This window comes from Oncorhynchus keta, chromosome 28 (genome assembly GCF_023373465.1).
Source record: "Oncorhynchus keta strain PuntledgeMale-10-30-2019 chromosome 28, Oket_V2, whole genome shotgun sequence".
In the NCBI taxonomy this organism is placed as follows: domain Eukaryota; kingdom Metazoa; phylum Chordata; class Actinopteri; order Salmoniformes; family Salmonidae; genus Oncorhynchus; species Oncorhynchus keta.
The window spans coordinates 61,196,577-61,311,576 of NC_068448.1; the positions used below are offsets into that span (position 1 = coordinate 61,196,577).

The 115,000-nt window shown below is 43.6% G+C and overlaps 5 protein-coding genes across 52 annotated transcripts in view; 2 read left to right on the forward strand and 3 right to left on the reverse strand.

Moving 5' to 3' along the window:
* The window catches only part of LOC118372588 (rho guanine nucleotide exchange factor 4), a 160,175-nt gene extending 147,038 nt beyond the window's left edge, over positions 1 to 13,137 (reverse strand). For all 45 annotated transcript variants that reach the window (XM_052483474.1, XM_052483473.1, XM_052483471.1 and 42 more), the window contains exons 1-2: positions 12,668 to 13,137; positions 5,562 to 5,597 (exon numbers count right to left, since the gene is read on the reverse strand). In XM_052483474.1, the coding sequence (XP_052339434.1) occupies positions 5,562 to 5,597; positions 12,668 to 12,880 (249 nt within the window). In that variant the 5' untranslated portion in view covers positions 12,881 to 13,137. The remainder of the gene's footprint in view (positions 1 to 5,561; positions 5,598 to 12,667) is intronic.
* A 2,310-nt stretch (positions 13,138 to 15,447) lies between these two features.
* LOC118361635 (U2 snRNP-associated SURP motif-containing protein) lies at positions 15,448 to 32,337 on the reverse strand. Of its 4 annotated transcripts, XM_035741716.2 has the most exons (25): positions 32,171 to 32,337; positions 31,119 to 31,217; positions 30,502 to 30,613; positions 30,148 to 30,281; positions 29,985 to 30,055; positions 29,480 to 29,571; positions 25,383 to 25,418; positions 25,200 to 25,282; positions 24,846 to 25,011; positions 23,115 to 23,326; positions 22,672 to 22,715; positions 21,058 to 21,162; positions 20,881 to 20,947; positions 20,193 to 20,359; positions 19,851 to 20,013; positions 19,389 to 19,468; positions 19,130 to 19,217; positions 18,704 to 18,844; positions 18,125 to 18,401; positions 17,864 to 17,950; positions 17,535 to 17,734; positions 17,204 to 17,314; positions 16,747 to 16,868; positions 16,239 to 16,448; positions 15,448 to 15,972 (listed from the first exon to the last, which is right to left on the reverse strand). In XM_035741716.2, the coding sequence occupies exons 1-25, from the start codon at positions 32,213 to 32,215 to the stop codon at positions 15,834 to 15,836; spliced, it is 3,051 nt and encodes a 1,016-aa protein (XP_035597609.1). In that variant the 5' UTR covers positions 32,216 to 32,337; the 3' UTR covers positions 15,448 to 15,833. The 4 variants fall into 4 exon arrangements, with proteins under 4 accessions (XP_035597609.1, XP_035597610.1, XP_035597613.1 ...); XM_035741717.2 differs by lacking the exon at positions 25,383 to 25,418; XM_035741720.2 differs by lacking the exons at positions 22,672 to 22,715; positions 24,846 to 25,011; positions 25,200 to 25,282; ... (5 more) ...; positions 31,119 to 31,217; positions 32,171 to 32,337 and having other exon boundaries at positions 23,115 to 23,233.
* Positions 32,338 to 33,483: 1,146 nt separating this feature from the next.
* On the forward strand, positions 33,484 to 45,732 carry LOC118361636 (procollagen C-endopeptidase enhancer 2). The gene is made up of 9 exons (XM_035741721.2): positions 33,484 to 33,769; positions 34,152 to 34,260; positions 36,196 to 36,451; positions 37,973 to 38,097; positions 38,476 to 38,612; positions 38,879 to 39,042; positions 40,847 to 40,930; positions 42,010 to 42,177; positions 44,696 to 45,732. The coding sequence occupies exons 1-9, from the start codon at positions 33,633 to 33,635 to the stop codon at positions 44,824 to 44,826; spliced, it is 1,311 nt and encodes a 436-aa protein (XP_035597614.1). The 5' UTR covers positions 33,484 to 33,632; the 3' UTR covers positions 44,827 to 45,732.
* A 650-nt stretch (positions 45,733 to 46,382) lies between these two features.
* On the reverse strand, positions 46,383 to 87,100 carry trpc1 (transient receptor potential cation channel, subfamily C, member 1). The gene is made up of 13 exons (XM_052483475.1): positions 86,529 to 87,100; positions 83,136 to 83,284; positions 80,051 to 80,152; positions 79,637 to 79,839; positions 76,130 to 76,261; positions 71,832 to 72,027; positions 68,128 to 68,464; positions 51,330 to 51,469; positions 51,097 to 51,246; positions 48,309 to 48,493; positions 47,825 to 48,026; positions 47,136 to 47,330; positions 46,383 to 46,980 (listed from the first exon to the last, which is right to left on the reverse strand). The coding sequence occupies exons 1-13, from the start codon at positions 86,725 to 86,727 to the stop codon at positions 46,753 to 46,755; spliced, it is 2,418 nt and encodes an 805-aa protein (XP_052339435.1). The 5' UTR covers positions 86,728 to 87,100; the 3' UTR covers positions 46,383 to 46,752.
* Positions 87,101 to 90,359: 3,259 nt separating this feature from the next.
* chst2b (carbohydrate (N-acetylglucosamine-6-O) sulfotransferase 2b) lies at positions 90,360 to 92,955 on the forward strand. Its single transcript, XM_035741723.2, has one exon. It carries the CDS (start codon positions 91,005 to 91,007, stop codon positions 92,400 to 92,402), a length of 1,398 nt encoding a protein of 465 aa, XP_035597616.2. The 5' UTR covers positions 90,360 to 91,004; the 3' UTR covers positions 92,403 to 92,955.
* Positions 92,956 to 115,000: the final 22,045 nt, after the last annotated feature.

Here is a 115,000-nt window from a genome sequence, read left to right on the forward strand (position 1 = left end):
GCAATTAAGTCTCTGAGAAAAGCAGTTTGCAGGATAGAAGAGGACCAGCTGGTTTTGCAGGTGATTGTATGTGTGTCAGTGTGTCACTTCCCTTTCTCACACTGGAAGCAGATCCAGGTGAGAGACTGTTAGCGCCTGTAAGATACAGGAGCAGGTGGGTGACTCTCCAGAGACTACTTACTACTTTCCTCTTGAAGACTAAAGTGAAAGTGCAAACTCAGCCTGTCTACCAGGAAGGATGTGGAAACATCTGTCCTAATCAACCTTAACATAAAGGACGGAATAGTGGTATTATACATTACCAAGACACAGTTACACTGTTTTCTGACAGAAGACATCCAAAGACCGAGACCTGCACCTGTTTCACCAATCAGGGTCATTGATTGTAAGGCCACCTCCAGTAAACTTGCTCTCTATTGGTCAATTCAGTGTCCATTCAAGGTTAGTTGGCTCTGTAGGAGCTTGATGTGGCTGGCTGACACAGAGGGTCAGTTCTGTGCCCCTGTAAACGGCTTAGACTGTAGCAGCTAACCCGATGCATAGAGCTCAAACTTGATCCGATTCCCTTGAGAAAAGCAGTGGGGGTACTGCTGACTACTGGCTGTGGCAGGAATGGCCTAGCTTGGACAATGTGTCTGGGATGGACACTGATTGAAGCCCCACTATAAACCTCCCAGCAGAGTCCAGATCCCCCTCTCCCACCCAGCCAAGAGCGAGAGAGAAAGAGAGAGAGAGAGAGCGAGGGAGAGAGTAAGGGAGAGGGGAGAGAGAGAGAGAGAGAGAGAGAGAGAGAGAGAGAGAGAGAGAGAGAGAGAGAGAGAGAGAGAGAGAGGTAGGGGGCATGCCAGTCTGGAAAAGTAAAGTGTCATTCTACTGGGTAGAAAGGGAAGCTCTTGGCAGCAGACGGTGAAGACTGGCCCAGTCGGTCAGCGTTCAGATGGCTGTTGTTATTTCAATTTCCCCCCTCTAATAACCCAGTGAATGCAGCCATGTGAACTCCAACTACTGTTCAAGCAAAGATGTGTGGCGAACATTAGCGAAGTAAACAAGTCAGCTTCTTCAATTCTGAAGGCAGTCCAGCTAGAAAGTTTTGAAAGTGACATAGGAGTTGCCTGGCTAAGGTTAGGGTTGAGAGAATAGTTTCTAAGAAATAACAGCCATTGAAAGCCAGTGTTTGATCTGGTTTTAAAAGCTAGACTAATTGGCTCAGAGAAAAGAGACCTCAGTAAGTAATCTTTCTACAGAACCAAAGCCCCCAGAGCCTAGCAGTCTACTGATGAATCGCAAACATCAATGTGTACAAAGAGTGACCATTGGTGCTCTGAGAGTTTTTATTATAGCTGTGGTGGAGTTTCAGAAAGCATCTGAGAGCATTGTGGTGGAATTTATTTAACCCCTAGTTGTCTCCCCAGCAGCAGCTCCCTCACTGGGCCATGACAGTGTAAATTACACAGGTTCTACGTTTTACCCAGAACGGTCCTTTGAAAGCATTGCCCGGGCTTTGGTTTGCGTTGGCATGGTAAATCCATGTCCCCGGAAGACTGCTTGCAAGCGGAGCGGTTCCTGACACATTTCAGAGTTTTAGGTTCAGCTCTGGGTCATGGTTACTGGAGCCGATTTCAACCCCTCGTTCAGCACAGCGCGCACACACACACACGCACACACTTTGATTGTACAGCTCTGCTCAGCAAAGGTGCCTTAGCAACAAAGAGAAAGGGCAATAGGATGTTCCTTTTCAGAGAGCTTATAAAAGCCAATTTCACTGAATTCTCTCCACTTTGTACCTTGTACTATGAAACAAGAGTTGGCTTTTTCAGATCTCCACGAGGGCTAAGCCCCTGTGAACATTACTGGGAGCTCATTATACAAACCCCTTGCTTCAGTATTTATTAAGGGGTTAAATACTGTAAACGCCCCAGCATGAAAGTCTCAGACCGGAATAATACTGTAAGCATATGGTTCTAACTATGCAGTGGCTATTTGAAGCCACATGAGTCTTTGAAGTCAGCATTTAGAAGGCATTAGCCAAAGATCCAGCAAACAGACAGGTAGAGAGAAAACACAAATACTTTCAGTGCGTCCAAACAGGCTGGTGTCTGCTGACAATGTGTGAAATCAAATACCTTCCATCCAATGTTCTCTCGGACGGGTGATTGTTGGGACGGGTGATTGTTGGGACGGGTGATTGTTGGGACGGGTGATTGTTGGGACGGGTGATTGTTGGGACGGGTGATTATTGGGACGGGTGATTGTTGGCACGGGTGATTGTTGGGACGGGTGATTGTTGGCACGGGTGATTGTTGGGACGGGTGATTGTTGGGACGGGTGATTGTTGGGACGGGTGATTGTTGGGACGGGTGATTGTTGGGACGGGTGATTGTTGGGACGGGTGATTGTTGGGACGGGTGATTGTTGGGACGGGTGATTGTTGGGACGGGTGATTGTTGGAACGGGTGATTGTTGGGACGGGTGATTGTTGGGACGGGTGATTGTTGGGACGGGTGATTGTTGGGACGGGTGATTGTTGGCACGGGTGATTGTTGGGACGGGTGATTGTTGGGACGGGTGATTGTTGGGACGGGTGATTGTTGGCACGGGTGATTGTTGGCACGGGTGATTGTTGGCACGGGTGATTGTTGGCACGGGTGATTGTTGGGATGGGTGATTGTTGTTTTTATAAACAAAAGAGAACAGTGAGCAGTTAGAAACAAACTCCTGAAGAAACCTGTTCCTTCCTGGGTTGAGGTGAAAAAGGGTGTGAAAAAGCCGTGTGTGTGTGTTTGCCCTAATTCCATCCTTCCAGTTGGAGTCGATACCATATTTAGTTTAACACGGATATTTCATGACACAAGCTCAAGACAAACAAACACGCTAGAACTTGAAATTGTAGACTTCCCATCCAAGATAGCTAGAGTGTAGTTGACTAGAAGTCACCTATAAGTAACCCAGCCCTTCCTTTTATACACATTACATTCACTATTCAAACACACCTCTGATCTCTTGTTGTGCTGTACTCTGAAGCAAAACATTCACCAGCATCTCAATGTTCCAATACTTATGATACCAGAGCTGTTCATACTGAAGATACAGACCTTAGTAGACCCCTTTCCTGCAGTCGAATAATCAAAGCTCCCTCTAGTGGCCTCATGGGTGGAATGCAATGTTCCCTCTAAGCTGCGTGCGTCTGCGGGCATGAAGCTCCACCAGGACTGCCCCGCAGAAGAAATATCATCCCACGCAGAGAAGCATGAGATTAAACTTCACTCAACTTTCTAGAGTTTTCCACCTTAGTGAACACTATCAACAAACTATGCAAGACTTAGTATGCAAAACTAACTATGCAAGAGATTTTGTTATAGGCAGAGCACATTGGAGTAGGATTCTATTGCAATGACACGGACGCCCGTACTCTACACAGACCTGTACTGCATAACCAATCAGAGTTGCAGTAAGCCTATATGCAAATAGACCATTGCCATATATGGATCTTTGCCATTCATTTTGAACTGAACTGTGTTTACAGCATGAGCGGTCGTGAGTAGATGTACTTGTTTTGAGATCAAACGAGACTTGCATGTAGCCACGTGTGCACATTTTGTTCATATCCTTTGCTTGTTAGTGAGTTATTAGCCCAGTTATAGATCATTTGTAGTCAGCAGTAGGGGAGTGATTGCTTCCTACAATAGCACAAAACGTGTACATTTCCAGACATCTTTGAAAAGCGAGTCAGGTGAAGAGATTTTATTTATCTTAAAGAAGCAGTGTTGCATTTTGAGACAGGCTTGAATAAGCTAAGTAGCCAATAGGCAGAGGGTATAATAAATTGTCTGATTCTCTGTAATAGCGGTAAGGTTACAATAATGACATGTATTTTGGAAAGTGGTTTCTTGCATCAAACAACACAACAACATTTTCAATCACCTCCTTGTCTGACTGACAAGTGGATAAACAGGTTAATGTCAAGCCCTGCATGTTTTTTTCAAAAGTATCATGGAATGTAGACCTACACCACCCGATGTTACAGGAAGGCCATAAAGATCATCAAGGACATCAACCACCCGATCCACTGCCTGTTCACCCCGCTATCATCCAGAAGGCGAGGTCAGTACAGGTGCATCAAAGCTGGGACCGAGAGACTGAAAAACAGCTTCTATCTCAAGGCCATCAGACTGTTAAACAGCCACCACTAACATTGAGTGGCTGCTGCCAACACACTGACACTGACACTGACTCAACTCCAGTCACTTTAATAATGGGAATTGATGGGAAATTATGTAAATATATCACTAGCCACTTTAAACAATGCTACCTTATATAATGTTACTTACCCTACATTATTCATCTCATATGCATACGTATATACTGTACTCTATATCATCGACTGCATCCTTATGTAATACATGTATCACTAGCCACTTTAACTATGCCACTTTGTTTACATACTCATCTCATATGTATATACTGTACTCGATACCATCTACTGTATCTTGCCTATGCTGCTCTGTACCATCACTCATTCATATATCCTTATGTACATATTCTTTATCCCCTTACACTGTGTATAAGACAGTAGTTTTGGAATTGTTAGTTAGATTACTTGTTGGTTATTACTGCATTGTCGGAACGAGAAGCACAAGCATTTCGCTACACTCGCATTAACATCTGCTAACCATGTGTATGTGACAAATAAAATGTGATTTGATTTGATTTGATTTACAATGAACACCACACACTGGCTGGTAGTGTAGGCTGAATGAAAGAACAGCTATTTCCATGTTAAAATGTTGTGGGATGCTTTTTCACCATTGTTTGATGGTAGGCCACTCTGGTAGGCCTAGATTATGATCAAATGGCCACAGTAGCCTACTTAACCACTGTTAAAACTGTAACTTAAAGTGGATACAGCCTCAGTGTTCACAGTAAACATGTGCTGGAAGTTGCACAGAAGTTGCATTTGAGTTTGCACTCAGCAGACCTGAAATTTGCTTAGTGCCAGAAAATGTTTGAGGGAACATTGGTGGAATGGTATTAATATTTTTCATAATTTCTTAATGAATAAACTTTTTTTTCAAAACCGAAAATCCAATGTTTCTATGTCAAACCATTATTTTTCAGTCTTCTGTGATGTATATAAAGTGGAATGTTGCAATAAAAACTCAAAGTTGAATAGATTTAAACTCTATATCTGACATGGTACATGTGTCTTCTTTTTCTAAGCCCATAACCATGTGTGTGAGGTTTATACTTTTGTTTCAAAGTAGATTTGTTTAAGACCACCAAGAATCAGACTCTGATTTAGCCCACTGTCGTAAAAGTGCAATCAAAAAGGGTTTACATTGGGTGCTTCCCAAATGACACGCTATTCTCTATACTGTGCACTACAGAACCCTATGTCCCCCCCCCTAAAGGCCCCCCTATGGACCCTGGTGAAAAGTAGTACAATATATAGGGAATAGGGTACCTTTTGAAATGCATACATTATGTGGGGCAACAGGAAGATGTCCATTGAAATGGATGTTAATATCTATAAAACCAAATCAAATGAAAATGTTATTCCTTACCTGTTTCACCTGAGTGGCAGGAGTGCATCGTAGTCTCTATGAAGAGGTAGAAGAGAACAAAGCATTAGAGGTTGTACGCTGCCCAGTGGTCCTTAGGTTTAGTCATTTGTCTACAACAGCAACATGCATGAGTATGAAATTGGTACACTGCCAGGCCAGGCACCAGGCCAGTTACTTATGGCGTCAAAATACAGCAGGTTATGTCTGTTCTATTAGTTAGCATCCCTGACCTTTCAGAAGTGCTAGAAGGAGAAGTGGGTAGCCTAATAAAAAAACTGCACATAAACCTCATCATCTCACTTCAGAAGACAAGCTAAACTAACCATAGCATATGTTGGGTTTACTGCCACTTTGATGCTGAGGGAAGTCTGTCTCAGTAAAACAGGCCTGAGGTATCCTTCCTCACACAATGTGTGCGGCCCAAATGGCAACATATTCACTTTATAGTGCACTACTTTTGACCAGGCTCCCTACGCCTCTGGTCAAAAGTAGTGCACTATGTAGGGAATAGGGTGCCATACAATGAAGCAGCTGAGTAGGACTCCACGCTGTGAATCATAAAATGGCAGACAGAGCCCAACAAAAAGATCTTTCAGTCTGCCTAATAAAGATTAACTTCATATACATCCGGAGTGTATAGGCATTCATTTCATTCTGATGGGATGTTTTGCATTTTCATGATGTTGCAGTGAGAACTAGTTGTTTCCCTGCTGGGGCTTTCCCATGCTGCACCAGAGAGGCAGACTGCTACTGCACATCAAACCTGCATAGAACTTCTGTGGTGGGGGGCCGGCGTACTTGCATGTGAGTGCAACAGAGTTTCCATTATACGGCAATTGCCGGCTTGTGACCAATAAAAAAAGTGAAAAGCTGATAAATAAAACTGCTGCGTGCCAAAATGACCGGGAGAAGAACAATTCCCTAGCAAACTGCTTTATAATGCTTTTTATTCATTGATGGAAATACCAATCGATGTAAATACATTGTGTGTATTTTCGTTGTATCTTAACCATCACCTGCGCAGAGCATACAGAGCCTATTTTGAGTGGGATTTCTCCTGCAGCTTCTCAACTGGTTGCTGCTGGAGTAAAACAAGCTATGATAAGCCCATTCATTACACAACAATTCTAAATGCAATTGCATGTTCAAAACAGTTTTGGTGCACGATTAAAGAGAGCTACTATTTTTATTTCTCAACTGGTAATTGAAGGTCACCTCCCATTCACCTCCCATTCACCATTCAAGTGCAGACACTTTACCCACCACTTTACAATGTGAGCTGCATTGTATGCATTTTGAAAACATACTTAATTGTTTGAATGTTTTATTTCATATTATGAGGCATGTCTTACCTTGCTTCAAAGTAGCCTATAGGAAAAGTCATAGAAACATGGAGGCAATTATTTTATAAAGACTTCATAGGAGGTGTTCAAGTTATTTATTGAACCTTTATTTCACTAGGCAAGTCATTTAAGAACAAATTCTTATTTACAATAACAGCCTTGGACAGTGGGTTTACCTTGTTCAGGGTCAGAGCAACAGATTTGTCAGCTTGGGGATTCGATCCAGCAACCTTTTGGTTACTGGCCCAACACTCTAACCATTAGGCTACCTGAACCCAATAGAAAATCTTTGGAGGGAGCTGAAAGTCCGTATTGCCCAGCGACAGCCCCGAAACCTGATGGATCTGGAGAAGGTCTGTATGGAGGAGTGGGCCAAAATCCCTGCTGCAGTGTGTGCAAACCTGGTCAAGAACTACAGGAAACGTATGATCTCTGTAATTGCAAACAAAGGTTTCTGTACCAAATATTAAGTTATGCTTTTCTGATGTATCAAATACTTATGTCATGCCATAAAATGCAAATGAATTACTTAAAAATCATACAATGTGATTTTCTGGATTTTTGTTTTAGATTCCGTCTCTCACAGTTGAAGTGTACCTATGATACAAATTACAGACCTCTACATGATTTGTAAGTAGGAAAACCTGCAAAATCGGCAGTGTATCAAATATTTGTTCTCCCTACTGTATGTAATGGGGAATTGATCCAAATTTTAAATCTATGGGCAAACAATTCACTCAATGAAATAATGAATGCACTAGAATTGGCGGGAGACAGCTGAGTCATTCTGGAGAGACACTTGCCTATATCTTCACCACACCTCCCCTTCTTGTCGTAACATTTTAAATGATACTCAAGACACATTATCTTCACACATGTTTTAGATGCTTTTCACTGACAGCCGCACCTCAATAGTCAGCTCGGCCTTTTGCCACACACACTGCCCAAATCGCAGGCTACTCAAATAGCCATAGGCCTACGAGCTTGTGATTTGAAACAGAAAATGATGTTTTATTGGCTGCTTCATTACACGAGTTGCATGTTCTTTTTAAGATGCATTACCAGAATCTAAATGTGATTTCTATCAGAACACAGGAGGCGGATGGTTCAGTTTTCAGATCTGGGATCTATTATAACGTGGAGAGCAGGCAAAGGGCAGGTCAAGGACAAGCAGAGGTTCGTAACCAGATCAGGGTCCGACAGGTACTGGACGGCAGACAGGCTCAGAGTCAGGGCAGGCAGAAGTTCATAAACCACATCAGAATCAGGCAGGTACAGAACAGCAGGCAGGCTTAGGGCAGAAAGGTCAGAACCAGAAAAGCTTGAAACAAAAAACTAGAGTGCAGGGAAACCAGGAAACACGCTGGGACGACCTGACAATACAAGACCAACTTACAACAGACAAACAGAAAATGCAAGTATAAATACGCGGGATAATGGGTAAAAATGGTAGACACCTGGTGGGGGGTGGAGACAAGCACAAGACAGGTGAAACAGATCAGGGTGTGATCATTTCTGTCATTCTGAGCACTGTGGGTGGATGCTCTAATAGATTATGCACCCAATGCATATGCGTCTGTTAAATTTCTCAAATGGCCAGTAAATTAGAATCACATTGTCCATCGCCACAACACTGGTGTTTAGGAGGAAGTGCCTGCCTGTAGTACTTCCTTATGACATGATGTCCAGAAGGATGACATCAATACCATTGTTGCCACTGAACCCAAATCATCAAAGGTGATTATAGAGTCCTTGTTTACTGACTGGATGCTAACTCGTTAGTCTAAAGGTCAAAGGCCAAACTACTGAAAAAGAAGCTTCACCTGACCAAGAAACCAATCCGTTGAACTATACCTGTAATGAGCATTTATGGGCTACTGCACGTTTTGTCAAGTGACTATAACACATGAACATATGTGTGTGTGTGTTTTGACCTACCTGGCCACCTGTGTGTGTGTGTGTGTGTGTGTGTGTGTGTGTGTGTGTGTGTGTGTGTGTGTGTGTGTGTGTGTGTGTGTGTGTGTGTGTGTGTGTGTGTGTGTGTGTGTGTGTGTGTGTGTGTGTGTGTGTGTCTGAGACAAGGTCACAACACTCTTGACCTCTGACCTCTCCCAGCTTGTTATGTCACAGAGGGCATGTTGTGGCACTAAGATGTGTGACCCGGGATCCACCACCTCTCCTCTCAGACTGTGACCTATAGTGGCTTTTTAAAACTGAACCCTACCTTCTAATCAAACCAACACATTCCAGAACCATCTGGACTTGCCAGGTTACCAGCCCTGACTACAGCGGGGGGTAGGAGCTTTAACCTCGGCAGTTTGGGCAAGGAGGTAGGCCATCACCATAGCAAGAAGGCACAAACACTTCCTATGTGTACATTACAAATACACAGTTAACTGCCTTAATAAAGTAAGTCGCTCTGGATAAGAGCGTCTGCTAAATGACTTAAATGTAATGTAAATGTAATAAAGGAAACGCCAACATAAAGTGTCTTAATAGGGCAACAGGCCACCAGAACATCTTCAATGTGCCTTGGGATAGATTCTACAGGTGTCTGGAACTCTATTGGAGGGATGTGACACCATTCTTCTACGAGAAATTCAGATTTGGTGATTTGTTGATGGTGGTGGAAATCGCTGTCTCAGGCACCGCTCCAGAATCTCCCATAAAGTGTTCAATTGGGTTGAGATCTGGTGACTGAGACACACACACACCTTTTAAACCCCCCCTATACTCCTTTGAGACCACTCTTTCAAAGACACAGATCTCTTCTTCTAGCCATGGAAGCCAAAATAATGGGCAACTGGCCATTTTTATACATGACCGTAAGCATGATGGGATGGCCTCCTGAGTGGCACAGTGGTCTAAGGCTGGGTTATGTTTCGGAGGACGCACGGCTCTCGGCCTTCGCCTCTCCCGAGTCCATACGGGAGTTGCAGAGATGAGACAAGAATGAAACTATCAACTGGATACCACGAAATCGGGGAGAAAAATTGTTAAAATATTTTTTTTATATAAAAAAAACATGATGAGATGTTAATTGCTTAATCAACTCAGGAACTAAGCCTGTGTGGAAGCTTTTTATCTCTCATTTCCTCAAGTGTTTCCTTTATTTTGGCAGTTACCTGTATTATTACATATTTATAATTACCTGTCCTGTATATATATTTTTTGTACCAAAAAAACCCTGATAAATATACCTTTGATTTTGACAGATCGTACCAGTGAATTAAGCGATGCGCAGTGCACACCTGCCCAATTACCATATCTCATATCTCATAGCCATAATAACCTTAGGAATTCAGGGAGGAGCCAGTTCAAAGTGAACTAAGGAGTTTGATGTGATAAGAAGAGCTCAATCTGTGCATGAGTTGAGATGAGACTGGCTCTGGGGTTGGGCTTAATGTGTGTGTGTATGTTTTTGTGTATGTGTGAGTGTTTTTGCGTTTGTGTGTGTGTGTGTGTGTGTGTGTGTGTGTGTGTGTGTGTGTGTGTGTGTGTGTGTGTGTGTGTGTGTGTGTGTGTGTGTGTGTGTGTGTGTGTGTGTGTGTGTGTGTGTGTGTGTGTGTGTGCGTGTGTGGTGTGTGGTGTGTTTGGCTGGGCTTGGTGTCCGTGGTTACTCCTTGCACCGTGAGGAATGGTAGAGGGAGCCCTAGGGAGACTTCTGGGACAAGACTTGGCTTGCCCTGATACAGGGGGAATCTGGGGGCGAATCCACAGTGACGTTAGTTACACAGGAGGGAGAGAAGGGTTACAGCCTCCATCCCTTCCTGACACTGACACACCCTTTGATTGTCATGTGTTATTATAAGACTAACTGCTGTGTCAACCTGATGTGCAGTGGATCTGTTAGACTCCCTTCCAGAGCATTCCTCTCTGATACACTTTAGTAACCAATACAGGGCTGATCACACGGCAAAGGTCAGAAGGAGAAGGCTGCTGACACCGTTTTAATAAACTAGGAGTCACTGTGAGGGTATTTGAGAGGGGTAATGGACCGATGCAAATGTCAAGAACCTGACAAACTGGATCCAAGCCCCTCCCTGGGGACAGAGGAAATGTTCCAGACCAACATTATGAGTGCATCCCAAATGACACCCTATTCCCTTTATATTGCATTACTTTGGCCAGGGCCCATGGGGCTCTGGCAAAAGGTAGTGCACTTTATAGGGCATAGGGTGTCATTTGGGATACAGACCTATACGGTAAGTACATATCACTATTGTCATGCTGATAACACTGACAGAGACATCAAAACAGAACAAAATGGAAAATAGTTAAAAGCATCACACTTTTCCATAACACCCAACAAGGATTACATTTCTGGAAAAATGTGACTTTATTTGAATAAACCCAGGTACTGCATGACTAAAAATACAGCTGTATTCTAAAAGAAGTCGCGTGTGTTAACTCTGCGTGATAAACATCTATTATGGGTTGTGTTTTCTATGTCTACGTCCCAAATGGCAGCCTATTCCATATATAGTGCATTACTGTGTGGTTCTAAAGTAGGGCACTACGTAGGGGAATAGGATGCCGCGTCGAACGCACCCTAATATCTTTACCCCTGGGTGAATGGGATTGTGTGCTTATGAGGGCCTATATGCTGCTGCTTAGCACTGCAACCATGACAACTGGCATCCTGTCTAAAGAGCCAGTTAAGCTGAGGGGTTGGCAGGCAGGACATCAGCGAGGAACCCAACCACATGAGACACTTTAGTTCACTTCCACAGCTGTCTGCTCTGGCAGCCCTGTAATCCAACTGCACTTCCAGCCAACACAAATACGATTCTCTCTCTATCCAGTGACGGGGACAAACATGACAAAGACTAGAAAATTAGGAATCTCTTAATCAATCAATAATTCAACTATCAATATATCACTACAGTGTCAAGGCAGGACTTTACATAGCTCTCTGTTGCTCCTTGTCTGGTTTTAATTGGTTTTGATTTAAATCTTTTGGCAGCCTGGAATGGTACTTTGAATGGCTTTTCACCAACCTTTTAGATTTAAGAGAGATAACTGCAATGTGCCATGTAGAATCTCTAACCAAATATTTCTACATTTTATACTCTTGCCCTTCATTGTGATAAGTGTGGGGGTTTCAGTGGGTTGGCTTGGTTAAGAGTGAAACAATCACATGTATTGATAATTGTGAAACGATCACATGCATTGATAATTGGGGCCCTTGTTAAAATAACAGGATGCAGGAGCCCAGCAAAACCAACCAAAGGGTGTTTCCATAGCAACAACATTTTGAGTGTGAATGCATGGTACTTAATAGAAAAGTGGGAGAATTACTGGAAAACACAAGACATCACTTGCAGGAGATTTTAACACTCTTGGGCAAGATTTTAGATTTGATATCTGGTTTATGAATAGGCTTGTTGTTTTTCTTCAACATTATTGGTATGAATGGTGAATGAAAGTATCCATACACCAGTAGGCTTCTCTCACACGGCAATTGGACATGTTTGAACAATAACCAACGTAGGCCTCCAGGAAAAATATACAGCGGTCAAATTTGAGAACATGAAACTGGATACATTTTGCATAACACTTTGAAGAGGTTTGTATAAGCAAACACTATGATCATTTTATTCCAGTGGCTCGATATAGTTCAGAAGTACAGTCTGTTATTCAGAGGGTGTGGGCAATAATAAAAGGACCAGGATTTGATTTTCATAAACTAAAAGGGCACCAGAGTGCATAGGTCATCAACACTGTATTGTGATTTAGAAAGCTTCGGTGAGACCACCTTACCTGGTAGAGTTTCAGCGCTGCCCAGCAGAGCATATAGGCTGATAAGGTGAACTTGGCCATCATGTACCGCTCCGGTAGGCACGTGAGATGCAGCTGTACCTCTTCTAGACCTCCAGCTCCAACATCGCCTGTTGCCCCGCTGTCAACTGGTGAGTCGCGGTGGTTATCCTCAGACGACTTGCAGCGAGCGTTGTCATTGTTGTTATCATCCATTTTCCTCGCCTGTAGTATTCTATTAAGTTTTCAACTGTCTCGGGGATAGCGCAGCCTTCGATTTCCCCGTTCCACGAAGTCTCACCTTGCGCCCGCACATGTAGACTAGTTCCTAAACTGTCAACATGATTATTGTAGCCAACATAACGATAAAAAGTTGTATTATCTTGAACTATGAAAAACCTTCAGCAAATTATGTCATACTTTCCTTCTTGTATGTAAACATCAAAGTCGTTACAAAACAGCCCTAGGTCGCGAGGCCGAACCGAGACTGTGGCGCACTATTCAGTAAACAGCGCACTGGGAAACCGCAACACCGGTCTGCCGCGTTCACGTGCTTGTCGGAACTAGGAAACTCGGACATTTTCAACTTGCCAATTCGTTATAGAAAAATGATCCCATTCTCGAGTTTCCCGCTTGGGAAGTAAGCTATCAGAACCAACCAATAGGAAGCTCCACGTAATTAACCTACGTCCATTTTTGCTTTGAGGTTCCGAGTTTTCAATAGTACATGAACGCGGCATAATAGCCTACCGGTCAAAGACCTTCAACGGCCTTTACTGGGAGCAGAGGCGACAAGAGCTTTGATCGCGAGACCGAGAGGTGCAGTTGTTGAACTCCAGCTTCCAAGCGCGAGCTTTATTTTTTAGCCGAACTAATTCTTCAGACAAACACATTACCACTAGTGGGTAATTTGCGCAAATAAATATTGGCTACTTTGGTAATTTAGTTTAGCTTCTGAGTTCAAATGTTATCGGAATCCACACTGAGCGCACGTGTTTTTTCGATCAGAGTGGGAATGCGTAGAGGCGGGAGAGAGGGGTAGAAGCCAAGGTACAGTATTTACTGCATGTTTATAAATAGGAAGAAGTTGTGACTTATCCAAAGTAGCCTATGACTTATATACGTAAAAACATAACGATAACGCCATTAATGTGTCTTATAGCAGGTGCTTTACGGTCTAGCCTATGGGTCTATAGATCATAGTCTAGATCATACAAGTTTAAACCATACAGCCATATCACCACCATTCACTCATATAACAAGGTATCAAAATAACAGTAATGAATTGCTTCTCCAAGGGGTCTGTCTATATACTTCCATAAACCTTAAGACATCAAAGGCTTTAAAATGTGTCCTTTGTAGTTTACTTAACCTTCCAAACCAATGAATCAGTCGTTTGTCCCCATGTTTTTATGCAAGGGGCCACACAAACAAGCACACAGTCTGTCTTCCCTTATCTTTATGGGGCCATCCTCTATAGATCATCACATCTGTGCTTTTGATTCTGACTTCCTGAGAGGAGACTCATCCAAGCCTTCTGTCAAAAGACAGCATTAATGGCCAGTGTCTCAGCAGGACACACTCTCCTCTCTCCCACCCTCTGTATTGTATACATGGATGGGACCCAACACATCCGACATCATGGAGACAGTTTCCCATTGTATCCTGGTCTAAACCCCACTGAGGATCTGTGAGGACAGATGCTGGGCTCTGAACAAGCAAGGACTCAATTCCAGATAGAGGCCAAGGGAAACAGACAGCACATCATTCATTCAGCATGGGGCTCCCCTTGTGGGATGGTTACACAGCAAACACCCCATATCCTATCCTGGCAAAGAACATTGTTCTTTCTCACTACAAATAGTGAGCGATATGTTAGATGAATTACAGTTCTAGGAACCCCAGAGAGAGCGAGTGAGAGATAGTGTGTAAGCGATCCCTTTCATAACACATTATACATCTATTCTTTCCCAGAAACAAGTCAGAGGGACTAAGGATTGATGGCTTGCCTTCTGTGCTCGAGACGTTGATGTAGGCAAACTTCAAAGATAAACATACAAATGACAAAATACAGGATTTTCAGAAGTCTCTAGATATCTGAACTATAAAGCTTCTTACCGACATCTAGTGGATATGTAGTATAATAAAAAAGTATGTGTTTTAGTGGCTAGTAAAAGTTCTGTAGCAATACTCATGATATCCCTGTTTGCTCAAGTGTAAGCAACGTCGATAATATTTGTACAATTTACTTGTTGACCATGGCAACTTATCATCTAACCCCTCAGAGTTCAACGTGATTGAGTGTCCATATATCCACCATAGTCAAACCACTGACAGGTCTAGGGTCTCTACACCCAGCATGGAGTGAACTCAATGCACTGTGATCAGAATTTCAAAACGTTCAAATGGTTGTTATTGCTTTAAAGATGTGTAGTCTAAGTTACAATAAACATATAGTACGTTTATTTCTACAAAGGACAATCTCACCATGACACATTTGAAACAGTTGGGGTTCTATATTTTCAGTATTGTCATGTACAGTTCAGAGCCGCAAATGTTTTCTAGTTTCCCTCAGTCTCCACCACAGCTTGACAACTGTGAAAACGTAGGACTCACTACCATTACAGCCATGTGTTAAATAAATACCAGTGCTTAACAGATCTGGGCAGCGTTCATTAGGCACCAAATGGAGGAAAATGGACTGAAACAGCAGGGGGAGAACTTCCAGGGCTTGTCTGAAGCTTTCATTTTGGATTTACAATGCAAAACGTTTAACAAGATAATATTATAATGAGTCATATTTATTAATTGTGAACTACAAAAAAAGAAAACTACAGCATGGAAATAAGACAAGTCATCTTCACACTGGGTACAGGAGGTGTGGTCTACCACGAGGATGAATCCCATTGGGTGGTGGGCACTTATTTATTTACAATATAAAACAGCGTCGCTGGATCCATTTAGACCCAACATGGCAACATTTCTCAATCAATTGAGTCTCAACATGGCAACCTGTGCATAACCTTTTCTCATCTTAATCATCCTCTTCTTCACAGGAACATTCAGGCAGGGAACTGAGCTGCCACTGTTCATTCTTTTATTTATACATCACAGCAGAGGGATGGAGAGGGAAGAGGGTGGGGGTTCAGAACGAGGGGTGGGTGATTTGTCAGTGTTTACTCTTCTTTGATTTCTTGTGGGACCGGTGTGGGGACCGTGATTTTGAACAGGATTTTTTGGTGGATTTCTTGGGTGTTCTGGAGCGTGACCTCCGGGACCGTTTGGGCGTGCGGGATAACGAGGGAGACCTGGGGGAGAGAAAACACAGACCGGACAGTCAGAGGGACACCAGGACAACCAAACTGCAATGGTCTTGGGGAAGTTACAGGAAGTTGGTCCACCACAAAGACTATGTCAATCAAATACAAATCCACTTAAGTTTATTTCCCTCCGATGTCAAGAGAAGATCAGCACTATTCTCAAAACAGTGGGGCCAGAAAGGCCAGGGACAGTATAATAAAGTATAGAAATGTTACTTTTAGAATGTTTTAAACACATCTAGATGATTTAGTACCTTTTGGAGGACTTCTTGATGATGGTGGTTCGAGGGGAGTCTTTGTGGGAGGAGCGGGATCGTGATGACCCTACGTCCTTGGAGTAGAGGCGTTCTGACCTTTCGGAGCGGGGGGATGGGGAGCGCACCCGTCTACTGCTGCTCCGTGGGGGGCTGCCGGGTGAGCCGCTGTGGCGCCGTTTCCTAGCAACCACAGGAGACAGGCCACGCCTGTCAGAGACGACATCGGCGGATTAAATATTTTGTCAGTGATGACGTTACAACGGTCTACGCTTGTTTTTATTAGGTGAATCCCAATGATACATGAATCTCTTTTTCAAGGAGCCCTAAACTGTCCCTGTATTTCAAGGGAGCATGAACTTTAAACCTGATCATGAGTTGGGAGCCCTTTGTTTAAGTCATTTCCTAGAATCCCATTACACAGCTCTCCCAGAGTTACCCCCCGTTATCCAACCACACACAGCCATCATGTCTCTAATGAATGTGTCACAATGTATGAGGGACTAACCTGTCTTTCCTGGTTGGAGTTGACTCCTTCTCCTTCTTGATGTCTTTAGAGCGAGCTTCGCTTTTCTCCTTGTCCTTTTTCTCCCTCTCTTTCTCTCGTTCCAGTTTCTCCTTTTCTTTTTCCTGCAAAAGAAAAAGGACAAGGCCAACTTTATATTATGGAATATAAAACAACATGATCCAAATTCACTTAATTGTTTTGTTATTTCGCTACAATAGTCCACTGTGATATCAAATACCTTAATATAAACCAAAGTTTAAAGCTTAGAAACATTTAAGAGGATACTTTAGATATTGAGGTAAACAGCAATGACCGTACTTCTTCAGATAAACAGCATGGTTCCACATATCGTACCGTCTGTACCAGCTGAATGTAAACGGTCAATAGCAATGTTGGAAAACAATAGTACAGGCCCTATGTTCCTCCAGGAACCAAGAGGACAGTCAGGATGTAATACCTTCTGTAAGAGTTTCTCTCTGTAGTTTTCCACCTGCTCTTGGAGACTCTGGCCAGACTTCTTGGGCTTTTTCCCAGACTCCAACTCATCCTGGAACTTCATCACTTTGACCTGGAAGATATACATTTTATTATTATGTTAACATTTAGATATAAATACGACTTTCAGGGTGTGGCCATTGAACAAGCGAAGTAATCCAAACTTATTTGAACCAATTTAGCCCAAATAAATAAAAATATACAAACAACTCAGAGCTGTGCTTGTTTATTTTCAGCCGTCTAAATAACCTGTTGTGTACTTTGTGCTTCCAGTAAAATGCTGACTAGTTTACCTCTATTTCCCGGAGCTTGGTGCGTCTGTCCTCATTCATCTCAGAGTGCTTGGTCTTGGAGTCCAAGTCGTCTCTGATGGGGTTGGGGTAACTCGGAGGCTCTTCTGACCGGGAACTCTTGGTGTCCTCATCATCACTGTCATCCTCGTCCTTCTTCTCCTCTGGCTGCTCAAAGATCTCCCATTTAGAGGTGGTCACGGCTGAGGAGGAGACAGAGAATTAGGACAGAATCGTAGCTTGGTAGAAACTAGCCATAGAAACAGGTTTAGGACACTTTCAAGTGCAATCCTAGCTTGGTAGAAACTAGCTGTAGTTGTGGTCTCACTCACCCTGTGCTTCTAGCTCAGACTCGTCCACTGCTTCCCATTTTGAAGGTGCTACTTTAAAGGATGCTGCTTTGGCTGCAGCATGATCCACTAAAAGACAAGGAGAACAAGGTTAGAAAAATGTCCTGCAATCCTAAGGTCAGGGTTGGTCAATAGACTTGACAAGGTACGGAAACTAATATGTCAATGTCATGTGGGGGAAGAAGTATCCCTTTAATAATTCCAATGAGGATGTGGTAGTATAGAGGTCTTATGGCCACTCACAGGGCACTCCGTCTATGTCCTCCTCCGGGGCCTTAATGGGCACTCCGTCCAGATCGTCCATCCCCAGCAGGGCTCTGTCAAGGGGGACGGAGACTAGGGGGGCAGAGCCTAGGGGGGCCCCGTCCACCATGGTCCCTCCATCCAGCCCTATAGGGACCCCATCCACGTCCTCCAGAGAGGCCCCATCCATATCCTCCCCGATGGGGGCCCCGTCGATGTCCTCTGCTGACTCAGGCTGGGACAGTAGACCAGGGGCCAGGTGTTCAACTGATGGTTTCTGTTGAAAGGAGACATGTATTAGAGCAGTAGTGCTGCGTGGGCAACGTTACACTTTGTCAACATGATCAAATCACAACATTCTCAAACCTTCAGATAACATTTTCAATCCATGACACATGTTCAAACGATGACAACATTCTCCAACCATCACACAACATTCTCCAATCAACACACACCATTTACAAATCATCACACAACATTTCCAAACCATCACACATTTTCAAATCATTACCTAACAACAAGGTTAGGTAGCAGCATCAGGAGAAAGACCGGAAAACAAAAGGGAGTATGCTAGCTGACCTCTACTGTGATGGGAGCGGGAGCCTCCTTATCAGCTGATAGGTTGACTAGACCCAGGAAGATGTTCTGCAGCTTGATGAGGAAGGGATCTGGGTACACGGCCCAGTCCTCCCACGCACGGAAACACGACATCACTCGTTGCTGTTGGACAAGAGGATATAAAACAGACAGGTGAAACGGTAATACCCTGTCCAGAAGCAATCCCTAGCCCCTAAACACAATGCATATCAGAGCAGGCATGCTGATTCAGGATCAGTTTAGCCTTTTAGACCATAATGACTATGATTGTATGGACAGATCCTAGATCAGGACTTCTACTCAGATACTTTGTGGATACGGGCCCTGAAATTATTGTGTAGTTCTTAAAGATAGGGGTAGGTAACATGACTCAAATTGTGATCGGAAAATGTATACAATTAAATATACCTTAAAGTTCTCAGACTGCAGGTGACCCTGTATCGTCTTGTACGTTGCATTGAGGTCTGAGAAGACCTGGCAAAGCTTGGTCTCAAAGCTGTGTCAGGGACAAGTTTAACATATTCACTTATGCAGGAAAACAGATTTAATAATGCAAATAATGTATACTGAAAAGTTACGCAATCTATGAACAAGCAGGGTCCTCTACACCCAGTCAGTCAGTCACAAGCAAACATCACAACCCCTGAACCCAAACTCGACTACTTACTATTTTCTGTAGTACGACGCATTGGCTACTTTAGCAGATGAGTTGTACAGCACATCAGAGACTAGATACAACCGTGCAATCTGAAAAACAAGGAAGGAATTATCAGTCAAACAAGCTGGCCAGTCCTCCCTGATAGAATGGAATAACTGATGAATTAATACAAATCATTTATTTGACTGCACATTTTACACGTGCCACTCAAAGCTCTTTCCAAACCAAATAACACAAGGCAAAACCAGCTAGGAAAGCAACAAACTCAAGAGAAGGTAAAAGATAAGTAGCAGGTTTTGTTAAGTTTGGGACTGTGATACGATACAGTAACTTCTTATTTATTGGCCATTTACATGGAAATTCCTTTTGTGAGGTCAGCACAAAAACAATACACTACATACATGCAATACAACATGACAGAAAGAGTTCTCTAAAGAACATAGAAAACAAATGCCATACTATCTTATTTACCTTCTTGGGGAGTGGTGTCTTGAGGATGGAGAGGGACTCTGTGACACACTCTACGATCTCCTCAGCAGCCTCGGCGTGCAGTAGACAGAACAGCATGGCTTCGGCTATGTCCCCCTTTCTAGGAGTCAGAGCCCTCAACATCTCCTCCAGCTGATCACGCTCTCTGGAGGGAGGGGTGATAAGAAAGAAGAGGAGTTGAGCATAGATAATGTTCAAAGTAAAAGTTAGCCCAATCTGTTTCTGTAGTGTGAGGCAGCTTGATGTACAAGTACAACCCTCTGGACAGCATGCTAGTCTATCGCAGAGACTTGAGAGTAATGAAATTATAAACAGGGAACATACTCTTCTTTTAGGCAGCCTTTCTTCCCAGGCTCCACCTCTTCCTCCTCAGGCCCCTCCCCCTCCTCAAAATTGCCGTGCAGGTAGGGATTGAGGGGAGGAGGGCGCCACAGCGAGCCGTTCTTGAACATGCGGAAGTCGTCCGTCCGCCATTTTGTTGGTGCTTCTCCCTGTGGGGGCAAGTTATTATGTCATTCACATTATTCTCTAACGAGGACATATCTTAAATTTAACTAGGCAAGTCGGTAAAGAACACAAGTCGGTAAAGAACACATTTTTATTCACAATGACCTCCAACCCCAGCCAAACCCGGCCAACGCTAGGCCAATTGTGCGCCTATGGGGCTCCCAATCACAACCAGATGTAATGGATTCGAACCAGGTACTGCAGGGACGCCTCTAGCACTGAGATGCAGTGTCTTAGACCACTGCGCCACTCAGGAGCCCCATTGTCATGTGTTCAGGCTATCAAATAGCAGCATGTCAACAATGCATCCACAGACCCCCCCCCATTCTAAATGTGACAGTATTAAGAGGACAGACGTGTTTGATCTATACTGCTTTCAACCTAACCAGTCACGAGAGGGGACAGATAACAGAGGTGATAAAGAAGAAGGAAAAAAGGGAGAATGCAATTGGTCTAAGAATGTGATGCAGGAGAAGATGCCAGACAATGACTGGTCCGTACTGACCTGTAGTATGGAGTAGAGTTTCCAGCGGTAGTACACGTGTGCTGGGCTCTGGTTCTCAAACAGAAACCTGGCCAACAGAGGCAACACAATGACAGTCAACATGTTGTACTACAATACACTGTGTCAACTGAAAAAGTGATCACACAAACACGTGCACCGACAGACAGACAGACGTACCTGTACATGGGGTTGCTGAGCTCTCGATTCATGATCATGGCTTCGAACATGGGGCCCTCACGCACCACAAACTCGATCATTCGGTGGATGAGAGAGAGCAAATTCCTAGAAGAAAAACACAGTTAAAACAAACGGATTCAGAGCAGGCGACCCTTCTTCTCCCCAAGGCAAAGCCTGTGTCTGCTGCCCTGACCTAGTACAGCCTCTAAGTAACACAACACATGAAGGTGTAAGACACATGGAACTATGCATGTACTAAACTTAAACTATTTCCTACATTGTGTTTGATAAGCTTAACTAATCTAATGTGTTAAAATGTTTAATTTGTAAGAATGAAGGAAGAAACATCTTCCTAAATGTTTCCGACCTTATCATTTCAGAAATGCTAAGAGCACCTAACACCAATTTTAAGAGCCATTAGCTGCTGTATGGATCTTTGCAGGTCAAGACAACGCTAACTACCATCTCCCCGCAGTACAGAGTATAAGGAAGTGAGGACAGTGAAGCTGGATAAGATAAATCATGTTTGAGAGAGGTTTGAGTGACTCTGTATTGAGTGACGCATCAGCCCATACAGAGCCTGTCAAAGCCAGCCTGAAAACTCTTCTTGACTGACTCGCATGAAGAACCAAAGCACTAGAGGATTGTTGGCCGAAACAGGCTAAATAACAAGAGGCTCTCTACTGGTCATATGATTCTACTACATAATGATGTATGAATAAACACAAAATGTCCAAATGGGGGGCAATTAGGCCTAAGCTCCTTTGGAACATTTTAGAGCGGCCTAATATTGGAGCATGTTGGACCAATTAGCCTAAAGGGGACAACACAACAACAAAGGATGTCTTTCATTTATATGTAGACAACGCAAATCACATTTACCATATAGTATTGGAGCCGATCGTACCAATGCATGGTGGGTAAAATGCTGTATACTTTCCCAATCCATCCCATGATGCTTTCAGGTCCCTCGCTGCCGCAGACAGTTCAACTTGTGCTGCTCACCAAGGCCAATGTCAAAAGGTCACTGAGACTAACGGGAAGTTTGGATTGGAGGTCTGAGCAGGGGCCAGGTGTTGCTGAGCCCGTGATTGGGTGACAGAGGCCAAGGGGGCGTGTCGGTGGGAGTGAGCAATAGTCAGAGTGCAAGACCGGTCTAAACAACCTAACCACAGCCAGCACGGTATGTATGGTATGTGACTGTGTTATGTAGCTAGCATCATAACATGGATATTATTAGCCTACATGTGACGACTGACAAGTGGTGGTAAAAATTCCTTTGATGTCCTCTATACCGTCAGACAAGCAATGGCATGGTGGTCCATGGACTGTATTGATGTTTGGAGGGAGTGTTGGAATGAATGTGTGAAAGGAAAAACATATGGATACTGTGTGGCGGCAGAAAGCTGGGCTGTGGGAGTGAGTATCTTGTAGTCTAACAGGAACCTGATGGGGTTATAAGCCTACGTCTGCTTGTCTCAACCATTGCTCACCCATACTGAACAACCCCCCGTAGCATGCAGTGATCCAATTGATCAAACTTTAAAATTGGGGTTTATTCATTATGGGATGTTTTTCTACTTTTACATCAATTTAAAAAAGAAAAACATGTACCTTTCTGTTGGGATAACCACTTTGACTATGGCTTGCGACAGAGTCTGTATATGAAGTCACATCAGATAATAAACATAGAATATGTGAGTATTGTTAAAAGGCAACAGGTGAAAAATATTAAATGCATTAAAAACTGCATCATATGAAAAAGTACTTTACTGCTGTCAGTTTCAAATGTATACAGTCCTTAAATTCCCACACAACTTACCACTGCTTCTTTATATACACTAAACACACCTCACAAAATGCTAAATCTAGCATAGTTTGGTCAATAAATGTAGAAATGTTTAAAAGGAATAAACCATGACTAGTAGAAGATGAGAGAAATATTCACTACATGACAAATAGCCTAAACTAGGTCTATGCCTAAGAAATACACATGGTACAACTGACAGGCCTAATACAGTACACAGCAGCATCCAAGACATGACATGGAGAGTTACCTTGTCGAATTCCTCCTTGTTCTTGGGCGGAGGGAGCAGGGCGGCGTTGGGGTTCTTCAGCCTCTCACAGGGCTGTGCGTTGAAGGGCAGGCCGGAGGGCGGCGGGGGGAGTGTGTGCTCCACCATAGACGGGGGGATGTAGATGGGGTGAGGGGGGATGGGCACGCCTTTACCCCAGCCCAGCTTCATTTCAAAGTTCATGATCATCTTCGCTGGAAACAGTGAAAAAACCACAAGCAGCCTATTTGCCTTATTACTGTACATCTCATCTGATCTTACTACCAATTATACTGTATCAGTTGCTGTTTTGAACACACCAAGAATGCCAATATGTCATGTTGATGTTGCAAATAAAATAAAACATTGATGTCCTGTTTGGCCGTCTATAGCCACTATAACCAGTTTGTGCTGCTAAATACATTGCTGATGAATAACCAGCCCCTTTCATTACATATACACTATCGTTCAAAAGTTTGGGGTCACTTAGAAATCTCCTTGTTTTTCAAAGAAAAGCACATTTTTTGTCCATAACATAAAATTGATCAGAAATACTATGTAGACATTGTTAATGTTGTAAATGACTACTGTAGCTGGAAACGGCAGAATTTATTTGATAGAATATCTACATAGGCGTACAGAGGCCCATTATCAGCAACCATCACTCCTGTGTTCCAATGGCATGTTGTGTTAGCTAATCCAAGTTTATCATTTTAAAAGGCGAATTGATCATCAGAAAACCAAATCAAAATCAAATCAAATCAAATTTATTTATATAGCCCTTCGTACATCAGCTGATATCTCAAAGTGCTGTACAGAAACCCAGCCTAAAACCCCAAACAGCAAACAATGCAGGTGTAAAAACCCTTTTGCAATTATGTTAGCACAGCTGAAAACTGTTGTCCTGATTAAAGCAATACATCTGGCCTTCTTTACACTTAAGTATCTGGAGGATCGTTATTTGTGGGTTCGATTACAGGCTCAAAATGGCCAGAAACAGAACTCTCTTCTGAAACTCGTCAGTCTATTCTTGTTCTAAGAAATGAAGGCTATTCCATGTGAGAAATTGCCAAGAAACTGAACATCTCGTATACAACGCTGTGTGCTACTCCCTTCACAGAATAGCGCAAACATGCCCTGACCAGAATAGAAAGAGGAGTAGGAGGCCCCGGTGCACAACTGAGAAAGACGACAAGTACATTAGTGTCTAGTTTGAGAAACAGACGCCTCAAAAGTCCTCTACTGGCAGCTTCATTAATAGTATCCGTAAAACACCAGTCTCAACGTCAACAGTGAAGAGGTGACTCCAGGATGCTAACACAACGTGCCATTTGAACACAGGAGTGATGGTTGCTGATAATGGGCCTCTGTAGATATTCAATTTTTTTTTTATCTGCTGTTTCCAGCTACAATAGACCTTTACAACATTAGCAATGTTTACACTGTATTTCTGATCAATTTGATGTTCATTTAAAAATGGACAAAAAAATGTAATTTTCTTTCAAAAACCAGGACATTTCTAAATGATCCCAAACTTTTGAACGGTAGTGTACATGTGATACATGCTGGTGTACTCTACAAGTCCCATAGAGAGAGCAAAATGAAAGCCCAAGCAGCAGAACAGCTAGACAAAAAACAGTAAAACCTTTTGACATTACAACATTATTTGATGTAATGTGAGTAAAGTTGCATTGTGGTCGGTCAGTGGTATGATGATAACTAAGGCTTTAATACCGTTGAGATTCTTCAGAGCTCTCTCCGCATCCCTCCGGTTCATGAAGGCCACAAAGCCACAGTTCCTCTCCCTGGCCCTCTCTTCATCTGTCCGCGGCCACATGATCTTCACGCTGGCCAGAGGGCCGTAGCGCCCAAACTCCTGACACAGCATCTCCTCATTCATCTACACACAGCAACCACAACAACAGAGGCAGAGGGAGGGAGCGGGGCATGTGGACTTGTTATTGGTGTCATTTTACATTGTAATGCAATACATCAGTAGCATTTCTGCTATTAATATAGGCAATTAGGCATGTAAACATATTGCATAAATAAGCATATAAAACATCTATGAGCCATAAAAAGGTTTACCTGTGGGTTGATGTTGCCGAGGTATAAGTTAGTTGTAGAGGGGTCTCCGACGTCATGGGAACCAGGTGCAGCGTCATCCAAAACTGCAGAGAGAGCAGAGTAGAGTAGCCTTTTATAGAATATATAATCTTAGTGAGATGTTAGATATTAAAAGCAAGCCACTGTATAAATTTATCAAATTACCACTGGACGGACGGTTTCTTCTTGAAGAACTATCCACTAAAAAAAGCAGAAAGGCAGTATATAAATGTTGTTTCCAGGCAAAGGAAATGGAGTGGGTGGTGGAGATTTGAAGCAGTCAGTATGAGAGTTGTAGGAAGGAAGGAAGGGGGCATGTCCAAGAGCCAACGGGTCTTAAAGTATTTTAGATAGTCTAACAGTTTCCTAGCCTGAAATCTTAACTGATATCCCAAGAGCGTTGTGCCAGTAACCGAAAGGTTTCTGGATCGAATCCCAGAGCTGACAAGGTAATTTTTGTTTAAATAAGTAGGCAGTTAACACACTGTCCAAGCACTAATATTTATTTTCAAGGAACATCCATTTGTAATAGTTCTTATTATGCCATTGTTTCTAGTTGCCATCAGATGACAGTATATCACCACAACCTCATGAGAAAAAAAATAAAACGTACTATTCATCAGTAACTTACAAGTTCTACTCAATAATACATTGTTTCACTACTTATTTACTACATACACTACCGTTCAAAAGTTAGGGGTCACTTAGAAATGTCCTTGTTTTCCATGAAAACATACATCTCTATGGCGGTGCCACAGGGTTCAATTCTCGGACCGACTTTTTTCTCTGTATACATCAATGATGTCGCTCTTGCTGCTGGTGATTCTCTGATCCATCTCCACGCAGACGATACCATTCTGTATACTTCTGGCCCTTATTTGGACACTTAACTAACCTCGAGACGAGCTTCAATGCCATACAACTCTCCTTCCGTTGCCTCCAACTGCTCTTAAATGCAAGTAAAACTAAATGCATGCTCTTCAACCGATCGCTGCCAGCACCTGCCCGCCTGTCCAGCGGGCAGGACAGTTCTGACTTAGAATATGTGGACATCTACAAATACCGAGGTGTCTGGTTAGACTGTAAACTCTCCTTCCAGACTCACATTAACTTCTTATGGCTGCAAGAGCAGTATTGAGTAGCTTGGATGAAAGGTGAATAAACAGCCTGCTCCTCAGTCCCAGTTGCTAATATATGCATATTATTAGTAGTATTGGATAGAAAACACTGAAGTTTCTAAAACTGTTTGAATGATGTCTGTGAGTATAATAGAACTCATATGGCAGGCAAAAACATAAGAAATCCAAACAGGAAGTGGGAAATCTGAGGTTGGTCGATTTTCAACCCAGCCCCTATTGAATACACAGTGGAATATTGGTTGTGTTGCACTTCCTAAGGCTTCCACTAGATGTCAACTGTCCTTAGAAACCTGTTTGAGGATTCTACTGTGAAGTGAGGGCTCATAAGGGCTCTTTGAGCCAGGTGTCTGGCAGATTGCCACAGGCTCTGAGACGCGGTCACGAGAGAGTTAGCTCTCGTTCCATTGCTTTTCTACAGACTACAAACATTATTGATGTTTTATGTTAAAAACATCCTAAAGATTGATTCCATACATCGTTTGACATGTTTCTACGGACAGTAACGGAACTTTTTGACATTTTGTCTGCAACTAGGGCATGCGCTTCATGACATTGGATTTGTTTACCAAACGTGCTAACAAAAGTAGCTCTTTGGACATAAATGATGGACATGATCGAACTAAATCAAGCGTTTAATGTGGAACTGGGATTCCTGTGAGTGCATTCTGATGAAGATCATCAAAGGTAAGTGAATATTTATAATGCTATTTCTGACTTCTGTTGACTACCCAATATGGCGGATATCTTTTTGGCTGCTTTGTTGTCTGAAAGCTGTACTCAGATTGCATGGTTTGCTATTTCCGTAAAGTTAAAAAAATCTGACACAGCGGTTGCATTAAGCATCTCCAATCCAAAATGTTATCTAGAATCGGCCTCCTATTTCGCAACAAAGCATCCTTCACTCATGCTGCCAAACATACCCTCGTGAAACGGACTATCCTACCGATCCATGACTTTAGCGATGTAATTTACAAAATAGCCTCCAACACACTACTCAGCAAATTGGATGCAGTCTATCACAGTGCCATCCGTTTTGTCACCAAAGCCCCATATACTACCCACCACTGCGACCTGTATGCTCTCGTTAGCTGGCCCTTGCTTCATATTCGTCGCCAAACCCACTGGCTCCAGGTCATCTATAAGTCTTTGTTAGGTAAAGCCCCACCTTATCTCAGCTCACTGGTCAGCATAGCAGCACCCACCCATAGCACGCATTCCAGCAGGTACATCTCACTGTTCAACCCCAAAGCCAATTCCTTCTTTGGCTGCCTTTCCTTCCAGTTCACTGCCAATGACTGGAAATGACTGCAAAAATCACTCATATCTCCCTCTCTAACTTTAAGCACCAGCTGTCAGCGCAGCTCACAGATCACTGCACCCTATCTGTAAATAGCCCATCCAACTACCTCATCCCCATAATGGTATTTATTTTTTTGCTCCTTTGCACCCCAGTATCTCTACTTGCACATTCATCCTCTGCACATCTATCACTCCAGTGTTCAATGTTTCTTAACTAGCCTACCTGGTTAAATAAAGGGGAAATAAAATAAAAAACATATGGGAAAAAAATACATGAAATTAGTTGCAAAATGATTAGGAAACAGTGTCAAGACGTTGACAAGGTTATAAATAATGATTTTTAATTGAAATAGTGTCCTTCAAACTTCGCTTTCATCACAGAAACCTCCATGTGCAGCAATTACAGCCTTGCAGACCTTTGGAATTCTAGATGTTGTTGAAGTAATCTGAAGAGATTTCACCCCATGCTTCCCGAAGCACCTCCCACAAGTTGGATTGGCTTGATGGGCACTTCTTACGTACCATACGGTCAAGTTGCTCCCACAACAGCTCAATAGGGTTGCGATCCAGTGACTGTGCTGGCCACTCCATTATAGACAGAATACCAGCTGACTGCTTCTTCCCTAATAGTTATTGCACAGTTTGGAGCTGTGCTTTGGGTCATTGTCCTGTTGTAGGAGGAAATTGGCTCCAATTAAGCACCATCCACAGGGTATGGCATGGAGTTGCAAAATGGAATTATAGCCTTCGTCCTTCAAGATCCCTTTTACCATGTACAAATCTCCCTTTTGAATGGTAGTGTACATGAGTGGTAAGTCAGTACTGATGATTTTGTCATTTGAGTAGTGATAACTAGAGTTTTTGGACATGCCTACTGGTGATCACACATTTCCTATTCACATCACTACACAATTCCAGCTTAATGACTGTTTTTATTGGGCATTTGGGAATCTACTACTTAATAGCTACGAAAAAGCATCTTGCTTCCAACTGGCAGCTTTAGTGTCGTCAGTCGGGAGAAGGGCGGGTGGGCTGTGTGTGAGGGAAAACGGCACGTGAACGGCAGGAGCACGGCTGCCGCTTGATAAAACGGAATATTGCGGGAGCCGATCGGCAAAAACTCTCTGCAGGTTGACAAAGTCACAATACAGAACTGATGTCAGTGCAGGATGAAGCACTGTGTTTTTCCGCCTTCATGTGGCTCTTCGGTGACGATACACCCATGCTCACAATGTCAAACTGAAGCATTTTCTGCACCTCACACAGTGTGGGTTGATTGGGTCCAGTGATGTAGTGGTAAAAAAAGGTTGGTGAACTATATTGAACAGAAATATAAAACGCAACATGTAAAGTGTTGGTTCCATGTTTCATGAGCTGAAATAAAAGTTCCCAAAAGTGTTCCATATGCACAAAAGGCAGGATTGAATCGACATCTGCCCAGCATTTTAGCTCTCAATATGACGTTAGCGGCGCCTAATCAGTCAGTTCTGTACCTGCCTGGCTGAGTGGGAGTGTGGGTGGAATGAGCGAGCTCACCTTGCAACCACAGCACGAAACACTTGAGTAAATAAAACTTGGTAGTATGTCTCTAAATTCATTCGGAAGAACATGATCAAATGTGTTTATGAAAAATATTAGAAACATTTATTGTTCCTAATATTTTTCATAAACACATTTGATCATGTTCCCCTCTCATTTTAAGTCAAGTACCAACTTGAGAAAATGTCTGATTTTCAAGGTATTCCAGTACCTGAATTTCAGAGTGCCTTATTGAAGTACTTTAAGCACCTCAAGCACCTGGTGAGAACCCTGGCAGACACTTACATGAGGAGCGTTTTCCCTCCATCCCGGAGAGAGGTTCAAATCGACTGACTCTGCCTTTCATCTTGTGTCTTTCATCCCGCTCTTCCTGTATTCTGGGAGAGACAGAGAATATTAGATTATGCAATCCAGTGCAATGCCAAGTACATCAGCCTGGTCTCAGACTAGACGAAACATAATGAAGGCAAATCCGGGACACTCAAATGAGTATGATATGTTATGTTTGGTTACATAAGACAGAAGGCTGCTTAACCCCTTGCCTAACAAATGTTAGTGTTAGCCACCTAACTAACGTTAGCCACAACAAATAGAAATGTGTAAGATATCATATGTTTTGCAAATTCGAAAAATATAGGAGGAACATAATGCACGCATTGCAATTCATAACATACTGTACGATTTGTAATAGTACGATATTATACTAATTGGAGTGTCTCGGATTTATATTTACTTTGTTACGTCTACCCGAGTCCAGGGAGCAAAAGATGAGGGATGTGAAATGACTTACTGTTTAAGTTCTTCCTTAAAGAGCTCTAGATTACTCTTCTTCTTTTCCTTTTCATTTGCTTTCTTCAGTGTCTGAAAGGAAGATAAAGGCCGGTAAAAGGACTAGCTAGGACTTTGCTTAGTCTAGCAACAGTAAAATAAATGTTGATTGCGATGATACATACATGTCTTTTATCTAATGTTAAAAACTGCGGAGGGGTTTCCAAAGGCAGGAAGCTGCTTTTCGGTGCTGCTGCTGTTTCAAAGCGTGACTTAGGTTTATACAGCTTGCCCTTCTTATCATCAGAAGCAGCCTCCTCTGTAGGAAGAAACACAGTACATCAACACAAGTTAGTGTAGTTTCTTACTAGAATGTACAATACAATAGCTTACAACTGTCTATCCATACACGGGGACAACGGAATTGGTAATTTGACTGCCCAACCCTACTACACAAGATATCTAAAAATTTAATATCTAGCTAAAAATATCCCTGATAATATTGTGCTGTTTAAGAAGGTTGACATGGTTCTATTTACCTTTAGTTGCATTAGCAATGCCCCCCCGGACGAAGGCCTTGACCTTTCCCTCTCCTCCCTCGAACGCAGCCAGGAACTCTTCATAGATCTCTGCAGCTGCCCGCTCATCCTCCTGTCAAGGACCAGACCAACACCATCTCTCATAAGCCATGTCACAACATCAGGGTCATGTTTACATACCACTTTACTCATTTCATATGTATATACAAGCATTTCGCTACACTCGCATTAACATCTGCTATCCATATGTGTGACAAATAAAATTAGATTTGATTGATTTATACTGTGTTCTATTCTACTGTATTTTAGTCAATGCCACTCCGACATTGCTCGTCCTAATATTTATATATTTCTTCATTCATAATTTTTTATTTTTTTACTTTAGATTTGTGTATTGTTGTAAATTGTTAGATACTACTGCACTAGGAACACAAGTTCCTAGTCCACAATAACATCGGCTAAATATGGGTATATGGCCTCCCAAAAAAGGATTTGATAAGACAAAAAAATAATAAGAAATGTATTTTATTTTCAGTTCTAATGAACACGATGTTCATATCAAAGGCAAGGTGCATTTGCCACTGCAGTGTAACACTTATATTTAGTCTTAACGTTACCTTCTTTTTGATATCCTCTTGTTCCTTCTTGCTTAGGGTCCTCTTACTCACGGCCATTTTTCCAATGCTGAAGGACTTCAACTTGCTCTCCAGCAGCGCCTACAAATTTAAACAAAACAAAACTTGAATGTCACAGTAACGTTAACGAGTTAGTTACAATATTCCGAAATATAACTTATGTATTTCCCTTGAGGTTGCTAGCTCGATCTCATTAATAAAGGCATTAGTTTCACTAGCACGCTGACCCGTCAAAGCTGTAAAGTAGCCAAGGCTAATGTAATTGGGTATATGCATTAGTCGATTTCCGTTGCAAAACTCCAAAACCGAAAAGGTTTTGCAACGAAAACTACCGTTTCTATTGGACAAATATAGGTAGGTCCCTCCCAGTTTCGAATGCTTTGTTTGCTTCCTAGAGTAAACGGTTTCCATTGCATAACGTTTTGCAGCGGAATTTGACTAATGAATACACCATGATGTACAGGCGACAGCTTGTTGCAATAGTGCGTTAGCTAGCCTATAGCGAACTATTGCTAATTACGGATGATGTTGAATTGGATATTAGTTTGCCAGTAGGTGTTAGCAGTGAGATAGCTGACTACCTAGCTAGCAGTCAGCCTACGGTGGGTCAGAATGCTTTTCACCACTGTTTCATTAGGCGGCAAAGCCAAAGGACTCGTGCAGGGTGGAGTTAGCTAACGGTAGCTTGCTAGTAGTGACTGTTCATACTCCACGTTGCGACAACCAAAATCACACACCAACTCAAACATACTAATTAGTTATGTAAACAATTGCCATCCTAGTTACCAGTATACAGCAGCTAGATTATCCAGTTATGTAAACATATGGCGAAATCATTGCAATGTTTGGGACAGGATAAATACCGGTGATTGGGGCCTGGCTTAGCTAGCGTTAACTACGTGGTCTTTTCGTACAATTACTAGTTATAAATGGGAACATATGGCAACAGCTGTACAACGTTTATAACTACAATAAACAGTTCTCAAAACATTTAATAGCCAATGCATCAAGTAAACATCGATTAATAAATTCACCTTTGCGTTGGCTTTCTGCGTACCACCAGGCGTTCTGTCCGCCATTTTGGTTGTACTAACTCTAATCGATTACCAATTGTTGGATACGTTTTTTCACCGAGTTCAAAATAGTCGAATACAGAAATCTGGATGCCAACCGATACGTTTTATTTACAAAGAAAACATAAACCCATTATGATTCAATGGTGGCCGTGTAATAATAAATGTTTGGGTAAAAAAAACTACAACTATTAATCAGCCTAATGCAAATCACATTGGTATTTTTTTTTTGTGGGGTTGGGGCTTACCCGATATTTCAATGGCCTTACCCAACTTTGTACTATTGATGACCTGTAGATGTATGGCCTTTAATCCGATTTTTCAAGCCAATATTACACATTCAGAATCCGACAACCTGAAAACATTTATTTGAATAGCGATGCTTCATTTGGTCCACCGGATGGTGCCATTTATAGCATACACTCAGTGTGATCTGTCTCAGTACGTGTGCTTCAAGTTTTCTATTAGCCGTATGTAAAGGGATACATACGTATGTTATATATGCACGGGATACGTCTGGTATACACCTTGTCCTGCGAAATGCGTACCTGCAGGTTCCTCATCGACAATGCAACACCAATAAGAACTATTAAAGGATAAGAATACGAACATAAAGTAAATGGCTCCATATAATACAATAAACATTTTAGGTGTCTCTCTTGTCGAGATGTGTGTTTTGTCCTATAATTCATGTTTTTTATATTTAATCCCAGCCCCCGTCCGCGCAGGAGGCTTTTTGTTTTCTGGTAGGCCGTCATTGTAAATAAGAATTTGTTTTTAACTGTTGGTAAAACAAGGTTAAATAAAAATAAAATAAAAAGATGAGTTCTCTCCTCAGCGCCGCCATCAGTGTTTGTCTGCCTGTCTTTCAGTCTTTCTGTCACTATGTGTAAGTAGGATAGTAGATAGCACATAGCACACATATTAGTGCATAAGAACACATTCTGGAATCTATACTGTAAATACTGTAATATATGTATGTACTGTAATAGTCTATTTTTGTTGTTTAGACCTATTTTGCATTCATTGATTAATCAGGCTATTCACTTGTTTTTAAATTCTTTATTTTCTGAAGAGCACATATAAACAGCCGATGTGCGAAATACATACAGTTTGTACATATGACCATATATTCATCATGATCACCTGAACATTGTGCCTTGAATAAATATTTCACTAGGGATATTAACATTACCCAAGGTAGGTTATGCCAGGTGTGGTACTAAACCAAATCACCACCACCCCCCTCTTCAATACTTCTAATGCGTCTTTGATCCCAGGTTTTGGAAAAAGGCAGCTGCCTGCCGATTGCTCCCTCCTACCACGCAGAACAAACGCTATATTCATCTCTGTGCTACAGCTTGCGAAACTCCCTCCAGGAACTTCTGGGTACTTTTCCCCACCGCTCAAGCGACTGAATACAATGTCATTCATGCCAGCGGGCGAAAACAGGCGAAGTGGTGCCTGGTCAGTTCACCCGATAATGTTGAGAATTTGCAGTGTTTTTTGCGCATGGAGTGTACTGTTTTTGACAGAAGTCTGCGGGCAGTCACAACGGAGGTACCTCTTCACTTTTTTTTTTTACAATTGATTATTTTTGGTTTTGCGTTGGGCTATTTGTTAGAATTAACACGTGTGTACTGTAGCCTACAAAGCCGTATCATGAGGTGCCAATGATCCGTTAGCTTACGGCACAATGAATGAATGAACGGCATCAATGATGTTAAATTGTTCATAACTGAGGAGTTGTTATTTTGGTGGAATCTGCAGTCTGCGCTGTAGGCATGAGGACGCACATTGGCGCATTGCCGAGACAACCCAAGAATGAACACCAACCATTAACGCATAAGCTTCTGCTCCTTTCTAGATTCCATGATAGCATAGGCTATATGTTTGTATTAGAATGAGAATGTGTCTAAAATATTTTGCTCAATGTTTCCAGACCAACGTTTACATGCGGAGGGAATATAACGGGGGGTTCTGGGGTCATTGGGAGCCCGGGGTATCCAGGGGTGTACCCCCCAAATACCAAATGTGTTTGGAGAATCACGGTGAGTCAAACATACTTGTACCCTACTGTAAATACATGATTCATGTCTAACAGTTAACAGCACCCATATCAGAGAACTGAAATGACGCAATGTTTCTGCAATAAAGTACAATGAGATACTAATTCACTAACCCTAACTGTGTAGGTCTAATTCGTAGTCTGATATTTGGCCACTGGCCACACAGCCAGCACCCCTCAGGCACTTTGAGCTGCCTGCTTGGCATTTGTATTAACATGCAGTATGGTCACATGGCTGCAACGAATGAAAGATAAATCAGAGGAATATGTGTTTCCTCTTATATGAGTTGTCACATACAGTGCATTTGGAAACTATTCAGACCCATTGAGTTTTTCACATTATGTTACAGCCTTATTCTAAAATTGATTAACTTGTCCCCCCCCCCCCTAATCAATCTACACACTATACCCCATAATGACAGAGCAAAAACAGGTTTTTAGAAATGTTTGAAAATGTATTAAAACAAAAAAAATGATATCTCATTTACATAAGTATTCAGATCCTTTACTTAGTACTTTGTTGAAGCACCTTTGGCATCGATTACAGCCTCAAGTCTTCTTGGGTATGATACTACAAGCTTGGTACACCTGTATTTAAGGAGTTTCTCCCATTCTTCTCTGCAGATCCTGTCAAGCTCTGTCAGGTTGGATGGGGAGTGTTGCTGCACAGCTATTTTCAGGTCTCTCCAGAGATGTTCGATCGGGTTCAAGTACGGGCTCTGGCTGGGCCACTCAAGGACATTCAGAAACTTGTCCCGAGCCACTCCTGCATGCATTGGCTGTGTGTTTATGGTCATTGTCCTGTTAGAAGGTGAACTGTCACTCCAGTCTGAGGTCTTGAGCTTTCTGGAGCACATTTTCATCAAGGATCTCTCTGTACTTTGTTCCGTTCATCTTTGCCTCAATCTTGACTAATCTCCCAGTCTCTGCCGCTGAAAAACATCTACACAGCATGATGCTTCCACCACCATGCTTCACCATAGGGATGGTGCCAGGTTTCCTTCAGACGTGACGCTTCGCATTCAGGCCAAAGAGTTCAATCTTGGTTTCATTAGACCAGGGAATCTAATTTTTCTCATGGTCTGAGAGACTTTAGGTGCCTTTTGGCAAACTCCAAGTGGGCTGTCATGTGCCTTTTACTGAGGAGTGGCTTCAGTCTGGCCATTCTACCATAAAGGCCTGATTGGTGGAGTGCTGCAGAGATGGTTGTCCTTCTGGAAGGTTCTCCCATCTCCATAGAGGAACTCTAGTACTCTGAGTGACCATCGGGTTCTTGGTCACCTCCCTGACCAAGGCCCTTCTCCCCCAATTGCTCAATTTGGCTGGGCGGCCAGCTCTAGGAAGAGTCTTGGTGATTCCAAACTTCTTCCATTTAAGAATGATGGAGGCCATTGTGTTCTTGGGGGCCTTCAATGCTGGATAATTGTTTTGGTACCTTTCCCCAGATCTGTGCCTCGACACAAGCCTAGCCTTGGAGCTCTACCGACAATTTCTTTGACCTTAAGGCTTTGTTTTTGCTCTGACATGCACTGTCAACTGTGGGACCTTATATAGACAGGTGTGTGCCTTTACAAAACATGTCCAATCAATTGAATTTACCACAGGTGGACTTCTCAAGGATGGTCAATGGAAACAGGATGCAGCTGAGCTCAATTTTGAGTCTCATAGCAGAGTGCCTGAATAGTTTTTATACATTTGCAAAAAAAATCTAAAAACCTGTTTTTGCTTTGTCATTATGGTATATTGTGTTTTTATTGCTGAGTTTTTATTTTATTTAATTCATTTTAGAACAAAGCTGTAACGTAACAAAATGTGGAAAAAGTCAAGGGGTATGAATACTTTCTGAAGGCATTGTATGCCCCTTATGTGATTGAATAGATTGTAATGTATATTGTATTGGATTGAATGTTGTTCCCAGGTCCCTGAGGGTAAAGTGGTGGTCCTGTCCTTCCGCTTCATTGACCTGGAGAGTGACAACCTGTGCCGCTATGACTACGTGGATGTTTACAGTGGCCATGTGAGTGGCCAGAGGCTGGGCCGCTTCTGTGGGACTTTCAGGCCAGGCGCCCTGGTCTCCACAGGCAACAAGATGCTCATTCAGATGGTGTCTGATGCCAACACAGCTGGGAGTGGCTTCCTGGCAGTGTACTCTGCTGCCCAGCCGCATGAGAGAGGTAAGCAGAACAGAATATAGAAGAGGAATAGAAGAAGAATGTAGTAGTTAAGGGTTACCTTTAACTTGCCTAGTTAAATAAAGGTGAAATAAAATGAAAATAAAATAAACGTGCCTTGCTCAATGGCACAGTGGCAGGAGACATATCTAAGATCCTACTAGATTTTTTTTTCTGTTGGATTAGTTACCTGCCGGTTGCAGGCTTGCCTCTCTAACCTCTAGGCTATGTAGTGTGTAGTGAAAACTGCAGTCATCTGTATCCAGCCTATACCCAAGCATGTTCAACAGAGCATTAGGGACTGAGCCCTAGCCGTGACTCTGCTCGGACTCCACATCGTAAAGACCTCAGATATGTGTGTGTGTGTTGAGTGCTACGGTTCACATTTTAACCAGCTAATTAACTAGCCTCTTAACCGCTAGCTGCCCCAGCAAGGTCGTTGCACCGTGTCACTGTAATAATATTAATACCCAGATGATGAGATCTTAGAGGTCAATTATTTACATCTGAGACTAAAGGGCAGTTCTAGCTAAATAAATCACTCCCAACGGATAGCAGGTCAAGGGAAAGTTTGACTTCTGCTTGGTAAGATAAAGTACCAGTGCTCTTTCAGTTTAGACCTCTTGGGCAGTTAAGACGAAACCTGTTGACTTAAAGCTTCCTCGAGGAGGAGGTGAATCTCTACACATTTAACAGCATGACGAGGATTTTTTCACGGCTCATTTTCCAGATGGAGAGCTCTAGGGTCAGACGGGTCAGCGCTAAGCCGCCCCTTCCTCTTCTGACCCGGTGACGTTACTTCTCCCCGAATGAGTTTGTGGAATTTTGGGGGGCTGAGTGCCTCCCTGAATACCTTCTCTCTGTCTCCGTACCTCTACAGTAGCTGACAGCTGGAATCCCTCTTGGTCTGTCAGCTTAGATTGACTGGTGTTTTCCCTGTTCCTGGGTGTGGTTGGTAGAAACTGAAAAGCACCACACAGCACTCCTCCATTTGTTCAGTGTCTATTTTAGTTACAGAGTCCGTCTGCCAGTCATGAGGCTGGGAGCTCAGCTGTAGTGGAACTAACTGCTATAGCGACTAACTAACTACATGTTACAGGAGACCCAGCCATGGTTTTTAAAAGATCCACAGATCCCTTGCCAGTCCAAGCAGCTTGTGTGGTTGGCTGATGTGATCTCTCAGATGTGTGATGGTATGCCTGGCATATAGACTCCCTTTTAACTGCACGTTGCAACATGGGACCAGGGCAGAGGAACAGACCGATGTCTTCTTCATTTACTCATAACCACAAGGGATGCATAAGACAAGAGCCTAGTTATCCGAAAATGTTTGTTCCATTATGGGATTATGTCATGCTCGTGCACAACGTTCCATCCTTTAACATTCAGAAGGAAGCGATATATCTTTCACATAAACACAGAGTCGCAGGATGATGCCCAGTGGTGCGTCAAATGAATAGCATGTGAAGCAGTACTATCTGGGCAGTATAACTAAACGTTGTAGTTTGACTTTGCACCCACCAGGGGATCAGTACTGTGGCGGTCGTCTGGTTAAACCCTCCGGGTCCTTTAAGACCCCTAACTGGCCTGAGAAAGACTACCCTGCAGGGGTCACCTGCTCATGGCACATAGTGGCTCCTAAGAACCAGGTGAGTGTTCGTCTACAGCCTGAGGTTCTTACTTCACTCACAGTTCAACTTGACACAATTGACAGTGATTGAGATCGCCTAAGATGTCAATTTTCACATAATTGCTTTGTGGTTTGCTCTTGGTTAGTGTTGCACAATGAAATGCAACTTCAGAATGTGGGCTGAAAGTAATTTGTTCTTTGTAACCTGTGTTCTTTGTAACCTGTGTTCTTTGTAACCTGTGTTCTTTGTAACCTGTGTTCTATGTAACCTGTGTTCTTTGTAACCTGTGTTCTATGTAACCTGTGTTCTTTGTAACCTGTGTTCTTTGTAACCTGTGTTCTATGTAACCTGTGTTCTATGTAACCTGTGTTGTGTGTGACCTGTCCACCAACACAGATTATTGAGGTGAAGTTTGAGAAGTTCGATGTGGAAAGAGACAACTACTGTCGATATGACTATGTGGCCATTTTCAACGGGGCAGAGATCAACGATGCCAAGAGGATCGGGAAGTACTGTGGCGATAGCCCTCCAGAGTACGTCACACACCTGTTTCTACTCTGCATTCATCTAGCTAATGTACCACTTCGCTTATGACCTTGATCATAAACCTACTAATGCAAGATTAACTGTTTACCTAAGCACAAGATATCCATGAGCATATTCAATATATCAACTACTTACCAGTTAAGCTAACATTCTCTCTCTCTCTCTCTCTCTCTCTCTCTCTCTCTCTCTCTCTCTCTCTCTCCTATCTCCTATCTCCTATCTCTCTCTCTCTCCTATCTCTCTCTCTCTTCAGTCCAGTATTCTCTGAAGGTAACCAGCTCCTGATCCAGTTCCTCTCAGACCTCAGTTTAACAGCAGACGGGTTCATCGGCCACTACAAGTTTAGACCCAAGAAGTTCCCCACCCCCACGGTACCAGCGACCACCACCACCCCAGCAGCTACCACCAGACCCATACGTAGGTAGCTCCTTTTTCTATGTTTAATCCAAACAGGACATATGTGTAACTCTTCGCTTGTCTTGACACATCTCTTCAGTCTTGTTGTTACAATGTTAAGTGCTTTTAGCACAATATGGATGCAATTCATCATCTCCAGGCCACATGGGTGTTTGGTCCATTTGATCTGCTACTAGGAGTTGGGGATTTAGAGACAGATTAGATTGCCTGGTCCCAGTGGTCTTTGCTGATGCCAACATGTGGTGTAGCTGCTGTAGCTCCCTCCCCCCCCACTAGGAGAGTGGCTTACAGGCATTTTCATTAGCCTGGTTCCAGATCAGATCTACCATGGTAGTGGCTGTTGACCCGAAGATGAAAGGCAATGAAGCAGACACCAAGGCTGGATGGCTGTTAATCTTGTCCCTAGCCGGCTCTATCTGTAGCAATTGGGGACGAGGTTAGATGCCAGTCAAAACATCAGTCCCCTCTAACTTAATCACTTCCATGTATTCTTTTCTAGTTTTTTTTTTGTCTTTTTAAATCTGTGATTTCTCTACTATGACAGAGTTAAGGGGAAGGGAAGCAAGTAGTCACTCCAAAGAGACACCGTGTTCCTTCTTACTCAGACAAACTAATGTGCCGAACCTCCTAAAGGACACCAACTCTCTCTGGCAAGGCACACACACAACCCCCCCCCATCATGATGTCATCTGAATGTCATCAGGATCCTTTGATGACTGCCTCTACTAAGAATAACATTTGGACATTGATTGGACTGTAGTCTCAGCTTTTCCCTATACCACTACCCCAGCAGTCTTTTTTAATAACTTGATGTTCCTAGACAGGCTTCCCACAGTCACTGACACTTAAAGAAAGATACATTAAATGTTTTATTTTACCCTCTTTTTCGATCTTGTCTCATCTGTGCAACTTCCCAACGAGCTCGGGAGGTGAAGGTCGAGTCATGTGTCCTCCGAAACATGAGCCTCCTAACCTCGCTTCTTAACTCCCTCCCGCTTAACCCGGAAGCCAGCCACACCAATGTGTTGGAGGAAACACCGTTCAACTGGCCACCGAGGTCAGCCTGCAGGCACCCGGCCTGCCATAAGAAGTCGCTAGAGCGCGATGAGCCAAGTAAAGCTCCCCCGGCCTAACCATTCCCTAACCCGGACGACGCTGGGCCAATTGTGTGCCACCCTATGGGGACTCCCGGTCATGGCTGGTTGTGATACAGTCCGGGATCGAGCCCAGGTCTGTAGGGACGCCTAAATACGTTCCAATTTACTAAAAAGGTCTGTAGACTGTTTTGCTGCTCCCAAAGATGATCTTTTAATAAAACATTGATGAAATGCCACTGATTAGGCTACTGTGCACCTCCGCTGGCAAAATTGATGCCATAACCAACATAACCACAAAGATCAGTTTATCTCCAGTTACTCTGACCGAAATTGGCAGTTTGGTGCTCGTTTTTAAGGACACATCTCAAATAGTTTCACCACTCCCATCTCAGCGCAAGCAAGCTGATGTTAGACAGGTAAATGACCAACCCCTGCATGCGTTAGACACTCGCTCCTCCTTAACGCCAGACGTAAGTAGAACCCTATACCTTAAGCATGATGTGAACTGTAGGATTCTGAGTTGCCCACAGTTTTCAATGGGAAGTGTTCATACTAATTCATTGGCCTACGATTGATTTCAATTCATTCCCTGAATTGACTCAATGTGAAACAAAATCAACCCAAACCCTACTTGCTAGCATCCCTTGAATGTTGAAGAAGAATGTGAACTAAGTAACTATATTTTCCTTTTCTCTGTGTCTCCCCAGCCCTGAAGTACTCTTTAGCTCTGTGCCAGCAGAAATGCAAAAGAAGTGGAACCGTTGAGAGCAACTACTGTACCAGTGACTTTGGTAAGAGAGATACTATTCCCCTACAGCTAATGCTACATATATTACTATGGCTGACCTGCCTAAAGCTGTCACTACTGCCGTCACAGATACTAAGCTACAGCAACAAACAACAACAGGTCAACTGTGTGTGTGTGTGTGTGTGTGTGTGTGTGTGTGTGTGTGTGTGTGTGTGTGTGTGTGTGTGTGTGTGTGTGTGTGTGTGTGTGTGTGTGTGTGTGTGTGTGTCAGTCAGGGGGTGGGGTGGGAGAAAATTGTCCAACACTTACCCCAGCATCAACCCAGTCCATATGAGCCGTCCCTCTCTCAACAAACCCATGTTGTCGTGATACATTATCTGCGTGGTTTCAGAGCTTCTGAAAAGCGCCCTTGAGGGTTTTCTGACAGGGCAGCCCAGTGAATTTGTGTATGGGACTGACACAGTTCGCTTCGTCTCATAGAGGTAACAGACATGCTAGAGAAAAGCCTAACTGTAGGTAAACTGCTGCTAAATGAAGGTGTTGATTCAGCCAACGTACTCCATGGCCTTAGTTTGCCACCACAGTATTTAGACTAGCTCTGTGATGTTTTTCTCCGAGTAGATGTTGATGGAATGAGGCAGGTATTTTAATAATTGCTTTTCCTAAGGGATGTTAGGTCAAATTTGCATGGAAAATGAAGACCAGTGTGTGAAGACCAGTAATTTGGTGTTAGTGTCAAAATGTCTTGTATAATACAGTGACAATCTGCAGTCATATCAAGCCAAGGGTGTTGCATCACAAGTTTTAATGACTAGGCCTGACACAAAAGGACCTAACAGAAGACCCGGCCTTTCCTTCCTGTTTACACATTGATCTGATCATCTTATTCAAAGCTATTCAACCAGTACATTTTGCAAGCCGAGCATCAGAGTATTTGTATAGAAAGATATCCGATCTCGATCATACAATATTTGGTGAAGGCAATTACAGAGCTTACAGGCTGTTGAACGTTATACACTACCATTTCATAATGATGACACAGTTGTCAGACTTCCAATCTAAGTAGATGTTGTTGAGTGCTTGTTGTTGTGCCATCTAAACTCCCCCATGTTTCTGTGACAGTGATAACAGGAACTGTCATCACGGCGGTGGTGCGAGGAGGCAGCATGTACGCCACCATCTCCATCATCAACGTCTACAAAGAAGGCAACCTGGCCATCCAGCAGGCCGGCAAGACCATGAGCACCAAGATCATCGTGCTCTGCAAGAAGTGTCCATCCATCAGACGAGGTGAGTAGTAGTACGGTGGACCACTGCCTAAAGGACTCTGGGGCTCACTCTCCACTAGCCTGGTCCCAGATCTGTTGTCTCCTTCTATAGCCTGGTCCCAGATCTGTTGTCTGTTTCGATGGCCTGGTCCCAGATCCGTTTGTGCTCTTGCCAACTCCAACTCAAGACAATGTGGTTTGGCATGACAATGAGTGACAAGGAGTTGGCATGATAGCAAAAACAGACTGGCACTCAGGCTAACTCTCCCCTGGATATAGTAATCCGTTTCTCTTGCTTAAGTTTCGGACATTCACCGTGACACGATAGCACAGGTTTTAGTCCATGATTGTACTATTGAACCATATGTCTTTATTTCAGTTCAAATTCTATGATTGAGTAATACTGACACGGTTTCAAGTGTCGCACTGAGTAAGCACTTGTGACAGCGGCATGTTCCAAATGTACAAGATACATAAGAAAGAGGTGGTTCGACATACTACTTGGTTTATGGCTCTGAGTTTGCCTCCATTGCGGTAACCTATCTTCAAGCTCACCCGAAGGAGTTTGACCAAGGTCTGAGGTAAGCGGCAAAACTCACTGTGCAATAAGCTCTATACCTTCCTCCTCAGCCGCTGATCCATACTGTGAATATGTACAAACATACTATACAGTACTCTATACGTTTATAGATGTACAGTTGAAGACGAAAATGTACATACACCTTAGCCAAATAAATTTAAACTCCATTTTTCACAATTCCTGACATTTAATCCAAGTAAAAATGCCTTGTTTTAGGTCAGTTAGGATCACCACTTTATTTTAAGAATGTGAAATGTCTGAATAATAGTAGAGAGAATGAGTTATTTCAGCTTTTATTTCTTTAATCACATTCCCAGTGGGTCAGAAGTTTACATACACTCAATTAGTATTTGGTAGCATTGCCTTTAAATTGTTTAACTTAGGTCAAACGTTTCGGGTAGCCTTCCAAAAGCTGGGTGAATTTTGGCCCATTCCATTCAGAGCTGGTGTAACTCAAATCAAATCAAATTTATTTATATAGCCCTTTGTACATCAGCTGATATCTCAAAGTGCTGTACAGAAACCCAGCCTAAAACCCCAAACAGCAAGCAATGCAGGTGTAGAAGCACGGAAGTAACTGAGTCAGGTTTGTAGGCCTCCTTGCACGCACATGCTTTTTCAGTTCTGCCCACATATTTTATATAGGACTGAGGTCAGGGCTTTGTGATGGCCACTCCAATACCTTGGCTTGTTGTCCTTAAGCCATTTTGCCACAACTTTGGAAGTATTCTTGGGGTCATTGTCCACTTGGAAGACCCATTTGCGACCAAGCTTTAACTTCCTGATTGATGTCTTGAGATGTTGCTTCAATATATCCACATAATTTTCCTTCCTCATGATGCCATCTATTTTGTGAAGTGCACCAGTCCCTCCTGCAGCAAAGCACCCCCACAACATGATGCTGCCACCCCCGTGCTTCACTGTTGGGATGGTGATCTTCGGCTTGCAAGCCTCCCCCTTTTCCTCCAAACATAACGATGGTCATTATGGACAAACAGTTCTATTTTTATTTCATCAGACCAGAGGACATTTCTCCAAAAAGTACGATCTTTGTCCCCATGTGCAGTTGCAAACCGTAGTATGGATTTTTTATGGAGGTTTTGGAGCAGTGGCTTCTTCCTTGCTCAGCAGTCGATATAGGACTCATTTTTACTGTGGATATAGATACTTTTGTACCTGTTTCCTCCAGCATCTTCACAAGGTCCTTTGCTGTTGTTCTGGGATTGATTTTCACGTTTCGCACCAAAGTACGTTCCTCTCTAGGAGACAGAACGCATCTCCTTCCTGAGGGTTATGACGACTGCGTGGTCCCATGGTGTTTATACATGCGTACTATTGTTTGTACAGATGAACGTGGGGCCTTCAGGCGTTTGGAAATTGCTCCCAAGGATGAGGCAGACTTGTGGACGTCTACAATTTCTTTTCTGAGGTCTTGGTTGATTTCTTTTGATTTTCCCATGATGTGAAGCAAAGAGGCACTGAGTTTGAAGGTAGGCCTTGAAATACATCCACAGGTACACCTCCAATTGACTCAAATTATGTCAATTAGCCTATCAGAAGCTTCTAAAGCCATGACACAATTTTCTGGAATTTTCCAAGCTGTTTAAAGGCACAGTCAACTTAGTGTATGTAAACTTCTGACCCACTGGAATTGTGATACAGTGAATTATAAGTTAAATAATCTTTCTGTAAACAATTTTTGGAAAAATTACTTGTGTCATGCACAAAGTAGATGTCCTAACCAACTTGCCTAAACTATAGTTTGTTAACAAGAAATGTGTGGAGTGGTTGAAAAATGAGTTTTAATGACTCCAGCCTAAGTGTATGTAAACTTCCGACTTCAACTGTAGCTATAAACATATATGGAACCCAGAGGAGAGATGACGCTGATGTGCTACCTTCCTGAATGTCTCTGACGTTCCGCCACTGCATTCAGGCTCTTTCTGTGTGATCTCACTAGGCCTCAACTACATCTTCATGGGCTCAGCGGACGAGGATGGGAAGGGGAAGATCGCCCCCCATCACTTCGTCATGGCCTTCAAGGCTAAGAACCAGAGGGGACTCAACGTACTGAAGAACAAACGCTGCTGAGATCAGCTACGTGCTGCCTGAGTCTCCACCCAACCACCATGCCCCACCCACAAAAGGGTGTGGCTGTTCTTGTTAGTCTCTGCCCAGCCTTCCCTGGCTCCACCCATCATTATCTATCATCCTTCACCACAGGACTAGTCTACAGAGCTCAGGCTGTTACTGCCTGGAGGTGTCTGGCTGTCTCTTTCCTTTGTTTTGTTTTTCTATGCTGTTTTTTCTCTTTCCTCTGAACTGGACCTGTTTTGAGTGCAATGTGAAGAATGAGTGTGATAATTGAAGAGAGGGAGAGGAAGAGAGACCGATAGTAGGGGGGACTCACCTGGGTCACGTTCAGTTAGAACAAAACAGGAGAAAACATTTTGAAACTAAATACTACCTAAATGTCCAATGAGAGCGCTCATGTACCTTTTCTGTTTCAAAAACATTTTATCACGTTTCAAGCCCACTGAACACAACCCAGGTGTCATGAGTGTTGGCTTGGATCAAACATCAGACAGGAAGGAGTTTGTTAGAGGAAGTACATTATTGAGGACGGGGTGTTATAGTTTTATGGACAGTGTTTACAAACTGCTCTTTATTTCCTATGTTCACATTGAATGGACAAGATTTGGGAGGTATTTCATGTGGTGTCGATAAGTGCAATAGTTGAATATATAGCATTCCTTTTGAAATGATTTGTTTTCATGCTAGTATTACGTTTAGTACTGTCACTTATTAGCCAAAGCTTTTCACAATGAATGGATTCAACAAAGCACTCCTTATCATTATGTCAGCTTGGTTTGTAATGTATGTAATAAAAAGAGATATGAAATGAATTACAATATAAAGTATTTTCACATGATTCAATTGGTAAATGTTATTTATATTTTATTGTTTTCATCTGACCAAATAAAAAACAGAAAATGACGTTTCTTTTAACGAGGTGGTTCTTCATATGGAGTGTCATCATTCATTCATTTACAGCCCAGCAGTGCGTTGTAATATGTCACGTTAACAGTGCATATAAGGGCCTCCCGAGTGGTGCAGCGGTCTAAGGCGCTACAGGTGTCGCTACATCCGGGTTCGATCCCGTTTCCTCCGACACATTGGTGTCGGAGGCTTCCGGGTTAAGCGAGCAGTGTGTCAAGAAAGCAGTGCGGCTTGGCAGGGTCGCATGGCTCTCGACCTTCGCCTCCCCCGAGTCCATACGGGAGTTGCAGTGATGGGACAAGACTGGAACTACCAATTGGGGAGAAAAGGGGAGAAAAAACAAACAACTAAACAGTGCATATAAGAACATAAATAACAACATTTATATCTGCCCTACATAGAGTATGTGGTAACTATGGCCAGGTGTGAAGGCAGCTGTTAGTAGGGCAGTCATGAACGCTCCACTGAGCACTGGGAATGGTCAGGTGTGTTTGGACCAGGGAAGTGCTGGCTCTGAACAGTGAGTAACATTCACAGATATTCAACAATTAAAACCAACTGTCTCCGTTCTCGTGCCAGCTGAACATGTGATGCAACTCAATATTTATCGTTTCTCACTGCCAAGACAAAAAGTCACAGCCAGTCTGTATTTTCCATGACATTTTATTCAGTCCATTGTTGAAAACAATGACAATTTTAGAAAACAAGTAGGATGACTGAATATTATTACATAAGGGATCTGGGTGAATCTGGAGACTTTGGTGCAGAATATATATATATTTCCAGTGGAGTTCCAGGTTTAAATGTCTCTGTGACTGGACACAAGGTCATTTCTGAGCATGCTAGGGTCAGAGATAGGACCCCCTGGGGGAAGAGGCTAACAGAGGTGGTTGGGGTTGATGTTGGGGTTGAGGCCAGTCTTAGCTGGCCGGTTGAGGTTGGGTGTAGGTTGAGACCAGATCAGTTCTAGCTCCAAGGGTAGAACATGGTTGGGTTGAGGTTCAGATCAGGTCAGTCTTAGCTCCGGGGGTAGAACATGGCGTACTTGGAGGTTCTGAATCCCAGCAGGTCTCTCATCTCGTTGCGGAACTTGGAGAGGTCCTGCCGCAGGTCGTTGAGGTTCTCTACGGTGGCCTGGTCAGTGCTCTGCATCTTCTGCCTGGTGGACGTCAGGTAGCGATGGACAAGACAACACATGATCTTCTGGTAGTTCTCATCACGCTTCCTCTTCAGGTTCCTCCACTCCTGGATGGATGGGACAACAACATGGGAGGTTAGGACTGGAGACTGAACCCAGTGTCTACTTATCTGGATATCATGGGAGGATAAGATGAGAAACGGTCATACATTTAAAGTATACAGAGGTATCACTTGATTGGATAGTGTCCCATCTCTCTTACCTTGAGGCTGTTCTGTCTCTTGACCTTCCCCGTGGAGGTGTGGGAGCAGATCCATTTACTCATACTGGTCAGAAGGTAGCACACAGTCTTGGGGGAGGGTAGGATGTTGAAGGGCGGCGGCAGGGTACACTTGTCGTCAAAGTAGCTCAGCCACAGCTTGGCGCGTGCAAACTTCCACTCCTTATCCTCGTGGTTCTAGGGGATTCGGGGGGTTTAGAGGGAAATGGAATGAAATGGGAGATTTAGGAAATCACGGAGAAAATAGGGGAACGTGTTTATCGACAGAGAAATGTTATGAAATCACTACCATCTGTTAGACTGAAGTGTTCTTGGAGTGGATTTGTGTTTTTCATTCAGAATGATGATTGTTGAGTTGATGATGGGTAAATGTAATTTATGAAGCATTAAAGTTGATTAATTGATGTGAATTATACGGCTGATCTTTGCCTAAACTCCAAACACTGAATAAAAAAAGGTACTCCAAATGAACACTTAGACACAGTGTTATAGATAGACCAATCAAGTCCTATTGTTTTTGTTGTTGTTGTAACTTGATGGACAATGATGGACAATCTGTGACTTGCAGTCACTTCAGGCCGGGTTACTGACAACTGCTGATGCAAATCAAGCTTTATAAATAAATTGGACTGATTTAAATGGTTAATTGATTGATCGCTTGATTGACTTACAGCGATCTGCCTGAAGCTCTTGTGGAGCATGGCGACCAGCAGCTTGGTGAGAACGATGACCACCACGATGTTGTACGTGCCCACGATGAGGGCTCCCACAAATGACCTCAGCTCCTCCGTGTAGTTGATCCGGGTCACGAAGAGAGCCACGTGGGCCAGAGAGAAGATGTACCAGAACAGTGCGTAGCACGTTCCCATGAACCTTTCAACAGGAAAGGCAGAGGTTAAAGGTCAGAACACAAAGTAACAGGTACAGTACCCATGAATCGGTCAACAGGAAGGTTAAAGGTCAGAACAGGGAGTAACAGGTACAGTACCCAATAATCTGTCAACAGGGAGGTCATGGAAAATATAATGACATATACAGTAGAACATTGAATTATTGGATCTCGATGGGTCAGAGGTTAACAGTCAAAACGGGTACCCATGAACCTATGAAGCAGGGAAAGGGGAGAGAGAGAGAATTTAGGTAGACTGTACGTACGTGTGGAAGGCGTCGTTGCTCTGCTGCTGACAGAAGATGCCCTCACAGTCTTTGGCGGGACTCTTGGCTGGGTCCTTCTGATCCTTCCCGTAGAGCTGCGTCAAGCCGATGGTGAAAGAGATGAGCACCAGTAGAAACAGACCCAGAAACTTACCAAACTCCTGCAGCATCTGGCCAACGGAGATCTGGGAACACAAGAGCACTCTGGCATGAGCTAAATTACCATATTCTGACCGAGAGGTAACTACTACCTGAGCTTGTCCAATAATAAAACAAAATAGTTCATTTTCCATTGCAAAATATTTTTGTTACAGTGTGCGACCTCCTGATGAACACAACCCTGGACCAAAACAGACTAGCTAAGAACACAACCAACCACCCAGGTCAAACAAGTCCAGGGATAGTAGTGTGTACTTATGCCTAGTTTTTAAAAAAGTCCAAAAGAGCTACATTGGAAAGCAAACCCCTTTCATTAGGATGTCTATCTTTAGAGTGAGCAAATAAACATGGTCAAATAGTTATTCTCTGTACCACCTACTGAAGAGAACTGTTCTGTTAAAAACAACCTTGACAAGCAGATACCCTAGCGAGTTGAGGTAGCACACAGATAAACATTGACCAAGCTGAAGGACATTGAAACTGTTCTGAGAGCAGGGTTTAAGTCTCTATATATAGCCCTGAGAGCATGGCTGGTGGTTTTTATTTATCCAGACCTGTAGCTCCCTGGCCCAGGTCTAACCATCCCAAACACCCCTGTCCCACATACACACAGATGGTCCAGTGTGAGAGAGACCTCAGTCAGAAGACTCACTCCCTAACCAAGAGCCAACAGGAGTCGAGAGGGACGACCACAAGGTGCAATTCCCCAGGTTGTTTCGGGACAGAGAGAGAAAGAGAGAGCAGCTCCTCCATTAGTATGATTCATTATCTTGTCACATGTGAATCTCCCCAGTGGTTCCTCTATCATCTGGTGTGGCGGGTCCCTCTACTCCCTCCGTCCCTCTTAGAAGATGGCTGATTTAGTTGCTGTGGAAGTTCCCTGGTCTCAGCATGATCTGCCTGGCTGTCAGCTGGCCTCTAACCTACTGTACAAACAGAGCAGGAATGTAGGGGGTCAGGAGCTCTTAACGCAGACTAGGGGGTACTGACGCAGGAGGGGAGGGGTGGATACACACACCTTTAAAACACACCTACACACACACACCGACCCTGAAATGTCATCAGAGTTAGACACCTACACACACAACCCAGTTAGACTTTGGCCCTGAGGGACCTCACTCTGACAAAGGGATGATTCATCTGTACCGTTCCAACTAGCTTTCTCTCTCACCCACCCACCCACCCACCCACCCACCACACACACACACACACACACACACACACACACACACACACACACACACACACACACACACACACACACACACACACACACACACACACACACACACAACACACACACACACACACACACACACACACACACACACACACACACACACACACACACACACACACACACACACACACACACACACACTTTCCACCCAGGAGGGCCTCTATGTGGGGTACTTCCTCTATAGAAGAGTGAGTTGGCCTCTCTGGGTAGGATGGAGTAACCAGGCATAACCAGGCAAGTATTCATTACTCCTAACCACACTATAACCACACTACACCGTCAGTCTGCAGTGGGACTACTGTCTCAGTGCTTTTGTTTGTGTGTGTGTGTGTGAGAGAGAGAGACAAAGTATTTGTACATACAGAATATGTGCTCATATGTTAATGTAGGTGGTTGTTCGTGTGGCATGTGTGTACACGTATTTAAATGTGTGTCAGACAATCATTGAGGGGTGTGTCTGCCATGTGAGCATGTGTGTGGAGGTACACACAGCCAGATAATAACTTTTCCATTCGCCCATGCCAGACAGTGATGTCACAGTTCCAGCTTGATAGATAGATAGATAGATAGATAGATAGATAGATAGATAGATAGATAGATAGATAGATAGATAGATAGATAGATAGATAGATAGATAGATAAAAGAGAAGGTCAGAGAAAAAGAGAGACGGAGAGCTAAAAGAAGAGAGAAAAAGAGATAGAGAGATATAGAGAGAGTGACTGACAGAGAGAGAGAGAGAGTGAAGCAAGGTACACTCTTAGAAAAAAGGTTCCAAAAGGGACAGCCAAAGAACCCTTTTTGGTTCTAGATAGCACCTTTTGGTATTAAGAATATTATTCCAATCCACAGGAGAGTCCTGCTGTTTGATAGGAAACCCACAACAACCCTTTCACATAATAACAGGACATAGGCAATAGTCATAGGAGCAGAATAACCTCATCAATCATTCATAACTGCTCATATTATAATTAATTGGCATATTACCTTATGTCCATAAATCTAGCCAAATTGAATAGAGAAAAAGAGATTCCTGGCCATAGGAAAATAGGAAATACACACACAATGGAGAGAGCTGGGACTTTGATCCTAGCTGGCAGGCTGAGACAGCAAGGGAGAGGTTGAAGGTTTCTCTAATTGAATAAAGAGGGACACCTACTCTATGGCACTACACGAACTCCAGCCGAATATCCAGAACAGACTTTGGGCCCAGTGTTGAGGACGGAGGACAGAGTTGGGAGGAGAAACAATGGCAGAATGAATCTGTATTAATTGGGATGTTCACCAGGGAAATAGTTCCCATGATGGTGATTGTGCTCCTTCTGCTGCTCGTGGCAGAAGTGATAGCTAAAGTACTGTGAGTGTGTGCGTCTTTTAGTTGGTGCGTGTACCTGTAGTGGGCCCAGTATTGAGCTGGTGGTGTACATGAAGAACAGTCGTAGGTAGCTCAGGACGTTAGCGAAGGCAAACAGCCCCTCAGCCACAAGGATGGGGTGGAAGGCATCCCAATTTTTCCTCTCTGTGTCCTCCACGTTCTTAAACTGGCACATAGGAGATCACATTAGTACTCAAACACACACACACACACAGACGCACACACAGACACAGACACACACAGACACACCTTGCTGTGAGCCACTATCTTGAGGGCGAAGGTGGACAGGTAGAGAGAGTTCATGACGAAGCTCAGCTGATTCCTCGACTCATCCAGGAAGTCCTCCAAGCCCTCGTACCATAGACGCTTCACGTCCGACCACACCATCCCTAGAGGGAAGGAAAGAATTTACCATCACCAAACAGAGTGAAAGGAAAGTGCCATAGACCAGGGGTTTTCAAACTGGGGTACGGGAAGCTCCCACAGCCTCCTCAAGGCAGGGGGTCCATGCGCCTGACATCAGTCAATTTTTATTTATTTAATAAATAATTTAGACAGTAACCCTCCAAAGGTAACTCATAACCCTTTTTAATTTCCATATATCCGTAGTAACGAAGCCAAGTTTTGGTATCCTGGGCTTCAGGATGTGACTGAATAATGTCTTGAAAAAGGAAAAAATGTAACTGAGAAAAAAGTATGCGGATACTGGGGAAGAAATGGCTTGGTCAAGGCTATGACTGCGCCAGTGTAATGAGTGGAGCTTACTCAGGTGTTCAAACGCTCATATCAAACCGAGAACCTAATGCTTCTGTAGTTCTTTATGAGTTTTAGTTTAGAAAACTATCTCTCCGCAGAAGTGACAGTTACAGGGATGGTAAAAACAGCTTGGTTGCTGTAGCAACCTCAGGGAAACTGGGCAGAAGGGACTGGTGCTTCAAATACAGCAGATCTGTAACATCTCAGGTGCCAATAAAACATACACACTGAGTGTACAAAACATTAAGGACACCCCCCCCCCTCTTTATACCCCCAGAACAGCCTCAATTCATCGGGACATGGACTCTACAAGGTGTCAAAAGCAATCCACTGGGATGCTGGCCCATATTGACTCCAATGCTTCCCACAGCTGTTTTAAGTTGGCTGGATGTCCTTTGGGTGGTGGACCATTCTTGATACACACAGGAAACTGTTGAGCGTGAAAAACCCAGCAGCATTGCAGTTCTTGACACAAACTGTTGCGCTTGGCACCTACTACCATACCTACCCAGGTCAAAGGTCATGCCAATTCACCTTCAAAATGGCACACACACAGGGCACACTCCATGTCTCAGTTGAGTGAATGTTTTCACACTTTTACAGTGTTGGTTTTTTGTACAATATGATATAAAACACAAGAAAAACAGAATTTTGACTGCACTGGGCCTTTAAAACAGCAACATTTTCTCTCAGCTCCACGCTAAACTGTGTAGAATTGACCATATTCAATCTACCAAACAGAAAAATGAACAGAGTAATGGGAAAGGCATTTTGTGTTCACGCAAGGTTCCATGGTTCTCATTCTTGACATTTTACAATGACTTCCAGATTCAACAGGGAATGCCGTAAGTTATCCCACAGAGAGGCTCCTGGGATTGGTCAGTTCTCAGAAATAGAAACCACAGGATTTATGTGTGGAATCTCTACGATCCAGTGAGGTGGGGTTTAGAAGTATTATCCTCCTGCGTGTGTGTGTGTGTGGGGGGGGGGGGGATTCATGAAATCATTTGTATTACAAAACCCTTTCTGGGTCCTAATGGTACCCACTGTCTGTAACATGAATAGGGGAATGCAGGTTTCTAGTGTATCAGGATTTTTCACACCAAATTTACACATCCGTGGTTTTGGTCAGGGAATCATTGCAGCTTATTGGAATTTGTTTGGGTGATTTCTTTTTTGGTTAGGGTTGTATCTGACCACACACATACAAAGACACAGCTGTTTGTTCACCCAAACCTGCCCACAATTGCTAATAACCAGTGGTGGAAAAAGTCATCAAAAGTCATACTGTAGTAAAAGTACAGATACCTTCATAGAAAATGACTCAAGTAAAAGTGTGTTTAGTGACTCTGCCAGATCAGAGGCAGTAGGGATGATCAAGGATGTTCTCTTGATAAGTGCGTGAACTGGACCATTTTCCTGTCAAAATGTAACAAGTACTTTTGGGTGTCAGGGAAAATGTATGGAGTAAAAAGTACATTATCTTCTTTAGTAAAAGTAAAAGTGGTACAGGTACCCCCAAAAATGATTTAAGTAGTACTTTAAAGTATTTTTACTTAAGTACTTTACACCACTGCTAATAACCCATCTGCAACCTCCCGACTATATTTGATAAAGTGAAAATCTGGGGGACGCACCCAACCCTAACCAGTTAATAATAGAAAATGTGCAGTACTGTCAAATATGGGATAATTCATTTTTGACAGGTCTTAAAGATAAATCTATGTTTCTGATTATAATTTACAAAATTTTGGTAGGCTATTAGTTAGTCAACTTGTCTATTATTAGATACATGCAACTTTTCTTCTGTTACTACTTGTTGCCCTGGAAGACTAAATAAACCATTGCTCACCAGAGTCATGGCATACAGTGAGTGACAGAATGTACATTCAATCTAGTTGTCATCTGTAAATTAATTTGTTTTGGCTTTCCTCTTTCTCTCACGCAGAAAATACATTTAGGGAGAAAATGTAATAACAAAAGAAAACTGGAAAGATTTTCCATACAAAATTTCCAAATGACATCAGTTTGACTGGTTTTAAATACGTTAAATACGGGAAGCCTCAGATAATAACATAGATTTTTACGCTGCCTCGGTGAGTGAGTTTATAAGGAAGTGTATTGGAGATGTTGTACCCGCTGCGACTATTAAAACCTACCCCAACCAGAAACCGTTGATAGACGGCGGCATTCGTGCAAAACTGAAAGCGCGAACCACCGCATTCAACTATGGAAAGAGGTCGGGGAATACGGCCGAATATAAACAGTGTTGTTATTCCTGTTTGGCCCTGTCCGGGGGTGTCCTCGGATGGGGCCACAGTGTCTCCTGACCCCTCCTGTCTCAGCCTGCAGTATTTATGCTGCAGTAGTTTATGTGTCGGGGGGCTAGGGTCAGTTTGTTATATCTGGAGTACTTCTCCTGTCCTATTCGGTGTCCTGTGTGAATTTAAGTGTGCTCTCTCTAATTCTCTCTTTCTCTCTTTCTTTCTCTCTCTCGGAGGATCTGAGCCCTAGGACCATGCCTCAGGACTACCTGACATGATGACTCCTTGCTGTCCCCAGTCCACCTGGCCGTGCTGCTGCTCCAGTTTCAACTGTTCTGCCTTATTATTATTTGACCATGCTGGTCATTTATGAACATTTGAACATCTTGGCCATGTTCTGTTATAATCTCTACCCGGCACAGCCAGAAGAGGACTGGCCACCCCACATAGCCTGGCTCCTCTCTAGGTTTCTTCCTAGGTTTTCCTAGGCCTTTCTAGGGAGTTTTTCCTAGCCATCGTGCTTCTACACCTGCATTGCTTGCTGTTTGGGGTTTTAGGCTGGGTTTCTGTACAGCACTTTGAGATATCAGCTGATGTACGAAGGGCTATATAAATACATTTGATTTGATTTGATATTCCCTCCGCAAGGCAATCAAACAAGCAAAATGTCGGTATAGGGACAAAATGGAGTCTCAATTCAGCAGCCCAGACACAAGACGTCTGTGGCAGAGTCACCAGCCATGTCACGGACACCGATGTCTTGCTTCCAAACAAGCTAAACACCTTCTTTGCCCGCTTTGAGGATAATACAGTGCCACTGACGCGGCCCGCTATCAAGGACTGCACCACCCCCCCTCTCCTTCTCCGTGGCCAACGTGAGCAGCATCCCTCGCCACATCCTCAGAGCATCCGCAGACTAGCTGACTGGTGTGTTTACGGACATATTCAATCGCTCCCTATCCCAGTCTGCTGTCCCCACATGCTTCAAGATGGCTACCAAGACAAAGATAACTGAACTAAATGACTATCGCCCCGTAGCACTCACTTCTGTCATCATGAAGTGCTTTGAGAGACTAGTCAAGGATCATATCACCTCCACCTTACCTACCAAACTTGAGTTTACATACCGCCCCAACAGGTCCACAGACCTATCCCATCTGGACAAGAGGAATACCTATGTAGGAATGCTGTTCATTGACTACAGCTCAGCATTCAACACCATAGTACCCTCCAAGCTCATCATTAGGCTTAAGGCACTGGGTCTCAACCTGCCCTGCGCAATTGGGACCTGGACTTTCTGACGGGACGCCCCCAGATGGTGAAGGTAGGAAATCTCCACTTCGCTGTTCCTCATCTCTTGGGGCCCACAAGGGTGTGTGCTCAGCCCCCTCCTATACTCCCCGTTCACTCATGACTGTGTGGCCATGCACACCTCCAATTCAATCATCAAGTTTGCAGACGACACAACAGTAGTGGGCTTGATTACCAACAATGACAAGACAGCCTACAGGGAGGAGGTGAGGGCACTCGGAGTATGGTGTCAGGAAAACAACCTCTCACTCAACGTCACTAAACAAAGGAGATGATCGTGGACTTCAGGAAACAGCAGAGGGAGCACCCCCCTATCCACATCGACGGGACAGTAGTGGTGAAGGTGGAAAGTTTTAAGTTCCTTGGTGTACATATCGCGGACAAACTGAAATGGTCCACCAACACAGACACCGTGGTGAAGGTGAAACAGTGCCGCTTCAAACTCAGGAGGCTGAAGAAATTCGCCTTGTCACCTAAAACCCTCACAAACTTTTACAGATTCACAATCGAGAGCATCCTGTTGGGCTGTATCATCGCCTGGTATGGCAACTGCACCGCCCTCAATCACAAGGCTGTCCAGAGGGAAGTGCGGCCTGCCCAACACATCACAAGGTGCAAACTACCTGCCCTCCAGGACACCTTCAGCACCTGCTGTCACAGGAAGGCCAAAAGGATCATCAAGGACAACAACCACCTGAGCCACAGCCTATTCATCCCACTACCATCCAGAACGCGAGGTCAGTACAGATGCATCAAAGCTGGGACCAAGAGACTGAAAAACAGCTTCTATCTTAAGGCCATCAGACTGTTAAACAGCCATCACTAACATAGAGAGGCTGCTGCCAACATACAGACCCAAATCACCGGTCACTTGCCTATGTCACACGGCCATCGCTCATCCATATATTTTATGTACATATTCTTATTCCATCCCTTCACATTTGTGTGTATTAGATAGATGTTGTGAATTTGTTAGATTACTTGTTAGATATTACTGCATTGTCGGAAGTAGAAGCACAAGCATTTCGCTACACTCGCAAAAACATCTGCTAACCATGCGTATGTGATAAATACAATTTTATTTGACTTGAGGTAGACTACTATTCCATTTAACTCATCTAAACAGTACAGTTCCCTTGACGTGCTAGTTGAAGTCCCCGCCTTGTGACTATATCACATATACTGTAATATAGCCAGCACTGCTATCATCCACATTTACCACTTCACCAAAGCTTTCCCAAACATTAGGCTACTTTTCTGGCGCTCCCTCGCATCTTTTCTCTTATTGAATTCAACTCTGACAGTGCTCTTTTTGCCTCAGTAGATCAACGTGAACTTTTTTCTGCCCAAGTTCACAAAATCATTTGGCAATTGGCGCATTTGGCAGTTGACATATCTCATTTTGGCATTAACGTGAGGCATCTGGCTCCTGGGATTAACAGAATGTGGGAAAGAGAAAGAGGGATGGAGAGACAGAACAATGGAAATGAAGGGAGGCCATATACTAAAACTGCTCCCTAGACACTGGATGGAGACACACATCTGGAACTAAAAGGGCCAATAAGATTTCTACAAACCCAGTATTCGCCTTAGAATTTCAGCAATAAGAAACAACAGTAGTAAGAGTCTTCAGAAACCATACAGAATAGCAGAAAAACATAGGTAATGGGAAACAAGTATCTGTTATTGAACTGCAATCCAATACTTTATTTACATATACCTACGCCATGGCCATTTTAATAGTCAAAACTGTTGATGATTTTCATTAGGTTGATCTCGATCTTAATAATGATTTTGATCAATAACTGATTTGATTACATGGAAAAAGGTATCAGCAAACTGTACATGGATGGATGTGTTGGTCTTGTTGTATTAGTTAAGGAGTATTCCTCCCTCTAGTGGGCTATTTCTGTCTCCTCAAACCACTAAAACCTGTATCCAAACTCCTCTATCCTATAGCCTCTAACAAGCTTCCTCTCCAGACAGAAAGGTATGTAGAGTAGTGTTCGCTCACTGCCAAGCTACAGAATTAACTAGATAATAGACAAGACACTGTTTATTGACATGATCTGTGAGCCAATAGGACCTGTGCTGTACTTTATATATTTAATTTCCTGTCTAGAAAAGTAATTTGAGCAATGAATCAAAAGAAACAAGCACGTAGCAACTACAGAACATACTAGAACAAATATATCCCTCTCTACCTCTCACTCTCTCTCTTCTTCTGTCTATCTCTTTACCCTCTCTCTCTTTCTCTCTCTCCTTTCCTCTCCTCTTTCTCTCTCTTCTCCTCTACCTCACTCTCTCTCTCTTTCTTTCTACTGTGTCTGGTATTGAAACAGACTGATTCTCCAGAGAGCAGAGGGATGCTAGAGAGATGAGACTAATGTGGGAACACAGGCCATTACACTGATTGGAGGATCATGTTAATGTTTTTTTGGGCAGCGGAGAAAGGAGAGAGAGAAAAAAAGAGGAGATTAGATGAGAGGAGCAGAGCAGAGAGGAGAGGAGTGGAGGGAAAAGGAGGGGAGGGGAGAGAGTGAAGATGAGAGGAGAGGGCAAGGAATGGGGAGGAGCAGAGAGGACAGGAAAGGTGGCTGTCCTGAGAAACCAATAAGTAATTCCAGTGTCATTGATCTGTGTGTGTGTGTGTGTGTGTGTGTGTGTGTGTGTGTGTGTGTGTGTGTGTGTGTGTGTGTGTGTGTGTGTGTGTGTGTGTGTGTGTGTGTGTGTGTGTGTGTGTGTGAGTGAGACCAAAGAGCCATCATTCAGCATGGTCTGAATATAAAATCAAATCAAATTTTATTTGTCACATTCGCCGAATACAATAGGGGTAGACCTTAACGTGAAATGCTTATTTACAAGCACTAAACCAACAACAAAGTCCAAGAAATAGGGTTAAGAAAAAGTAATAAATAAACAAAAGTAAAAAATGTAATTAAAAGTAACACAATAAAGTAAAAATAACGAGGCTAAATACAGGAGTTACAGTACATTACATTTAAATTACCAGTACTGAGTCAATGTTCAGGGGTACAGGTTAGACAAGGTCATTTGTACATGAAGGTAGGGGCAAAGTGACTATGCATAGATAATGAACAGCGAGTAGCAGCAGTGTAAAAACAATGTAAATAGTCCGGGTGGCCATTTGATTAATTGTTCAGCAGTCATGCATAGAAGCTGTTAAGGAGCCTTTAGGACCTAGAGGTGGCGCTCCGGTAGCGCTTGCCATGCGATAGCAGAGAGAACAGTCTATGACTTGCGTGACTGGAGTCTTCGACAATGTGTTTGGCCTTCCTCTGACACCGCTCGGATACCGAGCAGTTGCCATACCAGGCGGTGATGGATGCTCTCGATGACGCAGCTGTAAAACTTTGAGAGGATCTGGCGACCCATGCCAAATCTTTTCAGTCTCCTGAGTGGGAAGAGGTTTTGTCGTGCCCTCTTCACTGCTGACTTGGTTTGGACCATGATCGTTTGTTGGTGATGTGGACATCAAGGAGCTTGAAACTCTCGACCCGCTCCACCACAGACCCGAATGGGTGCGTGTTCGGCCCTCCTTTTCCTATAGTCCACGATCAGCTCCTTTGTCTTGCTCACGTTGAGGGAGAGGTTGTTGTCCTGGCACCACACTGCCAGGTCTCTGACCTCCTTCCTATAGGATGTCTCATCGTTGTCACTATTGTGTCTTCAGAAAACTTAATGATGGTGTTGGAGTCGTGCTTGGCCACGCAGTCGTGGGTGAACAGGTAGTACAGGAGGGGACTAAGCACACACCTTGTGTTGAGGATCAGCGTTGCAGATGTGTTGTTGCCTACCCTTACCACCTGGGTGAATATGTCAGTGAAGACACTTGCCAGTTGGTCCGCGCATGCTCTGAGTACATGTCCTGGTAATCCGTCTGGCCCTGCGGCCTTGTGAATGTTGACCTGTTTAAAGGTATTGCTCACATCGGCTACGGAGATCGTGATCACACAGTCGTCAGGAACAGTTGGTGCTCTCATGCATGCTTGAGTGTTGATTGCCTCATAGCAAGCATAAAAGGTGTTTAGCCCGCCTGCTAGGCTCGCGCCATTGGGAGGCTCCCAGCTGGGTTTCCCTTTGTAGTATGTAATAGTTTGCACGCCCTGCCACACCCGATGAGCGTCAGAGCCTGTGTAGTAGGATTCAATCTTAGTCCTGAATTAACGCTTTACCTCTTTGATGGTTCGTCTGAGGGAATAATGGGATTTCTTATAAGATCCAGCCTTTAGATCGTTGAGGGAGTTGCATGTGGATTCTTGTTGGGATATGTACGTACGGTCACTGTGGGGACGACGTTGTTGATGCACTTATTGATGAAACCGGTGACTAGGTGGTATACTCTTCAATGCCATTGGATGAATCCTGGAACATATTTCAGTCTGTGCTAGCAAAACATTCCTGTAGCGTAGCATCCGCGTCATCTGATTAGCATAGACTTCTGTATTGAGCGAGTCACTGGTACTTTCTGCTTTATTTTTTCTTGTAAGCTAGGAGCGCCGTTTCTGGATGAGCATTTTCTTGTTTGTTTATGGCCTTTTACAGCTCGTTGAGTGTGTTCTTAGTGCCAGCATCTATTTGTGGTGTAAGTAGACAGCAATGAAAAAATATAGATGAAAACTCTTCTTAGATAGTGTGGTCTACAGCTTATCATGAGGTATTCTACCTCAGATGAGCAATACCTCGAGACTTTCTTAATATTAGACATCGCACCCCAGCTGTTATTGACAAATAGACACACACCACCATCCCTCATCTTACCAGACGTAGCTGCTCTGTCCTGCCGATGCACGGAGAAGCCAGCCTACTGTATATTATCTGTGTCGTCATTATCTGTGTCGTCAAAAGATATTACAGTTTTTAATGTCCCGTTGGTATGATAGTCTCGAACGGGGATCATCAAGTTAATTCTCCAGTGATTTCACGTTGGCCAATAGAACAGATGGTAGAGGTGGGTTGCCCACTCACCAACAAATTCTCACAAAGGACCCTGATCTCTGCCCCCTGTATTTCCGTCTTTTCTTCACACGAATGACGAGGATTTGGACCTGGTCTTGGAGAAGCAGTACATCCTTTGCATCGCTCATTAACTTCTTCGAGATAGGGGGCGCTCTTTTAATTTTTGGATAAAAAACGTTCCCGTTTTAAACAAGATATTTTGTCACGAAAAGATGCTCGACTATGCATGTAATTGACAGCTTTGGAAAGAAAAAACTCTGACGTTTCCAAAACTGCAAATATATTATCTGTGAGTGCCCCAGAACTAATGCTACAGGTGAAACCAAGATGAAGTTTCATACAGGAAATGCCCCAGATTCTGAAGGCGCTGTGTTCCAATGTCTCCCTATATGGCTGTGAATGCGCCAGGAATGAGCCTGCCCTTTCTGTCGTTTCCCCAATGTTTCTGCAGCATTGTGACGTATTTGTAGGCATATCATTGGAAGATTGACCATAAGAGACTACATTTACCAGGTGTCCGCCCGGTGTCCTGTGTCGAAATTATTGCGTAATCTCTAGGTCCATGCGCATTCCATTTCTTCAGAGGAGAAAGTCAACTGCCACGAAGGATTTATCATCAATAGATATGTGAAAAACACCTTGAGGATTGATTCTAAACATCGTTTGCCATGTTTCTGTCGATATTATGGAGTTAATTTGGAAAAAAGTTTGCGTTTTAATGACTTAATTGTCGTTTTTTTTCTTACCCAAACGTGATGAAGAAAACGGAGCGATTTGTCAACACAAATAATATTTTTGTAAAAACGGAACATTTGCTATCTAACTGAGAGTCTCCTTATTGAAAACATCTGAAGTTCTTCAAAGGTAAATGATTTTATTTGAATGCTTTTCTCAAAGGTAAATGATTTTATTTAATGCTTTTCTGGTGAGTTTTTGTGAAAATGTTGCATGCTGAATGCTAACGCTAAATGCTACGCTAGCTATCAATAGCTATCAATACTGTTACACAAATGCTTGTTTTGCTATGGTTGAGAAGCATATTTTTGAAAATCTGAGATGACAGTGTTGTTAACAAAAGGCTAAGCTTGAGAGCTAGCATATTGATTTCATTTCATTTGCGATTTTCATGAATAGTTAACGTTGTGTTATGCTAATGAGCTTGCGGATAGATTTACACAATCCTGGATACAGGTTTTTTTCATAGCTAAACGTGACGCAGAAAACGGAGCGATTTGTCCTAAACAAATCATCTTTCAGGAAAAACTGAACATTTGCTATCTAACTGAGAGTCTCCTCATTGAAAACATTTGAAGTTCTTCAAAGGTAAACGATTTTATTTGAATGCTTTTCTGGTTTTTGTGAAAATGTTGCCTGCTGAATGCTAACGCTAAATGCTACGCTAAATGCTACACTAGCTATCAATACTGTTACACAAATGCTTGTTTTGCTATGGTTGAGAAGCATATTTTGAAAATCTGAGATGACAGTGTTGTTAACAAAAGGCTAAGCTTGAGAGCTAGCATATTGATTTCATTTCATTTGCGATTTTCATTAATAGTTAACGTTGCGTTATGTTAATGGGCTTGAGGCTGTAGTCACGATCCCGGATCCGGGATGGCTCGACGCAAGAAGTTAAAGAAAAAATGTTTGTCCAGTTGGAGGTGCATAATCGCTGTTCTGATGTCTAGAAACTCTTTTCGGTCATAAGAGACGGTAGTAGCAACATTACGTACAATATACGTTACAAACAATGCAGAAAAACACACAAAATAGAAAAGTTGGTTAAAATGGCAGCCATCCCCGCAGGCGCCATTATCATGATAGCAGACTGGTACAGATTGTTACAGTACCAGAGCACAGAAAGGGTGGTATAGAGAGGACATGCTGCGTCTTGAGTTACTAACTGCACAGCTACATATTCTAATCTGGTCTGGTCTTGTCTGGTCTATGCTAATCAATGCATTGCGTTGCTATTCTCTACTATTTAATTAGATTAAATTCTCTTCTACAGAGCATCTGTTGTGGACTAACCAAAGACAGTGTGACCCTAAACGCTATCATCGCAGAAGGAGGGCAGGAAATTATACAGGAAGTTATACACTAGTCTGTTTTTAGCCCAATGAGAAGTCAGGAAGTCCTGCTTGCTGAACTCCACCAATGAGGACTGACCTTTAGTTTTTTTTTTCTGGAATTGAGCCAATGCCATACATCAACTGTATTGTTATGCTGTTACATACAGTGCCTTCAGAAAGTATTCATATCCCTTCACTTATTTCACCTTTTGTTGTGTTAAAGCCTGAATTCAAAATGTATATTTCTTCTCACCCATCTACACATAATACACCATATTGACAAAGTGAAAACGTGTTTTTAGAAATGTTTGCAAATGTATTGAAAATTAAATCCAGAAATATCTCATTTACATAAGTATTCACACTCCCGAGTCTCTACATGTTAGTATCACAGTTGGCAAGACTTACAGCTGTGAGTCTTTCTGGGTAAGTCTCTAAGAGCTTTGCACACCTGGATTGTATAATACTTGCTCATTATTCTTCAAAATGTTATTCAAACTCTGTCATATTGGTTGTTGATCATTGCTAGACAACCATTTTTAAGTCATGCCATTTTTCAAGCAGATTTAAGCCACTCAGGAACATTCACTGTCTTCTTGGTAAGCAACTCCAGTGTAGATTTGGCCTTGTGTTTTGGGTTATTGTCCTGCTGAAAGGTGAATTCATCTCCCAGTGTCTGGTGGAAAGCAGACTGAACCAGGTTTTCCTCTAGGATTTTGCCTGTGCTTAGTTCCATTCAGTTTATTTTTTATCCTGAAAAACTCCCCAGTACATAATGGTTACAAGCATATCCATAACATGATGCAGCCCCCACCATGCTTTAAAATATGAAGAGTGGTACTCAGGGATGTTTTATGTTGGATTTGCCGCAAAACATAAGACTTTGTATTCAGGACAAAAGTTATATTGCTTTGTCACATTATTACAGTATTACTTTCGTGCCAAAACAGGTTTGGCATTTTTTTTTCTGTACAGGCTTTTTTCTTTTCACTCTGTCAATTAGTTTGGTATTGTAGAGTATCTACAATGTTGTTGATCCATCTTCAGTTTTATTGCATCACAGCCATTAAACTCTGTAACTGTTTTAAAGTCACCATTGGCCTCATAGTGAAATCTCTGAGCAGTTTCCTTCCTCTCCAGCAACTGAGTTAGGAAGGACACCTGTATCATTGTAGTGATTGGGTGTAATAATACACCATACAAAAATGTAATGAATAACTTCACCATGCTCAAAGGGATATTCAATGCCTGCTTTTTATTTTATTTTTACTCATCTACCAACCGGTGCCCCTCTTTGAGAGGCATTAGAAAACCTCCCTGGTCTTTGTGGTTGAATCTGTGTTTGAAATTCACTACTCGACTGAGGGACCTTACAGCCAATTGTTTGTGTGGTGTACAGAGATTAGTTAGACATTGAAAAATCATGTTAAACACAATAACGAAAAAGTAAAACATTTTTTTTTTACCTTTATTTATTATTATACACAGGGTGAGTCCATGCAACTTATTATGTGACTTGTTAATCCGATTTTAACTACTGAACTTATTTAGGCCATAACAGAAGCACTTAAGATTTCAATTTTGTATACATTTTTTAAAATGCTGAAAAATATTATTCCACTTTGACATTATGGGATATTGTGTGTAGGCCAGTGAGAGAACAATCTCAATTGAATCCATCTGAAATTCAGACTGTAACAAATGTAACAAAATATGGAAAAGGTGTGTGAGTACTTTCTGATGGCACTGTAACTGATCTCTTACCTGTGCCTGAGGCTAGCAGGTAACACTGTCGCCCGCACCACATACATGTTACCCCTCATCTATGTCTGTCACAATAAGATGAAAATACACCCCAAAAAAATATACGTACAATTGGGGTCCAACATTATTGACACCCTTCATACAGTTGAGCAATAATTCAAATACTGACCTTTATTTTAAGCTCCAAAAAAATGTGACATTTTATTTTATACTAATACAATTGCTCAGAGAGAGAGATTTTTTTTAACAAGTAATACTTTTCTTCTCAAAAAGTTAAGGGTCAAAATTATTGACACCCCTAAAGATTTGTATAAAAAAAGTTAGCCAAGAGTTTAGTATTTCGTCCCATATGACTATGTCAAGCTTGTTGGATGCATTTTCAGTTAGTTTTGGTTGTGTTTCAGATAATTTTGTGGCCAATACTAATGAATGTTAAATAATGTATTGTGACATTACTGAGTCATTGTCACGATCGTCGTTGTAATCATACTCAGACCAAAGAGCAGCGTGAAATCGGTTTGGCATCTTTTTATTTTAAGAGAACCGAACAAAAAACAATAAAGAATACACGACCAGTGAAGTTCATGCAGTGCTCACAGGCAACTACACAGAAACAAGATCCCACAAAACACAGTGGGGAAATGGCTGCCTAAATATGATCCCCAATCAGAGACAACGATAAACAGCTGCCTCTGATTTGGAACCATACCAGGCCAACATAGAAATAAATACACTAGATCACCCTCCCTAGTCACACCGCGACCTAACCGAAATACAGAATAAAAAGGCTCTCTATGGTCAGGGCGTGACAGTACGCCTCCCAAAGGTGCGGACTCCGGACGCAAAACCGGACTCTATAGGGGAGGGTCCGGGTGGGCGTCTAGCGTTGGTGGCGGCTCCGGTGCGGGGCGAAATACCCACTCCACTCGTGGATTTGCCAGCATCCGTGGTGGCTCTGGTGCGGGACTTTGCCCTCGCCCAGACCACGGGTCTGGCCATCGGAGCAGAGGCTGGGTTGTACGCCACACCCGGACTGGGCACCGGCGCCGAAGAAGGCTCTGGCCATGGAGCTGAGTTGACCGCCTGGACTGGGCACCGGTGCAGAGGAAAGCTCCTCCCATGGAGCGGGACCGGACGCCGTGCCTGGACATCGGCGCAGAGGAAGGCTCCTGCCATGGAACGGGACCGGACGCCGTGCCTGGACTGGGAACCGGCGCAGAGGAAGGCTCCGGCCTTGGAGCGGGACTGGACGCCGTGCCTGGACTGGACATCGGCACAGAGGAAGGCTCCGGCCTTGGAGCGGGACCGGACATCGGCACAGAGGAAGGCTCCTGCCATGGAGCGGGACTGCACGCCGTGCCTGGACTGGGCATCGGCGCAGAAAAGGGCTCCTGCCATGGAGCTGGACTGGACGCCATGCTCGGACTGGGTATTGGCGCAGAGGAAGGCTCCTGCCCAAGGAGCTGGAGGTTCTGGACCGTGGACCGTCGTAGGAGGTTTCGGACCGTGGACCGTCGCAGGAGGTTCCGGACCGTGAAACGTCTCAGGAGGTTCCGGACTGTGAAATGTTGCCTGATGCTCTGGACTGGGGACCGTCGCCTGAAGCTCTGAACTGGGGAGACGCACTGGAGGCCTGATGCGTGGGACCGGCACTGGTGACACGCACTTCAGGGAGAGTGCGAGGAGCAGGCACAGGACGTACCGGACTGGGGACACGCACTTCAGGGAGAGTGCGAGGAGGAGGCACAGGACGTACTGGGCTGTGGAGGAGCACTGGAGACCTGGTGCGTAGAGCTGGCACAGATGGTGCCGGAACGATGACACACTCCGCACGGTGAGTGCGGGGAGCTGGCACAGGACTTACTGGGCTGTGGAGGCGCACTGGAGACCTGGTGCGTTGAACTGTCACAAATTGTACCGGAACGATGACACAATTCGCCCGGCGAGTGCGGGGAGCTGGCACAGAACGTACTGGGCTGTGGAGGCGCACTGGAGACCTGGTGCGTAGAACTGGCACAAATTGTACCGGAACGGTGACACACACTTCAGGGCGAGTGCGTGGAGGAGACACAGGATGTACCGGACTGGGGAGGTGCACTGGAGGCCAGATGCGTGAAACTGGTGCAGATGACACCGGACTGGTGTCACGCTCCTCAGCACGCCCGCTCTGCAGCACTCTCATCACGACCACCTCTCTTCAGAATCTTTCGTCGAGTTCCTCCTTCGACTCCCTGAGGGTCGCTGGCTCATTCCTCGGCTCCGGCGACCACCCCGTGTGCCCCCCCTTAAAAAGAAATTGTTTGTGCTGTCTTTTGGGCTTTCTACCTGGCCGCGACCCCGGCGTCGTCACTGTCCTCCCTTCTCTCCTGCCGTCTGTTTCCACAACAGGCTTTCGTATCTTGCTTCTTACTTGGGACTTCCTCCCAAGTCCAGGATATTCTCTCCTCGATCTCCTCCCAAGTCCAGGATGCCATCTCCTCCTGGGCACGCTGCTTGTTCCTGGTGTGGTGGGATCTTCTGTCACGATCGTCGTTGAAAATATACTCGGACCAACGTGCATTAGATCACCCACCCTAGTCACACCCCGACCTAACCAAAATAGAGAATAAAAAGGCTCTCTGTGGTCAGGGCGTGACAGTCATAATGACACAGAAAGTTACAGAGGGTCAAAGATCATAACCCCCCCATAAATGCTAACCTCCCCTGTTATTGGTAATGGTGAGAGGTAAGCAAGTCTTGGGGATTTGATCTTTGACCCTCTGTAACTTTCTCACTCATCATTATTGACGATTCATTCAGGATGATCTGTAATCATGGTAGCATCCACATTCATGTAGATGTCTTTTGAAACATATTATGTTTTTATTTACAATAAAAGTGACTCCAGAATGACATAATACATTATTTACCATTAATTTCTATTGCTCACAAAATCATTTGAAACACAACCAAAATGAACTGAAAAATGCAGTCACAAGCTTGATGTAGTCATTGCGCGCTAGGAATATGGGACCAAAAAATGTGACCACTTTATTTATAAGAATTTTTGAGTGTCAATAATTATGACCCTTGCCTTTTGGAAAAAAAAATGTATTATTTATTTTATACAGTTATTATTGCTCATCTTTATCAAGGGTGTTAATAATTTCAGACCCCACTGTATATTTAAAATGGTGATCCAGGGAGAGGACAGGTAAGACTGGACAGGATAGGAGAGGAGAGGACAGGTAGGGACTGGACAGGATAGGAGGTCAGAGGACAGGACAGGAGAGGAGGGGACAGGTGAGGACTGGACAGGATAGGAGGTGAGAGGACAGGTGAGGACTGGACAGGATAGGAGGTTAGAGGACAGGAGAGGAGAGGAGGGGACAGGATAGGAGGTCAGAGGGCAGGAGAGGAGAGGAGGTGAGAGGACAGGTGAGGACTGGACAGGATAGGAGGACAGGACAGGAGAGGAGGTGAGAGGACAGGTGAGGACTGGACAGGATAGGAGGTCAGAGGACAGGACAGGAGAGGAGGTGAGAGGACAGGTGAGGACTGGACAGGATAGGAAGTCAGAGGACAGGACAGGAGAGGAGAGGAGAGGAGGGGACAGGAGCGGAGGGAGGGGAGGGGACAGGCCAGGCCAGGAGAGAAGGGGAGAGGACAGGATAGAAGGGTATAGGACAGGATAGGAGGGGAGTGTACAGGAGAAGAGGGGAGAGGAGAGGAGCGGAGGGGAGGAGAGGAGGGGAGTGGAGAAGGAAGGCGAGGAGGGGTGAGGACAGGAGAGGACATGAGAGGAGGGGAGGAGACAGGAGCGGAGGGGAGGGAAGGGGAAGGGGAGAGGACACTAGAGGAGGGGAGATGGGTGAGGGCAGGAGAAGAGAGGAGGGGAGAGGAGATGGAAGGACGTCTCACCTATGATCCAGAGTATGAGCAGGTAGTCGATCATCTCCAGGGCAGGGCCCATGGTGTTTTTCTTGCCCTCGTTGTACACCAGAGAGTACAGGTTGATGAGCAGGAGGAAGGTGAAGTAGGAGGCACTGTGTATGATGAACTTGACGAAGGGCGTGTGGATGATATGGCCCACGCGGGAGCGCGGCACCACCAGGTAGCACAGGGAGAGCAGCGGCCACAGCACCGCCACGCTCAGTACTGTGGACATCTTCAGACACGTGTGTTTACGCCGGTAGCTGGCCGTCTCGCCGAACCAGACGGTGTTGAGGAACTGCTGGCAGTTGGACTGGGCCACAAACTGGAGGGGGTGGGGAGGAGGTGGTGCCATGCAGGGACAGTGGGAGGCGCCACAGAACAATGATGTGGATGGACATGTAGGAGTCAACAGGGAAACAAAGAGAGAAGAAGTAAAGAGTTATTCAGAATGGTAATTCATTCCAGAATACGGTACATGCACATTGTCAACAATGTGCTTTTTTATCACGTCTTGCCTTGGATTTGTTTTCTGTGGAGTACTGTGCATGATCCCCTCTTTATGGTTTGTTCCCAGTCATAACAAACTGTACTAATGTTATCCTCTGTGATCACATACCACCACTGACACAAAACAGAAATAGGAGGCATGTTTATCAAACACAGATTCAGTCAAGGATATGAAGAGAAAGTGTTTAGGGCTCTGCTGCACAAGTTCTCTCTCTCCCTCTCTTTCTTTCTCTATCCCTCTTCCTTTCTCTCTTCCAGGTTCTGGTACCAGAGGAGCTCTTATTAGCATAATTTCTCAATGTGAGACAGAATGGTAGCAGCATGCTCGAGCCTCACTGTGATATAAAATATAATCCAAACACAGCCTGCCAGGCTGAGCAAGCACAGTTATAAATAAAAGAACAGCTTCAAACATCCACCCTCATAACAGTCTGTCTCTGCCTCTCTGTCTCTGCTCTGGTTTGAGCTGGTCCGGTCCTCGGTTGCATGTAGCCTGGAGAGACCATAGCTAAATCATATTTCCACCAGACAACTACAGGAGAAACAGATGTTGTGGACTTCACGTTTTATGTATGATGAATAGTCATTCATAATTCACTATAATCACCCTCTTTACCTAGCAGTCTGCTATTGTCTGTGTAGGCTACAATAAAAGAGTCCAAACAATTCACATGATGTATGTTCTGTATATATAGAAATATAAATGATGCCTGCTATAAATCCATTAAATGCTTTCAACTGTCAACCATTTCCACCTATTCATCATTTTTTATTTGTTTAGCCTAGCGCTGTATGCTAATACATTTGAGGGAGTGGTCCCTCCCTCCCTCACCTCTTTCTGCTTCTATTTGATGGACACTTTGAGCCTCTTATGTCAAGTGTTATTGAAGCGTTGTGGTTGCAGGTTCACTTGGCACATCTAGAACTCTTTCTTTAGGGGGGTTTCTATAGGCCACCAAGTGCTAACGGTCAGTATCTAAATAATATGTGTGAAGTGCTTGATCGTGTATGTGATGTAAAAAGAGAGGTCAACTTTCTTCGGAACCTGAATATTGACTGGTTTTCATCAAGCTGTTCGCACAAGTGGAAGCTTCTCACTGTAACCAGTGCCTGTAATCTGGTTCAGGTTATTAATCAATCTACCATAGTGTTTACAAACACTACAGGAACAAGATCATCCACATAATATATCGATCACATCATTTTTTTGTATTTAGTTTTTCCCTTTTTCTCCCAAATTTCATGGTAACCAATTGGTAGTTGCAGTCTTGTCTCGTCGCTGCAACTCCCGTACGAACTTGGGAGAGGATAAGGTCGAGAGCCATCCTAAACACGACCCAACCAAGCCGCACTGCTTCTTGACACAATGCCCATTTAACCCGGAAGCCAGCCGCACCACTGTGTACACTTGGCGAACGTGTCAGCGTGCATTGCACCCGGCCCACCACAGGAGTCACTAAAGCGCGATGGAACAAGAACATCCCTGACGGCCAAATCCTCCCCTAACCCACAATTGTGCACCGCCCCATGGGTCTCCCCGGTCGCGGCCGGCTGTGACAGAGTCTGGATTCGAACCAGGATCTCTAGCGGCACAGCTAGCAACTGCGATGCAGTGCCTTAGACCACTGCACCACTCAAGAGGCCACGTCGGTCACATTTTTACTAATACTGTAGAACTTTGTTCTGAAGCTGTATCTGTATCCATTGGCTGTAGTGATCACAATACAGGAAATGCCAACAACGAGCAGTGAGCCATCGTACTCATGCATAAAAAAACGCATTGTAAATTAGAATTTTGTAAAGTTAGTGTGGGAGAGTTGGAAAAATTATTGTAATCGATCAATAATGACAAGCCTCCTGGCATTGACAACTTAGATGGAAAGCTACTGAGTATGGTAGCTGACTCTATAGCCACTCCTATCTGTCATATTTTTAATCTGAGCCTAGAGGAAAGTCTTTGTCCTCAGGCCTGGAGGGAAGCCAAAGTAATTCCACTACCCAAAAGTGGGAAATCGGCCTTTGCTGGTTCTAACAGCAGACCAATAAGCTTGGTGCCAGCTCTTAACACTGTTGGAAAAAAATGTGTTTGTTATTTCTCTGTCAACAAAACGAACCACAGACTTTCAGCATACTTATAGAGAAGGGCAATCAACATGTACTGCACTGACACAAATGACTGATGATTGGTGTAATGAAATTGGTAATAAGAAGATTGTGGGGGCTGTACTGTTAGATTTCAGTGCAGCCTTTGATATTATTGACCATAACCTGTTCTTGAAAAAAATGTATGTGCCATATCGTGGATTCAGAGCTATCTATTTAATAGAACACAAAGGGTTTTCTTTAATGGAAGCTTCCCTAATGACAAAGATGTAAAGTGTGGTGTACCGCAGGGCAGCTCTCTACGTCCTCTACTCTTTTCTATTTTTAACAAAGACCTGCCACTGGCATTAAACAAAGCATGTGTATCCATGTATGTTGATGATTCAACCATATACGCATCAACAACCACAGCTAATGAAGTCACTGAAACCCTTAAGAAAGAGTTGCAGTCTGTTTTGGAACGTGTGGCCAGTAATAAACTGGTCCTGAACATCTCTAAAACTAAGAGCATTGTATTTAGTACAAATCATTCCCTAAGTTCTAGACCTCAGCTGAATCTGGTAATGAATCATGTGGCTGTTGAACAAGCTGAGGAGAATAAATTACTTGGCGTTACCTTAGATTGTAAACTGTCATGGTCAAACATATAGATTCAATGGTTGTAAAGATGGGGAGAGCCATTAACTCCGTTCCATCTCATATTACTCTAATAAACAGCAAACCTGGTTTCAAAAACATATGAAAACCATACACGTCACGGTACAACGCCTCTCCCATATTTGACCTAGATAGTTTGTGTGTATGTATTGATATGTAGGCTACGTGTGCCTACATATCTGTCATTAAGCTGCTGTTGTCTATTAATGTTCTGTACTATGTAATGTTTCATGTTTTGTATGGACCCCAGGAAGAATAGCTGCTGCCTTTGCAACAGTTCATGGGGATCCTAATAAAATACAAAATACCTAGGGTTGCAAAATTCCCATGTCTGGGAATCCTCCAAGGAAGGATTTCTGGAAAACTTTAGATAAATTACTGGAACATACTGGTACTTGATGGCCAGTGATTTTGAGTCTCACCTCTTTCTGGTTGTACTTGATAGCTAGTTTGAGTCGGCTGAGGTTCATGCGTTCCTCCATCAGGCCTCTCTTGTCCACTGTGTCCTCATTGGCCATGTGGTTGAGGATCACCTCCAGTTCTCTGGAGTTACGTGCCTGGGCCAGGAGATCCTTAGCAAACATCTTACACTGCTTAGCCAGCTCCTCATAGTCATTCCTGGAACCATGAAGAGGAGAGGAGAGGAGAGGAGAGGAAAGTGAGAAGAGGAGAGGGAGAAGAGGAGGAAGAGGAGAGCAGAGGGGGAAGAGGAGAGGAGAAGGATAGGAGAGGGGAAAGAGAAAAGTGAGAAGAGGAGAGGGGAAGAGGAGAGGGAGAAGAGAAGGAAGAGGAGAGCAGAGGTGGAAGAGGGGAGAGGGGAGAGGAGAAGGGCAAGAGGAGAGGGGAAAGAGGAAAGCGGGAAGAGGAGAGGGTAAGAGGAGAGAAGGAAGAGGAGGAGGAGAGGTGAGGAGAGGGAGGAGGGGATGAGGAGTGGGAAGTAGAAGGGAGGAGGAGATTAGAGAAGAGGAGGAAGACATAGCAGCTCTTTCAGTAGTTCCAACTAAACTTGTGCCTGTGCTTGGCCCTCCTATGTTGAACATAATAAACGGCTCTCTATCCACCGGATGTGTACCAAACTCACTAAAGGTGGCAGTAATAAAGCCTCTTTTGAAAAAGACAAACCTTGACCCAGAAAATATAAAAAACTATCGGCCTATATCGAATCTCCCATTCCTCTCAAATTTTTTAGAAAAAGCTGTTGCGTAGCAACTCATTGCCTTCCTGAAGACAAACAATACAAAACACTTCAGTCTGGTTTTAGACCCCATCATAGCACTGAGACAGCACTTGTGAAGGTGGTAAATGACCTTTAAATGGCGTCAAACCGATGCTCTGCATCTGTCCTCATGCTCCTAGACCTTAGTGCTGCTTTTAATACCATCGATTACCACATTCTTTTGGAGAGAATGGAAACCTAAATTGGTCTACATGGACAAGTTCTGGCCTGGTTTAGATCTTATCTGTTGGAAATATATCAGTTTGTCTCTGTGGATGGTTTATCTTCTGACAAATCAACTGTAAATTTCAGTGTTCCTCAAGGTTCCGTTTTAGGACCACTAATGTTTTCACTAAATATATTACCTCTTGGTGATGTCATTCGGAAACATAATGTTAACTTTCACTGCTATGCAGATGACACACTGCTGTACATGAAACATGGTGAAGCCCCAAAATTGCCCTTGCTGGAAGCCTGTGTTTCAGACATAAGGAAGTAGATGGCTGCAAATGTTCTACTTTTAAACTTGGGCAAAACAGAGATGCTTGTTCTAGGTCCCAAGAAACAAAAAGATATTCTGTTGAATCTGACAATTAATCTTGATGGTTGTACAGTCGTCTCAAATAAAACTGTGAAGGACCTCGGAGTTACTCTTGACCCTGATCTCTCTTTTGACGAACATATCAAGACTGTTTCAAGGACAGCTTTTTTCCATCTACGTAACGTTGCAAAAACCAGAAACTTTCTGTCCAAAATGATGCAGAGAAATGAATCCATGCTTTTGTCACTTCTAGGCTAGACTACTGCAATGCTCTACTTTTCGGCTACCCGGATAAAGCACTAAATAAACTCCAGTTAGCTGCTCGAATCAAACACGGCTGCTCGAATCTTGACTAGAAACAAAATATTTGATCATATTACTCCAGTGCTCCCTACACTGGCTTCCTGTTAAGGCAAGGACTGATTTCAAGGTTTTACTGCTTGCTCCTTACAACTTACAAAGCATTACATGGGCTTGCTCCTACCTATCTTTCCGATTTGGTCCTGCCGTACATACCTACATGTACGCTACGGTCACAAGATGCAGACTCTATAATTTCTAAGCAAACAGCTGGAGGCAGTGCTTTCTCCTATAGAGCTCTATTTCTCTAGAATGGTCTGCCTACCCATGTGAGAGACGCAGACTCTGTCTCAACTTTGATGTCTTTATTGAAGACTCATCTCTTCAGTAGGTCCTATGATTGAGTGTCTGGCCCAGGAGTGTGAAGGTGAACAGAAAGGCACTGGAGCAATGAACCGCCCTTGCTGTCTCTGCCTGGCCGGTTCCCCTCTCTCCACTGTGATTCTCTGCCTCTAACCCTATTACAGTGGCTGAGTCACTGGCTTACTGGTGTTCTTCCATGCCGTCCCTAGGAGGTGTGCGTCACTTGAGTGGGTTGAGTCACTGACGTGATCTTCCTGTCTGGGTTGGCACCCCCCTTGGGTTGTGCCGTGGCGTAGATCTTTGTGGGCTATACTCGGCCTTGTCTCAGGATGTTAAATTGGTGGTTGAAGATATCCCTCAAGTGGTGTGGGGGCTGTGCTTGGCAAAGTGGGTGGGGTTATATCCTGCCTGTATGGCCCTGTCTGGGGGTATCGTCGGACGGGGCCACAGTGTCTCCCGACCCCTCTTGTCTCAGCCTCCAGTATTCATGCTGCAGTAGTTTATGTGTCGGGGGTCTATGGTCAGTCTGTTATATCTGGAGTATTTCTCCTGTCTTATCCGGTGTCCTGTGTGAATTTAAGTATGCTCTCTCTAATTCTTTCTTTCTCTCTCTCTCTCGGGGGACCTGAGCCCTAGGACCAGGCCTCAGGACTACCTGGCATGATGACGCCGTGCTGTCCCCAGTCCACCTGGCCGTGCTGCTGCTCCAGTTTCAACTGTTCTGCTGCGGGTACGGAACCCTGACCTGTTCACCAGACGTGCTACCTGTCCCAGACCTGCTGTTTTCAACTCTCTAGAGACAGCAGGAGCGGTAGAGATACTCTGAATGATCGACTATGAAAAGCCAACTGACATTCACTCCTGAGGTGCTGACCTGTTGCACCCTCGACAACCACTGTGATAATTATTATTTGACCCTGCTGGTCATCTATGAACATTTGAACATCTTGGCCATGTTCTGTTATAATCTCCACCCGGCACAGCCAGAAGAGGACCGGCCACCCTCATAGCCTGGTTCCTCTCTCTAGGTTCTGGCCTTTCTAGGGAGTTTTTCCTAGCCACCGTGCTTCTACACCTGCATTGCTTGATGTTTGGGTTTAAGGCTGGGTTTCTGTACAGCACTTTGATATATCAGCTGATGTAAGAAATAGATTTGATTTTATTTTATTTGACAATGATGAAGAGGAAGAAAAGACACACAGAATGAGTAAAACGGCATAAAGCTGAAATCCGTAGCTGCGCATCTCCTATGTCCGTTTGGGATATTACATAAACAAAGAAGTTACTGCAAACAACAAATACAGTTTTTTCCCTCTGACGTCATTGCAGGCGTGACTTTTTTTTAGCACAATACTGGATGCTCCTCTCCTCCGTTTCATTAACAAAACAGAAACAATGACACAGGTGCTCGTGTGAACAGTGGCGCTGTTTCCCCCTTTACGTATTCCAGCTTTAAGTAAAATCATTTCATTGAATTTATTTAGCCAGGATTGTCCAATCAGTAACACAGGTCAATATTTTAGCTTCAATTCATTGAGAAACTAGTAGCTATGCAGCCATAAACCAGTCAAAGGACAGAAACACAGCAAACCCTTATAGAAGGCTATAGAAGGCAGTGGTGGAGAAAGTACACAATTATCATACTCACCCAGTAATATACTACTTCAGTAAAAGTCTAAAGGTGTTTGGTTTTAAATATACTGAAGTATCAAAAGTAAATGTAATTTCTAAAATAAATAAATCATTTCAAATTGCTTATCTTAAGCAAACCAGACGGCACATATTTATTTTTTATTTACTGGTAGCCAGGGACACACTCCAACATCATTTACAAAGTTAATGATGTCAAAAATATAAATAGTAGAGTACAGATACCCCCCCAAACTACTTAAGTAGTACTTACTTTAAAGTATTTTTACTTAAGTACTTTACACCCCTGATGGAAGGAAGCAAATTGAGCAGGGTTCCCTAAATGTCAACCCCCCAATCTTCATTGTTGGACATAAAAGACTGTAAAAAACACCAGGCAATCTGTTCCAATGTATTCTCACACATAATAGAGAGACTTGCATGTGTTTGTATACAAATGTGAGGAAGGTTTGAAATCTAATATGATCTGTTTTGGCTTCTTGCGGCCCCCGACCATCCGATTAAGATATATATATTTAATATTTAATATATAATATCTTAATCGGATATATATATATTATTTTAAGTTGATGATCCCTGCCTTTGAGTGTCCTGCTAGAAGCTCTCACCTGAACTCACCTGATGTTTGTGTGTGTGTGTCTGTGGCGTACCTGAACTCCACCTCGACCAGGCTGAGCTCCCTGAGGTCTGCACTCAGCTCAAAGGCCCTGAGGATGGGGTCCTCCTCGGTCAGCATAATCAGAGATGGGCTGGCCAGACACCTGTAGATGTCCAGACGAAACCTGGGGGGTTGGTAGGGGAGCCAGGGAGGGAGGAGAGTGGGAGGAGGTTGAGGTAAGGAGGGAGAGAGTTGTGGGAGAAGGAGGTAGGAAGGGGATGAAGAAAAGGAGAAAGGTAGGAGAAAGGGAGAAAGAAAGCAAGAGGGAAGGAAGAGTAGGTGGAGGGAGGGAGGGAGGGAGAGATAGAGGAAGGGAGAGAGAGAGAGAGAGAGAAAGAAAGAAAGAAAGAGAGAAGACAAGAGAGTCACAAAGCTGTTTCTAAAAGTTTACATCATTTGACTTATTGTTCCTTGTTCTGTACCTATTTAAAACTCCTTCTTGTTCCTTGTTCTGTACCTATTTAAAACTCCTTCTTGTTCCTTGTTCTGTACCTATTTAAAACTCCTTCTTGTTCCTTGTTCTGTACCTATTTAAAACTCCTTCTTGTTCTTCCTTGTTCTCTATTTAAAACTCCTTCTTGTTCTTGTTCCTATTTAAAACTCCTTCTTGTTTGTTCTGTACCTATTTAAAACTCCTTCTTGTTCCTTGTTCTGTACCTATTTAAAACTCCTTCTTGTTCCTTGTTCTGTACCTATTTAAAACTCCTTCTTGTTCCTTGTTCTGTACCTATTTAAAACTCCTTCTTGTTCCTTGTTCTGTATCTATTTAAAACTCCTTCTTGTTCCTTGTTCTGTATCTATTTAAAACTCCTTCTTGTTCCTTGTTCTGTACCTATTTAAAACTCCTTCTTGTTCCTTGTTCTGTACCTATTTAAAACTCCTTCTTGTTCCTTGTTCTGTATCTATTTAAAACTCCTTCTTGTTCCTTGTTCTGTATCTATTTAAAACTCCTTCTTGTTCCTTGTTCTGTACCTATTTAAAACTCCTTCTTGTTCCTTGTTCTGTACCTATTTAAAACTCCTTCTTGTTCCTTGTTCTGTACCTATTTAAAACTCCTTCTTGTTCCTTGTTCTGTACCTATTTAAAACTCCTTCTTGTTCCTTGTTCTGTACCTATTTAAAACTCCTTCTTGTTCCTTGTTCTGTACCTATTTAAAACTCCTTCTTGTTCCTTGTTCTGTACCTATTTAAAACTCCTTCTTGTTCCTTGTTCTGTACCTATTTAAAACTCCTTCTTGTTCCTTGTTCTGTACCTATTTAAAACTCCTTCTTGTTCCTTGTTCTGTTCTGTACCTATTTAAAACTCCTTCTTGTTCCTTGTTCTGTACCTATTTCCTTTGTTCCTTGTTCTGTACCTATTTAAAACTTCTTGTTCCTTGTTTGTACCTATTTAAAACTCCTTCTTGTTCCTTGTTCTGTACCTATTTAAAACTCCTTCTTGTTCCTTGTTCTGTACCTATTTAAAACTCCTTCTTGTTCCTTGTTCTGTATCTATTTAAAACTCCTTCTTGTTCCTTGTTCTGTATCTATTTAAAACTCCTTCTTGTTCCTTGTTCTGTATCTATTTAAAACTCCTTCTTGTTCCTTGTTCTGTACCTATTTAAAACTCCTTCTTGTTCCTTGTTCTGTATCTATTTAAAACTCCTTCTTGTTCCTTGTTCTCTATTTAAAACTCCTTCTTGTTCCTTGTTCTGTACCTATTTAAAACTCCTTCTTGTTCCTTGTTCTGTACCTATTTAAAACTCCTTCTTGTTCCTTGTTCTGTTCTGTATCTATTTAAAACTCCTTCTTGTTCCTTGTTCTGTATCTATTTAAAACTCCTTCTTGTTCTTGTTCTGTATCTATTTAAAACTCCTTCTTGTTCCTTGTTCTGTACCTATTTAAAACTCCTTCTTGTTCCTTGTTCTGTATCTATTTAAAACTCCTTCTTGTTCCTTGTTCTGTATCTATTTAAAACTCCTTCTTGTTCCTTGTTCTGTACCTATTTAAAACTCCTTCTTGTTCCTTGTTCTGTATCTATTTAAAACTCCTTCTTGTTCCTTGTTCTGTATCTATTTAAAACGTATTCCCATCGCCATGCTGTTGTGATCTGTGTGCTGATTCACAGTGGGCTGTGTGGGAGGCCTCTGTCACACAGGTAGAATATAAGCACCAAGCAGAACATAGCATTGATTCCTGCTAATACTTCTAAACAGAAACACAGACATTGTCCTATTGCTTCAAAGATAAGAGTGCTAAGTTTTTCCTAATGTCTGTGAAAGACAAGACAAGTCATCCAGCTCTGGTCAGTGGAGTCAGTCATTGTGTCCAAAATGGAGGGTTTTGTAGGTTACTTTCTAAATGCAGTCCATTACAGTTACTAGTTACCTGTCCAAAAGTGTAATCAGTAACATAACTTTTGGATTACCCAAACACAGTAATTTAATCTGATTAATTTCAGTTACTTCTAGATTATTTTCCCCTTAAGAGGCACAAAGTTGCATTTTTCATAATGAATCTTGTTCTAAAGGCAGCTCTGCAGAGTTTTAAACATAACCTTAACTCTAACATTAACCACACTGCCAACCCATAATGCCTTACCCTTCCTTAAATTAATACCAAAAAGCAACATTTTGTTTTCATACATTTTTACAATATTTGCAATTTTGACTCTGCAGCTGGCCCATCTAGAGGAAACTTCTCAGTTCTGAATCAAGGACAAGACTCATCCCAATAAGTGTCAACCTGTTTAAAAGGCATTAGAAGAAGACAAAAATGCATATTACCAATTTGAACAACATCCATTGCAGGATACATCAATGTTAGAGTTGACATAGTTGGCCATAAATGGATGTTGCCTTTTACTTTAAGGTTTGGTTATGTAGGCTTCTCCTAACCCATTGCTTTCTACTACAGATAATAATACGATTAGGTTTTATTAAAATAAAAAAAACTATCTGTCAGATTTCCAGTCATTCCAATTCATTTAATCTTCAAAAGTAGGACATGGAAATATGGAAATATAGTGTATATAGGGGAGTCCTATGGGCCCTGGTCAAAAGTAGTGCACTGCATAGAGAATAGGGCGTCATTTCAGATGCAACCAGTCAACCCAGAAAAGGGAGATGATGTATGATGGGGTTGTCTCCCAAACGCTCTACCACTGTCAACAGGTCAGCACCTGACAATAACCTTTAGTGAACAGACACCTTCTTGACACCATACGTTGATTTCCTTCTATTTTCCAGGTTCCAGAATACCAGAGCAAGGACAAAACGTCAAAACAAGTGTCCTTTGAAGGTAGCCCAGGAAAACGTTGTTAGTTTTACAAAGAGGTGTGTACCTACACACACACACACTCTCGAACACATTCATGGTCACATGGCAGACACACCGCCTCCCTCTTAGTGGTCCCCCTTAGTGGTTCGCTGTGGATAGGAGTAGTGAATACTTACTTGGTTATTCTATCCTTCCCAGAGAAAGAGAGTGTGTGTGTGTGTGTGTGTTCTACAGGATCTTACCTGGAGTGCCGTAGGCTGTCCTTCTTGTTCTTGGCATTACAGAGAGTACACTCGCAGCCCACAGCGTGAGGCCTGGGCAGGGAGATATCCTGCTTCAGCAACATGGTCAGTATCTCATAGTTGTTCCTATGGGCCGCCAGGATCACTGGAGCCACGTCCATGGTGGTGGAGTACTCGGGGTTCTGGATGCGCTGCATCAGTTTCTGACAGAGAGAGAGAGAGAGAGAGAGGAACAGAGAAGAGGCTTGTTGTTATTGATGCAGTCTTTAATCCTCTAAAAGCATTCAGTTGTCCTGATAATGTAATGTACTTTTTGCTCTAAAATACAGGGTCAGGAGAGTCACTTGGCTGTGGCAGGTAATAATACATTTATTATCATAAGTATTACAATGGTAGAGAAGACAAGAGACTAACAGCGATGGAGGGCTTAGAGGACCTCCTGGGGTGATGGTTGAGGAGGATGTCCACAGCTCCCACCACCTCCGAGTCAATGGCCACTAACAGAGCATCTGTTGCCTAGGACAAACACACAGACACAACAACAACACTGGGTTAGAGAGAGAGAGAGAGAGAACCTGGACGAAACACAACAACAGGACCAGGTTAGAGAGAGAGAGAGAGAGAGAGAGACAGAGAGAGAGAGAGAACCTGGACCAAACACAACAACAGGACCAGGTTAGTGAGAGAGAGAGAGAGAGAGAGAGAGAGAGAGAGAGAGAGAGAGAGAGAGAGAGAGAGAGAGAGAGAGAGAGAACCTGGACCAAACACAAAAACAGGAACAGGTAAGAGAGAGAGAGAGAGAGAGAGAGAGAGAGAGAGAGAGAGAGAGAGAGAGAGAACCTGGACCAAACACAACAACAGGAACAGGTTAGAGAGAGAGGGAGAGAGAGAACCTGGACCAAACACAACAACAGGAACAGGTTAGAGAGAGAGAGAGAGAGAGAGAGAGAGAGAGAGAGAGAGAGAGACAGAGAACCAAACACAACAACAGGAACAGGTTAGAGAGAGAGAGAGAGAGAGAGAGAGAGAGAGAGAGAGAGAGAGAGAGAGAGAGAGAGAGAGAGAGAGAGACTGGACCAAACACAACAACAGGACCAGGTTAGAGAGAGAGAGAGAGAGAGAGAGAGAGAGAGAGAGAGAGAGAGAGAGAGAGAGAGAGAGAGAGCCTGGACCAAACACAACAACAGGACCAGGTTAGAGAGAGAGAGAGAGAGAGAGAGAGAGAGAGAGAGAGAACAGACAAACACAACAACAGGCACAGGTTAGAGAGAGAGAGAGAGAGAGAGAGAGAGAGAGAGAGAGAGAGAGAGAACCTGGACCAAACACAACAACAGGACAGGTTAGAGAGAGAGAGAGAGAGAGAGAGAGAACCTGGGCCAAACACAACAACAGGACAAGCACAACAACAGGACAAGCTTAGAGAGAGAGAGAGAGAGAGAGAGAGAACCTGGACCAAACACAACATCAGGACCAGGTTAGAGAGAGAGAGAGAGAGAGAACCTGGACCAAACACAACAGCAGGACCAGCTTAGAGAGAGAGAGAGAGAGAGAGAGAGAGAACCTGGACCAAACACAACATCAGGACCAGGTTAGAGAGAGAGAGAGAGAGAGAGAGAGAACCTGCACCAAACACAACAACAGGACCAGCTTAGAGAGAGAGAGAGAGAGAGAACCTGGACCAAACACAACATCAGGACCAGGTTAGAGAGAGAGAACCTGGACCAAACACAACAACAGGACCAGCTTAGAGAGAGAGAGAGAACCTGGACCAAACACAACATCAGGACCAGGTTAGAGAGAGAGAGAGAGAGAGAACCTGGACCAAACACAACATCAGGACCAGGTTAGAGAGAGAGAGAGAGAGAGAACCTGGACGAATCACAACAACAGGACCAGGTTAGAGAAAGAGAGAGAGAACCTGGACGAAACACAACAACAGGACCAGGTTAGAGAAAGAGAGAGAGAGAGAGAGAGAACCTGGACCAAACACAACAACAGGACCAGGTTAGAGAAAAGAGAGAGAGAGAGAGAGAGAGAGAGAGAGAGAGAACCTGGACCAAACACAACAACAGGAACAGGTTAGAGAGAGAGAGAGAGAGAACCTGGACGAAACACAACAACAGGACCAGGTTAGAGAAAGAGAGAGAGAGAGAGAGAGAGAGAGAGAGAGAGAGAGAGAGAGAGAGAGAGAGAGAGAGAGAGAGAGAGAGAGAGAGAGAGAGAGAGAGAGAGAGAACCTGGGCCAAACACAACAACAGGACAAGCACAACAACAGGACAAGCTTAGAGAGAGAGAGAGAGAGAGAGAGAGAACCTGGACCAAACACAACATCAGGACCAGGTTAGAGAGAGAGAGAGAGAGAGAACCTGGACCAAACACAACAGCAGGACCAGCTTAGAGAGAGAGAGAGAGAGAGAGAGAGAGAACCTGGACCAAACACAACATCAGGACCAGGTGAGAGAGAGAGAGAGAGAGAGAGAGAACCTGTACCAAACACAACAACAGGACCCAGCTGGACCAAACACAACATCAGGACCAGGTTAGAGAGAGAGAGAGAGAACCTGGACCAAACACAACATCAGGACCAGGTTAGAGAGAGAGAGAGAGAGAGAACCTGGACCAAACACAACATCAGGACCAGGTTAGAGAGAGAGAGAGAGAGAGAGAACCTGGACGAAACACAACAACAGGACCAGGTTAGAGAAAGAGAGAGAGAGAGAGAGAGAACCTGGACGAAACACAACAACAGGACCAGGTTAGAGAAAGAGAGAGAGAGAGAACCTGGACGAAACACAACAACAGGACCAGGTTAGAGAAAAGAGAGAGAGAGAGAGAGAGAGAGAGAGAGAGAGAACCTGGACCAAACACAAAAACAGGAACAGGTTAGAGAGAGAGAGAGAGAGAGAGAACCTGGACGAAACACAACAACAGGACCAGGTTAGAGAAAGAGAGAGAGAGAGAGAGAGAACCTGGACCAAACACAACAACAGGACCAAGTTAGAGAGAGAGAGAGAGAGAGAGAGAGAACCTGGACCAAACACAACAACAGGACCAGGTTAGAGAGAGAGAGAGAGAACCTGGACCAAACACAACAACAGGACCAGCTTAGAGAGAGAGAGAGAGAGAGAGAGAGCCTGGACCAAACACAACAACAGGACCAGAGAGAGAGAGAGAGAGAGAGAGAGAGAGAGAGAGAGAGAGAGAGAGAACCTGGACCAAACACAACAACAGGACCAGAGAGAGAGAGAGAGAGAGAGAGAGAGCCAGGACCAAACACAGACACAACAACAGAGAATAGAGTCAGGATAGTTAGATAGTTATAGTAAAATAGTCAACAGCGCAGGGCCAGAGGCCACATTGTGTGAAGCATCTTGCTCTGTGTGTGTGTGTGTGTGTGTGTGTGTGTGTGTGTGTGTGTGTGTGTGTGTGTGTGTGTGTGTGTGTGTGTGTGTGTGTGTGTGTGTGTGTGTGTGTGTGTGTGTGTGTGTGTGTGTGTTACCTGGCAGCCGTGCTCTAGCAGAAGCTTAAGGATGTCCAGGTTTTGGTTCTCTATAGAGATGGTGACAGCGTCTCTCCCCAGCACGTCTACACAGTTGATATTGAGCTCTGTCTTCTCCTCCAGTAGTCTCTTCACCATGTAGTAGTCACCTGGAACAGTGTGACATTAGAGCACAACACACACACACACACAAATAAAAATGCACACGCACTCATACGCACACACAGAAACACACACACAAAAGAAGAAGAAAAACACACACACGCACACAAAGAAAGAAAAGAACACAGAGAGACACACGAATGCACACACACACACATGGGTGCACCCACGCACACACACACATACACACACACAGAAAGAGAGTGGGACGCAGATGCACAGAGAGAGACGCAGAATACACTCTGCACACAGAGAGTAGGCTCCACTCCAACACTCCAGCACCCTACACTCCCAGCTTAATGTAACAATAACAATCTCCATCAAAGGACAAAGATAGTCTGTTGAGCCATGTTTATACTGGCTTTATATGGTGAGACTCTCTGGGACAACCTGCTGGCCCCTTTAAAAACATCCACCTCAGCTTCACTTGTCATTGATTTCAAATACTCTCTCATTTCATTGGGATACTGTTACGACTATCATAGCTTCCTGCTTCTGACACATGGAAATGATTTGTCTTTATACCCCTCCTCTCATGGGAATTATGTACATGTGTTTGATATCTGTGTGTGTGTGTGTGTGTGTGTGTGTGTGTGTGTGTGTGTGTGTGTGTGTGTGTGTGTGTGTGTGCGTGCGTGCGTGCGTGCGTGTGTGCGTGCGTGCGTGCGTGTGTGTGTGTTTGTGTGTGTGTGTGTGTTCAACTTGGCCTGGATGACAGAATACAGAATGCAGTAAATATATAGTCTTTGTCACAGGCTAGCAAAATCATGACAAAGCTTACATAAGAGCATAGCTCCACATAGTTCTACACAAGAGCATATAGCTCCACATAGCTGTACACAAGAGCATATAGCTCCACATAGCTCTACACGAGAGCATAGCTCCACATAGCTCTACACAAGAGCATATAGCTCCACATAGCTCTACACAAGAGCATAGCGCTCCACATAGCTCTACACAAGAGCATATAGCTCCACATAGCTCTACACAAGAGCATAGCTCCACATAGCTCTACACAAGAGCATATAGCTCCACATAGCTCTACACGAGAGCAGAGCTTCACATAGCTCTACACAAGAGCATATAGCTCCACATAGCTCTACACAAGAGCATATAGCTTCACATAGCTCTACACAAGAGCATATAGCTTCACATAGCTCTACACGAGAGCATATAGCTCCACATAGCTCTACACGAGAGCATAGCTTCACATAGCTCTACACAAGAGCATATAGCTCCACATAGCTCTACACAATAGCATATAGCTCCACATAGCTCTACACGAGAGCATAGCTCCACATAGCTCTACACAAGAGCATATAGCTCCACATAGCTCTCCACGAGAGCATATAGCTCCACATAGCTCTACACGAGAGCATATAGCTCCACATAGCTCTACACGAGAGCATAGCTCCACATAGCTCTACACGAGAGCATAGCTCCACATAGCTCTACACGAGAGCATATAGCTCCACATAGCGCTACACAAGAGCATATAGCTCCACATAGCTCTACACAAGAGCATATAGCTGCACATAGCTCTACACAAGAGCATATAGCTTCACATAGCTCTACACAAGAGCATATAGCTTCACATAGCTCTACACAAGAGCATATAGCTCCACATAGCTCTCACAAGAGCATATAGCTCCACATAGCTCTACACAAGAGCATATAGCACGAGAGCATAGCTTCACATAGCTCTACACAAGAGCATATAGCTTCACATAGCTCTACACAAGAGCATATAGCTTCACATAGCTCTACACAAGAGCATATAGCTTCACATAGCTCTACACAAGAGCATATAGCTTCACATAGCTCTACACAAGAGCATATAGCTTCACATAGCTCTACACAAGAGCATATAGCTTCACATAGCTCTACACAAGAGCATCACATAGCTCTACACAAGAGCATATAGCTTCACATAGCTCTACACAAGAGCATATAGCTTCACATAGCTCTACACAAGAGCATATAGCTTCACATAGCTCTACACAAGAGCATATAGCTTCACATAGCTCTACACAAGAGCATATAGCTTCACATAGCTCTACACAAGAGCATATAGCTCCACATAGCTCTACACAAGAGCATATAGCTTCACATAGCTCTACACAAGAGCATATAGCTCCACATAGCTCTACACAATAGCATATAGCTCCACATAGCTCTACACGAGAGCATAGCTCCACATAGCTCTACACAAGAGCATATAGCTGCACATAGCTCTACACAAGAGCATATAGCTTCACATAGCTCTACACAAGAGCATATAGCTTCACATAGCTCTACACAAGAGCATATAGCTTCACATAGCTCTACACAAGAGCATATAGCTTCACATAGCTCTACACAAGAGCATATAGCTTCACATAGCTCTACACAAGAGCATATAGCTTCACATAGCTCTACACAAGAGCATATAGCTTCACATAGCTCTACACAAGAGCATATAGCTTCACATAGCTCTACACAAGAGCATATAGCTTCACATAGCTCTACACAAGAGCATATAGCTCCACATAGCTCTACACAAGAGCATATAGCTGCACATAGCTCTACACAAGAGCATATAGCTTCACATAGCTCTACACAAGAGCATATAGCTTCACATAGCTCTACACAAGAGCATATAGCTCACATAGCTCTACACAAGAGCATATAGCTTCACATAGCTCTACACAAGAGCATATAGCTTCACATAGCTCTACACAAGAGCATATAGCTTCACATAGCACTACACAAGAGCATATAGCTTCACATAGCTCTACACAAGAGCATATAGCTTCACATAGCTCTACACAAGAGCATATAGCTTCACATAGCTCTACACAAGAGCATATAGCTTCACATAGCACTACACAAGAGCATATAGCTTCACATAGCTCTACACAAGAGCATATAGCTCCACTAGGTTAAATAAAACTCAGCCCTGTGGACAAACTTCCAGTGTAGCTACATGCAGGCTGCTGCAGTAGGCATTCATCCAAAGTATACTCACTCATCCATCATAAGGCAAGAGAGGATGACTGTTGGTAATAATGGTGTGATATGACATGAAGTGTTTCAAATAATAAAACACTACATGTTCACACCTTTTCTTAAACAACATGTTACAACACGCTGTCATAAAGTCACGTGTTTTTCTAATGCCATGTTAATAACATCATATACTTACTTATTTGTTTGATAAATGAATCCACCTAGAAGCCTAAAATAACTCACCTTTCTCACAGGCCAGTAGGAAGAGCTTTTCATCCAGAGTAGTCTCCTCCTTCACCTCCCTCACGTCTTTCAGGGCCAGAAATTTATCCGGAGAGGACACGTCCGTGACCTGATATAGAGCGGCCATTGCGACGGAGAAGGAGTAGGGCAGGACACTGATGTGCATCCCACTACTAGGCGCCAGCGACCATTTAACCATGAAAGCCCGTCACATGGGATGACATATACTGCAAAAGACTGTTAATGTATTTCACCCCCAAAGAACGGCAGGTGTAAACGTCTTCCCGGAATAATAAATAAATATATGTAAGCTATTATTTTCGTCGCATCCGTGTTGCTAACGTTTCATCCGTTTTTACGCAGCGTCGGTGTTTGGCGCGCGTAACGACCTTCCCAGTTGTTTCCTCGTAATAACCCTTTGACACACGCTATTCTTCTTCAGATGTAAACATACCGCACGCAGTCAGTGCATAAATAGAACTCTCCATCAACGTGTTTACATGCACCATTTTTTCGCACCGCTTCGCAGGCTTCCGACAGTCCTCTGGTCCTGATGGTGTTGCTGCTGCGCATGCTCAATCTCATCTCGCTGGCACAGCGCAGCCAGCATCCTCAGCGGTCTCATAATACCCAGCGCGGACGTGTCATAAAGGGAAGTGGTTCTAATCGTTTTCAACCATTCATTTTCATGATCATATTTAGAGAGGTAAATAAATAGTTCACTCTGAAGTATTTCCAAAACACTACTACAATCATAGTCTGCAATAATAATGCTCAAATAAGCAGTTTCATTTGGAATAATATTGTCTCAAAGTTTCTATTTGCACATGCCAGGTCGCAATTGTAAATGAGAACTTGTTCTCAACTTGCCTACCTGGTTAAACAAAGGTGAAATAAAAAAATAAACATTCATAACACAAAAATCTCAACAAATGTACTCTAATTTTTTCATACTGACAGGAATTATATGAGCATATTTTGTGTGTGTGCCTGTATGTGATCTTTTCCATCTTCCCTCACAGAAAGACATTTGGATGACAAAGATACAAAGCATTTCAGATCAATATAATGACAATGTGTGTAGGAGCAGCATGACTTTGAGAACATAGTGTAACTGCAGATAAATGTCACATAGGCCTATACTGCACCATTTAACACCAGAGGTCTTTTAGGTCATGAACATGCCATTGTGCCATTAAAGCAAGGAAGATTGGGATAAATGATGGTCAAATTACACTAAGAGGCTAATAATTATGGTGCACACATGCATCTTTCAACATGAGGCGTTGAAACAAGGGGCAGTCAGCAGTTGAACCAATTACAAAGTGTTTTCCCCGCCACCCTGTTTCGCGAAAAAAGCTAAAGAACGGGGCTGGAGAAATGTAACCACTCAAATTCAGACAGCGCTATGGATGCAAGGACTAACCATGTTTACAAACATTGGAGTAGAACAAGTTAATATTCTGGGTGCTGATGGGGTACGGCAACAGACGGGGTACGACAGATGAACTAAGCTCATGAAGCAATTAGAATTTATGTTCTTCAAGAATCAATGGGTACATCTTATTCATTTATAAGTCCACAAATGGATGTAGCAACAGCAGATTTCCCCTTTAATGTTAAATGTTTTATTTTTCTAATCTGGGTGAACATATCTCCTGAAATAACTTTAGGAGGTAAATCTGTAGTACAAATAATCAAATCAAATCGAATTTGATTCGTCACATGCGCAGGTGTAGTAGACTTTACAGTGAAATGCTTACTCACGAGCCCCTAACCGACACAATGCTGTTTTAAAAAATCTGGAAAGAATAAGAGATAAAAGTTAAAATAATACATTTAACAATTAATCAATTAAGTTTATTTAACTTATTTTTAAATATAAATCATTGACAACAGGTGCAGTAGCCTACATAATATCCAAAGGTTTACCGCACTCAACTGGAATTGAAATATCTCCTTTACCCCAGCAGATGGCAACCTTCGGAAAGGAACTGCAGCGCATACAGCAGTGATCGCATACAAAAACCAAAGAGTAATGAAAATACACATTTACCAAGAAATCCTCTCAGTAAAAGATTAGCCTAATAGTGAACTAAAAACTCTTGAGACAACTGTAGGACGCCCAATAGACATGCCCAAACCCTCCCATTTTTGGCTGCCATTGGTGTAATAACACATGAAGTGACACACGTGAGTGGATCATTTTCAATCTGTTGGGCATTTGATCCGTGCCCCTAAAACATATGGGTTTATCGCTTTCCATGGCTGTCAATTCCACGCTAACAGCTGTCAAAAAGTGGATTACCGCTGATTCCAATTTGGCTGGTGAGAGAGACTCAGTGAGCATAGCCTTGCTATTGAGAAACGCCGCCGTAGGCAGACCTGGCTCTCAAGAGAAGACAGGCTATGTGCACACTGCGAGGTGGAAACTGAGCTGCACTTCCTAACATCCTGCCAAATATATGACCATATCATATTAGAGACACACATATCCATCAGATTACACAGATCCACAAAGAATTCGAAAACAAATCCAATTTTGATAAACTCCCATATCTACTGGGTGAAATTCCACAGTGTGCCATCACAGCAGCAAGATTTGTGACCAGTTGCCACAAGAAAAGGGCAACCAGTGAAGAACAAGCACCATTGTAAATACAACCCATATTTATGTTTGTTTGTTTTCCCTTTTGTACTTTGGCCATTTTCACATGGTTACAACACTGTATATATATACACACACAATATGACATTTGTCTTTGTTCTTTTGGAACTTCTGTGAGTGTAATGTTTCCTGTTCATTTTTTTTTTTTTTTTCACTTTTGTATATTATCTACTTCACTTGCTTTGGCAATGTAAACATTTGTTTCCCATGCCAATAAAGCCCCTTGAATTGAGGTCACAGGACAGGATAGGCAGTTCAGTTACCCGTTTGAGCAGAACTGCTCTCATTGCCTATCTTTCATTGGTCCCGTTTGGTCCCGTTTTCAAACGGGCGTCAGGTCTACAGTAGCTCTTGAGACATGGCAAAACACATGTCTCTAATGGGAGCTATCGATTACTTGCTGCCTTGGCCAGCATAATATGAGAGGAGACAGATATGGTGAAACATGATCATTCATATTACCAACAGACCTTGAATGTAGACTATTGTCTGTTCTCCCTGAAAATGCAACAAAACATACGATTTGAAAATACTACCACACATATGATACATTGTAACATTGAAACAATGTATGTAACAGATTTCTACTAATAGCCTAGTTGCATAACAGTGCGCTAAGCAAGTCTATAAATTAACCGACCGGAGCTGAGTCGACCCAATGCTACTACACTTGCCAGAGCGGAGACCAGCATCCCTTACATTTCTATTCTATCCTAACAACAGCATCATTTTCCACAGTTGTGACGTCTACCATTGCTGTGAGACTTTGTTGTCCCCCACGATGAAATCGGGGAGGGGACTGTGGATCTGTCTCCATCCATCGGTGCCTTTGTACGTTAGTCACACGAGATATCTCAGACAGCACTTGGCCGATGTTGACGAAACTTCAGTGAATGATGCGTCTTGCCATAAACATCCAGCATTTACAAAATAACACTGATTGGCCCAAGACCAGAGCTAAAGTAATTCACTTACATTTGCGAATATGAAATGTGTTAGTCACACGCGATATCTCAATTGGCCCAAGCGGGGGCGCTGCATCATTCGTGAGAGACGACATGTTTACTGTTGCCTTTTTTCAAATGTGAGCGTGTCGAGAGCGGTGCATTCATTGTTGACAGACGTGCCGAAGAACCAAGGGCGTAACTCGTTTATGCACGTATCCTATCATGCTCCAATGGCGTTTAGAGAAGGGAGGGCTTTTCTCCCTGTACTCTGATTAAATCAGTCCTGTTTCAATGGTTAAGAGATACAATACCGCACATCAGGAATAATGGAAATATTTGATTCTTTGGACGAATAGACTCACCTCTGGATATACCTGCGACATTTAGCGGCATGATTCAAGAAGAAGCTGGAGCGCGTAATTGCTAACGTATTACTTGTGTGCTGTGGTACAATGTTCATATAGGCTCCATCTATACCGGGGCGCATCAGATTTGAACTGCGCTGAGATGCCTACACTGAATATTGTCAAGGAGGGCGTAAATTGTTTGCATGAACGGTTCTTCGTTTTGTTTTTGATGGCAGGCCTAACGCAATACGCACTGTAATACCCGTAATGGAAACATTTTCATGTGAAGAGCCTTGCGCACTGCAGTAAAGGCAGAGCTGCGTTATCGTATTTTGGATCGGGAATCGGATTGTAATATCGAATCTGTTGGCTGGGGTATTACCTAATCATTTAGCATTGGATTCGGTCGGTATCAATTCCCACCGGAGATATTCAATACGCTGTACGGGTTCGCCTATTGTAAATGTAAGAAGCTTTCTCCCAGTGGTGAAAGCCACTCACTCCTAGGTTACAGATGAGAGGGAAACAATACCACCAACAACTGAAGTTGACAGCGCCTTGGGAGAAGGATGCTGGCTACGGGAGAAAGCTCAAAACGTACAGGAACCATACCAAGATAATAGCCCAGCCCGGCATTGTGATGAAGGTGCTACGCAGAAAGCGGATTGTGTTGTTTATAGCCTATTTCTTGCTGCTGGTGCTGACCATGCTGAACTTGGCCAACTATAAATGGACTAAAGAGCCCCAGCAGTGCAATCACCAGATGAGGAGCACTACCTATCATGGCAGATCAGACATCCGGTTCCTCTACAGACCCTCTCTGGCCAAGAAAAGACAGTTGGTCTATGTTCTGACCACATGGAGGTCTGGGTCCTCCTTTTTCGGGGAGCTGTTTAACCAAAATCCTGAAGTGTTCTTCCTGTATGAACCCATGTGGCACATCTGGCAGAAGCTGTACCCGGGAGACGCAGTGTCTTTGCAGGGGGCAGCCAGGGACATGCTCAGCTCCTTATACCGCTGTGATCTCTCTGTGTTCCAGCTGTACAACAGCCCAGGGGGAAAGAACTTTACATCCCTAGGACTCTTTGGGGCCACCCTGAATAAGGTGGTGTGCTCCTACCCCCTCTGCTCTGCCTACAGGAAAGAGGTGGTGGGGATGGTGGACGACAAGGTGTGTAAAAAGTGCCCACCTCAAAGCCTTAGACTACTGGAGGAGGAGTGCCTCAAGTACAGCACTATCGTTATTAAAGGGGTGCGTATCCTGGACGTGAACGTTCTAGCCCCCCTCATGGAGGACCCGTCACTGGACGTGAAGGTAGTTCACCTGGTCAGGGACCCCCGGGCCGTGGCCAACTCCAGGATCAAGTCCCGACACGGGCTGATCCGGGAGAACCTGCAGGTGGTCCGGAGCAGGGACCCCAAACTCCGCAGGATCCCCTTTGTCGACCCCAACCACAAAGCCAACAAGAAGGACGGCTCGGACTACCACTCCATCGGAGCCATGGAGGTGATCTGTGACCGCACCTCCCGGACCCTGAGGACGGCCTTAAACCCTCCCAGTTGGCTCAAAGGGAAGTACATGGCCGTGCGCTACGAGGACCTGGTGGAGAACCCTGTGAAGATCCTGAGGAACATCTACCGCTTCGCCAACCTCACCACCAACCACGACATTGAGTCGTTTGCTCTGAACATGACAGGCGGGTCTAGTTCGTCCTCCAAGCCGTTCATAGTGTCCTCCAGGAACGCCACTCAGGCTGCCAGCGCATGGAGAACAGTGCTCAGCATCCAGCAGATCAAACAGGTGGAGGACTACTGTCATCACTCCATGGCTGTCCTGGGCTACGAGAGAGTCAGGACGGCCGGGGAGGCCAAGGACCTCAGTAAGTCTTTACTGACGGTCTCCAAACTGTGACAGAAAAACATTTATTTTTTCCTTTCCACCAAAGACAGTGAATTCAATGTAATTTTGCATCTAGTGCCATTTCGTTAATCGTGGAATTATAAAGCTTTACTTTGAATCAGTGTTTTTGAGGAATTCCACTTCTTGGCCACATTGGAATGTATCTTAGTTTTATTTTTCAGTTCAATTACAGACAGTTGTATTTGACAGGACCATTACTTTGGTGTCTGGAAAAGTGGATGTCTCTGACAAAGCCTGAAGGCCTATGAACAATGACTTGAATATTGAACTGCAACTATGGAAACAAACAAACACTGTATGATTCATGTATCTTGTTATGAAAACACTTCAAAGTGGATGTTTTGGGAGTTATTTTGAATGTTCAAAACCTGAGAAAAGATTTGGTTTTCCACGATCCATAATGTTTGTAAAAGTGAAAAACCAGTGAATGAAAAAAATCCTGCATTAATTCATCAAAAAGCTAATTTTTTGAGCAGGTTATGTTACATTGTGAGTCATGGATGGACTCAGAGACAATCATTAAACTGGTCTGTTATAACTATAATGTTACTCTGAGGAAGCATCTTTTTCACTTTCAGGGTTATTAGATCATTTATTTGTTAATTCATTTTTTATTATATGTTATTACAGTGGGACATCCCCAGACGACAACAAATGGTAGGACAGTATTAGTCAAGTTTGTGGTCATACGCACTTCCTTAAAAACATACACTACCATTCAAAAGTTTGGGGAACTTAGACATTTCTTTATTTTTTAAAGAAAAGCATTTTTTTAATCCATTAAAATAACATAAAATTGATCAGAATTACAGTGTAGACATTGTTAATGTCTACACTGATGCCTCACAAGTTCTCAACTGGCAGCTTCATTAACTAGTACCTGCAAAACACCAGTCTCAACGTCAACAGTGAAGAGGCAACTGCAGGATGCTGGCCTTCTAGACAGAGTTGCAAAGAAAAAGCCATGTCTCAGACTGGCCAATAGAAATAAAATATTAAGATGGGCAAAAGAACACAGACACTGAACAGAGGAACTCTGCCTAGAAGGCCAGCATCCCCGAGTCCCCTATTCACTGTTGACGTTGAGACTGGTGTTTTGCAGGTACTATTTAATGAAGCTGCCATTTGAGGACTTGTGAGAAGTCTGTTTTAAAACTAGACACTCTAATGTAATTTGTCCTCTTTGTCAGTTGTGCACCGGGGCCTCCTCCTCTTTCTATTCTGGTTAGTGCAAGTTTGAGCTGTTCTGTGAAGGGAGTAGCACACAGCGTTGTACGAGATCTTCAGTTTCTTGGCAAATGCTTGCATAGAATAGCCTTCATTTCTCAAAACAAGAATAGACAGACGTGTTTCAGAAGAAAGTTCTTTGTTTCTGGCCATATTGAGCCAGAAAGCAGAGTAGATTTTTCACCTTTATTGACCCAAACCAAAACATAACATAGGTTATAGCTCATCAACAAGGTCGTTTACCATCAATGATGCTACAATTTAATCTGACAAATATAATATAAATATATAAAACAAATTGAAGTGCTGCTGGCCTAGACACACTGGTCATTGGTATATAATACGCTCATCTTATTATCTTATTAACCTGAGATATAGTACAGTGTCTTTGTCATTCCCTTATAGCCTGGCTCGTGCAAGGTAGCCTGGGTGCCTGTCTGCTTGTCAACTCCTTATGGAATTGTCAGGCTAAACATGTTCTCATGCCATGCATGCTTCGCTTGACAATGGCAACAATAGAGATGGCAAGAGCACAGACATATCTGGGACCAATGCAGTTTCTACAATTAGAACGTGCAAATATGACATAATACAAACGAGTAAAGGAAAGGGAGGATGTGGAAGGTATGAGTTAGACAATGGCTTTTTACACATTCTGCATGGGGTATTATTGGTTAGACACTAGACAGTGTCTCTCATTGCAGTACATGGCCTGGGTTCAAGTTTAGAACAATGTGTTAACATTGAGGACCCGTGTGAATCATCTGGTTTCAGAGCACAAAGACATACTGTCCTACCGGGGTTGCATCACAACAATAGTCCTCAGCTGCCATTCTGCACATTCAGGTTGCGTCCCAAATGGCTCCCTATTCCCTAGTTAGTTAGCTACTTTTGACCGGGGCCCGAGGGAAAAGGGTGACATTTCAGACACAGCTTCAGTCTACAGGGAGTCATCTTGTTGTTGAGGTCTTTCCATCTATAGTGTGTAGAAAATACATGTGTTTTATAGGAGATTGGAATGCAACAATGATCCATAGATAGAAAAAAAGACATCCATGCAGTAATCTTTGACAAGCACTTAAAAGCCAAGGACAGTGTTCTTATGAATATGAGAAAAACAATCTAGCCTCACAGAGAGAGAGAACTAACCTTCTTCATGTTGAATTTGTCCACTCTGCCTTGTTCAAGGGGAACAGGACACAGAGATTTATGCCATACTTAACATTGGGCCAGACACAGTGGTGAATATTCATATACAGATGATTTCATTTTCTGGGTTGAATTTATGGGATTCAGTTTAAAACTTTGGAGCGTGAATAGTCTCCTTCACAAACGCTGCTAATGGACTAAAGCATTCGGAACTATTCTGACGCAACATTAAATGATAAGTAAGAGAGGAGAGGGCTGATAAATTCAATGGAATACATTTGAATGAGCAAAAAGGCTGGGAGAAATGTGCAATAAATGTATGAGGAGTTGCTTGGTACAAAAATATCATTTTTGCTAATAACAAAATAGGAGAGTCCATAAGGAGAGAGTCGTTAAAAAGAGCAAGAAACCCCAGTGCCATATGTTGTTTTCTTTTCATGACCCTGCCGTGTAAGTGCGTGTGTCTCTCTCTCTCTCTCTCTCTCGCTCTCTCGCTCTCTCTCTCGCTCTCGCTCTCGCTCTCTCTCTCGCTCTCTCTCTCTCACTCTCTCTCTCGCTCTCTCACTCTCTCTCTCTCTCTCTCTCTCTCTCGCTCTCTCGCTCTCTCTAAACCCTGAGGCGCAACATCACGAGACTTCCGGGAATGCTTGCGAAACAGACCAGGCCAGGGTTTGAGGTTAGAGTTAATGAGAGAAATTAATTTTTTTCTCGAAATCTAAAAGGCCAACTTAGATTCACACCAATGTCTTAAGTAGTTGAATATGTTATTACTCCAACCATGTGAAAGTGGCAAACTGATACATTTTCATCAAAAACAACTTTATATGGAAGGAGTGCCTTTGATTTGACTGCCTGCACATACACAGTTCGGTGTGAGACGACCATTAGACCCGATGAAGTGTTTCTACGTCGCCATGACATCGCCTACAAGTGTGATCGGCGATTTCTATTGGAGAAGCAGTTTTAGCCTCTTGTCATACTGTACTGTCTTTGACATTATCACATGTCCATCTGGGATAGGTTGGAGTTCACGTCCTAGCTGGTAAGAGGTCAGAGATCAGTTCCCAGGCTGGTGTTGGGGGTCCAGACTAAGTATCACCAACCTAGGGACCCCTGGTCCACCTGCGTCTGGTAACTCAGCATCACTGAGGTGGAGGTGCAGCCTGTCTCTGTCTACATCCCAAATTGCACCTTATTCACTATACAGCTCTGGAAAATGATCAGTTTCTCTGATTTTACTATTTATAGGTATGTGTTTGGGTAAAATTAACATTTTTGTTTTATTCTATAAACTACTGACAATATTTCTCCCAAATTCCAAGAAAAAAATGTAATTTAGAGCATTTATTTGCAGAAGATGACAACTGGTCAAAACAAAAACAAAAAATGCATTGTTGTCAGACCTCAAATAATGCAAAGACAATAAGTTCATATTCATTTTTAAACAACACAATACTTTTGTTTTAACTTAGGAAGAGTTCAGAAATCAATATTTGGAGGAATAACCCTAATTTTCAAGCACATCTTTCATGCGTCTTGGCCTGCTCTCCACCAGTCTTTCACATTGATGTTGGGTGACTTTATGCCACTCCTGGCACAAAAATTGAAGCAGCTCGGTTTTTCCAGCAGGACAATGCTCCATACCACACAGCCAGGTCAATCAAGGTGTGTATGAAGGACCACCAGATCAAGACCCTGTCATGGCCAGCCCGATCGCCAGACCTGAACCCCATTGAAAACCACCAGATCAAGACCCTGTAATGGCCAGCCCGATCGCCAGACTTGAACCCCATTGAAAACCACCAGATCAAGACCCTGTCATGGCCAGCCCGATCGCCAGACCTGAACCCCATTGAAAACCACCAGATCAAGACCCTGTCATGGCCAGCCCGATCGCCAGACCTGAACCCCATTGAAAACCACCAGATCAAGACCCTGTCATGGCCAGCCCGATCGCCAGACCTGAACCCCATTGAAAACCACCAGATCAAGACCCTGTCATGGCCAGCCCGATCGCCAGACCTGAACCCCATTGAAAACCACCAGATCAAGACCCTGTCATGGCCAGCCCGATCGCCAGACCTGAACCCCATTGAAAACCACCAGATCAAGACCCTGTCATGGCCAGCCCGATCGCCAGACCTGAACCCCATTGAAAACCACCAGATCAAGACCCTGTCATGGCCAGCCCGATCGCCAGACCTGAACCCCATTGAAAACCTCTGGAATGTGATCAAGAGGAAGATGGATGGCCACACGCCGTCGAACAAAGCCAGGCTGCTTCAATTTTAGTGGTCCTTCTGTAGCTCAGTTGGTAGAGCATGGCGCTTGTAACGCCAGGGTAGTGGGTTCAATTCCCGGCACCACCCATACGTAGAATGTATGCACACATGACTGTAAGTTGCTTTGGATAAAAGTGTCTGCTAAATGGCATATATTATTATTATATTTTATATATTATTTTTGCATTATTCGAGGTCTGACAACACTGCATATTCTTTGTTATTTTGACCAGTTGTCATTTTCTGCAAATGAAGGCTCTAAATAACATTTTTATTTGTAATTTGGGAGAAACGTTGTCAGCAGTTTATAGAATAAAACAAAACTGTTAATTTTACCCAAACACATACCTATAAAGAGTAAAACCAGATAAACAGATAATTTTACAGTGGTCTCAATTTTTTCCAGAGCTGTATAGTGCACTACTTTTGAATAGAGCTTTATAGACCCTGGTCAAAAATAGTTGACTATATGGGGAATAGGGTGGCATTTGGGATGCACCCTATGCCTCTGTATACAGTAGTTGTCCCTGGTTCTGTAAGGGAGACTTTCATGCTGTGTTGCCTAGCATTGATAGCGACCTCACGGTGCCAATCTATGATTGTCCCTGTCATGCGATATTGTGTTATGACATTGAACTACACTACATGGCCAAAAGTATATGGACGCGTGCTCATCAAACATCTCATTCCAAAATCATGGGCATTAATATGGATTTGGTTCCCATCTTTGCTGCTATAACAGCCTCCACTCTTCTGGGAAGGCTTTCCACTACATGTTGGAACATTGCTGTGGGGACTTGCTTCTAATTTCAGCCACAAGAGCATTAGTGAGGTTGAGCACTGATGTTGTGCGATTAGGCCTGGCTCGCAGTCAGCATTCCAATTCATCCCAAAGGTTTTTGATGGGGTTGAGGTCAGGATCTGTGCAGGCCAGTCAAGTTCTTCAACACCGATCTCGACAAACCATTTCTGTATGGACCTCGCTTTGTGCATGGAGACATTGTCATGCTGAAACAGGAAAGGTCCTTCCCCAAACTGTTGTCACAAAGTTGGAAGCACAGAATGGTCTAGAATGTCATTGAATGCAGTAGCACTAAGATTTCACTTCACTGGAACTAAAGGCCCAAACCATGAAAAACAGCCTCAGACAATTATTCCTCGTCCACCAAACTTTACAGTTGGTACTATGCATTTGGGCAGGTAGCGTCCGTCGGACTATCAGATAGTGAAGCGTGATTCATCACTCCAGAGAATGCGTTTCCACTGCTCAAGTGTCCAATGGTGGCGAGCTTTACACCACTCTAGCCGATGCTTGGAATTGCGCATGGTGATCTTAGGTTTGTGTGCTGCTGCTCAGGCATGGAAACCCATTTCATGAAGCTTCCGACGAACAGTTATTGTGCTGATGTTGCTTCCAGAGGCAGTTTGGAACTCTGTAGTGAGTGTTGCAACCGAGGACAGACAATGTCCACGTACTTTTGGCCATGTCGTGTATATTCCAATATTAACATAGTAGTCTATTCCTATGGGTAGTTGAAGCAACAGACTTGCAGTGCACTAATAGATAAGCACAGTATTCAGTTGAGTGCAGAGCGACGGGGAGTCCTACCTGGTTAAAATGGGGGCTGCATGGTGAGCGTTACTGTATGCCTGGCCACAGGCCCACACCACAGGGGCGCAGTGTGTGTGTGTGTGCCCACACCCACCACAAGGGCGGGGAGCTGGTCCGTGGGGGGCTGGAGTGGGTTATAGCAGGCTTAACATATCTGTGACCTTATAGACGGAGTGTGTGTGTTGGTGTCTTGGGAGAAATCCTGTAGGAGGCTAGATATTTATGTTAACCAATCACCAGTTTATCCCAAGTGCACCAGCTCTTGACTTTGATGAATATTCCACGTGCAGAATTAGCATGCAGAGGGGGAGGCAGATAGCCTAGTCTAGGATGTGTATCTTATAGCGGCAGACAGAAGGTATCAAAAGCAGCTTCTGCTTGATAGGGTTTTAGCTAGTGGTTCATCCAATGTGCAGGAATACATCACCTCCTGCCGTGCTACGTTGAACCTCCTCTGTGTCATAATGATACTGACGATGTGATGGGTTTCCACCGCTGATTCAGACACTTTTCATTCATATTGAAGTTATGTGTGTGTGTGTGGATACTTTAGTTGTATATAGGCTGTTGGGGACCTTACTCTAGGTTGTCTAAATGTACAGGTTACTGCGTTTGAATAGATGATTAAAGTCTTAGGGGTCTTTTAATTGGCTAAGCAGCTCAATCATTAAGACAGAAACAAAGCGGAGGTCCTGCTGTATCCCAATGCAAAATTATACTGCCAATAAAAGCTACTGGTGCAAAACACAGTATCATATTACTATAATCTTCAACATAACTATTTGCTCTTCAGAAACGATCTGAGCTTCCTGCTTCTGTTGGAAGAGGAGCACTGTGAAGTTTATTGATGGGAGAAAGAAAACACAATCTCTTTCTTTCTCTCTCCCCCCCCTGACTGTGCAGCGCTGACTGGCAGAAACAATCACTTAGACTATTGTTCCCGTCTTAAAACCAGCTAGAAGACATAACCATGCAATACTTCCACTGTTAGAAAAGGATACAAATGTAATGTTATTGGCCCAAGAGGCCTGTTCCTTAAAAGGCCTTGGTGTGAGGCCTGCAGTGTCACTGCTCTCCAGGATTTTGTCTTATGACTCCTTCTGTGAAGAATGTCCGTGACATAATGGTTTGCAATTATTCTAGAATGTGTAAACGTCAGTCAGCCAGTCAGTCAGACGAGGCTTTAGGCATTGTGCTATTCTGGTTCCCTGCCTCTCTCAATACATAACTTATTGAACATTCCAGAACCCTTGTCTGGTGGTTATATCAGGAATAAAAGGTTGACATCCCAACACCCACTGAGAAATTTGATTCAAATGAAGACTGGTGTGTAGCTAGGTGCTGGGAGGAGAGCTGTTAGTGAGAGAAGCTAAGAGCAGAGATGCTACCGGCTCAAAAACATGCAAGCAATTTGGTGAAAACGTACAGAGATGGGTGTTATTGAGAGTCAAATCGGTTTCTCTCATTGTTCAGCTCCTCTCCCACCATTTCTGAACACTGACTGCTCATTAAAGTAAAGTTGAAAAATAATCATAATTCACTCACAATCAAATCAGATTTTATGTCCGGGAGAAGAGTTTTTAGAGAAATGACTGCCCTCAAAAAAACCTGCTTTATTCCATTTTAACTGAGAGGGCCAAGGATAAAGCAGACAAAGAGGAACACTGCTTCCACCTGTAATATCAGGTTGGGCCAAACGCTGTGTTTGTGTCTGTGGATCCCATAATGAACATGTGTGGCTATGGAGAGCAGTGGAGGTAGAGAATAACACACTCTCTGGTCTTCTAACCTGCTGTGACCAGTACTGCCTACAGAATCAATATGAAAACAAGGAGCAGATATATATATCTAATACTGTTTGCTTTCTTTTGTGCCGTTTTACGCATTCTTTACGCGTTATCAGCAAGGAGGAGGAATTACGGGCACCATTCTGAGAGCTAACAGGATTTATTTATAACTGGCTGTAACAAGGGAGAGTGAGGACAAAGGGGAAGAGGGAGGGGGAGAGAGAGGAACGGGGATGGGGGGAGTGGAGAGACAGGAGAAAGGGGAAAATTCCAGCTATTATTATGATCTGTCCTCCCCTCGGCAGCCTCCTGTGTTGGGGAGGCAGAGAGAGGTCAACCAGACAAGGAAAGGTCAACCAGTGAAGAACAAACACCATTGTAAATACAACACATATTTATGCTTATTTATTTTCCCTTTTGTACTGGAACTATTTCCATATCATTACAAATGTCATATTATGTATATATACAGTGTTGTAATGTCTTTATTATTTTGGAACTGTGAGTGTAATGTTTACTGTTCATTTTTATTGTTTATTTCACTTTTGTATATTATCTACTTCACTTGCTTTGGCAATTTTAGCATATGTTTCCCATGACAATAAAGCCCCTTGAATTGAATTGAATTGAGAGGAGAAGAGGGGGACATAGAGGCAGATGAGGGGGAGGGGTGTGTGAGTAGGGGTTTGGGGTTAAATGGTTTATAATGACCTGCTAGCGGCCATACTAGGTTGCCTAGGCCTTCTTGTTCCATACAGGCACCAGAGCAGACGGCTATATATAGAGTGAGTTTCAAAAGTATTGGGACAGTGACACATTTTTTGTTGTTTTGGCTCTGTACTCCAGCACTTTGATTTGAAATGATCAAATTACTATGAGATTAAAGTGCAGAATGTCAGCTTTAATTTGAGGGTATATTCATCCATATTGGGTGACCGTTTAGAAATGACATCACTTTTTTGTACATAGTCCCCATATTTTAGGGGACCAAAAGTTTGCCGACAAATTCAGTTATGTGTATTAAAGTAGCAAAACGTTAAGTATTTGGTCCCATATTCACAGCAGGCAATGACTACATCCAGCTTGTGACTCTACACATTTGTTGGATGCATTTGCTGTTTGTTTTGGTTGTGTTTCAGATGTATTTTCTGCCCAATAGAAATGAATGGTAAATCATGTATTGTGTCATTTTGGAGTCACTTTTATTGTAAATAAGAATGTTTCTAGACACTTCGACATTAATGTGGATCCTACCATGATTACGGATAGGAAACGTTTGGAGCTCACTGTAGATAGATGGATATGTTTACTTGACCATTTCAAACACAATACAACCACACATGTGGATAATGCATTTAAAATCATTGAGGATGACACCAAAAAGTTTGAAAACATATTTCCATTGAAGTCCACTTCAACAAATGGTTTAAAAAATGAACAAACATGAACACAGTCAACCTAGCTTGCGCGTGTGTGTGTGTGTGTGTGTGTGTGTGTGTGTGTGTGTGTGTGTGTGTGTGTGGTGGGGTGCAGGGGTGGGAAACTAATTTTGCCCTGCAAGCCGCATTCGGCCTTCACCGAGGTCCGGAGGGCCGCACTTAAAATGTATTATGTTTCTTCGCTGTCAAGATATGCAAGAAATAGTCAGGTTAACATCGCTTTTGGAATTCTAGACCCACCCTGACTATCTAGCTTTCGTTTCTATGACTGACAGAGTGAAGAGACTATAAATGTACGTCCATTATCATTTCTACACCGTTTCAATTTGATTTTAGTCATTTCAATGTCAATTTAAGATAGTTTTTTCCTAAATAGCTTTTTACTCAAAACACCGACGAGCAGTATTGAATGGACTCACGGGCTGGACCCTTGGTCTAGTGTGCGTGTGCGTGTGTGTGTGCGTCTGTGTGTGCGTGCGTGCGTGTGTGTGTGTGTGCGTCTGTGTGTGCGTGCGTGTGTGTGTGTGTGTGTGTGTGTGTGTGTGTGTGTGTGTGTGTGTGTGTGTGTGTGTGTGTAAAGCGGTGATGCATATAAAGGTGTTGAGCAGGTGCCATGGGAGTGGTAGACCTGCTGCTTCAGCTGCCTTTGTGATAATCATCTCCTCCCCCCCACACACACACACACACACACACACACACACACACACACACACACACACACACACACACACACACACACACACACACACACACACACACACACACACACACACACACACACACCTCATTACCTTATACCAGCCAGACAGTTAGATGCCCCCAGTAATTACTAAAAAAACAGTATCAGCAGCAACACAAACCTACATTTTCACCTACAGACACGTCAGCCATGTCGCCCAGGATAAGTAGACTGCCCGTGTCTCTCTCTAAACTAATGTTGATTCAACAGTTAGGTCTTGTCACAGTTAGAGGAAATAAATATGCTTTTTGCTACATAACTGATATTCACTATAACTGACATCTATGGTAGGTTATCCGCAGATGCAGATATTGCAAACGTGTTGGTCAAGTCGCCTACACATTTTGGACTCATGGTTCAACAGAATTAGTTGACAGGTCTTGACACTCTATTGCAGGGGTTCTGGGTCCAGCAATAGTGTATAGGGCAAATAGAGATTTTCAGGACATGTGAACTCATTTCGGTGCCTGTTGAACCACAGAGACCTCCCAAGAAGTGAACACACACCACAGAATCAGTTTTCAGCTCTATAATAACAGTGTGTTAACCTCTTTACCTCTGAAGATCAAGAGAGCGTCGGTCTAGCAGAGTGAATGCCCCAGAAAGTAAAGTATCTTCTAATGAGCTTTGCAGCTCAACAGAGATAAGCTGGAGCAGAGCAGGTAAAGTTACCTGTTGTGCAGAACCTCGAAAGGGTGGGATTGTCTTTGGCTCACCTGGATCACCTAGTTCAGAACCTGGGATGGGAGGGATTGTCTTTGGCTCACCTGGATCACCTAGTTCAGAACCTGGGATGGGAGGGATTGTCTTTGGCTCACCTGGATCCCCCATTTCAGAACTTGGGATGGGAGGGATTGTCTTTGGCTCACCTGGATCCCCATTTCAGAACTTGGGAGAGGAGGGATTGTCTTTGGCTTACCTGGATCACCCATTTCAGAACTTGGGAGAGGAGGGATTGTCTTTGGCTTACCTGGATCCCCCATTTCAGAACTTGGGAGAGGAGGGATTGTCTTTGGCTTACCTGGATCACCCATTTCAGAACTTGGGAGAGGAGGGATTGTCTTTGGCTTACCTGGATCCCCCATTTCAGAATTTGGGAGAGGAGGGATTGTCTTTGGCTTACCTGGATCCCCCATTTCAGAACTTGGGAGAGGAGGGATTGTCTTTGGCTCACCTGGCTCACCCATTTCAGAACTTGGGAGAGGAGGGATTGTCTTTGGCTCACCTGGATCACCCATTTCAGAACTTGGGAGAGGAGGGATTGTCTTTGGCTCACCTGGATCACCCATTTCAGAACCTGGGAGAGGAGGGATTGTCTTTGGCTTACCTGGATCCCCCATTTCAGAACTTGGGAGAGGAGGGATTGTCTTTGGCTCACCTGGCTCAAGAAGTTCAAAGGCTTTATGACAACCGCACCAGGAAACAACAGCAGGGAACATTCCCACACCTTTATCCTATTCTCTCTCTAACACACACACACACACACACACACACACACACACACACACACACACACACACACACACACACACACACACACACACACACACACACACACACACACACACACACACACACACACACACACACACACACACACACACACACACACACACACACACACACACACACATTGACATTTGTAATTCATTCACAGAATTACCCTCCACTTACCCTGTAGCCCTGGCCTGAAATTATACGTCATGCAGTTGCCATGGTTACACCAACTGTATGAAATGAATTGGGCCAGATCCTTTAAAGCAGGTGCTTAGATGCAAACCTTCAGTGTGTGTGTGTGTGTGTGGGGATGAGGCAAGGTTATTCCTTTTGCTAAAGAAAGGAAAAGGAGGTACACCTCGCACACACACAACAACACACACACATCCACATCCACACACACACACACACACACACATCCACATCCACACAGTGTTTGGTTAAAGGCCCAGTGCAGTCAAAAACTTCCACAATATGAGTTTGGAATGATACTGTGAAATTGTGATGATGATAAATGATGATAATGCATTTTAGTGCCAGCCTGTTTTGGTGGGATGGAGTGTTGGCCTTAGTTAATAGACCAATAAGAAAGAGAGTTCTAATAACAGCTAGTTTTCCGTTTTCCCCTCCCCATTCAGACCACTCCCAGACAGTCCTATCAAAACTATTGCTTGAGAAATTGCTCTTTGCTAAGAAGCTTGAAAACAGTCACAGTAAGGTACTTAATTGTTACCCAGAAATGATTTGATATTGAGATAAAAAATGGCTGCAAATTAAGATAAAAAAACACTCCCTGACTCAATGTCTTTGACAGGCATACTCTCCGTCTCCCATTGGATGAGCATCTCTCATCTCTCATCTCTGATTGGTCCAGAGGTGATGATGATAAGTCTCAAGGACTGTGGCCGGGATCCAAAACAAAGCTGATAAACGACCGCTGCGTTTTAACGGCGATTCTTATAATTGTGTAATAAGGACAGTTTTTATTTGCTTCTGAAAATGTGTGCAAATGTCGCTTTCCCAAAACTGACCCATTAGCACACAACACACCGTGAGTACGGGCCAATCACATCCAGTTATTTTCCCCACATCAGGAAGCAGGTAATATGGCTTTGTTGTTCTCCTCACATGACCTCCATTACAGAAAGAACACATGAGTATTTAGGCTGCTCTGTGAGACAATAGCACGGGACACTGTGACGCGCCTCGCAGTGACAAGAACATGAGTCAACAGGTGACATAATCCCAGTCATAAACTCACGGACTATGCCAAGTCTAACAGGATCACAGTGCTATCCTAAATGAGCGGTTTGTCTCTGAGGGACTCATTAGCTAGATACATCATACGCGTACATCAGTCTCTCTGGACACGGTGATGTGATGTTGCACCTGGATGTGAACTTGACCTATTTAACAAGTCAATACCATCCAAACAAGCAGTACATTTTTCACCTGTATTTACTGTACGTATGATCACACATGCCAACCCTCTACTATACACTCCACATGGTGTTACTAAGAAATAATCTAAATAACACAGGTGAATACCGACCCGAGTTAAGCGCATGTAAATTAAACGTAATTACCTTTTTATGCGCTTTTCTCTCTATTTGTATTCTGACCTTGAATTTAAGCTTGAGAATAGCACACTATCCAGCTGCTATTCATTCGAGGTGGAGATCTAAGAAACTAAGGTGTGGCGGAGGTGTGTCTACAGATACGCCTTATTCTGACCTTGATTAAATTCCCTCATAATTCCACCACTTTTACGGAAGAGGGAACTATGAATAACCTGCCAGTTCCAAGTAAAAAAAGTACCTACCTACCACCTAGTTGTCTTCAATTTGTAGTTTACATTTTGCATCCTTCCACTCCGTTGACCTTTCTTTCCTCTGTCATGTCTGTGTAGCTGGTCCCGAGGGTCGCTAGAATTACTGGATCATGCTGTGCAAGAATTTGGGACAAGTAGCCTATTTGAATCATTATGGAACTCATAGCAGGCTAAACCTGGAGCCTGGCGCACTGTTCACGATGACTGGACCGTTGTCATACAGTTCCATGGTAGGTTCCATGGTAGGTGTAGATTTATAGGACTATTGTTCTAGCATTATTGGGTGGCAGCGTAGCCTAGTGGTTAGAGCGTTGGACTAGTAACCGGGAGGTTGCGAGTTCAAACCCCCGAGCTGACAAGGTACAAATCTGTCGTTCTGCCCCTGAACAGGCAGTTAACCCACTGTTCCCAGGCCGTCATTGTAAATAAGATGTTCTTAACTGACTTGCCTGGTTAAATAAAGGTAAAATTAAAAATAAATAAAAATATTGAAATCTTTTTTCCACCTTAACAATATTTCATGGATGGAACTTGAATATGACAACTTTCAGGATGAATCAAACCACTATATGTTTGATTCATCAATATATTTAGTGTGTAAAGCCTCTCCAAACCTGTTTTTGTAATGCTTCATACATACTTTCCTAATCCCAACATGTGCCTAAATAATCTACAAGATCAAATGAATTTTATTGGAGCACACATACTGTATTTAGCAGATGTTATAGCAGGTGTAGCAAAATGCTTATGTTCTTCGCTCCAGCATTGCAGTAATACCTGACAATACACACAAATCCCAAAAAGAAAAAGAAAGGAATTAGTATAGAAAGTAGAGAAGTATAGAAATATTACGAGCAATGTCACTGCCGCGGACTAGATGTCTTTTGTTGTCGCCCGCAGGACTGCCGCGGACTGGATGTTTTTTGTTTTCACCCACAGGACTGCCGCGGACTAGATGTTTTTTGTTTTCACCCACAGGACTGCCGCGAACTAGATGTTTTTTGTTTTCACCCACAGGACTGCCGCAGACTGGATGTTTTTTGTTTTCGCCCACAGGACTGCCGCGGACTGGATGTTTTTTGTTTTCGCCCACAGGACTGCCGCGGACTAGATGTATTTTGTTGTCGCCCGCAGGACTGCCGCGGACTGGATGTTTTTTGTTTTCACCCACAGGACTGCCGCGGACTAGATGTTTTTTGTTTTCACCCACAGGACTGCCGCGAACTAGATGTCTTTTGTTTTCACCCACAGGACTGCCGCAGACTGGATGTTTTTTGTTTTCACCCACAGGACTGCCGCGGACTAGATGTTTTTTGTTTTCGCCCACAGGACTGCCGCAGACTGGATGTTTTTTGTTTTCGCCCACAGGACTGCCAGGACTGGACTGGATGTTTTTTTGTTTTCGCCCACAGGACTGCCGCGGACTGGATGTTTTTTTGTTTTCGCCCACAGGACTGCCGCGGACTGGGTGTTTTTGTTTTCGCCCACAGGACTGCCGCGGACTGGATGTTTTTTTTTTGTTTTCGCCCACAGGACTGCCGCGGACTGGATGTTTTTTGTTTTCGCCCACAGGACTGCCGCGAACTAGATGTCTTTTGTTTTCGCCCACAGGACTGCCGCGGACTGGGTGTTTTTTGTTTTCGCCCACAGGACTGCCGCAAACTAGATGTCTTTTGTTTTCGCCCACAGGACTGCCGCGGACTGGATGTCTTTTGTTTTCGCCCACAGGACTGCCGCGGACTGGATGTTTTTGTTTTCGCCCACAGGACTGCCGCGAACTAGATGTCTTTTGTTTTCGCAAACCCACAGGACTGCCGCGAACTAGATGTCTTTTGTTTTCGCCCACAGGACTGCCGCGAACTAGATGTCTTTTGTTTTCGCCCACAGGACTGCCGCGGACTGGATGTTTTTTGTTTTCGCCCACAGGACTGCCGCGAACTAGATGTCTTTTGTTTTCGCCCACAGGACTGCCGCGGACTGGATGTCTTTTGTTTTCGCCCACAGGACTGCCGCGGACTGGATGTTTTTTGTTTTCGCCCACAGGACTGCCGCGAACTAGATGTCTTTTGTTTTCGCCCACAGGACTGCCGCGAACTAGATGTCTTTTGTTTTCGCCCACAGGACTGCCGCGAACTAGATGTCTTTTGTTTTCGCCCACAGGACTGCCGCGGACTGGATGTTTTTTGTTTTCACCCACAGGACTGCCGCGGACTAGATGTTTTTTGTTTTCACCCACAGGACTGCCGCAAACTAGATGTCTTTTGTTTTCACCCACAGGACTGCCGCAGACTGGATGTTTTTTGTTTTCACCCACAGGACTGCCGCGGACTAGATGTTTTTTGTTTTCGCCCACAGGACTGCCGCAGACTGGATGTTTTTTGTTTTCGCCCACAGGACTGCCGCGGACTGGATGTTTTTTGTTTTCGCCCACAGGACTGCCGCGGACTGGATGTTTTTTGTTTTCGCCCACAGGACTGCCGCGGACTGGGTGTTTTTTGTTTTCGCCCACAGGACTGCCGCGGACTGGATGTTTTTTGTTTTCGCCCACAGGACTGCCGCGGACTGGATGTTTTTTGTTTTCGCCCACAGGACTGCCGCGAACTAGATGTCTTTTGTTTTCGCCCACAGGACTGCCGCGGACTGGGTGTTTTTTGTTTTCGCCCACAGGACTGCCGCGAACTAGATGTCTTTTGTTTTCGCCCACAGGACTGCCGCGGACTGGATGTCTTTTGTTTTCGCCCACAGGACTGCCGCGGACTGGATGTTTTTTGTTTTCGCCCACAGGACTGCCGCGAACTAGATGTCTTTTGTTTTCGCCCACAGGACTGCCGCGAACTAGATGTCTTTTGTTTTCGCCCACAGGACTGCCGCGAACTAGATGTCTTTTGTTTTCGCCCACAGGACTGCCGCGGACTGGATGTTTTTTGTTTTCGCCCACAGGACTGCCGCGAACTAGATGTCTTTTGTTTTCGCCCACAGGACTGCCGCGGACTGGATGTCTTTTGTTTTCGCCCACAGGACTGCCGCGGACTGGATGTTTTTTGTTTTCGCCCACAGGACTGCCGCGAACTAGATGTCTTTTGTTTTCACCCACAGGACTGCCGCAAACTAGATGTCTTTTGTTTTCGCCAACAGGACTGCCGCAAACTAGATGTCTTTTGTTTTCGCCCACAGGACTGCCGCAAACTAGATGTCTTTTGTCTTCGCCCACAGGACTGCCGCAAACTAGATGTCTTTTGTTTTCGCCCACAGGACTGCCGCGGACTGGGTGTTTTTTGTTTTCGCTCACAGGACTGCCGCAAACTAGATGTATTTTGTCTTCGCCCACAGGACTGCCGCGGACTGGATGTTTTTTGTTTTCGCCCACAGGACTGCCGCGGACTGGATGTTTTTTGTTTTCGCCCACAGGACTGCCGCGGACTGGGTGTCTTTTGTTTTTGTAAATGTCAATGCAAAACAGCTGAAACAAATTTAAAGGGAATGTTAGCTGTCTTTTAAGAGTTTGATGTGACAGGGTTAGCTTTTGTTAGCTGGCGTCCTACACTGCTAACTCTCTATGGCAAGGGGAAGGTTGAATTCATATTTTGCAACATTGTTGCTGAGGTCTGAGTGGCAAACAGCAAAGTTCATACAAACCTGCTGTGCTGTTGAAAACTAAATGCTAGCTGGAAAAACTAGGAAATAATGTGTTTAATAAAGGCATACACTCTTAGATAAAAAAGGGGTTAAATATAGAACCTTTTGGTGCCATTCTGATTCAAAAACCAACTGCCATTCCAGCATGATGACGCAAGAGGATGGTGGTTGAGCCAACTTGCAAGTAGCCTACCAATAAGCACATCCTTATTTTATGTATTAAGGTAGGCAAAGTTGATTATTTAATTCAAATGTATTGTGCCAAAGTCACATGGTAGACAATAGGCTAGATTAATGAAGTTGACATTTTATTAGAATGAGCATATTTGTAAACTAGCTAGCTACGTAACTTAATGTTAGCTAGATAGCTACGTAACTTAATGTTAGCTATCTAGCTACGTAACTTAAGGTTAGCTAGCTAGCTACATAACTTAATGTTAGCTAGCTAACTAAACAGAAAAGGCTAAGCTACTTTAATGTACCACTTTACAAGCTAGCCAGCTAACTCTTTCAAATAAACCTACTTTTTTATTATGGGATATGCCAAATAAAGCTACAGGCCCAGCCTGACATTGGCAATTATAGCTAATTGTTACTTTTACTTCAGTATTTCAGTGTGGAGTCAATTTAGGGACTATGTTTCACAAAGAAGTGTCACGCCCTGACCTTAGAGAGCTGTTTTATTTCTCTATTTGGTTAGGTTAGGGTGTGATTTGGGGTGGGCATTCTATTTCTTTGTTTTGGCCGAGTGTGGTTCCCAATCAGAGACAGCTGTCTATCGTTGTCTCTGATTGGGAATCATATTTAGGCAGCCTTTTCCCAGCTGTGTTTGTGGGTAGTTATTTTCTGTATAGTCTCTGTTACCTGACAGAACTGTTCGCCTTCGTTTTATTACTTTGTTCGAGTGTTTTTTGATAATAACAAAATCATGAACACTTTCCACGCTGCGCTTTGGTCCACTCCTTCCGACGACAGGCATTATACAAGAAGCCATTAGGAGATTCTTGCTGCCTGAGGAGGTATGTATACATTATTTATAATAAATGATGTATAAGTGTATTGGTGCTTCAATAGCCTAGTTGATCATTACATGACTTTAACATACTATCTATGTTTTGCCCAGTCTGGCAGTAACCCAACTATCAGAGGATCTCTAATTTCGGCTGCTGCTGACAGCAACTGTTGTACGTTGTTCATCTACATCATCATAATTATATGCCTGCATAGCATATGCAGGGGGCTGGACCTGTGGCCGAAAGACTGGTGTTGGGAAAAATGGGCAGAAATGATCTGACGGCTGCATCCAAAATACCACAACTGCAGTTACTGCACTTTTTTTCTGGACTCAGGGGTATTAACCTAATAAACCTAATAAATGTAAATATGTATCCCTCCATTTCGTATGATATGTTATGCTTCATATGGTATGTACTGTATTAGTATGTGGATGCCCATAATCCATTTGGTATGATATGTTACGAATTACAACTCGTGTGATATGTAATGAATTGAAATTCCTATGATATATTAAGAATTTGCCATATGTATGATATGTTACAAATTCCTAGGTGGCTAACATTAGCTAGGCTAGGTGTTAGGGTTAGGTTTAAGAGGGTTTATGTTTATGTTGGTATCAGACCTTGGGTTGCAAGGGCCTATTGCAACTTTCTGCCCTGTGTTGTACATATAACCGGTCTGGAGAGGGTGGGAGAACATGAGAGGGAGAGCTCCGAAGGGCCACACATATAACGATTCTGCAACAGAAGGAAGACAATCATCAACAAAATCCTGAGGGTAAAAAAGGTTTGACTTTAAACCAAATTTCATATAAAATCACACTTAAACATGCCTACTAGATCAATTAAATAAATAAATAAATAATTAATTAAGTACACAATTAGAAATCCCCCTCTCAAAAAAGGGGATGAAGGGATTACATGCTGTGTTAAAGTGCATAATATAATAAAATTCAATACGAAATATAAAATGACAGGTTGAGCAATCAAATACATTTTTAATTGAACCCCCTCCTCGTGTCGGTGGCCCCTCCAGCTCTCTTAGTTAGGCTCTTAGTTATGCTACTCCTTAATATTCATTCCAAGTGGAGGCAAGGTATTAAGTTTGGAAATCTACCTGGATTCAGCTGCTATTCTCTGGCCTGTGGTCCAGGAGGCTTTCATCTCCAGACTGGTATTGGGGAGGGAGGTTGTTGGATGGACTTGAAAATATTTTACCAGGTGTGTTTGTAATGTGCTTTTTTCATTGTGTAGAGGTGCTGTTTGAGGCGTGTCAAGACTGTGTGACCGATTTCTCCTATATAAATGTTGTGGCATAATGTGCATGTTATGGCATAAACAATGTTGTTGCTCTGAATGGTCATGAGTTGTGGGAGGTTTGTGCATGTGGATGTTGAATGTGTGGGAGTTGTCTATAGTAGTGTTGTTCAATGGGTGGTTTAGGAGTGGGTTTATTGGAACATTTAGCAAAAATGAACAGATCCCTTAGGTTGCGATTTCTGCGGATAGCTGATATGGGTCTGAATTCCTGAAGTGGGGGAAATGTATGTTGTGTTTGGGTGAAAGCTACTTTGAGTCTACAATGAAGGAGTCTGTTTATGTCTGAGAAGGTGCTGATGATGGGTATAATCTGGGGTTCTGTATCTGTTGTAGGAATAGGAACAGGGGGTCTGGGAAAGGTCTGAGGTTGGAGGACAGGGATAGGATGGGGGGTATAGGGATATGGACCCAGAATCGGGAAAGGGAGTTAGTAGCAAGTAGTAAGTTGCTAATTAGCTAAAATGCTAAAGTTTAGTTTTTGACTTAAGTAACCTTCTGTCTTATGTAGCCATACCCAACGTAACATATCATACTAATTTGAGTGTCACAAATTTACATTTACTATGTTACGTCTACTCTTTGAGGCAAGGCTGCCAAGCCTAGCCTAAAGGCTAATCCAGCAGTAGGCTAATCCATTTTTATTAAGGTAGCATCACAGCTGCTAGCCTAACAGCCTAACCTATAGGCTAATTGAGTAGATAGTTGAGATGCCCTGCTCCTCACAGAGCACTGAGTTAGATCAGGAGGCCATTAGGTGGCAACATTTTGTTAGCCTTAGTTTGCTGCTGTGTTCATGCATTTTGCAATGAAGGACAATACCATTGTTTCTTTTCTTCCCTCCTGCTGATTTGGTTACATTCTCTGCTTACAAGCATTCATCCTACTCACTGGTTCATACTGGTTCACACACACTCACACACACCTGCATGCAAGCCCGAACACACACACAAGTCAGGCATTGAGGGCAGGTCAATGTCATCCCATTGCCTGATCTTCAGAAATACTATGGGAAACACTGTGTAACTAAACATTGGGTAATTCATCTTATGTAAATCTCACCTTGCTTTACATAACAGCCATAGGCCCAGTGTTGTTTCTGGTCTACTCTCATGTGTCCTGGGTCTTCTGGTAGTCCCATGTAGATCATGAGAGAATCACTGATACCTACCACCAGATAAAGGCCCTCTGAGCTGTCCTCAGACCTGCCTGATGGATAGGAGCCTAAATCACTGAGTCCCAGTGGGAGGGGTCAATCAGACCATATCACATGATCCCTCTGCTTTTAGGAAATCAACTCCAGGAATGCGTCCGAAATGGCACCCTATTCCCTATATAGTTCACTACTTCAGCATAGGTCTCTGGTCTAATAGGGAATAGGGTACCATTTCAGAACATTCTGTTCTCAAGGAATACGGAATCCAGAGTGATCCACCTTGGAGAAGTCCATACCTTCCCTCCATCCGTACCCCAGTAGACTCTCTGGGCAAGGTTACACTTTTTTAAGAAAGAGTGTGGTAGCCAGGGTTCAGAGTAACAAACCTTACCCTCCATAGGGATATATAACAGGCCAGCTCTACCCGCTCCATTCACAAAGCCCTTAGGCTGATAAATCCAGAGGGATCTGCCCAGATTCTATCCCATTTGATCCATTCACTACGGACTGATAACAGAGAGGTAAAATGAGAAGACGAAAGCGAAGGGAGAGTCTAAGACAAGACAAAGACAATACTCAGACAGACACAGACACAGACATAGATGCCAGCCAGGATGCCACTGTCACTTAGAGAGAGGTTGGGAACAAAACATACGCTATCGCCTCTCGCTTGAGATGTTCCCTGCTGTGATGTCATCAGTGGTTAAATAAACAGGGAAAACAGCCAATATGAAAGGCTAAAAGCACAGTGTATAAGAGAGACGAGAAGAGAGGATATGCACTGTGCCAAACCTCCTCGCATGTATGTGTAGGTTTCATATGACTCATGTTAGATGATGAAGTGTTGGCTTGATGCTTCATGACACATGAGGTTCACTGGGTAGTATAGCTAAGCATTCTGGGCTCTCTCTTGGTGAGAACATTGAAGCATGTGGGCATGTTAAGGCTGGGGTTTTGTCACATTTAACCAACTTGGTTTGTGTGTGTGTGTGTGTGTGTGTGTGTGTGTGTGTGTGTGTGTGTGTGTGTGTGTGTGTGTGTGTGTGTGTGTGTGTGTGTGTGTGTGTGTGTGTGTGTGTGTGTGTGTGTGTGTGTGTGTTGTTACCTGATCAGGGGACTGCTCTTCTGGGCATTCGTCTGCATCGACTCTAAGTCATAAAAAGTACCAGGAGCGGGGGAGTAAGTGAAGGACTCATTGAAACAATGAATCGATGGAGCGGAGGGTGAGAGATGGTAAGAGAGAGAACGAGAGTAAGAAAGAAAGGAAGAGAGAGAGAGAGAGAGAGAAAGGAAGAGACAGAGAGAGAGAGAGAGAAAGGAAGAGACAGAGAGAGAGAAAGGAAGAGACAGAGAGAGAGAGAGAGAGAGAGAAAGAGAGAAATAAGGAGAGACAGAGAGAAACAGAGCGAGAGTGAGAGACAGAGAAAGAAAGAGAGAGATGATGACAGAGAGAGCATCTGTGTACGTGCTTGTAAACTGTTATTTCAATTTGCCATTGTTGTTTGATCCGCAAACATATTCTCATATTATGTTCAAACACAGCAAAAGTCGGGTCAATGTAGACGGAGGCTGACAGTATTTACACAGCAATACTCTGTGTGCAACACAGTTACAAAACAGCTCTCTGAAAATCAAACACGATTCCCTATAGTGCACCACTTTTGACCAGGGCCATTGGGCTCTTCTCAAAAGTAGTGCACTATGTAGGCAATAGGGAGTCATTTTGGGCAGAGCCTGAAACTCCCCCGAATCTGGAACTGACCTTTCCAAAGGTTTCATCAAAGTCACAGTCCTCCTCCGTCACATCAACAAAGGGGAAATGTCACTTGTTAAACGGTGATAAAGTACAAACCGCATAGCAATTACACTTGATATTAGTTGTGCCAGTGATTATGTTCTTG

Excerpts from the sequence above, each read along its gene's own strand:
- chst2b (XM_035741723.2), top strand. The coding sequence starts at position 91,005 with ATGAGAGGGAAACAATACCACCAACAACTGAAGTTGACAGCGCCTTGG.
- LOC118361635 (XM_035741716.2), bottom strand. The coding sequence starts at position 32,215 with ATGGCGGACAGAACGCCTGGTGGTACGCAGAAAGCCAACGCAAAG. Across the intron at positions 20,360-20,880 it reads AACTCTACTCCATACTACAG|GGAGAAGCACCAACAAAATG; the intron begins GTCAGTACGGAC and ends TTGCCCCCACAG. Across the intron at positions 19,469-19,850 it reads AGACACCACTCCCCAAGAAG|ATTGCACGGTTGTATCTAGT; the intron begins GTAAATAAGATA and ends CTTGTTTTTCAG.
- trpc1 (XM_052483475.1), bottom strand. The coding sequence starts at position 86,727 with ATGGTTAAATGGTCGCTGGCGCCTAGTAGTGGGATGCACATCAGTGTC. Across the intron at positions 51,247-51,329 it reads AGATAGTGGCTCACAGCAAG|TTTAAGAACGTGGAGGACAC; the intron begins GTGTGTCTGTGT and ends CCTATGTGCCAG. Across the intron at positions 48,027-48,308 it reads AGCAACGACGCCTTCCACAC|GTTCATGGGAACGTGCTACG; the intron begins GTACGTACAGTC and ends TCCTGTTGAAAG.
- LOC118361636 (XM_035741721.2), top strand. The coding sequence starts at position 33,633 with ATGTCATTCATGCCAGCGGGCGAAAACAGGCGAAGTGGTGCCTGGTCA. Across the intron at positions 33,770-34,151 it reads TGCGGGCAGTCACAACGGAG|ACCAACGTTTACATGCGGAG; the intron begins GTACCTCTTCAC and ends CAATGTTTCCAG. Across the intron at positions 38,098-38,475 it reads TAGTGGCTCCTAAGAACCAG|ATTATTGAGGTGAAGTTTGA; the intron begins GTGAGTGTTCGT and ends CCACCAACACAG.